Here is a 123,922-nt window from a genome sequence, read left to right as displayed (position 1 = left end):
ATTCAACAGTTTTTACAAGTTTTGTCACTGTAAAAATGAAAACATCAAAGCAGACCTGCCTGTGGAAACCCTTCACCTCCTAACAGGGCTGACACGTGCCCTCTTCCTGTTTTTTTGGCCTTTTCAGGGCGTTGCTACCTATTAGGACTAATTTAATTCCCACGACTACACCTCTAGTGAAACAACTGCAAGAGCAAGAGAAGCAGCACACCTATATTTTCCATTAGCTCTAGATGCATAGCAAACAAATGCCTGTCGTTTAGATCACAGGATCACAAGATGTTAGGGGCTGGAAGGGACCTCTGGAGATCTTCAAGTCCAACCCCTCTGCCAGAGCAGGACCATAGAATCTATTGCAGGTCACATGGGAACACATCCAGACAGGGCTTGGAAGTCTCCAGAGAAGGAGATACATGACTTAGGAGATAACAGTTGCACATAGCCATTTCTGAAATAAGGTAACAACTGGGTTTTACAAAAAGCTATCAAATATACAGAAATACCAAACCCCTGATTGTGGCCAGAAACAGATGAATAAATCTACAATGAGGTACTCTATAATCTTAAGGTATGCAAGTGGATACCCAATTTGTCTCCCAACTTCAGCAAGGCAAGGTCTGCTTAAGCACAAGCAGGCTTTGCTGATGAACAGCAAGAACCAAAACCAGGTACAGGGTCATAGACTGGCTTTTCACCAATTTACACCAGCATAGACAAGACCTGTTGAATTTCACCCTTCAAAAGAAACAAGATGTAAATCATTCTTTGGTGCTTAAATAGGAAGAAATTAAACAGAGTTTAAACACCAAATACAGTGTCTGAATCCTTGGAAGGTAGCACAACATGTATCCCAGACAGCTAAAGCCTTGGCACAAGATCCCACTAGTCACAGAGTGAATCCCCAGATGCTATGGTGGGTGCAGAACATGCCTTTCTGCTTTGGAGGGCTACTTACTGTAAGGCTGCATAAACAAATCTCATGTGCGTGTACTTTTGGAGGCAAATATAGACAGTTATTCACTGGCAGAAAGAGTAATTAATTTCCCTGCCAATTTTGACTCTTCTTTCACCTTACAACATACCAGTGTGAGGTCTAGGCAATGGACCACACAATGAATTGCTTGTGGACAGCAAATCAGCCTTCTTTAGGGCATGATTTTACAGTCAGTTTAAGCTCCTGCTGAAAGGAATAATTTGTCTATATGGCTCCCTCCTGCTCTGCCTCATAGCTATTGTCAGCCTTTTTGTAACTGTGACACAAGATTTAAAAACATTTGGCCAGGAAGGACCAGGACTACACTTACAGTTGTACATTGCACTGCTGCCATGTGAACAGCTCATCATCAAGGTGCCGGGTGGCAACAGCCTCAAGTTATCTTGTCATAGATGGTGGGCACAGGAGAGAATGACAGTTACCTTTCAAGAACAGCAGTGTAATTTTGCTCTGTAATTCACAGCATAAATAAGCCCAAAAGCAGCCCCCCAAAAAATCATCCATTCAGTATAACTGCCTATAACTATTCAGGGAAACCAAAATCACCCTCTGCCAGGAAGAGAGTAACTATCCTGTATGGAGATTTAGTATTCTGCTTTCCCATCAAATCAATGTCCTGCACACTAAACAAGCTCTGATGTATATTACAAAGGGATACCAGAGAGAGCTAAGGAATAAAGAATGTGAAGTTCCATGACATTTGCTTCAGAATTTCATTTCCTTTCTGTTCCCATTCTGACCTGTGCTTCACCTTCTTTGAAGCTTGTGTCTGAGCTATGCTGAGACAATTCTTAGTGGCACCATAACAAAGCAAAATAAGACACAAGGTTTAAAAGCCTTCAAACAAGGGGAGGGAATAATTTCACTTTTGGGCTCCTCACTACAACAGAGCCACTGGGGTGGTGGAGTTTGTCCAAAGAAAGGCAATGAGGCTGGTGAAGGGTCTAGAGCACAAGTCTTCTGAGGAGCAGCTGAGGGAACTCTGGTTTTTAGCCTGCAGAAAAGGAGGCTGATCTTAATGGTCTTTTAGAATACAACTGACTCTGTCTTAAGTCAATGAACTTCACTGATACTTTGCAAGAAAGAAGCAACACCTCTTAAAGAGCTGAAGGTTCCACTGCTTTCTGTCTGACTCCAGCTGCACCATTTGACTCCTGCAACTGCCCAAATAATCTAATCCTTACTGTGTGTAATTGTTGGCTTGCCTCTTTATTTTTTTGTTGAATCACCTTGTTCAGGTTAGCCATTTTATTTTAGCAGCTTAAATTCATGTGGAAGAGTTCATGAAGCTCCAGAACCTGCACAGGTAAGGCATGGAAGGGGAATATGAATGTCCCATTGGCTTTGACGAGCAAGTCTGTTGGCATACTCCATGTTATGTAGTTATGCCTGAAATTTCTAGAGTGACTCAAACCAACTGGACCACGGTAACAAAGAAAAGCATGAGTCACAGCACCATGACAGGAACAAGACATCTACGATACAGAGGGAAGGCCAGAGCAATCACTTAGAGCAGCTCTGCTGTCAGTCAGTGGTACAAGTGGTACAACTGCTCCAAGAACCTTTCATCCAAACTGCCTCAGGGATGTCCCTCCTGTTGGCTGTACTTAACACTGCTATTCCTGTGACTGATTTTTAAGTCAGTCAGAAAAGCTCACAGATTTTGCATTCCAAACAGCCTGCACTGGCTGAGACACCTGAGCTTATTTAAATCCTTCCACAGTTAACTGACCAGAGGCAGTCAATGGTGACAAAAAGCAGCAATTTTATACTTGTTTAGAATGCCCTGAAGGATATGACTAGAAATAGGAAACATTGTAGGGTTGTTCTGTTTTGGGTTTTGTTTTTAGTTCTGTCATATTTTTGTTGTAAGGGGGGTGGGGTGGGGTGTTTGTTTGGAAGGATTTTTGTTGTTGTTGTTTAAAAAAAAGGCTGCTACTTTCACTTTTTCAGTTCCTACAATATTCTGAAGAAAATCAAAAAGAATTCTTAAAAAAAGTAAAGTTAAGCAATAACACTAAACAACATTTGCAAAATTTGGATCATTCTATTGTGATACCAAGCATTCTATCTAAATACAAGTGAATCCCAACATAAGGCATTTTGACAGATTCTTAAGTAAATAAATACACAAACCATGATACGTTTGACAGTGGCTAATTTGGGGGGGGAGGGGGCAAGGAGGAATCACTGTGTATTTCATTCAGCTATTCACAAGAGATGGAAGTACATTAAAAAGGGAACGCTTTAACACCCAGCACTGTGCATCTCCCAACAACATCCTGAAACTCAGCACGCACTACTGAACACGATGAAATAAATAGAAAGAACTTCTATCAACTTCAGCACCGCATTAAATGGTCTGCTACCGACAGATTTAGGCCTTTAATGCTAGCACATTTGGGTTTTATGCTTCATTCCACAAATACTTAGTCAACATGTACCCAGCTCTACTGAGGCAGCAGTGAGACTACTCAGTTACTTAGATGCTAGGATGTTGCAGGATCAACAATTGACAGTCAATCCCTTATCTGGTAGTTCTTATTATCATGTGCTTAGCTTTCTCAAGTTCAATTCTGATTAAAAACACACGGAATCATACAGTTGGTATAACTAAGACTAGCTGTATGTGTTTGTTTCCTTGTCAGTAAAAAAAAAAAAAATCTTTAGGGAAAAAATTAAAAAAAAATAAAAATTTAAAAGTCAACCACTTCTCATTCCTAATTTTCCTTCTTGAGGTATAAATGACTGTACCTTAACTTCAGAATGTATCTTCAGGTGATCCAGCTGGAGGAGGTATAATGGTTTTATCTTACAAGTCACAGCTTTGACAACATAATGAATCTATAAATTGCAACAAACTACTATACAACAAAATTCCTGCAGCCCTGAAACAACAGATGGTGCTTAATAGACTCACGATTAACTGTCTGGAGGAACACACTCAAGATTTCCCATCTTTCTGCCCAACAGTTTCTCCTCTAGTCTTGTCTTGGAACATTTGAACAGGTACTCACAGTTTACTATTTATCGTTCTGCCTATCTACAACCCAGTCTCCAAAATACATATTGACAGGAAGGTTTAGTCATACCATTAAATTGGAACCCTTTTTTTCTGGTAGAGGCCTCCACTGATTTGATGTTCCTTTTTCTATCTGCATTTTGAAATCACATTAATTAGAGAACACAGTTTCACTCTGTTTCTTCACTAACCACTCTACTGAGTGAGGATTAGTGTAGAATGCAAAGGAGGAATGTTTCAAAAGCAAGGAAGTAAAGAAAAGAAAACTTATGTTTATATTAGACTCTGTATCTCAGATCCCTCTCCACTCTAAGCCAAGGCAGGGAAAAAACACAAACCACATTTTGTTCAAATTCAGATCAGAAGAGTGGATGAAATATCTCATCATAACTTATGTATAACATGGTCTTTTGCCATTATTTCTACATGCTGTTCTTTTGCTCACTCGAAGCATCAAGGTCTGAATGGGACTTAGCCATACAGACATCAACCCACAGCAGCTTAGAAATAAGGTACTCAAAAAAAAATATTAAAAAATTCTTGTTCCCCAACATTTTCAACCCGCTTGAAGAAAATACAGTAGAACCTCACTGGTTTGCACTTAGTCTGGAAGATGAAATGTATATCCCTCTCACTGTGACCATTCTGCAGCATTCAAGTGCTGAGAGTTAAACCAGGATGATGCACCTCAACCTGTGCTCTTTCACATCAATGGAGTGTGGTCATTCAGCTTTATTTCCTATCCTATGATATAAGTGTACTTAATGGAGGATAAGTCAAAACGAGGTAGCACCGCAACTGTCTTTGCTGGAATGTGGACAGATCCTGGCCTAATCCTAAATGGTGGCTTAGCAAGGTTCTCCTGGAATCTGTGAAATGTATACAACACAAACCATTCCCAGAGTAAGGCCACTAATTTTGCTATTGGCAATAGGCAGTAAGAAACAGCATAGAAAACCCCTCACTGAATCACAGAGGTATTTTTGAGGCAATAAACTGTGGGGAGAAGTATAAAGCCATTGTCCTCTCATTCCTCCTCTGTTTTCCAGTATAAGTATCTGCTTCCCGTAAGTGCTACTCCGTGGGGAGACATTTCAGTCTATTTTCTTAGCTGGGAGTCTAAGGAAGTCCACGCTACATTTAAAGACGGGGACAGCACTGTAAAAGAGTAGGATTACAAGCTTCCCATGGGTCATGGTCATGATAGTCTGATGTCCAGATGCCCAGATTCGATACCAGGGCCCATAAAAAGGATCTGAGATGGCTGGGCACAACATGTTGTTCAAATTCACTTCTGTAACCTGAGAAAGTGACAACAAATTTATAAATTAACAACATTTTTGTGTTGCACCAATTCAGACACTTAAAATGGTAATTATGAAATTCCCATACTAACTAGCAACGTTTAGGTGATACTCCTTTGTTCAAGACAAGTAGGGCAGCATTCAGAAGGAAAGCAGATCAAATTCAGGTGTGCATTTAATAGATGGATTTATGCAGGTACATAACCAATTCAGGAAATTTTTTACCTACTTAAGAGATACAAATGCTCATTGGAACATGCAATTAAGAATCTGCATGCAAGCAATCTTATCAATAAAATTCTGGACACTTTCAAAAACTATGTTTTTACTTTGAATGTACTTGCAAACTATCCATTTATTAACCTGTATTTACTTACCAATCCCAGAATCTGCAAGATGCTAAAATGATATACAAACATAAACCCCGTGGATAAAAGAGCCCACCAGAAATTGCAGAGTGGTTCTGGAGTGTAGATACCTTGAAGAGAAAGGAATACATTAGTATTCAGCTGAGTTGCTGTGTCCATCAAAGACTCATGAATAATCCTCTCCTTTCTGCTCTGTGGATGGTAGGGCGTCTGGCTTTAGCTGATAACCTACTCAATACCATTACACTAATGAATATTTGAGAGCCTTATTTCTTACCTGGCACGTCCTCCCTCCTGGTCCACCAGTAAAATATACAGTATGTTACCTCATTAAGCTTGCCTATTTTTTACCAGCACCAGTGATTTTTTTACCTCATTCTTCCTTCTACCACAGAATTGAATGATTTTTCAATACTGTAATGGTATAAAATGAATCTTCCAAACCCTGCTTCTTATGTGGGTTCTGACTTCCACACAGACAGAAATAACTTAGGCAGTGGCAGTTCCTGCACTGCATTCTATTAGAGTATGGCCTCACTGTCATTCCTAATTTTATGGTTGTTTAATAAATATTAGGTAGTAACTTGCACCAATAATGCCTAGGAACAGAAAGGGTGTATAAAGTAGTCAGTCCAGTAATGACAGACTGTACTTTTAAATGAAAACTGCTGTGGAGATATGTACAGATATACTTACAAAAAAACTTTATAATCAGCAGATATCACAAATACTCTAAAATGTATTTTTTTCCTTTCAAATGAAGTAGAAAATTCCACATTATTGCTGAGTTCACCTTTCTCCCTCCTCCTGAAACTAGGTTTTGTCAATTTAGTGACAGAACACATCATCACATGACCTAGAAAGTACCAAGGACATCAGATCTAATACAACTAACCTTAGATACAAGAGTATTTTTGGAATTAAATATTCAAACATTACATGGTGAGAAAAAAAAAATACAGGGTTCTCAAGACTCTTACCAGCAGCCTTGAATATTTCAGTTTCAGACATGGGGAACAAAATATTATTTTCCTTATGACTTTTCCTAGGTTAATAACTTAACCTAGGGATGCAAAAGAAGGAAGCTACTCAGCTACTCATGTCATGCTACTCAGCTGCTGCAAGTAGTTGTAGGAGTATCAGATGAACAAAAAATGCCAGTGCATTTTAATACCTGCTTTTGTCTGCTCTCTGATCCATTACACAGTAAATACTGGGATGTGTATCTAGTACTTGGAAGACCGCTAACAGCAATAGTGCACTATCCATATTAGCCCTTGCTGGCTGTCACATTCAGTAATTACCAGGGAGTAATTACAGACTGCAGCATATACTGTATGAGGCTATTCGGAACTCCAATAACTACACTAGGACAGAACTCGCCAGACTAAAGCCGGTATATGGCCTGTGGATGGCATCCTATGTAAATAAATGCAAATGACTTCTGTTACTTGCTTTACCACACCACCATACAATGGGGCATCCCGTTTCAGATTTGAATCCCTAGACTGTTGCCCTTTTGCAATTCCTTTCTGCATAGTTTTGTTCCATAGTTTGTACCCATTGTGCCAGCTCAGATTACTTCAGGTAGCTGTCGCTAATTCAATCTAATGTAAATACCATTTTGTAAATGTTACAAACTAAAATTTGCCTACACTTGACTGTCCAAAACTGCACATCTCTATGTAACACAGCCTCTCTGTGCTAGTCAACAGCAAGTAAGGAGCTGGTTGCATGTCTGAATGACAGCAGCACATACACACCCCAAATTTACTCACTGGCTTTAAGGAACAACAATATTAATTACCCAAGATACAACTGTACATAGTGTTTTAGTAAGGAAGCTGTGGCTTCGTGCAGCCATGAGAAATTAGTTGAGAGGCTACTTTGAAAGCACAAGGCACCATATAAGAGTTTTTTATCCAGTACTTATGTGAAAGTCAGAAGTGTCTGAACTATAAGCAAAATCCAAATGTAAGCGTGAACTCTAAATGAGGAACTCCCAGGGAAGTGCTCTACAGGTAAAGGAAAAACATTCACAACAGTCTAATTCTTCAAATGTACTTAAGCAAGCATAACCTAACAGCTGGTTATAATGGGTTGGGGCAGACCCCCTCCCTCTGCTGGCAGAAATAATGACTCAGACAAACGGATTGCAAAAGTGATGAAAGTTTAAATAGAAAGCGGTGAATGTTACAGAAAACCCAAAGCGCAGTGACAAAGAAAGATCCCATCCCCACCTGAGGGTGCATCCAAAACCCCCAGGGCTCCTTCTTCCCCCTCCCTCTGCTGGGCTAGTCTCAGCTGGCCAGGCCTGAGACTGCCCATCCCCCTGTGGCCTTGGGCCCAGTCAGGCCCATGGCCGGGAGATCTCTCCCCCAGTTACCAAGTCTCGGAGAGGGAAGGAAAGAGGAAGTGCCAGACTCCGCACTGGATCTTATAGTGGTGCAAAGAATTATGGTAGGAAATACACAATTTCCTGTGTCCATCCCTCTGGGCTGGACTTCTGGACACAGGAAGTGAATGCACCAGGGGGGCACCCAGCTCAAACTACAACACTGGTATCCTACTTAGAAAAGTGTACAGAACACTTCACTTAAATAGCAATGATATTGATTAAACTCCACAAATATCAAGATACATGATGTCACCTTGAATACAATTTTTCATTAGAGAGCAAGAGGAGAAGCAACCAGCCTTGGTGTCAGAGTTCAGGAGACTGTGGCTCTATTTTTGGCTGTACCAACTTCAAGTGACCTGGTCAAGCTATACAGAAACTTTGTCTCCTTCCTCAGATGCAGAGTAAGGAAAACATTTGACTTGCAAAAGCTTTTTCTGTTGTCTTTGCAGTTCTAGTTGGATGTTTACCTTAGATGCAGTATACAGAATAAAATTGAAATATGGTATCTAAAGCTGTTCCTGGGAACAGGCAGAGTACAGATGTATCAAATTTGGTTTCACATGAACTCGAGTGGTTGGCAGCTGCCTGTCTTATTTTGAAAGATTCAACAAAGCCTGAGAACCAGTGCCAGTAGTCACTTAAAGAGCTGTTTGGGTTCCTCCAGCAAGGAATTTCATACCGCTACATTCCCTCTCTGTTGCAAGACTTCAAAATGTACATTAGCAACTCTCACAGTCTCTCTTTACAGACTTTTGATGTGGCTTCTTAAGGGGGGGGATCTTTCTTGCTAGACTTTGCAATCCTGAAAATAATAATGTGATTTTCAGCAGTATCATTATTTGGGCATCAAGGGGAAAAAATGAAACAAATAGCTCCAGACAAAAGCATTTCAGAGAGCCCTGGATTCCCAAGTGTGTTATGGGAAACTTAAAATAAGTTTATACCTGGGATATTTTCTGTACATTTCTCATGGAAATACTCACTATAGATTTTATTACTTTCTGGTTCTGCTATTGAACAGATGATTGTTGCAGGGAGTAGTGTGGTCTGTTTTCTGCAGTATACAGTCTGTTAACAGAAACACACAAACAGGGACATTGAAACCCAGCTGAGTGGTTGTTTGAATGGCTTGTGTTAGCTTTGGCAAAGCTACTTGTTGCTTACATAGGAAATTTCTGTTCACTAAGGATCACAAGTAATTCTTGTATGTTAAGCACATTCAAAAATTCAATCCAACTGATAGTCTGGCACTAATCTCATTCCCAAAATGTTCATGTCTCAGACAGTTGAGACCCTTCCAAATAAAGGGTCATCTAAGCAGGTTGTATATTTGCTCCTGTTGAAAAAGCATTACAGTGTTGGGTTTTGTAAACTTTTTTTTTCAGTTTAAATTGTCATTCTTTCAGTAGCATTGATGGGAAGGATTTCATATAGATTGATGAGTTTGGGATTCATCATCCACTTCAGCAACAAGAATTTGTTGACTATAACATGCCAAGTGGTTAATTAAGCCATCTAGGCAATGGAAGGGAAGCATGGCTTTAAAAATCTAAAGGTCAAATAGACTCAGTTTCTCTTATATTGCTTCCTCTCCCAGTTTCTTGTGCTAGTTCTGGTGCTCTTATGAACTATTATTTTTACTTTAAGTTCTCCAGACATGGGCTTCTAAAAGTTTGAACACAACTTCACAGGAAGCAATATTCATTTTGATTTTCTGTGAAAACACAATGTAGGAAAGACACTACTCCTCTGTTTGAAATAGAATCTAAATATAGTAACATTTAATTTTGTAGGGTGTTGAAATGTTTTTTTCCTAATTAATGTCTTGCTTTAATTCCCATGATTTTATAGAGCTTTACCAGTTTGTACAGCACACCACATGCTTCTCTAGTAGTTTCACATGTATAAGTTCTGCTTAATCCAAAACTCAGAGCAACTATTACAATTCCCTCATTTTCAAGCTTGTAAAAATGTGAGAGCAAATTTATTTTCATTTTATTTCCTTTGATCAAAGTGTTAATTCTAGTAGTGTAGCCTACTGAGCTAGGCTAGAGACTAGCTCAGAGACTTCCTTTCCAGGGGAAAACAGGAAAAATGTTCTCAGGAGGATGATCCTGAAAGCCACTGTATCCCTCCACAGCTGTTCTGACTGTAGATTTCAAAATACTGCCTTATGCCAGACTTCTATTTCCTTCAATGCCAGCTACTCTCATCAGAAACAGCTCAGGCAGTGGTCTTGTATTACGTGCTCCTCCCAGGAACCACATTTCTATATTCCTGAAAGCAGCAGCAGTAGTTCTTCCTCATCCTTCGCATAGTAGTAGTTTTTCCATACACTGGTACATACACTTCTGAACTTCACCCTCCTCTAGAGGGCTGTCTTTAACAGATTTTGGGCTCACTTAGAGATTTCCACATTACCTTCTTTATTTGTTTTTAAATGCTTCATAATAGCCACCATAGTTTCCAAAGAACTGTAACTGCCCAGTGCATAAAGATTGGAGGGTCACATATCCCACCCAGTTCTCTCAAAGCATCAAACAAGATTATCCTGAAATAATCAAGCTGCAAGAGAGACTACAACACGAATCCACAGCCACAGCAACAGCACAAGCCTCCAGCTGCTGAATGTGCCCCAAATCACCCCACTGCTCAAGGTGTCAGACACAAGCACCACTAGCATTTACTTCTAATATGTGGGATTCAGAAGGTGGAGAAAAGCAGGAATAGGAACAAGGAATCTGCCAGCAGGAGAGCAGAATAACAACACACAAGAAACAAGAGTTTCAGCAAAACAGCCATAACATGTGTTATTTCAATGAATATTTCCATGTGGATGGAGATAAAGCAGATTTATGACCACCTAACTACATTCAAATACATAGTGATTTTGTTCCCCCCAGATTACTGCTAAAGTATATAATCAAGCCTGCTTTATAACTCCATTTAAAAGGAGTTAGGGACCTACAGACAGATAGAGCTAAATATAGCTAAGTGTCACAGAGTGAGAAAGTGGATGAGAAAGGTAGAAATGTCTAAGTATGGCAATCCCTTGCTCTTGCCAGCAAGTTTGGATCCCAAATTGCTTTAATTGCACTTTCCTAATTTACAGCAATAGGAAAAATGATCCTTTGGTCTGTACTCAGTATCTGTGTTCTACATCTTACAACTCAGCCCAGCTTCTCATTAAGTAAGAAACACTGCACTGCTCATAAGACAGCTGTCTAACAGAGCTGCTCCTACCTGTAGTATGACAGAGGCATGCTCCACAAGAAGGGAGGGGGGGGGAAATAATCAACTTCTACTGACTTTCTGACAATGCCATAGAACTTCAACTCATCTGATACCACTTCTGAGATGCTTAAATTAAAAAAGGCTCTATGACTTGAGTCAACAAGACTGTTTCTTTCCTGATCATAAATTTCAGGGCTTGTCTTTATAAGATGAAAATTCTGACTATTCCCAGCAAACAACTCAGCTGCTTAACTATTTAGGGTGTATATGTCCACTTGTCCACAGCTGTACAACAGTGAGTCAGCTCTTTTAACACATATGGCCAGACCATTGGATTCTCCAGCATTTTTAAGTCCATTACTGTCAATTTGGGCTCCACAGGAAGATCCTCCCCCTCCAAAAAAATAATATTTTTTTTTAAATCTTCAAAACAAAGCAAAAAAACTACAACACATACACACACAAAACAAACAGACCAAGCAACAACAATAAAACCCCAACCAACCAACCCCCCAAAAAAACACATAACCCGCAACAGCAAAACAATCAACCAAATCAATTTACTCTCTCCACAGTGTTGACAACCTGCCTTTGAATTGAGAATTTTGAGAACTGGCACAGCCATTTTGACAGGGCAGATGCTGGAGACTATCCCCCCCTGCAGGCTATAGTGTCAGAACAACACAACTATGCAGTGCCACCAGTACCAAGGCCTCTGAGGAAGCATAGGTGATATCCTGAACTCCAGGTACAGCTGTTCATACATGAGACTGTTCTTAAAGTGACAAAATCCTAAAAAAACCCCTCAACATCAACATCCTTTTCTACTTTAATTATAAAGGCAACTAAATAATGCTGGGAATCTCAAAACACAAGAAAGACTGTCTCCTGAACCACTCTGCTAGAGAGATGCTATAAATTAACCCTTGTTTCAAATTGCTGTGGAAATAGATCATTTGATTACAGCACTCAGGAAATAATAATTCCACTTTGATTAAACTTCAATATGATTTTAAACTCTAGAGATAAGGTGCACATCTCATCTCATCAAATCTATCCAAAAATCTGACCAAGCCAGCTTAAGAACCAAGACATGCAAGAACTGCAAGTCCTTAAGGCTAGTAAAGTGCAAACCAGAATCTTTTTTCCTTAAGAGTTGAAAAACTAAGTTGTCCTGAACACCACTGAAGGCCTCCAATACATTTATCATAGGCAGTGAGGTTAATGCCCTGTTGCAATAGTTGTGGCAATTTTAAACATTACACTTTCTCAGCTGCTATCTCCCTAAGCTTTCTACCAGCAATCTGTATCCCAGCAGCATAAAGTATAATTATCTGAGAATACTCATATGCTTCAGAAGACCATCTCTGTAGATGAAAGTGGTTTGAGGAGATTTTCAATGAAGGGGTTGGTTCCATGGTCTAAATCTGCACTGCTGTTTGCTGTGTTCTTCCTTTCACCTTGACAATTCATTCACTGCACCTCCCTTTTGCCAGTCCTAGCACTCAGATGATGCAACAGTATCCAGAAGTTACAAAACTATTTATACTATTTTTTTGACAGGAGTCTCAACTCCTGAGGACAAGAGAACATAATGACCTACAGCTTTGGTTCAGCACATACAGCTATTTCAGGAACACTGTGTTCCACCCAGATGCATATTATAATTTTTGGCAGGGTTCAGAGGTGATACAAGGTGAGATTCATTTAGCAAAAAAGCTTCCAACTGCCAATACACTTCATGGATGAACTGCCTTCAGTTAAAAAATCTTCCATGCTGGCCTGTTGTATCTGCACTACATCCATTTTGCATGAGAGCCCCTTACTGCAGCCAAGGAAGAGATGAGCCAGAGTGCATAAGCATTTATTTTGTCTAGCCTGGCACACACACATATATGTATACATGCACATCCACACTTGGAAAGAAAGTATGTTAGAAATTGATATTCACTCAGTACAGAGAGGAGGGAGAGGAAAGAGAACAAGGTCTTAATATATTCTCAAGCCTCACTGAGTTCCCACTGCAACACTGAAGCTTGAGTTCAGAACCTCTCTCTACATCAATTCAATCCTAAGCATGACAAAACCCCACGCTTATGAAGGGGAGGGGACACAAAGGTGATACTACCAGTGCAACATGGCCTGAATTCACCACTGTAATGAATGACAGGGAGAAAAAATAAATGAACTATTACAGCCCTCACTGTCACACAGTTTCCTTCCAACAGGAAACACTTCAACACATAATTGAAATTCATTATGACTGAGATGCCAGTAAGGCCATCAGTAATACTGTCAGATTCCAAATAAAACTCAAGTAGTATATTTTTCCACATTCCACAATCCATTCCTTTTCGTTTTCCCAATTTTACTACTCTTCACTTACTTTGTCCAATCATAGATTCACTAGTGAAAATTTCTATTTCAAACAGAAATCACTGTTAGAGACAAAACCCCAATTTTTACAAGTTAGGATAAAAGGTATCATTTACTCTGAAATTACCTTAAACAATGGTACAAGTGAAATGACAAAATATTAACCAATACTTTTATATTTAGTCAACAAAGTTCTTTTGGAAATGTCACTGCTATCACATCAACATTAGATGGCAGCAAACACCTGTAAATTAATAAAGGGCAAAAATGCATGAAGGGACATCCAAGGCCAAGCTTTAAAGCAAAATAAATACATCTTAAAAAGCTGTTATATAGGAACTTCAAGGTCATCAGAAATCTTCATTTTGTGGCAAGAGCTTGGTCTCTCATTGCCTGTGTGTACTACGCAGCTGTTTACACTTTCTCCCCCCATCTCCCCACCTCCCTTCTGCAATGATTAGTAGTTTGTAGAACTTCTACAAGTATACTGCACGTCAGCATTTTAGAACCAGAACTTTAAGATACTGAAGATGGATTACAATTAAATGTGGGTGGCATATTTCTCTGCTAAGAGAAAGAGGCAGAATGATCTTTTGAAGTTTTGTTTGTTTGTTTTTTCCTTTGGATCATTTTTATTTAGTTTCACTCAGCATTGCAAAACCAAAAGCTTACAAACATAATCCTTCACACTTACTCTAAGCAACTGCTGATGTAAAATGTAAATGATTAAAAGTGGAAGAGACTTGTTGTAGCATTTTCTAAATTCTATCCCACTCACATCATTAATACCATAAATTATCATCTTTTATTTCCTAGATGAAACAATTTAGTTATGCTAGAAAATGCAGTTGGAATCAGGTCAGCACTAGAGGGGAGCAGAGCACCACATCAGATGAATACATATAGTATGCCTCTCTAAGGGGCATAGTTGGGAAAAAAAATCACTGGCCAACAGAACAATATGGGATTCCCAGACTTAGTGAACTCTTCTGGGCTAAGTGTCTGAAAGACTGTAATCTTGATAACAAAGCAAGCTAGTTCATTCCACTAATATGTGTCACTACATTTCATTAGAAGTTCAGAATTTGACAGGGATTTATCTAACTAGCCAACTAATATTTACAAGGGGACACAATAATGTTTGGGTTTTTTCAACTCATTTTAAGTTGCAGTACTTTGAGAGAGACCTCCAAGGGGGAAAGCACCTTAAAAGTATGTCTCACAAACAAGTCAAAACGTTGCAAATGGCGGAGATGCTACTCAAGAATATGGTAATGATTATGCCAATAGATTCTTGATATCCCTTTGGGCAAAAGGCCATTTTCTTTGTTCCCAATGGAATGTCTGTCACTCAAGTTACAACCCTAGCATAACACCAGAAACTATTAAGTAATAACATGGAGAAAATTGGTAGAAAAGAGCAAAGCCTATTGTAGCTATTAAGCACAGGTGTTTCATTTCATGAGACCAATTCAATAGGTATAGGATGAATAGCCAACCTACCTCCTTTCTGCAGCAGGTAGATGGGCACAACATAAAGCATCACATGCTGGATGTAATAGATTTCCATTTCAAATGGAAGCTGTGGAATAAGGAAAATATTTGTAAATGTTTTTCATCACTAACAACTGAGTTACAAGTGACCCACGACAGTCCCTTCAGTCATTTTATCACCTATGAATATTAACAAAAAGATGGCATTAATGGGCACTGCTTTGAAAGTACAGCTAACTGCACCCATTCTACTCCTGTTGCCACAGAAGACAATGCAGCACTGCAGGTAGACAATTCTCAAAATTAGACAGAAGTACATCAAAGAACGAATAACATAAGAGCACTGCTTTCCCCTTCTTAGTATGAATTACAAATAACAATGCAATATGCTAAAGAAGTCCAACCAGAAACCAGTTAGTAGTAACTCAGGTATTTCTCACCTGCTGACAACTTTTGGAAACTACCATTAGCTATCTGTGTATTTAGGAGTTGAACTCATGTTACTTCATAAAGGTCAGCTAGACTGTGCTAAAAATAACTTGAACCACAACTGAGTTTAATTCGAGCCTCTTAATCTAGACTCAACTAATTGTAGCTCTTTATCAGTTAAAGGTGATGCACTGTATTTGAAAGTTATTCCCATCTGCAAATGCCTTTGTTTGTTAAACTAAAAAGCACATTTAGAATTAAACACTACCATGAAAGATTCAAAGTCAAAATTTAGACTTCAACCTCTTGTTGCAGCTCACTTAAGAAAAAAGAAAAACAAAAGGTGCCCTCCTTTTCTGTTAGTATTCTGAGACACTGAAGTCACAGCATTGAAACAGAAACTTCTGCATCAACAGAAGTGAAGAGAGGTTGAAACAGTTTGGCTTTCTTCCACAGTAGCATTCAATAAACAGTTGGTAATTAAGATTGTCATCTTTTCAGTTCAACAACACTTATATCCTATTTTCATTGTAAAATATGCTAAAAACTAACAGCTGGTTTCTGCTAGTCCTGGCATTCCCCAGTTGAATGCTATCAGTGTCCTGACTACAACCTCTAAGATGTTCAGCCAGCTCTTGGGAGACTAAGACACACAATCTGTTAGGTCATTTTATTCCAAGAGTTCTGAACATAACACCAAGATAATGGTCTGCAAAAGCAAGAACTTCACGGAAGTTGTGAGATTTCCTGAATCTGAACCTTTTCCTGCTCCTTGTTGAAAGACAGAGAGGGTATAGTGAGGGAATCATGATTATTTCGAAAGAGGCTAAAGAGCTTTTCCTAACTGGAGAAAATCTGTACCTCTCCCAGCTGGAACAGGCATACTTCAGAAATAATAGCTCCTGATATAAACAACACAACATGAGGACTCACTCCTGCCAAGGAGCATTCTCTGTTTAGTATCTGGTTTCATAAGGGCTTCTACACTTGCAGAGTTGTGAGGGTCAGCTACACAAACACCACGCTCAGGACACTTCTGAGAACAGAGTAACACTTGTTTTGCTGCAGTTGTCTTGACAATATTTTTTGTGTCTAAAACAAAACAGCCTTTTTTCACTAGAAAAGCTTGCTTGTTCTGAAGCCCAGCTAATTATGCAAGTGCATTTCCTAGTATAGAGCAGCAAAAGCAGAAATTCTGTACAACCAAATACCCAAGTTGTACAGCCAGGCTACAGAAAACAAGAACAAAAACAAAAGAGGAACTACGAAGTTGTACAGAGCAACTGATTCACCTAGCTCTAAAGGTCTTGTCTAGAAATGGTGTATCAGCAACAGTCACAAATGGCAGATATGTAGGTACCCTTTATATGAAAGGGTCACCCATCAGTCTAGAATTTAAAGAACTTCTCTGTGCAAAGAGTAAGCACTTCATCAAGAGACTGGTTTATAGCACCCGACTTGGTAGAGTTAGATAATGGCTGGACTCAACGACCTTAGAGGTCTTTTCCAACCAAAATGATTCTGTGATTCTTAGACTTGTCCTTTCCCATCACATGCCACTGTGGAAACCAAGCAGCCACCCTCAACAGCAGCATTCAGTATTTCCCCAGTAACAAACTGCTCACGGTACATTTCTTCAACCACACTCATTGCAAGTGATTCAGTCACTGGATATTGATAACCAACCATCTGAATTCTGGATATTCATAGTTAATTCACCTGCTGGGTTTTGTTGTTTTTTTTTGTTTGTTTGGTTGGTTGGTTGTTGGTTTTTTTAACTAGTCTCTTTCATCCCTTACCAACTGCCAGCAGCATTTTTCCTGCATTTCACCTTGTTTCCCTTACCTGGAAACAAATGCTTAAATGACACTGTCTCAGCTGTGTGAGAAGAGACAGCAAGTCCAACACCTCTGGGACATGTCCTGTATTTTACTTTATATATATCAACATTTTCAGGACATCAGCTTGCATAAAAGCACCACTTCTAAACCAGTGGAAAGTGTTGCCTTTAAAATTTGATTAATGCAATATGAAAGTTCAAACAAAACCAGTTAGTCTTCAAGCACTTGGGAGTCTTTTTGGCAGCTAAATGAATTTACTTGCACAGCCAGGTTATCAGGATCCAGACTGCACTCCATGTAGCATAAACAGAATTAAAAGAAATCTGTACATCCTCTTACACCTTTCTAGGCTCCTGCTTGGGAATCTCACAACCAGATTCCCTTAGCATCTTCTTCTCTGTTTACTTAAGGGGCATAAAAGTTTATCTTGTTTTCAATATGAATTGTTAATGCTGACCAGGAATGATTTGCATCGTAAGAAAGAAAATAAATAAGAGAAAATGAGAAACAGCCTTTATTTCAGAAAGGTTAGTAAGAAATCACAAAAACACTAACTGAGTAAGCAGCAAAATGTTTTGTCTTTATCCAATGACCATTCCAACGCACAAAATTTAATTCCATCAGCACATCGTAAATAATGTAGCAAGAATCTTTAGTTGCCAAATAAATACAAGTGGGTGCATCTGTTGCTCAAGACTTAATTGCTGGCACCTCCACATCATGCCAAGGCAGGAAAATATTTTCTTGGAAAGAACAAGATAGACTGACCTCATCTTTCAGGCTACGCTTTTGTGAACAGTATCCCAGGTGCCCACAAGAGTCCAACAAGGTTTTTAATGAGTAGTGTCACCAAAAGGTTAAAACAACAGATGGTAGAAACTGCCTGCTTGTAGTTTCAATTAATATCTCAACTCTCCATTTCTACTGGCAACAGACCAATATTTAGGAATGTTTTTTAAATTATTTAGGCTCTAAAAAAAATAAAAAAATCTAGCAGGTACATCAGAGAAAATGGAAAATGTCAAGTTACACTAGAAGCTTCCAAAAATTTATTTTACACGATAATTTAGCTTTATATCTTATATACAAAAAAGAATACTTACAAAGCATTAAGTAACATAATGGGTAGCAAAAGTATGTGAACCTAACAGACTGGGCCACAAAGCATTCTAAGAGATGCTCTAGACATTACTTTGAACAGGTTAAGACTTAGAACCAAAATCTTGACACTCAGTAATCAAACACCCCTCAGCTGGCAAATTAGTCATTATCTTTCAGTCTACATTTTCTGCCTCTTAGAGCAGAATAGACCAGGTTGGAAGAGACCTTCAAGATCATTGGCATCCAACACCATCTAATCAACTAAACCATACAACCAAACACCCTATCACATCTCCTCCTAAACACCTCCAATGATGGTGACTCCACCACCTCCCTGGGACGCCCATTCCAATGGGCAAAGCCATTCACAACAACACTGCTGAAGCCCGGGATTGAACCAGGGACCTTTAGATCTTCAGTCTAACACTCTCCCATCTGAGCTACTTCAGCCCTGCCCTTTCCAATTATTGTTACATACAAATAAAACTGTACATCTACATCTTCTCCTGCATTTCACCTCTGTAACGAATTACTAGTTGGCTATGTATTCACTAGTTGGATTCTCCAGAGCCTCAACAGCAATCACCTGCTGCCTGTAGGATAACTAACAGACACTTCACCAGGAAGAGGGATTTAGGAGAAAACTACCGACAAGACAACAACATCCAGCTGTATATCAAGTAACCATTAAAGAGGAAGTACATTTGGCACTGTGAAGGTGACCACAAATCCTTTCAGTGCTTACAGCAATATGTCCATTTGATACAATCTCTTGCAGTGATGAGACAATAGTCACCTGCTGCCTCATTCCCATTGACCTCAGAACTCTCTCTGCCTGAGACATCATCTCCCTCCTCACTTCTAAATTAATGTTGGGTTAGATACTAAATTTTGCATGCTCTTTGACACACTATAGTTACATCTGTAAACAGCTGTAATATAACTAGACAACATTTGTGTATGAAATGTACATATTAAAATACATGGCTTAAAATATAAATTAGAAATAAAACACTTGAGGCACAGAGACACAACAATTCCTGACTCAATCAGAAGTTTTTCACTTAGATATTACAAAGCACAGCAGTGTTTTACAGAAACTACAAGCACAGTGCCAAAAGAGATACCAAGGCATACCCAGAAGCCTCCCAACACTCCCCTCTCCCCACCTGAGGGTGCACCCAAACCCCCCAGGGCTCTTTCTTCCCCCCCTTTCCACCATTAGGATAATCTCAGCTGGCCAGATCTGAGATCACCCTTCCCCCTTCTCCTCTTGGCATTATCCAGGCCTAAGAGGCCTTGAGACAACTCCCCTTCCATTACTACATAGGGAGCATCTCCCACAGTAGCAGCGAGGGAAGAAAGAGGAAGTGTGAGACTTTGCAGCTGGATTTATAGGGAGCAGGACATTATGGGAATGAAATACACTATTTCCTGTGTCCACCCACTGGGCTGGACGCCCGGGGCACCAGAGGTGCATCTTGTGTGGTAGCAGCAGAAAGCACCCAGCCTAAACTGCCACACATGGACAAAATTAGTACAACTTTTTAAAGTTCCTAGTAAGTTTTAAGAGACACTTCATGCTTTTGGGCCAATGTCAGTGAAAAGCACTACGATGGCAGTTGCAGAGCAGAACGTGTCTACCACAAGAGAATCTGGGTCAAAGCAGTAGTGCTATAAAACATTACCCACATTATGACATGCCAGAAGAAACACTGGGGAAAGAAAAAAAAAAAAAAAAAGAGTATAGCAAGCAGCTATTAGGCCAAAACTATCCTAAATGGTATTTATTCCAAAATATTTGCTCTTAGACATTATCTTCTATCTCTAATTAAGGAGAAAATTTTCTAAGTAGCCGGTATTTTTCCTGTTAACCACCACGCCCCTAATACGAATGAGAGCTATAATAATGGCAGACAAAATACAAGCTGATGATTTATTAAATCTTTCTACATTTTTAAATGGTCACCCAGAAAATTAATTTTGTTACAGTGAATTTTACATTTCTTAAAAACTGAATAGTCTGAAATATAAAAATAATTTAAAAAATATCTCCTTATTTGTAAAAAAAAAAGAAGTTTTATTCATTTGATGCCATTTCAAGCAATATCAAGTTCTATTAAAACTTAATTGCAAACTGTACATAAAACTGCTATGGTATAGGAAAGAACACAGGTAGTTATCAGATTGGGAAAGGCAACATAAATCTTACACTAAATTATTACACTAAACCCACTGAAATCTGAAAAATATGATCCAACTGCCTGTGTATGTGGGTGTCACTCTTTATGGAAGATCATTCTCACCATGTGAAAGCCTACAAGTGTATCATCCTTCCTCCAGCAACTAAACTGTGTCTTGCTGCAAAATTTTATAGCTTAAGGAGGGAAAAAAAAGAAACTATTTACAAACTGACAATAAAACTGGCAGTTTTCAGATGTCCTAGCTACCAGTGTAGCAAATCAACATAGCACATCGTCCAGAAAGTTCAGCACAGGAGCAGATTTTTATATTTCTTCTTAAAACAGTCAACCTTTGCAAAGAGAGATCATTTAGCATCTTCCATGCCTACATATAATCTGAAAATCCTGAAACTGAATTTTGACTACAGTCCACAATACTAACCTATGAAAGCCTTTTTCAAAGCCATTACGTTTCCCCACAGTTTGAGGGCTAGTTTGTAGCTAATGCTTAGAACACAGCAGTGTTAGCTTGTTATACCGACTGATAAGCAAGACAAAAAAAGCCAAGATTGGTATTTTGGTTCTACTGAAGTGACCTGTACCAGGAATCTACAGCCTGGCAAAATGAACTGTAAAAAGGCCAAGCAAAGCAAAGGTCTAACATCTTTTCATAGAAAGTCTTTGAGAAATGGCTAAAAAAAGAGGAGGAAGCAAAGTGCAGTACACTCACCAGGCGTGTATTAACTACAGGAAACAGCAATGCCAAGAGGGCCCCATTCAGCATATGCATCTGCAACCTTGGAAAAAGAGATGTGATATTATTTTCACATGCTGACATGAAATGTGATATTTTCACATATTTTATGCAGTATCTCTACAATAAAAGGTAGCTAGAGGTTTAAGAAAATTATTTTGGCTTGAATCTGAATAAAAGCCCTGTTAAATGCATTAACCAGGACAAAAACTTCTCTTTAAATACACACTTAAATAATTTACTAAAGTAAGACTGTTTGCTGTATGAGCTTTGGATTCCTAGAAAGCCTGGACTGCCCGTTTGTGTTAATCATGTTTATGATGCAAGCTACTAAATAGTTGAAATTTTGCTGTTTGAGTGTCTTTCAGAGATTGAAATAGCATGTTTGATAAAGGTTCTCCCTCCTGTCTATAGACGCAGAGCTTCAGAAATCTGAGAGGTCTTTTAAATAAGTGGTATTATAATACTGCATTTTGTACACCTTGCATTAAAAGAACACAAAAAAAGTATCTGTCATGTTTCAGTTTACACAAGACACCAAGTAAAGAACAAACCATCTACAACCAATACCTGTCTTAAATTCTTAGGAATAAGAAGTAACTTGAGTGGGACAAAGATATTACAATTTTGAAACAGTTTTTCAGACACAATTTATATGCTGTCAGGGTGTTAGAAAACCAGCTAATTTTGAAAAACAGCAAATACTGTAGGCTACACTATTCAGAATAAGGCAAAAAAAATTATCAGACGGATGGAACATCTCTCCTACAAAGAAAAGATGAGAGAGTTGGAGTTTTTCAACTGGTGAAGGGAAGGCTCTGAGGAGACCTTTTTGTGGTCTTTCAGTACTAAAAGAGGCTGATCAGAAAGAAGGGGACAACCTTTTCAGCAGGGCCTGTTGTGACAGGACAAAGGGGTGATGGCCTTAAACTAAAAAAAGGGAGATTTACATTAGATACAAGGAGGACATTTTTCACACCACAGGTTGCCCTGGAGAGGTGGTAGATGCCCCATCCCTGGAAACATTCCAGGTCATGTAGGACAGAACTAACTTGATCCAGTTGAAGATATCCCTGCTCCCTGCAGGAAGAAGTTAGACTCAATGGCCTTTAAAGGTCCTTTCCAACCCAAACTATTCCATGGTTCTATGATTTTTCAATCCAACCAATGTGCCTTTCTAATTAGGTATGTATTATAATATTTTATTACTTAGCCTGTGATTAACATCTAAAATACATTAGGCAAGTAGGCAGAAACATAGTAGGGAAGAGGCATTACCTGAAGAGAATCATTGCAGTCCGACAGGGAGGACAGGCAAGAAGAAAAATCTGAAATGTTAGAAACATTTACATTAATGATACCATCTCTTTTAGACTCCACCTTCTGTATCATTCTTTTCCAATTCTGTATGTCACAAATCATTTCTAACCAGAAGAACTTACTTTTCAGCAGAGCTAGGAAGGATGGAAAATCTTGAACAAATTAAAAGGTTTCACATTACCCACATACAAAAGGATTCAAGCAGCATGAGTAGCATTTTGGTTTCAGCTTCTGCCAGTGCCTAGGAAACAAGTAAAATTCTACCCTGTGTGATATTCTTATTATAAAAGGTCCATTATAAAACAGATTATTATTATGATTACCTAACATTTTACTACAGCAGCTCCCTTCACCATCATTCGTGGCAAGGTCCTTGCTGTTATAAAGGCCAAGTAGTCACAATGACAATACAAGAATCAGCTCTTGAAGATCTCATGCAAGACAGCTGCCTATAAAAGCCTATTAATATTTCCCAAAGTAATGCTACCCCAGTATCTCCTGCTACCCCAGTATCTCCTCTATGCATAAGCTCAATAGTCATCTCTAACTACACCTTGTACCACACTCAATAAAGTATTTTTAAAGTACTGTGAAAATTTCACCAGTTATTAGGGAGCTGTTTCACAAGACTGAAAGCAACTGAGTACCATTGAAGCAGCATGTTTGGTTTTCTTTACAGGCCATAAACAGGATTTGATTTATATTTTTGCAATACAGTATTGGTGATTTGCAACACTGTCCCATCTAAATTTCAAGGATAGCCATAATCTTTTGATATGACTGTCCAAAACCTCTCACAGCAACTTAAATTTCCTATTAGCAAGCACTGCTGTAGATATGAAGAGATTATTACACAAGTGTTCAGTGATAAAAACCCTGGGGTTTATATTGCCCAGTACTACAAAGGAGAGACTTTGGCCTACTGTCCAGTAAGGATTATGGGGGGGGAAAAATGGATCATGTTTTTTACTGCTGTTGCTAAAACAAATTCACAATAGATTATTTCACTGCCAACCTCGAAAACAAACTGCCATTAAATCACTCTGAATGAGAACATTTGAAAAATATGTCTGCTTTGTGGACAAGTCAGATTAGACAATTCACCATACATGTTCCTTTGAGGTCTTGCATGGCTGGAAAAAAGCCTCTGATGTGTATTTCGATTAATTCCTCATACTTGCTGCAGCAGCAGCATGAATATTGAAGCCTGGATCATACTGCTGAGCCCTTGTGTAAGAGTGGTTTGTTGTCAGTCCACACAAATAAATGCACAAATTCCAAATATTTTAGTTCAAGTGTAAGTTCTTATTATACGTCCATTTATACCTCTGATCCACACTCTTGTATGTTTAATTTCAGTCAGTCTAAACAACAGTTTATCATGTGTACAGACACCCACAAACTGTTTGTCCTAAGTGATACAGAACTCAAATAAAAGCACAGTGAGGAAGAGACAGCAATTAAATTTAACTGAATGTACCTCAAGACATTTTCTTAGTGGATACTCTTTAAATCAAATCAAATATGCTCTGAAGTATTGCATTTAAAAAGCAAGTAATTTCAGCTCACCAGAGTAAGTTAAAGAGGAAAAGAACATAGTGGATTGTCATCATGTATCTGCTAATAGATACTTTTTTTTTTTTTTTAATGTGCTAAGAAAACAAAACAAAACAAACAAACAAACAAGTATATGCCAAAAAATTCTTATGAAAGATCGATGCATCACCCTGCATCTCAGACCTGCATGTCTTCTGGGAAGTTTCTAGTCCTTTCTGTGCTTTATTCCCTCGTTGCATACTTTTGCAATAAACTTTATTTACTAACTATAGTTCTTTAAATTGTGCACTATATTTTCCCTTCTTTAGAGGTGATCAATATACCCTATGTTATTATATATATAAAATACATATACATACAACAACTACTACAATACAATATACTACAATAACTACTTTTTCCCATGTTACTTGCATGCATTTAGCAAAGGTTTTAAATATTCCATGCACTATGTTTGCAAAAGGAGGTATGTATTTAGAGTCTCATTAGTTCAGCCTGAGTTTTACATTCAGATTATTTAATTATTTCCTTAAACTCAGAAATCTGACAGATTAGAGCTTTAAACAGTATCTACAAGTGTGGGACATACTGGAAGGCAGAAGGAAAAGGATGGTATTTTTCTCCCTATAGTAATATGCTTTTAAAAATTCCCTGAAAGCAGTATGTGTGACCCTGTCATGCAATATTTGATGGATGCCCTTAAATCTGACTGTATTACTCATTTGTGTCAGTATCACAGGTACAAGAGCGAGCCTGTTTGCAAAGGACTGTTCTGATGACAATTAGAAAGTAACGCTGCATTAGTTTAAGTATTGAGGGTGATGAGGCATTGGAACAGGTTACCCAGAGAGGCTGTGGATGCCCCATCCCTGAAATTGTTGAAGGCCAGGCTGGATGCAGCTTTTTATTCCAAAACTTTCCAAACCTCTACAAAGTACTACACCTAAGAACTCCCTTCAGTGATATTTTAATGATACAATTTTTCAGTTAGTACACCGAGCACAATCGAAACTTGTCATGAAAGGCTTTTCTTCTACCAGCCTTAGTCTTTCTGAGAGAGAATCTTGCATAACAAAGATCACGTTTGATCAGAAACAAACTGAAGACAAAAGAAGACAACTCCAAAGGCAGAGTGGGAAAGAACAAGTCACACAACTCTAACCTTTCCTTCACACGAAGTGGCACTTAAAATGTCAATGGGAACACTTAGGCATGTGGAGTGGAGTTGTTTGTAGCAGGAGACAGCTAAGCACACTACAAGTAACACCACCTCATATCACATATGCTGCACAGATTTCATTTACCTTGCAAAACAGCAGCTTGTCTGCCCCTGAGCTGCCTGTTTGACTTAGCATCTCATCGCCACAGACTTGGAACATCTTTGTTTTCAAACATTCCAGTCATGATCACTTAACTGGATCATAGATCAATTATTTTTGCACAGAATTTCCAAATGAAAACTTCAGGAGGTTACACTTTAATTTCTACTTGCAACATTCAGAGCAATCCTAAAAACTGGGAAGAAAGCAGGCAGGCAATTTAAAAGATGTACAAGATTGACAATTAACTCTGAAATAGTTTTTTGAAGTAAATTCAAACCAATCAACCTATCATTTATTAGAAAACTTATCAGCTCCACCATACACCTTTGATCCAGCATCTAGGAATGTTAAATGCCACCTGTCTTTCTATAAACTACAAATTCAGCACAGAACAGCCATACCACTTAAATGCCATCTGTTTGCCTTATAAAAGGTAACTCTTTTAAAAAACAATAAAAATATCCTAACTGTGGTTTGGTAAGTTCAGACTGCCAAATCTGAAAAGAGAATAGAGCTCAAGAGGTGTTGCATTCCCATTGCTAAACAGCAGCAAGCTGAATGTATTTAATATTTTAGCATAAAAATCACAGTTGCCTTATTGCAGCTGTCAGGTTCAGAGATTAACTTTTATGACCTGTGCAACTGCTAATCTACTGTTAAGAATACTCAGGATTCAAAGGCCCATTGCTGGCAGAGCATTAAGTAATACTACAATAAAAGTAGTTTCTATGTTATATAAACCAGACTCTGGGAAAATAAGAAGCTGCCTGTTGCCTCCTTCCAACCTCCCAGGGAACCTCTGCCTAGAGAAGAAAGTGTAACAAGTTGAACAATTTCCATCCTCTACAGTCTAATGTCTTATAAATTATATATATGTTCATTGGAACATTCTAGATTAGTCTCCTCTTCCATAGGCTGTTTGCTTGACTAACCTGTACTCACCTTCTTCCCATTTCTGGTCTTAGGTGAAAGATTTCTAGACTTCTCATATATTAGGATTAATTATTAACATAAGACTCAGGTTTTTCTATGTGTGCAGTAGCATTACTTATCATATCTTAGGAATTGCTATTTCAGAGAGAAAGCGCCACTGAGGTTATTTTTCTTCCTTTTTCTCTAATCACTATCTGCACCAGCCCTTCACTAGTGGTGGGTCACTTCATTCCCCATGCCTAGCTTAATGTTTAAGAAAAACATACCCTAGGGTTAAAGGAACAATAAAGGCTGCATTTAAGAATAAATCAATCAATTTAAAAGTCCAATTTCTTATGAAAAGTCAGTTTGCACTGAATTTGGGTTGACTTGCATTTACATCTATCAGTGACACTGGAAGCTTGCCTGAGTTCACAGTACAATCCTCAGGGGCATATTCATATACATTCACTTGTGTTACGAAAAATCACGCTTGGGGGAAAAAGTATCAGTTTCCTACAGAAGTAACAAAATTCTAGAAAAGTCCCACTCTGCCTCAAGCCACCAACACCTTTTTCCTATCACACCTCACAATTCCTCAGTTTGTTATCATTAAAAACACAATAATAAATATCTAAGAGCTTTGTTATTACTGATCATTTTTGCCAAAGAAACAGGAACACAATCCATAAAAAGTGACCACATATAACAACATCACATTCCTGCTAATTTAAGTTGGCATTTCAGTAATTATCAAAGTATTAAAATATAAACAATTAAATTCACTTGACACTATTTACTTGGCAATCTGAATAAATGTAAACTCTTTCCACATCTATCTTAAGCCTTGAGGAAGTATCAGAAGAAACATGAGCCCCATTACACACTTGGCAGGTTTCAAATTCACAGTACAGAACTTGTTCGCAGTTAACATCAACGCAGCTCAAATTGCCACAGTTGATGTACAACCACTGCAGCAAAACTCAGCATCTGTGACCAGAGTGCAAGCAGAGCAAGGGAGAGAAAGGAGGGGGTTTAGAATGGAAATCCTCAGATGAAAGTCATCCCAGTCCCTGGAAGTTAAGGTGTCCAGCACAGTTACTGCAGCAATTTGATTTAGTCCACAACTCCACTAAAATTCCTCAGGTCTTCAAGCAGATAGTCCCAAAACATCAGTTTAAGCTACTAGTAAATAACCTTTCTGGAATGGTACATGGGACTGCCACATAGTAAAATTAATCTAATCTACCACCCAATGAAAAAAGGAAACAAACAAAACCAAACCCCAAACAAATAAACAAACAAAAAAGCGCAGAAATTATAAGAGGAAAAATGAATGGCAAAACCTGCTTGTCTCTGTCACGTATTGCTCAACTACATGTTACACTTTCATATTTGTTTTAATCTGCAATGATCTCATCAAAACAAATCAATATCTGATTACTGAATTATTCAGTCGCGGTTTTTCATCTACAATTTCCAGTTATGCACTTCCTACTCCCTTTTAGAAAGATTACTTGTCAGTTCCCCATTTTTTGTACTTTTTATTCCAAACAAAACACAGAACAAAAAGAGATTGACCTTGGCATGCATTCCGTCTTCAAGCACTGCAGGCAGATCTTAGCATCTTCAAGACAAAGGCTTAACCTACAGCTTTAACCTCCAGTTCCTCAATTAAAGCGTTTCTTGGTAACATGGCATATTACAGTGCTTCCCACCACCTTGAGTAAAGCACGCACACTTTCAGCTCAAGATAAAGACAAATCTTGTCTAAACTAAAGTGGCTGAACTGTAATCTCTTCACACAAAGCAAGCTGTGCTTCACAGCGTTAAGACACATTCATTATTCTTTGTATACGAAATTAAAAATTACTCTTATTTCTGAGTAAAAGCTCTTGCCTTGCTTCATCCTAGTATTTCTCAGTTTCCCTGCTACATGCTGGGATTTACTAAAAATCAGCACAACAGTGAAACAAACTATACACGTTGTTAAATTTATCACAGAAAGCTTTTCCTTAGCTCAACAAAGAATTATTACATTAATTATGGTGTCAGTTAAAACCTCTAAGTGTCAGCTGATGATGTTTTCTAAACACTGGAAGATCATTGCTTAAAAATTAACTGCAACTATTAAGAAAAAAAAAAGACACTTATTGGAGCTAAGGGCAAATTAAACTGCACAAGTGAGCAAGAGATGTTTTTGAAAGGCACAGTAATAGTTCTGGAGCATCCCAGATCCAATATAAAAGAACTGATGACGTGTCTCATGACCCATCACTTCACATCTATGCCACTTGAGCTGCTATCATTTATCAAGTAGTAAAGTGCATTCCTTGGCAAGAAATAAGGCTTGCTACCAAGAAATACTGGCACTTTCAACTTTAATTGTTCTTTGTCTGCCCTTCTTCAGCACACATTATGATGAAGCAATCAGCTTGAAGAGGAAGTATCACAAGTTAAATTTGTAGTTGTAAAGACTGGTGTATTATGCAATCTAGCAATCAAGCTTCCATATTTAATAATCCGCTATGTTTGTGAGCAGTGATCACACGCATCTTCCACTTAGGCTTAAGAGATGAATTCTCTGCCTGCCAGGCAATATTTCAGAGCACTAAAAGAACTGTTGACCTTCCTACAACAGCCTCAGGCACCTCCAAAATGTACTGATTTGGAAATAAATCATGCTATACTCCAAATACACACCTTTGCTTTTCTCACCTATTTTTTTTTTTTACAATCCTTAGCATAGCAAATTCTACTAAATCCCAGTTTTATCATATCTCCTGAAACTAAGTCTTGTCTTCTGAGGGGCTTTAAAACTAACAAGTGCTACAGGCAGCAGTACCAGGATTTGGAATGTGGGAGGTATACACAACAGTTATGTAGATAAGCAAAAAACACACACATACAAAAAGGGAGATTTAGAGGCTCACATTGAAAGACTTATATTTTGAGCTATGTATATGCAGGCCCTTGCTGCTCTGCATCTTCCCCAACAATCTTAATACATTAAGCAGTGAATGAAACTATAGATAAATATCTTCAATATAAAATACTGCTATCCCCTAAAAACTGAGTAACTCTTTAAACTTCTACTTGCAGCCCATTTCTCACACAACAATAGCATTATTCAGTGTCATTTGTATTAAAATTTACTGAATTTCTGTAGCAAGGTTCTGCATACTCACACCCAAAATAGCAGCATATGAATGCCTCTAATTTTAATTCAAGGTTCTGAAAAGACAGAATACAGAAAACTATACCTTAATTCTTCCAAATATTACAGAGCATTGAGGAGCAGTTTCTGATAAATAAATTCAGAACCAGACTTAAAGAAAATCACATCTTACCACATAATCATATTTTTTTTTCAAGATTTTGTGTTGTTGGCTGGTTGTTGAGTTTTTTGGGTTTGGGTTTTTTTGTTTGTTTTGTTTTAAGGAGGAGGGAGGAGGGAGGAGGGGAGAGAGGAGATAATTGCTTATTTGTTGGGACATATTCCCAAATGATGCAGAATTCAGTCAAGCTGTTTATTATGTAAGTTCCAAAACCAGCCCATTGTTTCCAAAAACACAGTAGCCTTTTTTGCAGAGGACAGAAATGATCCAGGTCTCCAAAGACACCAAAACTGGAAATAATGAACACAAGGTTTAGTATTTACTGAACTGCAGATAGACTTAGAATTAGTTTTTGTTATGTGTATCAAATTACAAAGAAGAGCATTGGAACAGGTTGCACATGGAGGTGGTAGAAGCCCATCCCTGGAGGTTTTTAAGGCCAGGCTGGATGTGGCTCTGAGCAACCTGGTCTAGCATCAGATGTCCCTGCCCATGGCAGGGGGGGTGGAAAGGGATGATCCTTGAGGTCCCTTCCAACCCTAACAGTTCTATGATTCTATGAAGATACAGAGTTTTTGATGGAAATTCTAACTGGTTCTCCACTGAAACTAAATGAAGAACTGCTACATGAACACAAACATGTATAAAGAATATAGAACAGATAAATAAATTGGTTTTGATATACTGGCTTTGACATTGCAAGAAATTAAACTTTTCCTTCACCTCCCTGAAGTAATGCTGTAAGTATTTGGAACCTCACACACAGGAAGACAACACACATGTAAGTACTGCTCACTGACCATGCTCTGGATGCTGCTAATAGTCTCTTTTACAAAACTTTAAGTCAATAGTTCTGTAAAGGTGAATGCTCTTTCTGATTCAGCAGTGTAAGAAGCTTAGATTTCCTTCACATATTTCATTTCAATACCATAATTAAGGCTCCTAAAATACCCACAAGGTTTAATGTCTTGAAAATGTAACACTTGGTCCCCTAAATACATGCTGATTTTTTTCTTGCAGTGCAAAGGAGAACACTCTACTGGGCTTCATGTTTCTCTGTCAGAAGAGCCCTTCATGCCACGCTTACAGCAAAATTATTGGTCCAATCATACACCCACTCCTAAAAAGAGAATTTTATTTTTTTAATATAAGTTTTCAACTAATTTTCAATAAGACCACTCTTTATGTAAAGAAAGAGTGTATGAACCCCTTCATAGACTTTCCCCCTCCACTGCACCAGACACTTATAAAATATGGTATTGCACAAACGCACCCCCAAACCCGTTGGACAGCTGTTTAGGAAACCACAGATGTTTCCACTCACCTTTGGTTTAAAAAATACATACAATTTTCAAAACTGAAGTTTTGATCCCTCAGTGGTGCTGCACTTATGTCACTGGTGAAGAAACAATACCACCCTTCTTCCTCCGAAAGCTATAATAAGCCAAACCCAAGACTAGGCTGGAAACAAGTGGCACTGTTTCCACAAAATTCAGCTAGGCCTAGGATGGCAAATAAATATCTGAATTTGATTAACCCTGAGAACTGGTTATACAGCTAAATATGTTAATTTGATTGACACATCACCCTCACAATAACACATCTAAGCCACTTCTTCCCACTTAGGAAGATTTGATTTGAACACAGGTTGGTGTGATAGGCAGAAATAAAGCACCAGATCAAGCACTCAGTATCCACTATATTAGACATTTTTGTCTGCCCAAATGCACTACAAATGTAATTCCCACTTTATTTTGTGATTTTGTTTAAGTCTTATGTCTTTTTAAAACATGATTTCTGCTCTTAGGTAGAGAAAACCTGAAGGATAATTTCCAGTTCCAAATATTTTTGGCTCAGAGCCCAGAGCCTTTGTTGCTCTGAGGTGAAACAGTCTCAGCTAAAGAAAAAGAAAACAGCAATTGAGTGAAAGAAAAGATCTCAACCAACAGCTACTGTTGGCTTCCCTTTGAAGCAATCTTGACTGCTTTAGCACATATCATCTCTTCACCTCCTACCTTCTTCATCCTACTGTTTAGGCACAGCAGCAGGACTACATACAACTACTGTAAGAGCAGAAATGAAAGATAAATTGTATTTTCATCTTGCCAACCTGCTGCCCTCTGCAAATTCAGGCCGGAAAAACAATGCTTGCAAGATTCCAACTACTATGTATCACTTCTTTGCTGACAGAGGTCACCATCTTTGTGTCTAACCTTTTTTCTCTGCTGAAAGCTGTTGGGTTTGTAGCTGTTTTAATTCTCAACGTTAGGTAACACATTTGTTTGAGGATGAAGAGTTATGGCTTCTGAATTTTGCTGGCATATCTATCTTTTCAGTTTCACAAATTCAGCAACACTATTTCTAACAAGTAATTAGTACAGAATTACTCACAACTGGTCAAAAAGAGATTAAGAACTCCCCATGCCTTACTACAGAGGTAAACATTAGCCTCCCCATTTATGTGTAAGCACTAGCTTTTGCTGAACACTTAACACCATATTATAATACCCTATCAAGACAACTAGACTTTCAAATCAATGGTAACACAGTCCCACTTTCTTCCCAGAGAACTGAAAGGAAAACTTAACAGTGAATGTTGAGTATTGCTGAGAAATAGCATGTGGCTATATTATTTTATTTTAATATTTCTACAGCTCTTGCTCTTCTCTTTCATTACCTTCTGCTTTCTTCTTCATTACCAGTGCTGACTAACTAATTGCACAGCAATTGCTATCTACTTCACAGGAAGGAAGTGTCCTACGGTGTAAAATACTAAGCTAACATTGCATCACTGCTTAGGAATTTACATAACTTGCTAATTAAGTTCTGGAACTGTAAGTTAATTGTTATAAAGGCCTTGAATATTGCTGCAAGAGCTCATCTTTCCCCCTCTTGATTTAATACCCATTGCCCTAAAACCTCTGGTACAACCAGAAGTGAGGTTTCCATTCCTGTGAGGCAATGCTCCCCACAAACAAAGCTAACAACTGGCTTGACCTGACACAGCCCAGATCACTTGGCATTCTGCAGATGGAGACCAAGAACAGCACTGGCTTGATTTTCACCCCTAACTGACCTCAGACAGATGCTGCTACCATGGCAGCCTTTCTGAAAGCCTTTCTGACAGTCTTCTATTAATTCTTGAGCTCAGATTTTTAAGTTGTCCAGTGTTGAGTGTACAGTATTATAAAAATTAAACAAAGTAACAACAATTTTGATGTATTCCTTACCAAACTTAGTGAAGCTGACAGTTAAGTAGCTGCACAGGACTAATGACAAACAGTGTTTGTAAGCTTTAGGTATCACAGCTCAGCAACTGCCTATGCATGTTTCCATTATTTTGGAAACTACACAAACTGCACATCATCATGCATCCACAATCAAGCCACAAGTCCTTAAATCACATCCTTTATCCGCAAGTATTAAGTCAGATTGGTTTGCATACCCCATGCAGATGACATGGGTAACACTTGTTACTCCTCAGCTTCTAAAATTAGAAAGGCAACCCAACATTGTCTGCATAAAATAAAGAATAACTTGTTTCTTCAACACCTTCACACAATACATTCACACCTCTAAAAGTCACTTGCAAATGCAGGCGTGCAAATTGCCAGTTCAGAAATAATCCTGTTCTTGTTAAATTTGCTGCAAATTTTGCCACTGCTGTCAGTCAAAACAGATTTTCTGCTCCTGAAACAAGGATCAGATGAAAGCAAGTAGTGACACAGTCTAGATTTTCTGCAATTTTGAACAGAGATTTGGACACTTTTACCTTTGCATTTGAATTGTCTGCTTCATATGTTTCAATTCACCTGATTAGAAACTAAGTCAGTTTCAAAACGTAGATACTGGTTATTGGCATTTGTACTTCTGCTTCACAAAACAACTATGGGTAAAATACTGCTTTGCAAGTCTAACACTAAAGCAAACTTCCTGGTGCCTGTACACAAGCCTTACCTGAATCATAGTGACCACATGACAAGGATTTAGGAGGTAAATGACAGTCCTGGTGGCAAACTTGAACCCCACTTCCAGTCCGAAGATGAGACAGACCACCACCAGCAGCACATTCTTGCCCAAGCTCTCTTGCTTAGTCTGAGGTTGCTGAAGCAGATGACCCTCCGGTTCCCTGAAATGTGGCTGCCTGAGCTTCCACAAGGACAGAAGGATCTCCACGACACCCACACTGAGGAAGACCATACTCTCCAGAAAGCGCTGCTGCCCAGAGAGAAAGGCTGCACATTCTGGTCCCCCATTGCCAGCAAAGCTAGGGTCCACACCCCCATACATCCAGTCCAGGAGATTATGGAGGCTGTAACGAGACATGGTGAAATGGTGCCTCTCCTCCACCCCGTCACTGTCCAGGAACAGGTAGGAGCAAGACGGAATCAAAGCCAAAATTCTGTCAAGCTGACGAAACATGAAATACAATGACAACCTCTTTGTAGTCGCCTCCCTTCCCACGCTTCAGGAGATGCAAACAGCTCAGTTCGGGGTAAGGGTAATTTAAAGCTTTTCCTCTGGATGCCAGGGCAAGACCTACAAGCAGGAAGGGAGGAGACACAGATGAATGGAGCCTGTGAGCAGCTGTGAAAGCCCCTCGCCTCAGGACACCTCCCCTTCCCCGCCCGCCGCTACCCGCCCACCCGTGCCAACACTCCCCGCTGTCCCCTCCCCACCCGTCCCACAGCTGCCCTTCTCCTCAGGACGGTGCTCGGACCTGAAGAGCCCTGCAGCCGCCCCTCGCCAGTTCCCGCCAGCCCCTACCCGCTCCCTCAGCGCCCCTCGGCTCGCGCCCCCGCCCCAAAGGCCGCCGACCGTGCGTCAACGGCCGCTGCCCGAGTGCCAGGCTTTCCCGCCGTGCGGCGCAGGGCCCGGTACCTCAGTGGGCGGGAGCGCGCGTGGGCTCCGTCAGCGAGCACGGCGCAGCGGACAGGAGGCAGGCCCGGCGCCCCCAGCCATGGCGCCGGCCCTGGCGAGGGAGGTGAAGGAGGAAGCGGCGTTTCCCTCAGCGTCGGCGTTGGCACGGATAAAAGTGTAAGCCCGACCAGGCGGGCGGCTCCCCGGCTCTCCCTGCCCAGTGCCGTAGCATCACCCCACCGACGTGCCTGACTCACACCGAAAAATGGACGAGCCCCCCCTGAATTGGCTGCGCCCGACCGCCCGCTCCTCCCTCCGCCCCAGCTGCTCCCGCCTCCCGCCGCTGCCTTCGCTTCCCACCGCCTCCACGACTGCTGCCTCTTCGCGGGCTGCCCTCACCTCTCCCTTACGCTCCGTGTCCTCGGCTTCCTCCTGCCTGTTGCCTCTACTCCCGCCTGGCTGCTCCCCTTCCTCCTCGCAGCTGCCCGCGGTTCACTCTGGCGTCGCCACCCACTCGGTTCCCCTCTATGCCACCGGCAGGGAGGAAGTCAAGGGCCAGCGGTAGTCTTCTCCCCATGCCGCTGGGGCTGCGGCCCTCGGGGCTGCCGGGCTCGCAGTGCACGCCCATAGTCGCGGTACTGTTTGCAGACCCGATGCAACAAGCGGCGTTAACTTGATAAACTAGTTTCTCAAGTCCTGTTGCTGCAGTGACCAAGAAATAGCAGTAGCCTGTGCCTTTACAGCGCCATGAAAGAGAGGGGCTTCAGATGAGCCCCAGGCTGAAGGCGGGTAAGTGTCAGCAGCGAGCTGTGTTTCTTTGCCGTACAGAGCACAGAGCAATTTGTGTGCCTGGGTAAGCCTTTCGCTGGCCGGTGTACAGTCTTGGGCAACGGAAGCACATTTGGTTCCTGAAGGCCGCTGGTTTGTGGCTTTGTGAAGGAGTTGTACTGTATATACAGGACAGACAGAGAGCTGGGACTGTTCAGCCTGGAGAGGAGCAGACGGAGAGGGGATCTTCTCAATGCCCAGCAAGAGCTAAAGGGTGGGGGGCAAGAGGATTGGACCAGTCTTCTTTCACAAGATCAAATCCAGCCATTTCACCGACTCCACCAAGTCTGTTGCTACAGGCTTTAGTGGTGCCCAGCGACAGGACAAGGGGCAACAGGCACAAACTAGAACACAACAAATTCTATCCGAACGGGAGGGAAAACTTAACTTTGAGGGTGCTGGAGCCTTGGACCAGGCTGCGCAGAGAGATTGTGGAGTCTCTGGGGAGGTTCCAAACCTGCTTGCTCATTGTGATCCTGGGCAAGCTGCTGTGGGTGATTCTGCTTTAGCAGGGTGGCTGGACTAGATCTACAGAGGTCTCTTCCAGTCCCCACCATTCTGTGATAGGTACCTCTGTTTCTATTTGAAATGTAAAGATAGGTAGCATTCTAGGCAGCGTAGTGGGTTATAGGAATGTTGTTAAGGTAGTTAAAACCATTAAGGAACATAACCTGAGAGCTGTGTCCTACAGATCGTACTTTGCATACTCTGCCCGTAAAACGTCATTTTCACCTTTCTGAACATTACAGGGCTGTCCTTCTCCACAAGACAGTATGATGTTTGTATCTTGGATGAAGTGATTTTGGTAGAATAGGGACTACCCCCAAGAAGATGAGGGTTTGGTTGGCTTGTTTGGTTTGGTTGGGTTTGGGGTTTGCTTTTTGTTGTTTTTTTTTAAGAGAATATCAGTGAAGACTGTTTGAGAACATGAAAGTAGGCAGTAATTTGTCCACAAAAAAGAACATTTGCAAAATGACGGTTTGTTGTCCCTAAAAGAGGAAGGAAAGACAATAGCTAAATAAAAACAGATGTCATGAAAACTTAAGCAATTAATGGTTAAGACCTCATAGGAAGGAAGTCTAAAGAAAGGCGGTAAGAAAAGGGATGATGCTTTAGAAGAACATATAAAGGGTTCATTTATCCCAGGTGTAAGTAGAATAGAAATAAATGTAAGGTTAGCTTGGCCACATCATGAGGTCCCTGTTAACCTTAAGCACATGAAGACAATGTAAATGAAAGCAGGTCAGATTACTAAGAGAAGGACTAAAGAAGGTATCCTGCAAAACAGTTAAACTGTTGAGAGCTATCAGATAAATAGTGCTCTGAAAATATATTAATATTGTAAGGAAGACAAATACTAATGCACTACTCAGAGAAGAAAATCTGTCCCCAAGTTACAAGTGGTTGGTGCCCCCATTATAACAACCTTCCAAAAAAGATGACCTGCAAGCAGCTAGTGAGACCTGGTGATGCCAAGAACAAAATTATCTCAGGACAGAGCAGGTAAAGAATAGATTAGGAGCACTCAGACTAACCAGTGTTTCCAAATTGTTTTGAATCCAGAGAACACGGTCAACAGACAGTTAAAGAACTGACCAAATTCAGGTCAATGAGATACTGGGGGGGGGGGGGGAAAAAGGCAGCTGCAGCAACTGTAAGTTTCTGTTATCAAAGGAAGGACACAACCAGAGAAATACAGCTTGATCTGCACAGTTAATTTAAATCCTCAGAAAAATCCTAGGATAAATAATTTCCAAAAATACTGTTAACACCTAGATGATAACCAGGGAATGATAGGAGTCACCATGGATCTGTCAAACATAAATCACACCAGATAACCTGCTTTCCTCCTCCAGTAAGGGACAAGCCTTGTGGACAGCATAGGGCCTGTTGTCAGTTTGATTGGGCATTTTGACACATACATGGTATATTCATTAACAAGTCTGAGAAATGTGGTCTGGATAAATGTGTTAGAAGGTCTGTGCGAAATGGATAGCAGGCAGTAGTTAAAGTTGAAAGGAAAGAATAGATTTCTGGGTTCCTCAAGCCTATCTTCAGTCTGTCTTCTGACTTTTTTGTTATTAATATCTTAAATAATAGAACAGAGAGCATACTAATTTTTCAGGCAGTGCAAAGCTGAGGAGGACAGAATTCTAGAAGAGACCATTCAGAACGTTGGATTTGGTTTTCTTAAGAATATATTCAGTAAGATCAAGTTGTATTGTAGTTCTGCACATTATACTGGTATAACCAACCTGGTATAAATCATTTGCCTTTCCTTTTCTCCTTGCCACTGATTTTGTCTCACACACTATAAGCTTTTCTGAGGTTGTGTGTTGGGCTGTATAAGGAGGCTGATTAACATCACAATTACAGTTCCAGAGGCAGCTGTAACTTCAAGCATTTTGCAGATCTGTTTGATCCTACCTTGGGTCACAATGCTGGATGAGGAGACCTGCTGATTTCTTGGGTTTGTGTGATTTTTCCACTCATGAGAAAGAATCATAGGAATCACAGAATCACCAAGGTTGGAAGAGACCCCAAGGATCGAGTCCAACCTGTTGCCACAGACCTCATGACTAGACCATGGGACCAAGTGCCACGTCCAATCCCCTCTTGAACACCTCCAGGGACAGTGACTCCACCACCTCCCTGGGCAGCACATTCCAATGGCTAACAACTCTGGGAAGAACTTTCTCCTCACCTCGAGCCTAAGTCTCCCCTGGTGCAGCTTGAGATTGTGTCCTCTTGTTCTGGTGCTGGTTGCCAGGGAGAAGAGACCAACCCCCTCCTGGCTACAACCACCCTTCAGGTAGTTGTAGAGAGCAATAAAGTCTCCCCTGAGCCTCCTTTTCTCCAGGCTAAACAATCCCAGCTCCTTCAGCCTCTCCTCATAGGGCTTATGCTCCAGGCCTCTCACCAGCCTCATTGCCCTTCTCTGGACACGTTCAAAAGTCTCACAGAGTCTCAGTAACATAACTGGTGTAAAACTGGACATCTTGGTACAATTCATATTTCTTTGCAAGAGCACAATATCATCAACCTATGTTCAGATTGTGATCCATTATAAATCCAAAAGATTTGGTTCTCTGATCTTGATCTACTGGGTGGCTTAGGCACAATTCCTTCATTCTCTGTTTCTTCAACTTCTTTGAAAATCGGTCTGAAATCTTCAGTGTTACTGACTAAGCCCTTGCTCTCTTCTGTTTGTTAACCCTTTGTACTTATCCTTTCACTAAGTAATTTAGGTTCTTACCAAGATCCATTGTAAACAAATTTATCTCCTATGTCAGTAGAAATGGCTCACCAAAAGCAATAAATTCCTGTACCTAAAATATTTGCTCAAGAGCCTAGGGCTACTTGTATCTGAGAATTATTTTTCTGTCTGTAGGTTCTTGAAATATAAAAATTCTGACATCTGATGTTAATTAGATGGTTAATTAGACTGACCTATGCAAAGACTTCCTTAAATAATTCAGCTTAATTTTGTGCACAGTATGGGTCAGATATTATGCAAGTTGCAACTATGTGGTTTGCTGGCGTGAGCACAACCCTGTAACTAATGTAGAACTCAAACTTGCCCAGCTTTAAGGTGAACCTAACCCACAGTCAACATCCCAGTACAGAGAAAATCTCAGCACTGACCTCGTGAACAAATCAGCATGTTACATGATTCAGCATCTCGGTGTAACTCCAGCTGGACCATGTACCTACAGGTTAATGATGCTGCACCACCAGTACATCTGAACAATGGTGACTTAATCTGCAACACAACAAAGGGTTTTTATTACTCTGCTTATACCTATTTTCCAAAAATGTGGGGGTTTTGATGTGAGCTCTAGGCCTGTAGTTATACACCCAAAACTGGTCTGTATACACTTGGAAGACTCGTTATGTCCCTATTAAAAAGAAATAACCAAATATAACATAAAAGGAAGCAGGAGCCTAGCTCAGGCCCTACTGTCCAACTGTGACTCAAAGACAAATCTGCTGAGCAAAGAGGAAGCAGTGCATCACTAGTGGAAGTCCCTGCACTGGCACTAGGTACCAACCTTCAACTGACAAAGGTGCCTTGTGTGTGAGGAAAAAATACAAATGCCGCTTCTGCTTTGATTATGTTGCGACAGGAGGAATGATATTTGAACAGGGAAGCAATCTTAGAAAACAGAGCAGCTATAGATTATTTGTTGCTTAAGGCCAGCCACGGGTGTGAGGATTTTGAAGGATGCTGCTGTCTCAGTCTCACAGATAACAATAAATCAATAGAAGCCCAGCTGCAAAGCTTAAAAACCTCAGTACAAAATTTAAGACAGGATCTGAAAGGTCCTGAAAAGGTCCACCAATGGAATGGTGGCACTGGTTGTCACATCTATTTCCTTCCATTACCCCCAAAACTTAAACAATTTAGAAGCTTGGTATTGGGATCCCATTCTGCTGTTTCGCTCAAGTATGCTCAACTTGTCTTGCTCAGATTTGTGGGTACAAAGACTATTCTGCTCAAATCCAAAGTGTGCAAGTGCACACAAAGCAAAAGGAAGGAATGCTTCATAAGACAAAGTGACCATATAAAGATGGTTTTGGAGACATGAGAAGAACTGAACCAGCAGTGACCTTGCTTGTACAAGGGGCTCTGCTGTTAGAAGAAACCAGGCCAGACTGAAGTGGCTGAAAGTGGTGAAGTTGCCACAAAACTATGTATGTTTAGCTAAAGCATATGTACAAAGCATGCTTGCACAGGATGTTTGTGTGAACAAATAGAAGGGAATGGTAATAAGTGATGTCATAGCCAAAGCCAATAGATTACATAAACTGTAAAAATAAGTGTGTGAATAGTCTTAAAATTATATATAAAGAATCAAACTGTGAGGTCCTTCTTGGGCACCTTATGGCTGGCAGTGAAAGGAATTTTACCTGGTGTGTACTTCTGCTGCCTTCCTTCTCTACTCCCCCACACTAGAAGAATATTCAGGCAGGTTCTTTCTGCAAATGACTAATTATGCTAAGTGCTGATTACATGTTTTGTTTTACAGTAGACTGATCAGGTTTGATTTCCATTTTTAAACAGTTTTGTTGTACTTCAGTGTCAGGGCAAGAGAATATTAACTGTAGTCTTCAAAACTGTTTGATTTAGGAAAAATACCTAACCATGAATATTTCCTTCACAGTTAGTTTTGATCATTGTATCGTGCTCAAATTGAGGAGAAATACCAGTTCAGGAATATGTTTCTTTCCTCTTCCAGTTTTTTTGTATATAACAAGCCATGTTCAGCATAACTGTTGGTGCTTCATTCTCAAGATTTGCTTTGAAAGATCAGGACTCCCTAAATGGGCACAAGCAGATGATTCCCAGCAAATCAGTAATGCTGTCTCTTTCTTCTTGTATGCCAATACCAGTGAAATAATCAAGAGCTGGTAGTTATATTATCATTAATCCCTAGAGTAAATAGCTCACTCTTATAGCTAATATAAATATTACAGATATCTACATCTTATAGATATTATATTTATAGATATTATTCTTACAGATTTTACACTTTTTCTTACTGAATTATCTACAGTTCACATTTTGAAAGCTGCATTTGGTACCACAAGTGCCTTTAGGGCAACCAACTGGGAAAATTTGATCTAGCAAGCTACTCAGTACAGGGTGGATTTTTTGTTGTTGCTTTGCTGTTTGGTTTTTCCTTTGCTCCAAGCCTGGGTTCACAGAGATTCTTCCATCAGTTATTCTGACTTCCTGCTGTCTAGTGAGTTGCTTGCATGTATTTTTTATGAATATAAAGAAGGGCTTGTGGTAGTGTAATTGCTGATTTCCTCCCAACGAATTTTCTTGGGAGAAAGATGAAAGGCTGTTGCATTTATCATATCTCTCCTTGTCAGCTAATTTAGCTAGAGCGTATGCTAGACAATAGTGAAAAAATAAAGGTTAATGTCAACTTGAAACATTCAAAACAGGAGCTTATAAAGCATATCACATTTTCATGTGTTTTTTAATTTGATGGTCTGTAAATAATTATATAAAACACCAACTGAAACTTACTAGATGACAACTGTGTGAACCAGCAGCAAAACTAATTCCAATGCCAATGTGAAGTCTACAAAGTTATAATCAGCCCAGCAAATGTACAGCAGTCACAGTAAAAACGAAAAGGCAGTCCTTGGGAGCAGTGGTGAGTGATTCTCTCTAGGGATGGGGAGAAGCAGGAGGACAAGAAGGGTGAGCAGGAGCAGGATAGAGAGGAATCCCCATTCTCAGCAGGCTTACACTGCTCACAACTTGCAGACCATGGCTGGCCTATGATTCCATTGCAGTGAAACCAGGACACAAGGTCAGTGAAAAGGAGGGGGAGGAGGTGCTCCAGGAACTGGAGCAGGGATTCCCCTGAAGCCTGTGGTGAAGATGATGGTGCAACATGTCTTTAGAGTCTGTTTTATTAAATTGTTGTGGAAAACCAGATATACTTACATGTTTTCTGTGCAAGTATATGTATTTCATAAAGTTCAGGTGCCTCACACAAGACCGAGGTCACATGCAAGTGCTTTGGTATGGCAAGGATTATTTACCCATTTTGTTAAAAAGGCTGTATGGAATTCTGAGCCCTCTCGTGGTCATTCACCTTTTAAATGCTCATTATAATGTCCTATTAACTAATGCAATAAAATCTGCCAGCCTTTCTTTATCAGAATGATGCTTGACATTACTGTTCTAAATACTCTTATGTGCACTCTTGTAGAAATGTTTGTTTTCCTGCAGAAGAGGTCTAAAACGAGCCTAAAGAAGCCATCTGGATGCAGGAAACACTTGTGAGAAGATTCAAGATGACAGTGACCATTTAGCAAGACAGGGTACTTGAAAAGGCATCTAGGCAGAACTACACTTCTGGCCCTGAGGTATAAAACAAATACCAAATTCTGGACTAACAACTTTGTTCATGCAGGAACTATGGGGTTTGGAACTCTGGGAGAAAAGGCCTGAAGAAGAACTGGGATATGATCTTCAGCAGTTGTGTTGACCACAAAAAAAAAAAAGCTTCTTTTAGACATGTTTTTTGTGCTTTGAAATGTTACGAGTGGATGGGGCTACTCAAAGGATCTAATTAAACCTGTCTTGTGTTGGAGGGGTGAGTTCTGAAAAGGGCTTCAAATCTTGCAATAACATCAGGGACACAAACACCCAGTCACTGAGGTGTTGTCAGCAACTAAACACGTTCTGCAAACATCAACTACTATGAATATGGTGATTCAGTTTTCTGTTCCAAAGATCTTGCAAATGTTTTCTGAGTACCCACTTTGGGTTTTCCAGTTAGCATTTGTCAATATTTTAGTCAACTCACCATCTTTTCCCCCAAAAGTTTTAAAAGCAGTTCTAAAGAGCACAGGTGCACTAGTGATCAAACTGAGAATTGTTCTGTGTAATGAACACAGCACAGATCTACGCAGATTACATTTTACTAGTCTGTTTTATTGGCAGCATTTTCCATCTGCCTCCAGCCCAAGACAGTATTTAATATACTGCACCTATCTAGAATAATTCTCATGAGGAATTAAAAACACTTTTCAAAGTGATGTAATTCCTCTTATTCATTAGATGTCTTTGCACTCCAGTAGCAGATGGGTGAAAAAGTTCAGAGACAAGTTTTTTTTCCCTAGTGGGCTACTTATCTAGGAGCTGAAAGAAGTCTGATGGGAGGCCTTAGATGATGTGAAAATCTCTTAGCTGAAGCAACTTAGTTGTTCTGTGAATAAGGAAAACCCACAAATATGCTTTCCTTTCAAGAACAGAACTGGGAAAAGCCCTCAGTCAAGCAGTTGAGTGCAGTTTAGTATGACTGACACTTAGCCACCACTTAGTGTTACCTGTAGGGTTAAAGATAGCTCTTACTCGTTCACGTGTGTGCTTTGTAAACCAGTTTAAATGTCAGCAGTAGCTGATATTTTGAGACTATTTATTTTGTAGAGATTGAAGTATATTGGGTTGTAAATACGGGGATAGTACACATGTAAACTAATGCCGCAGAGCAGATGTGTGCACCCTTCTAGGCTGAGACACCCACCTGTTTGGCTTTGCATGAAAACACCACGAGTAAACACCACTAAATGCACGTATGCATCAAGGCACGTTTTTCTCCACTCCCACATTATCTCCTCTCTCGAGGAGAGGAATTAGGCTAGACATCTGCATTTCGCAGGATCACTTTTGTCAGAAAACCGCTTCATTTTAAATTGAGAGCAAGACCTAACATTTGGCAGCAGGTGGCAGCACAGGTCCTACTGGTTTGCATCTCTGCGCAACGAAGTCAGGCTCCAGCCTTGCAGTTGTTACTGCCATTAAACTGCTTCCTTTCTTCGAAGCGAGTGATTTTTAGCAAAGACATGGAAATTACCCGTGCCACTGGTCGCTGCCATACCACAAAGGCAGATAGGGTTTAGGGAAGGCCATTTGGCAAAAAAAGCAAACAACTAGTAAAGGATGCAAGCTGCCCAACTCATTGGCAATTTGGCATATAGCTTGCTGTGTAGTTAAAAGTAGTGTCAATAGAATGTCAAACAGCAAATCTAGCTTAGACATCCTTCCTCAAGCTCCTCACCTAGCCTGTGGGGAAAAACACAAGCAATATGTTTAGACAATATGTTGATCATTATATAAAATTTTGACAGCATTTATTTGGGGTTAATGGCAGGCATTTTAGTCATGCTCTGCTAAAACTATTTGCCTGAATGGCACATTTCAGTATTTGGCTCAAGTGTCACCTAACACCCAGGGGAATGTCTTAGAGCTACAGATTTAGGAGATTATTTGGCTTAATTGGTATTATTACTGTAGACCATCTGTGGTCTTGAATGAGATTTGCTTATTTGGAACTTTTTAATCCAGTATTAAAAGGAATTTCCATTAAGTTGCACCATAGAAAAATAATTACTCTAAACTTAAATCCTGAGTGGTTAGTATAAAACTGTTTAAGCCTCTCATTTATCACAAATTTTCTACTGTTTTTCCTGAACTCCCTTATGTTTGTGCCAACACTTGCTACAGCATGTGGGCCTGATTTGTGCCCAGTGTAGCACCAGAGAAGGCAGTGCAGTCATACTGGAGATTAATTCAATAATATTTTATACTATTTCAGTCATCTAAGTTGATGAACTTTTCATAAGAGTAGAACCCTACATTGCTGAAGTCAATGGAAGCTCATTGAATGTCTGATTCAGTTCTCACAGAGCCTTGTTTTCGTGAAAATACCTGTCCTTGTTCCTCTGCTTTGTGTGGTAATTTCCCCAGGTTTAATTATGTCTGTTTGCAAGATGAATTCTGAAAGGTCCTAAATTTTGTGCCTGGGGAGTAAAGTAACTGGAATTGCATTGAGGTGGCATTTGCTGGGTTTCCCACATAAAAAAATAAAAAGAGAAAATTGAATAGAAGTCTCAGAAATTAAGTGATGAGTTTACCATTAAATGAGTAGCAGAAGTAAAAGGATGTGTTTAAAAATCAGAGTGTCATTTCTGTTTGTAGCGCTTCCCCTATACTGCAAGTACTCTACTGCACTTCAACTGCTGCTGTAGCTTATTGGAGGGGATTATAAAAGTATTTAACATTTAAAATTAATAATATGGGGGAAAGGAAGAGAGCATAGCATTGATTATAAATCTAATTTTGTGAGTAAATTTGAACAGGGAGAGTGGTCCTTTTGTTTATTGTTGGGGTTTTTTCCTGAAATTTCTACCTGAGATCTTGGACGAAGCTTCTTTCACAAGATAACTGGGACTCACCCAAGACTTGACTAGAAAAGCTCTATGAGGAAAAGGAATCCCACCTTATACGCTTTTTGTTGTTTCTAACTCTGTGAGTTAATCAATTCACTTCTGTACAACAGTGTAAACAGCTACATGTGACTTAGCTAAAGGCCTGAGAGTGTTTTTAAACTTGACATCAATTTCCTGTTATGAAAAGAATTTGTTATTGGGTCAAAATTGCAGATACACAGGATTTGCATGTGCAGGGTCACATGGCAACCTGGTTTATCATGGAAATATTGAATAATGTTGAATGATCTTTTATATTAACAGGAGATCAGCCAAGGAATCCATGGGAAAAAAAAAAGAGCAAGAGATTCAGATCTGTTTGTGGGGGGGGGAAGGAAAAAACCAAACCAAAACCAAACCAGCAGGTAGGCTTCATTAGACCCGCAGTTCATAGGAGTAATTGTTTATTCTCCATAGCAATGCTTCATGCTTTCTCTTCTGTGGTCAGCCATTTCTGGGAAAGGAAATCAGTGTCCACTGAATAAGGAAATAGCTTTTAATTTTCTTCTCCTCAGCAGCACCGTGTCAAATGCTCAAGCTGAAGTTTCAGACTTTCTAATTGTGGTACAAAAGTCAGAGATGCTTCAGTTTTCTGCATTCTCTGTGAATGCAGAAAATGCTAAGAAGCATTTCAATAAAAGATAGTATCTGGCATCACAAGTTGTTGCAGGCACCATTGTGAAATAGTTAAAAGTTTGGCTGCCATCAGTACTGCTCTGAAGAGACTCAATGAGCAAACTCAGCTACACAGTTTATGCTAATACAGTTGGGATGGGTATTGGCATGGCACAGAATTACAATAAAATCAAATGAGATTAAAATGAATTGAAAACAGAGCAGATAGCTGCTTCAGCATTGTAGTGTTCAGCTGCGTCAGCAATGTCACTCCACTTTCAGTCATCAACACTCTTTCAAATTTACCCCTCAAAATATTAGCCATAAACTACAATGTGAGGATTTTGGCAATCCAGATTATCTCATTTTTCTTATCTTATTTCTATGTCATTCTGAACATGATGATGTTTGAATACTTGTCTTCCTGAGTGTCCAAGAAGAAAGGCCACCTGATTTGTCTACTGAATATAATGTACCTTTTGTTACCCTGCCTATTTTTGCACTATCTTCTAATTTTCTCAAGCTACTACAGGTCTTTTATTTGATGCTGCTGCTATTGTATATTAATGAGGAAGTTAAATTATCTAGACAACATGGGCTAAAGCTGAAACTCCCCCAGTATCATCTTTCTTAACTATCATTGTCCAGTAAGAAAATAGGTCTGTAAGTGATACTATTCATCTGAACAAAAAGAAACCTTTATCATGGTACTTGTCAGCTGTGTGTAATGCCAATACCTGGGCTGGCCTGTGGAGCCAGATTATCATTACAGATAATGTGATGGTGTCTACTTTCAGGCAGTTTTGAATTCTGAGTACAAGGCCAGCAGAAGCAGGGAAAACCTCAGAATGCAGACATTCCCCAACTCCAGTGTCTGAATATTCACAACCAGGTTTCATTCACAAGCATTTACTTCTTCTCTGACTACTACAAGTGTTTTTTTGTAAGCAATTTACATATATAGTTTCATGTGAATAAATTAAATAATTGACTCCAGGGATGAACTTGTATTAGAACTATGGACAGAAATGAAAGCATGTGTAAATGAAGCATACTCTGTGTTTCTTGCACATTATGCAATTACTTGTAAACCTGAGAAACAACTTGTACAAGTAGGTAGCAGCTACTCGTATGAGAGATGATTGTGTAAGTAGAGTTCTCTTCTGTTTTGATGGCAAAAGGAAAGTCAGTGTCACAAGTGCAATCATCTAAAGCAGTCACAATGTTGTCACCTTCACCCCAGTGTTCAAGATTGAAGTTCACCTGGGCTCTTCATTAAAAGTGCTTTTACTTTACAGATCTGAGTGCTAAGTCAATCTTTGATTGCATGGGAAATACTTTTTAAGGCAAGAATTTAAATATCTTTTTGAAAGACACCATGTGAAGGTGCACTTCTCGTCTTTGTATGTCAGTCCTGTGTTTGACATGAATGGATATTTTGTGTAGCACAAACGTTTATGAACGGAAATGGATCAATTTAGACTCAAAGATTTTGACAATGAGGCCACTGCCAAAGGAAATGTCGCAAAGGAAATGTTGGGTTGTTGACTGAAAAATGATACTAAGAATGCAGAAACTTGTTATGCTGGCATCTCTGCCCACTTAAGATGTGTAAAAAAGGAGATGTGTGAAAAAGTGTATGTGGGGCATCTTTTGTGGGTGACTTCTGAAGGATTTGAAAAAGATGACCAAGGGAAAAAAAATCATACACATTTAATATGCTGTTCAGTGTACTGTGGGAAATTGCTGAGGGGATCTGTACAACTTCTGCAAACTGTCCACAAATAACATTTTAAGAGGGTCTTCTCCAGGAATTTGTATGCACAATGAGGGTGATTCTCTTGGGACTGGTGGGGAAAAATGAAGTAATCAACCAGCCTCTAAAGAAAGAGGCTGTGCTAGAAAAAAAATATGACTAAAAGTTTTGCTGCAAAGACAGAATGAAAAGAATATAACTTGAATTTCAGCAAAACCCTGACATTTTGACAAGCTGGGTAAATGACATTCTTGCAGGTACTCCATCTTGTAAATCATGACAGAAAAGATGGAAGCTGCAAGACTGTCTTGTAAGGACTGCCTTACATGTTCAGGAACAAGCTGAAGCAGAACTGCTGGAGCATGTCAGGGCAGACTGGCAGCTTGCTGTAATTTAACCAGGATGTGTAGAAGATTTTAAAACTGGAAGGCTGCCTGCTTGCTTTAAAGCATATATAATACTTCTGTCCTTGGGCTGGGTTTTTATTGTGACTCTAATTTTTTAATCTTCTGGGCACAGCAATCCCAGAAACAAAAAGAAAGTACATCTGATGAAGGAGGGTAGAAAGAGGTGTTTCATGACATATTTACAGTTTGTGTAAAAAATCACACAATGGAGTTCACAATAACAAGACTACTTTATAAGACTTGCATACATAGATTGACAATCTATCACCAAATGATTTTGAGAAATGCTTCTTAGAGACGATTTTACATTAATTATTATAGAAAAAAGTTCACAGTCTGTCAGTGGTGAGGGCTATGAGCTGATTTATGGTCTTTTGCTGTAAGGAATGAAACATCAATAAGCAAAAAATCACACCGTTGAACCTTGTGTAACCGTTACACTGCTGCATAGGAAGCCAGTTCCTCCAAAATGAGTCAGAATTCCCTCATGTGCTAAAAGCATTATTTGGACACTAGATTCTGTCTGTCCCTCATGCAAATCTGCTGATGTATATTTGCACCCCAGTCTTCCAGGAATGACTATGAAGAGGTAATCAGTAAGTTAAGCTATTCTAAGTTTACCAACATTACTTCTCCCAAGACAAATCTGGGGGAATATGTGTACATGCAGCTGCTCCCTGTGAGAAGGATTCATATGGGAGTACAACAGAGGATATTGTTTACACTTGCCTGCTCCCTGGGCCACAGGCATAAAAAAACTCAAGTATCATTTTTATAAAAAAGGAGCTTGGATGACAAAATTAGAACAAAGTCAACATGAACAAGTAAAAATTTTTGCTAAGTAAATGTTGGAAAAAGTGTTGATTAGGAGGCTGGCCTTGCTGGTTCTGTCAAGACAAACTTCTGCCCTGGCATATGTGAATAGACAAACTATTGAGGTCAAGGTCCTCACTGTCTCCAAATAGTTTCATACTAAAGTAGGGCACTATAGTGTTATGATTCCCATAATGGAAATTGTAGGACTCAAGAGATCCTGATGAGAAGAGAATGGAACAGGCTGAAAGAAGACAATTATTTAACCATATTTTTGGACATAAAATCTATCCTAATCCTGTGGGCTCTTTAGAGCAAGCCTGGCCTGTGGGGCTATTTCTACCTGTGGTTGTGAACTTCAGACTGGATCTTGTGAAAAATCAGGAAATCATTTAATTTTTATAGCATTATGTTTTCTTTTGAATGTCTCTAGGCAGCAGTAGAACGTATTTTGGTAAGTGAGAAGTACTCAAGGTCCTCCTTGTAATGACTGTTCAAAGTTCCCTCTAAAGCTGAGAACATCATTTTCAGGTACTTTGTTTTGTACAGCAATCTAGCTACCATACAGTTACCTATGTTCTGCTAATAAGACATGTAGCTCTTTGCACCAACAAAATTAAATGTACAATGCCAAATCTTTCCATAGATCTCTCGTGGTATGGATCAGAACTCTGTCAATACTGCTTTCCTTTCTTAAAATGTATATTCATAAGCCAGGAATTCCATGAATGTGCAGCATCCTGTTAAGGAGCTGATAATCTGGCTCTACTCCTGACAGGGCTTTTCAGTTTTGTCATGGCTGACAGTAAGTAAGACAATGCTGGAACTGCATCTCCTTTGACTTTCCATAGCATGTGAAACTGCCCAGCTCAGCAATGATTTCTATTAGGTGCTGATTTGACCCAAGATCTTGAAATAACTAGGTGCCCACTTGGATGAAAATCAAAATCCAAGCACATAAATGGGTACCATCATGGCTATGGTATGTTGGAGCCTTCTAGGCTATACATTGTCCAGAGAAGGGCAACAAAACTGATGAAGGGCCTGGAGAATAGGTCTGGTGAGGAGTGGCTAAGGCAACTGGGATTGTTTATTCTGGAAAACAGGAGGCTGAGGGGAGATCTTGTTGGTCTCTACAACTCCCTAAAAGGAGGTTGGAGTGAGGTGAGTGTTGGTCTCTTCTAGTATCAAGTGATAGGACAAGAGGAAATGGCCTCAAGTTCTGCCAGGAGAGGTTTAGACTGGATACAAGAAAAAATACCTTTACTGAAAGAGTGGTCAGGCATTGAAACAGGCACCCAGGAAGGTGGTGGAGTCACTGTCCCTGGAGGTGCTCAAAATTGTGTAGACATGGCACTTCAGGATATGGCTTAATGGCTATGGGGGTGTTAGGTTGTGGCTGGAGGTCTTTTCCACCCAAAACAATCACAGTCTCTGAAATGCTGCGGATACTAAGGTGCTGTGGGGCACTGCAGGTATCTGGGTAATACTGCAAGTTGTCTCTCTTGTTGCCTAAGGAGGCAGAACTGTCATGTATTACCTCTGGAAAAGATCATAGCTCTGCATGGACCTGAGCAGGCAATGAATGTGATGGCTTTACAGAATACGAATGTTATGTCTGCAAGCAGATACACGTTTCTCTTTCATGCATGGAATATAGCTTAAACATAAAGATTTAATTACATGTGGCAAGTATATGTTCAGTGATTGCCAGTTGCTGTACATTCTTCTATATAATGACTCAGAATGAGAAGTCATATTTGTGTAGGTTGGGGTAACAAAATTGAGGAAAGGTTTTTAGGTCAGAAGATTTATCAAACTTTGCCTCTACCTTCCCCAAAAGGGAAAGCTGTAGGTACTAGATGTGATAGAGTTTTATTCTTTATGTATGGTTATTTTATGACAACTATTGTGAACAGATTTGCAGATAATTTCACAACCTGGTTTCATGTATAAGAGTAAGAAGGCAATGGAAATAGCATGAACAAAAAAAAAAAGCAGCAAAGAACAAAGCAATTCATGCATGTGGAAGCAGGCCCCTTCTTTGAAAACCCTGCTCTGTTTTCAATAGGCCATCCCTCAGTTCCCCCCTACTTAAAATTCCTTCTTGAAATGCATTTCTTTGGAGGGATCAATAATTCTTTATGGCACCAAATGTGTCTGACTGCTGTGTTGGCTTTATTGTTTTGTTGGGTTTTTTTTAAACCTAGGAGCCAGTTTAAAAAGACCTGGAGTGAACAAAAGTAAGTTACTCCTGATGAACAGAGTTAATGTAAATGTCCAACAAGCTTCACTTTGGGGTTTGGTTAATCTTTCCTCCTCCCCCCCCCCCCCAATTATCTGAGTTTATTAAGAAATATAAAGTCCTGAGGCAAAATTGTTAGAGGGATTACAAAATGGCAAAACCTGTGTACCAAATTTCTTTCCTGTTGTTTTGATTGTAACTGTACACTCCCTGAAGAAACAGGATTGCAACAAAGAAATAGTTGATTTCACCAGTCATTGCCCCTAATATAAATAAACAACCCACAAGGCTCCAAATATTGATTTACTACTTAGATTAAAAGTGCTAACATTATGCAATGCCTTTGCTGATATCATGAATGAGGTGAGAAGCTGTTGATTCTTTCCAAGCTTATGCTGAGTAACGGGTGAAGAACAGAGACCTTCTAGGCTGCTTTGACCTCTTCTCCACATTATTTTCTCTTGCTCCTTTTTGACCTCGGTGATAAGGATGAAAATTGGCATTGGTTCAGAACAATTGCACTGTCTGGGAAGTTCTGCTATACTGATCACAAAGATCATTGCTAGGCTTTTCTTAATGGAAAGATACAAAGCAGTTGCAACAGGGGAAAAAACAAGAATGCTTTCATTCAGCGTTATATTTCAAGACAATGTGACATACTGTTATATAAAAGCAGTTTTAATTTATTCGTTTGTGGACTCCTGAAATATTTGCAAAGGCGTTTCTGAGCTCTTGTGATGAATATAAACTTCCTGACAATAGCCTTGCTTTTCTTAGCTACCTGTTTTGAAGCCTTTGGAGGTATTCCACTTGCCCTCAGGGTACTGCTAGTCCACCACAGCTTTATTTGTAGAGAGCAGTTCAAACGTAGCTATTCTTTAGGACAAAGAAAAGAGCACCTGTGGGGATTGGACGTGGCACTTGCTGCCACGGTTTAGTCATGGGGTCTGTGGTGACAGGTTGGACTTCATGATCTTTGAGGTCTCTTCCAACCTTGGTGATTCTGTGATTCTGTACTTGCAAACCTGTGGCTACAGGAAAGGTTTCATATAGTCCTGTTCCTAAAGCCTCCATAGAACAAGGTCTGTTTGACTCTTTATTTGGTACCCTCTCTGTACTATGTTAAATTTTAGGACTCGTTATTGTAAGCACACTCTGACAGGTTATGTTTTTTAATTAGATTGTAAGTAACCAAAATTTGTTTCCAACTTTGCTGAAATCATTAATGTGACTTAGATGTTCATCCTTATGAATGGCACAAAGCATTTTGTTGAGCAGCCCTGATACCACTGAATCTATGTGTCATTTAGTGGTGCCCAGTTTGGAGCCATTAGTGGACAAGCCCCACAGACAACATGATTCCCCACTGTACTCTCAATAGCATGCAAGGCCAGCTTGTCCAAGGCCAACAAGAGCTTGGTGAGGAAATCCCATGGCTTGGTGAGATCTCCAATAGGGAGAGCACAAAGGAAGAGGTGAGGGAAAAGCTGCACCCAGCAGAAGCACACAGCCTGAGCACCTGAAATCCATGTGGGAGCAAGAAGACACAAACTGAGGTAGAGAGATGGGAGCTGAAATTTAAATTTGTTGGAGGTACTATGAAACTGCACCTGGTGAACACTAGTCTTGTCAGCCTGGAAGAGAGATGAATGAGACTGTCGTGCAAGGAATCTGTGATACAGATCTATAAAACAAGGAGTGGCATGGAGACAGTTAAGAGAGAATAATTCATGGCTAGTTAACACAAGAGTCAAGGGACATAAATGGAAATACCAGATAGAAGGCTGAAAATACATGGAAGTGATTTTCACACAGCATGAAGTTAAACTGTGGAACTACATCAAGCTGTAGATGCCAGAATCTTGCATAGATTCAGAAAGCAGTTGGGTTTTTCTTCTGCTAATTTGTATTATCAAGAGCAGAAACAGACTACTTTTGGCTACGAGTCTGAGCTGCAGAATTTGTCATCTTCCCAGGAGATGACCATCCACAGCTGGGGAAAGGACACCATATGCTAACTCAGTCACTGTTCTGTCCCACTGCAGCCATTTCAGTGCTCCAGTTTACACATGAGGCAAGCTCCCCTACCCACTAGCAGGACACATCATGGTAAATCCAAGCTCGGTTAATTCAAATGGTAAGATTTCAACAAGTATAACACAACTGAACAAGTTACCAGTACATTCTCTGTTTATGAAAAAGACTTAGAAAATGGGCTCATGTGTCAGTGGGTTTTTTTTCCGACTAAAAATTGTAGCAAGTTTGTTTGCTCCACCTTTTCCAACTACAGGAAGGCTAGTCTGCATAAAAGAGATGGGCCTTTGGGCATCTTGCACAATCCAGCCCCTCTCGTTAGCGATGATTTGACATGGAGTAAAACAGTCAGGTTTGAAACAAATTAGAACAAAGTGAGAGCAATAAATGGACTGCCCTGAAACTCTCACAGGCCAAATCCAAACCACACAGTGACTTGTCTCAATCTCCATCCATGTGAAGTGACATGCTTTTTGCTTCTCTAAGAACAACAACTATTAAATATAACATCCACATGGCATGTGCAATTGTTGCCAGAGTATTTTAGCCTCTTGTAAGGTGTTGTCTTTTATAGCACCAAAATCATGTTCCCAAATGTGGCTTGTTTTGTATTTTTTCTTTTTCCCCACTCCATATGGAATGGGGGAGGATTGTGCTGGACTTCTGCTTGGTATGGGAGCATGAAATGTTTCCTCTTCCTTTGCACGTTAAGAAGCAGCTATGCCTCTTGTCAAAAGACTGTTATTTTGTGCTTAGTCTATTCTGATGAAGCCTGACTCCAAAACAAGCAAAACCATCTGGCAAACTTTTGCATGATTCATCAGGGTATTTGTGGCCTCTGGCTTTCTGAACCGTGCTGTGAGTAATCCTAGTTGCTCTCGTCAATGCTGCTGCTAAAACCCACTTGTTCTCTGAGTGGACAACACAGGGACCTCCAGCTCAGCTTGATGGCCTCCAAATTGTCAGGAGGCAAAAGTGGCTGATAGACCCTGTGCTGCCTAGTCCAGCCTAGAAGATCTAGAGCAGGCATTACTGTTCCCAGTCCAAGCCTATGTCAGGAAAGAGATTGTGTATAGGGAGATGCGGTTTTTGCCCATCGGCGTGACCAATCCTTACTGGAAAACTAACGAAATGAACAGTCCTGCAGCACAGGAGAGAGGGGAACAGAGCTCTGTCCATACCGCGTCAGCAGCCTGCTTTCCTCTGACACCCCGTTTGCTCGATCAGGACTGGCGACAGGGGAGACCCACGTCCCTGACACTGCCGACATAGCACCTCCCAGCCGCAGACCCCGGCGTGCAGCCGGCCTCGCGGCGGGCCCGCCCCCGCCCCTTCCGTCAGGGCGGGAGGATCGGGCGGCGGATCCGGCAGCGGGGCTCGCTCCGCCCCGTCCCCCCCCGTCCCCCCCTCGCGCCATTTTAGCATCGGGAGCGCGGCGGGTACCGGTCTCTGGACGGCGTAACGGCAGCAGCGCGCGCGGCCCGGGGCAGGCCTCCTCGTTGCCCGTTGGCAGCATCTGGGACAGGTGAGGGGTGGGAGGGTCTTCTCGCACGCAGGGGAGGTGGCGCAGGGATGCTGCTCTCCTGCCGACCGTCTTTCGTCCCTGTCGCGGGTAGGACGGTGGCTGCCGCTTTCCTGGGCGGAGGCAGTCGGGTCAGCTGAGGAAAGGAGCGGGGGTTTACATGGGGTCATGGCTCTCCCAACCTTCCTGGAACAGCGGCCGTAGGGGCGCCTGGGCTAGGGGGATGCGCCGGGGCTCAGTACCACGGTGGTGGATTGGAGGTAGGCCCAGGGAGGGGGCTCGGGCTGGTTAACGCAATAAACCCGTGCAGGAGCCTCCGTGCGGGCTGCCCAGCAACTCGGCATCCCCTTCCCGGACAGCTATCGTCGCAGCGCAGCTCCTCGGCCAGCGCCGCCTCCTCTCGGGCTCCCGGTTCTCCCGGCTCCCCGAAGGATGGGGAACAGCGGGAGGAGGCGGCACTGCCCTCAGCACTGTTGCTTTTGGCCGCCGCTCCTTGCTGTGCCTCAGAAGCATCCCTGACGGCTCGACTGAGCTTTCCTGGGAGCCCAGCGGGTTACGTGGGCCAGCCCAACGTATCAACAGTGCTCTCTCCTCCCTCGGAGCCCCTCCGCCCCCTCCTTCCCGATGCAGAAAAGGAGGCAGGGCTCAGGATATGGTCTGATGCTGATGTAGCAAACACAGAAACCTAGGAAAGCGTGATTCATTGCTCAATGCTACGCAGAGGCCGTGCTTTCCGATCTCGCGTCATAACAACACCTGTTAAACTGGAGCAAGAATATTTTTGTTCTCGTGTGCCTCCTAGATAAGCCTCACTTTGTGGTGTTCTAAAATACCTTTGTATCCTTTGTGTAAGCTCTTTTGAAGCTTATTTTCAAAGCAAGTGTGAGTGCCTTTTTTTTCTTTTAGCTAAATTCTGCTCTTTGAATCTTTGAAATTTGTCATCTTAGGCTAACTGCAATGATTAAAGACACGGATTACTTTTTCCCTCAGTTGCAAAAAATGCTACATTTTAAGCAAATCCACAAGTCAGTCTTTTCTCCCAAACAAGAGGTAGCATTTGTGATGTTCCAGTTCCAGAAACATTGGTTTCATTTTTGTTTTCTTCTGCTCTTCATGCGTGGACACAAAGGTGTGTTTTAATATATTTTCCCATAAAACTTCCGCCCCCCATAACTCATTTGTGGTAGGGTTTTCATGATGTAATTTGGTTTTCTGCATTTCATGCAGATTTGACTCATCTGCTACCTTTAAGGCGCTCTATAACATACACTGGGCAAGCAAATGAGAGTGTTGCTCATTGTCTGATTTACTAATCTGACATTTATCAGCAGCTATAAATTTTCAGAGTAATAAATTACAAGTGTTCAGTGGATGATGCTTCTTCCTAGCATGATGGTTATGCTAGCCCACTTGTAAGACTAGAGAAACCGTTAAAAGGGCAAAGCATGAGATACAAATATATTCCACGTGATGTTTTGTACATGTCTAGTAAAATAATGCAGCTCATGACAGTTTTGACTTCTGTTAATACCCAAATGAAGTACTAAACAGTAGCCTCAGCCAAGTAAGCATGCAAACCTATTGAAGTTAATGATTAATAAATACAGTTAGGTAGTTAACATGACAAATGAATGGGTGCTTGTTTGTAGGAAAACTGTTCTGAAAAAGGAAGTACTTCAACTAAAAAAAGAGTTGGAGTTAATAATTGAGAGAAGTCTTCATTGTATCTGCTGCTAAGCCTGTGGTCACTGTGCCTCAGGACAATTTTCTCAATAGATGGAAGTTTCATGGAAAGAGGGAAACAGTTTCCTGAGAAACACAATTTGTAATGTATTTCCATTTATTCATATATTGGATTGTTTTTTAGGTGGTTCAGTGTCTTCCACCCTTGCTGTGGAAGGCACATGTCAAAAATTGGCCAGGCTGTTTAATTGTCCTGCTTTCTACAGCAGCTAGATAGTGACTACTTTGATGTTCAACTTCATCTCAAAGTTCCCTTCTCTTCTCCCTGTAACTAGGGTTTACTCTCTGTCCCCTTTCCATTTGGAAGGTGTTTAGTGGGAAAGGTCAGTTATATGGAAGGCCTCAAAGGAAAGCCTAAAGTATTTCCTCTTTGCTAATACAGCATTGCCTTATAGTGGATAGGAATTATTAGTACTTCATTATTGCTTTTCTTTTGTTTCTGTACTTTTTGGTTGGAGGAAGGAAATTAGGATTGCCTATAATCCACTGACACTTGTAGTTTTCCCCTCAAATCTTGAACTCAAGATGGGCACATAACAAAAACAAAAGCTGAATGCAGCCCTCATTATCTCTTCTGTGGCCACTCACTCACAGGGAGACTTGTCTGGCACTGAAAGTAAAACACAGACTGGAAGCAGTGCAACGGGTTCTGTGATGATCTCTGGTGAATGTGACGCCTGCCAGTGCCAAGGCCCTTTCTCACAGGCTGCTGTTTGTGGTCTGAGTGGTGGATGGGGAGAGCTTTGCCTTAATCCTGGATATGCTGGAGCTGAGAGTTTTCCCTTGTTTTATGCAGACATGAACTAGATGTTGTATGGAATAAGACTTGTGCTTGCCAAGAGAAAGGCTTCTGGCCACCTGCCACAATTGCATGGGAGATGTGGTTTCAGTTTTCTGTAGTCAGTGTCTGGTGTTATCTGCATCGAGATCAACAAAAATAATCAGACAGAACTTAAACTGCAGCAGATCTTTCTCTGCCCCACTTCTTCTGAGACTATCAGCTCCTATCTCATACTTCATATAAAGTCAACTTGTAATCAAGATATGGCCTTTAATCATGTACCAGATGTGCATAACATTATTGACCTGTCCGTGTGAATGACACAGAGGTTAGGAATGAACAGTGGGGGTGGAAATTACTGATGCTGGTGGTGTTGCCCTAGATAGGAGCCTCTCTACTGTTCAGGCTATTGGGCCATTTCTGAGCTGTGCTGATGTAGCTTTTGAGTCGGGTCTAAACTGGGTGCTGGCTTGAACTTGATCTGCAGAGGTTAGAAATGAAGAGCTTGTGTGCACGAGGCATTTGGTACAATCGACTGGAGAGTTATTTTGCATTTTAAGATGATCCCAAATATATTAGAAAACTCAGAAGGATATTGAGCCATTTTTTAGTGAGGAAGTAAATAGCACAGGCAGTTTTGAGAAATGGAGGAGCAGAACAAGTGAGGGAAGGTGATGTTGGGCATGGGACTGGGAGGGGTGGGAAATGTTTTCTTTCAGCCAACATGTTGCCAGAATGTCACTTTGTATAATGGATGAGTTTGAAAGGTTGTGTGAATTGCTTACAATGGAAGTGAAGTTGGAGTAAATGCTACTGCATGAAGTTGGTGTGAATTTAATTTACTTTGCTTTTGGATTAATAGCTGTGTAATGTGAAGGATGTGAGGAATGGTTTCCCTCTTTCTTTGCTTCAGATAAAGCTGAGCACTTGGGCTTTTAATTGAAATCAGAGTACTTTTCAGTAAAGCGTCCTGTAAGGAATCCTAGATATTGAGAAAACAGCTTTAATTTTTTACCCCCTGTATTTATATTGTGCATGTTTTTTGTAGTACAGGTAATGCTAAATCAATGGGTATTGTGCAGCCTGGAGCTCACTGTGCTTCAAGGTGAGGTATCTTTATCTCCAAGGTAGAGATAAAGTGATCCACCAATTATCACAGATTTAAAAGTCTGGGATTTAAAGTGATCCAACTTGGATCCTTGGTTATCACTTTAAATCCCAGACTCTTAAATCTGTGATAATCAAATACCACTGTTGTTCAGTGAGGACAAAGCTGTTGAAGCAGGATTTCATTCAGTGTTCGTTGATGTGATAGCTGATTCTGTACAGTATGTTACTGCTTCCGCTCCTGAGCATCTGTTTCTAAAAGCATACTTGCAGCTTACCTATTAGGCCATAGATTTATATGTTGTATTTTTCATTATAAATTACTTGGTGCTGTCAAAGATCAAAAAGCAGAGCAGAAATACCTGTAGGCACATTTGTTTCACTTTAAACTGTGTGATGATGCTGCAGCTCGTGTAATGATTTTTGATTACCACTTTAGTTAATGTGCAGGGACAGTGCCTGTATTTCCATACACTGATAATCAGGAATGTGGCAGTGAGAATATTAATGTATATATCAATTAAAAAATATCTAGGTATACTTGCAAGCCTGAGAAATTAGAAACAGGTCAACATACCAAGGACAGTCTTAAAATAGCACACAACATTCCAGCACTTGTACTCCTACAATTTGTACTAATTAAAGAGACTCTTTGGATTTCTGTTTTAACTCTCCTTACTGTAGAAAATAAGATTGTAAGTGCACAGTACCAAGGCAGTTACAGAAATGCTTCTGTTCAGGTGATTTATTTGAACATTTATTTATATTTAAAATGCATGCTTTATTTTATATAAATACCTGTTAATGGCACATCTAGCCTACCCCATCCTGATTTTGTTACAGCATTAGTATAAGCATGGCCAACACATAAAAACATTATCTTAGCATCTAGCTAATGGTTTATACTTTGCAGAGTTACTTGTTAGCAAATCTGATTATTTTTTGTTTGTTTGGGGGGCTTCAGCTGTTTTATGGTAACTGTGCAACCTGTTCTAAAGTCAAAACAACATTAGTACAGTGTACTCTGATTCTTACTCTGCTTAAGTTGGTGTATTGCCTAACTGTGGCATTTTAGATTTAAATAATGCTTAAGACTTACACCCTAGGAGACACAACAGTAGATTCAAGAAACATAGAAAAGATGTTTACAGGTTTTTTCCTAAACTACTGTTCTACACAGTGTAAGACGCAGACAGGACATGCATTCTGAGCCGTGTCTTAACTGAGGTTTTCCTCTGTATCTGCAGTTACCCAGTTACTCAGTTCCAACTAGAGTTACTGCAGTAAAATTGTTTGCTGTGTACCTTTAGGAAAGTAACTTGAGCAGAAATAGTCCCTTTAGCTGAGATTCCTGCTGACTGATGTTCTCCTATGGCAGTCCACAAGCATCCTATATGTGCAAGGCTGGGCTTTGTGAGTGGTAATGCCTATCTGCACCAGTGTGTGGTTTGACTTTTCTGGGTTGTTATGGTTGGAGTTACTGGGGACTGAGCACTTCAAACCACCTTCATTTCCATGCTGACATTCTTGTCCTTTAAACAACACAGCTCAAATGCCAAGTGTGCAAGAGCTGCTGCTTATTTCTTACCATACTTCCTCCTGTTCCCAAACAGTTGTATTTTTAGCCATGCCTCTGCCCACCAGACCCTTCACACTTCTGTAACTGTTACATCCCTTATACGCCATCTACTCAGCTCCAGTCAGAAATTGATAGTCCATAAAAAAGATTAACTGTCTTCCTTGGGGAGTGACCCATGGGCCTTCTTTGCACAAATCCTGCTTACAAAGATAGACAAATATTAGCCTGGAAAGGAACTGAATAAATGATAACATTAAATCTGTGATACTGCAAGGAAGGATGCTGTTCAGTGCCATTAGTTGTTATAAGCGTGAGGTTTTGTATTTCCCACTTCAGTTTCTTGAAAAAGAAACATAAAACAAATAAATGGTTTCTGCAGAGCACATCTGTGCCCCAAGGCTCTTTCATGGCTGCCAGAAAATCTTTGTCAGGTGTCACAGTAAGAACAGAGTTAACACCAATGTTTTGTTTTCTTTAACAGTCTGCTGGTGCAAGTGAATTTTTTTTACTATCCCTCAGTTGCATGAATGTTTTTGCAGACAAACATTGCTGTAGTGATAGACCCCATGTGACTGTTTTCCAGTTTGCCCATTTCTTGCTGTGGAACCCAAAGGGTCCCAGCTATAGATAACTGCATGGCTGGAGGGAGTGACTATGTGCCTGGTGCAAACAGCTCCTGAGAAGAGGCTGCTGTAGTCACTGGAGAGCCCCCACTGTTCGTTTGATCGTATCTTTACCTGCCACAGCATTGCCACTCAGTTATAAGATGTGAACTGTGCTCCTCTGTTCAGGACAACATGAACTGATGAGCCCAAAATCAACCTCTTCCTGGTCTTTTAAAGAGAAAGCTAAAACTATGCTGTGTTGCTGGAAACTGAGCAACAGAGTTGCTTATTCTACATCCATCTTACTTGGGTCAACAGCGAGGTTCTGATACAACAGGATTTGCTGCAGGAAGAACTTTCCCAAAATAAAAACAAAATATGTTTGTGTTCATGTAATGATTGCTCATCTGGCTGCAAGAGTTGATGTTTTAAGTTACTATTTCATACATTTTACCATGTGCTTAGAGCAACATTAGACTGAAATAACTAGGATTCATCTCCTGCTCTCTGCTCCTGGTTTCTCACACTCAGTGACGCATGAAGAGCACTTGCTCTCGGTCAGGTCAGGCTGCAGATGAGCAGGTACCACAGAAGGTTTGATCTAACTTCACACAATGTTTGGGTTCACAGTTCTGTGCATACTTATGGCAGGTGGCACATCGAGCCGAGTGAGTCTTCCCACATTTAAAGGACGGCTGCCATCAGTGTCCTGTTGAGTTTGTAGGCTTAAGTGAAGCTAGTGGTAGAATTACAAGGAGCGTGTATTGTGATACTTGCTCCTAAGAGGATGCAAGTATGTTGCTGAAAAAAACCAAACCCAGCACATCGATGGAACTGGTCAGATTCGCTCAAACGCTTCACACTGCCTAGGCAATGTGTCAGGTGGTCAGGCACTTTGTTGTTTCCTCTGGTAGTTATACATGCAGTAATTTTGACAAGGTCTTATTACCTTCAGTTTACCTAACGTATGTGATAAGTAGAATAAATAGTGAGTCATTGCCAATAAGTGTTCTCTCTTGCAAGCTAGCTAGATTTGTTGAGCAGCCTGTGGAATGTCACTACTTCAAGCATGCTAGTAAAGTTTGAGGAGCTGGGAACTGCTTTATCACTGCAGGCTGAATGTTGCCTTAGAGCAAAAACCCCAAATTTATGAATGAAGACATTAATTTCATAGCTTAAACTGTCGAGTCAGTTGTCAGCTGCTGCTTCCTGTCCTACACAGCTGCTTTGGATTGGGACAGTTAACTCCTAAGCTTCAAAAAAGAACAAATTATGGATATTAAAGCATTTTGGAATATACAAGGTTAATCTGTAATAAAATTTTAGTAAGACATTTCAGTTTGTGAGTGGGTTTGCCTTTCAAAAAAGATAAAAGTAGATAGTTACCACACTGCAGTTTCTGGTTGCTTTTTTCTATGCTGCACTTCTGTGACTGCACTGAACTTGCAAAAGCTGCAGCCAGCACTCAGTTGCTCTGTCTCCTGGCAAAAGGGAGGGGACAGACTGGGACAGCAGAAAATGGGTGGAAGGCACTTCTTTCAGCAGGAGCTTCCCTTTAGGCCTGTAGCTCCATTTCAATGCTTGTTTAAAGTTCTTACAAAGGGACATTGTAAAGATGCAAGTAATTCCATGTCAGCTGAACTAAACCCAGATTCACTGCTTCCTCCCTTGCACTGGCACTTGATGACTGAACAGGGAGCTGTCAGACAACTGGCTTGACTTCAACGTAATAACTGCCTGCCTTCAAAATTTGCAGCCCAAGGGAATAGTCTGAATTTGGATTGAACTGGCTGCCATGAACCTGAACTTGAAGACTGATAGAAAACCTGCAGGCTTGTTGCACTCCTTTTACTTCTCTGTTGGAGCCTCCATCATATTGAGGTCATGTTCCTGTCAATTCAATAAAGTGATTTGCTCTAGCTGTGGTATATCTTAAAACCAGCTTTAAACACGAACCTCCCATACCTTTTTCCTGTTCTTAGTATGGCATGTTTGCTGGAATAGTTTGTGTGTCCACAGTAGCCCAGTATTCATTTGTGCATTGCTTTCCATGAGGACAGATGTACATACAGCCAAGTTACACAGAGTGACCGAACTCAAGATAGCCTTGGTTCTGCGCCTTTGTTAGATATATGTGTTTAATTTTCATTATGAAAATGGAGTCTGTGTTTATTCCATAACCATGCAAATAGTTTTGCATTTTTATGAGCTCCTCTGTTCAAACAACTTGGTCCAAAGTGCTTTCATTATGAGAAGTATCACCACAGGGAAGAGAAATGACTGGAAAGTGAAACTAACCCTGCTGTTCTTCAGTAAAACATGGGAGGAAGGGGGAGTTGGGACAGGGATTGGAGCAAGGTAGTGCCTTGAAAAACCACGGAGAGCATCCTGTTGGCATGAGTTTGCTGCTTCTTGCCATTCTGGGGTTGTCAGTCCTCAGAGAAGCTGGATAGGTATTTCAGTATTTGGCTGAATCTTAGTCCGCCAGGCATATTTTTCTTGTATACCTTTAAACTTGCACAGTGTACACTATGGTTCCATAAAACTTAACTGAAAAAGAGAGCATGCTAAACAGTCTGGCAACTGAAGCCTAACAGAACTGAAGTGAAAAACTTGCCCTGGCCTTGAGCTGAGTTCAGGTTTTTTGAATGCTCAAAGATGGTTTGACGAGTGATAATCACATACACAGATGGGTCAGAAATAAGTGACAGACTCTTTCCAGACCTAATGAAAAGCATCAGATGGTGACCAGCCTTGTCTTTTTCCCTATATTTGCCCACTCATACCTGTTATTTGGGTATGAGCTACACCCACTCAAAAAGTTGTTGTTGTTTGATTTCATCCAGGTTAAATGAGGATTATTTTCCAGTCTGAACTGTAGTGAGCAGAAAGAGATGAGCAAACTGGGGCAGAAGAGTTAATGGAAGGAGAAGCAGGGCTTTAGGAAAACCTTCAGGTGTTACCTGAATATGCAGGTTGCTTTCAGTGCAGTTGGATCACTATTTCTGGAATATATGCATGGAAATAAGAAGCAAACACAGCTAATGCTGTTTTACACCCAAAGTATGAGGCTTTAGGACCACACCAACTGTCTTAACACTTGTTTTCCTGCCTTTTGGTGTTGTAGTCTGTACCCAGATACGAGATGCAAATGTGAAGGGGGAGGGATCTTATCCTCTGAAAGGCCACAGTGGATAAGTTTCTTTTGGCTGTTTATCTAAGGTAATACAGCTGTGTTCCTCAGAAAAAGCAAACCGTTTAATACACTTGTTACATATTACCTCTTAGTTTATGAGCTTGCCATGCCTTAAAATGCTGAAAATGAAAAATATTTCCGTAACTTGGATAGCTTAATAGAGATTTATCTTTGAGAATGTAGAATTTAGGTGGGAATTGAGCACATTATTGTAATGAGCTCCTAATGGTATCCTCTGACTTAAGTGAAGTACATGATCAGCCTGTTCTGTGTTTTCAAGTAGCAGGTAGCATTTTGCAACTGGTACTGACCACAAGCAGCTGACAAAGCTCCTGTTACCAATCCAGGAAAAAGCTGGACTGGATAGTCTGTTCAGATGTGTTTATAACCAAAGAGGTGCCTTGAATTTTCACTGTTCAATATTTTATTTTTTAAGACTTTTTGTGACTTTATCAACCTACTTAGCTAGAAGCATTTGAACTGCGTTAAAGAGTGACTTACATTTTTGCACGCTAGTGAGCAGTAAGACTGACAATAACTAGGGAGTGGGCACTTAGCCCTTACTAAAACCTTCCAACAGGGAACTTTGGCATGCCATCACTGTAATGATCAGTCCGAGTACTGGCAGTCTTCTGGGGAGTGGGGACCGTGTGTTCATAGGTTGAAAACTGAAACATTTTCTGACAATGTTAGCATTTTGGCTTCCACTGTATTTGTTACCAATTGATTTATTTTTTTCCTAACCATAACATGCTGTTGTGGTACAGTGTGTCATGCTAAGGATTTTGCTATCCCTTTCTCAGAGCAAAAGAATTCTAAAATAAGTTGGAAGAATGGTCCAGAGGACTAGTTTTATCTTTGTGCTTCCTTCCACTTTCTGTTTAGTCTAGTGCTGTACAGGCAGCTTCTTTATTCTGCAGTTGCTACTGTGACTTCAGCTTTCCTCATATTAAAGGTGATCTAGTTAGTAGTGAATAGTTACTAGCAGGCCATGACATCAAGTCACTGTGTGGTTTGCTGCAAATAGCCACACCCACCTTTTAATGTCTTCTGACACAGCAGGACTTGAACAAATTCCTGTCTGGAAGTTCTGTGGCTGTGCTAGTGCGCTGCTGTCCTGTGCCTGTGTGTTGTTCTGAGGGTTAGGACACATCAGCACAGGCACAGCCAGTTACCCACCTCCTCTGCAAGAGCCAGCTTGCTCTGTGCTCTCTTTGCTTCCAGTTCCAGCTCTGAGCACGTGGTACTGTGATCCAGTCCTGTAAGTACGTCTGCAGCTGTTTTGCAAAAGCTGCTCAGATATTTTGGACTAAGGACATCAAAAGATGCCTGCCTGTGAATTGTATGCCTTCAGCACAATCATGGCAGCGTAAGTGTGGTAAATGTGCATGCACATGTATTTGGGGCTGGTAAAGTTCAAAACATTGTTGTTCAAAGCTGCTTAGAGGTTGAGTTTTTATTTCTTACTCTCTTTTTTTTTTGTTCCTAAGAACTGTGCTACTTTCTGACTTGTTCATCTGTTGTGGTAGGAATATTTATGCTCAGGCTATTTTTGCATTGTTTTCCTGTTGTGGTGGTGTTCTGCTGCTCAGAAAATTGAACAAAATAGTGTTTAGAGCTGTTAAATCTAAAAACTTGAATGTACACTTTGCCTTGTAGAAGAAACAGTACTGATACTTGTGTGGTCATCTTTGTCATGCAAATAAAAATCAAAGAACTATTGTGACAGTTAGGTCAAGAAAATTGCCTTCCCTAGTAGAAAATGCCATCACCAGTACTGCCTCCCTTGCTGATAGGTAAACTTCCAACTTCTCTAACTAAACTGGTGTACACTGTATGAAGTTTTATTATCCATGTACTCATTCCTAGTCTGTATCTCCAGATGTTCCTTATATAAAGTAGTATTTGAGTTGCCAAATAATGTTATTAAAAGAAGTGTACCCTAATGATACCTCAGTCTATCATAAAGTTCATGAAGTTAGCAGAAAGCAACTTTAAAGTGAGCAAGAAGCTTCAGTAGGAAGTCCTGTCCTAGGTAAAGTTTTATCTGGGATTTCCAGGTGTGGCTCTAGAGGTGATGGATATCTAGAGGTGATGGATATCTAAAGTGAATGTGGGTGTGGTTGTCTAGAAAGTGATAAGGCAGATTCACCATGAACCAAGCAATAGGCTGTGCTAACATTTTGCATTAAGACCACAATAATATTAGTTCCTTAAACATACAAAAGGCACCATAACTTTTTAACTGAAAAATACTGTCACTTTGCAAAAGATTAAAATGTGCTTTCCCCCAATGTTCCTAATTTTTATTGGCTCTCAAACCATTTTCCTCTGCAGCTTAACTAGTTACACAATGAACAATGCAGATGACTTGCTTGAAATCTCAGTGGCCACCATCTCAAATTACTGTGGATGGGAACAGTTTAAGAAAACTTGTATTATTTAAGTATTCACCCAGAGTCATCTGTATATCAAAACATCTGCAAGAAGAGGACTTCTCCAAATTACAAATCAGGAAACCTAATTCTTTTTGCTTAGTCACAAAAAAAGGGAAGAGTTTGCCTTTGGATGTAAGCTCCGAACAGAAAAGGGAAAGTGTATTTCACACCTCTGGTGCTCCACTTGTTGACTGTGCCCACATAATTTTGCAAAACCTGTAAAAACGTGTAGAAAATTCCCTCCCCAGCCCCAGTACACTTTTTGGTAGGCAAAAGACTGGTAATGCAGTACACAAAGAGGAACATTTACTTCTTTCCTCCACCCCCCTTTTTGTTTTTAAATATGTAACTAATTTCACTACCTAAATTATGACCCGTGTCTGAGGAGAAAGCAGCCTAATGCCACTGATACGAAACAATGGAGGTTTTGAAAGGCAGTAAAGGTAAATATAAAACTGGTGGCAGAATTTCTTGCCCAAATGAAAGCTGAAGAGAGAGGCCCATTTTCAGAAGCAATGCAGAATTACACTTAGAATGTCAGTCTGTTAAATTACACAACAGTCCCTGTTGGCAAGACATTTAAAAAGTAGTATATGTCAGGGTAGCTGCAGTAAAAGGGAGGTGGTGTTGTAGTGCATTATTGTGTCTGGGTTTCAAGAGATCACAGGAGGTTAATATTACTGGACTTTCTCAATTGAGCATTAAGACGGATTATGATGATCTCTGCTGTTGCACTGCACGTTTGTCTGCCAGGCTGCACTTGTGCTCCTGAAGTTAGGCGTTCTACTGTTTGAGTTGCTCCTTTCACAAGAAGGTTACTACAGAGCAACGCTGCTAGATTTCAGGAAATCTATAAATAAAGGAAGCAGGGTTTAATGACTGGCTCTGTTGTGCTCGTTACTCAGCTTTGGTAAGATGAACCTATTTGCTGGAATCTATTTAAAAAAGAATGATTTTGTCTTTACTTTCTCCTAACTTCTGTTCTTATGTAGTAATAGAGTCATGTTACTATTTCATATTGGGAAATGCCATTTAACTATTACCAGTGCGTCATAACAGGAGTATGCACAACTCCTCTTAGGTCATGCTGTACAGATATTTGGGAACATATGAGATTTGAGGCCAGGAAAGAAGTGTTACTATCTAATCTCTGCAGCTAAGGTAATGCCTTTCCCCCACCTCCCTCTTTTTTTTTTTTTCCTCATTGTAGAGTAAAACATCATTAACATTTGTCCATCCCTCATACCACAATCAGTCTGAACTGGTATGCATGTGCTCCAGGACTTGGTGAAGCAACTGTATCCTACAGGCATAAATACATCATCTCTGGGTACATATTGAAAGAATTCTACCCAGGGAAATTTATTTCCCTTAGTCCTTCATCATTACTTGCAAAACAAAAAGCACCTGTTGTCCTAATTGTTGAAAGGATTATCACAGGCTAACCAAAGAGGGGAGATGAGCCACCCTAGTTCTCAAATAACAAGTTGACCATGCATCTGTTCCTGATGCTGACAGTAAATTGGAAACAGATTAAAATGAATATTCAATAGCAAGCACCCAGGAATTAGAAGCAAACTATTAGTTACACAAGTTACATTTCACTTTCTATCTGCAGTGCCCCCATCCATATTCATTAGTGTTACAGAAACAGGAATACTGCACCTGACTTGGAAGACTCTAAAAGACTGTACTTCAGTTCTTTACTTTTATTGTGCTAGGAAAATGCAGAGAAACTGAGTTCTTAACTTAAGAAACCCATTTGTCAGCTGTGTTCCTGTTAGGAGGCAGAGTAAAAACCCAGACTATCCACTCACTGCCAAGAGAAATGAAAGGGTGGCAAAGTTGTTACCCAAAGTAATAACCTGTGTGAGTATTACTAGTCCCTTTCAATGCAATGTAAATTGCTCAGCTGAGAACACCACAGAGCAGTATGGCAGTTTTCAGATGACTGTATTCCTCATAAAAAATTAAGTGTGAAATCTCTCATGTGCTTTTGCATTGGTTTACTTTCCCCTTTTCTAGCTGAACTTTCATTTGACTTGTAATTGGTATCTGGAATTACATTTTCAACTAAGAATTCCATTTAAAAATGAAAATTTTAAACATAATCTAGTTATAAAAAACAGATTTAAATCCTTTGTAGTTGTTATGCTAGAGACTGCACAAACAGTTCATGATACAGACCAATACAGAGTAGTCTGGATGTTTAGTACTCTTTTTAAATTTATTTAACCTGATTCATTTGTAAAGCTTAAAGATAAAGAGAGGAATCATCTCTGGTCTCTAGTTGCAAGCTGATATAGTACAGGTGAATGCAAAGGTCTTCTGCAGTGAAACACAGATACAGTAACAGGCTTTGTAATTTATCTGAAGTTGCCTAAAGTAAGAGAATGTTTTCCAAAAGCTAGAACTTATCAAGTGAGTACTCAAAAGGAGGCATGATTTTCATGTGATGAACCATTTGACAGACCTTGTTTTGTAATGTGTGAAACTGGTTTTAGTATAAATTGTATGTGGTGGGGGATTATGTGACTTGGGGTATTGAATTTCTCAAAGACTGCTTGCAGGCAAGAAAAGCCTCATGGAAGCTGTGGCAAATAGGGCTTTGTAGGTCTTAAACTGATTTTCTAGAGTGTATAATTTAACAGTTTTAGGAGAGGCCACTAGCAAAGCATTTTTGCAAAGCAGTTTACTACTGAGAAAGCAGCAGCTAGTTAAAAGCTGATGATAACTGAAGTCGCACTGGATGGATCATCAGAGCAGAGTAAGTCACAACCTTTCCATTGCAAAATGCTTGTGTGGCTAAACACAGACCTGATCAGTCTGTCCATTTTGTATTGCAGAGGGGAAGGAGGGGATTAACAGTTCTAACTTGACTGTTTATGTAGCATTTGCCGGAGAATTTCCGTGGCCACAGAGCCTCTAAAATGAAAATTTGTCCTTTACCACGCTGCTTGCCTTCGATGTGCTTGTTTTGAAAAGCTGGGTAGAAACAGTACCATTGTAAAACATCAGACAAAGAGTAACGTTTGCCATAGTGGCTGGTGAGATTGGGGTATATGGTGAGGGGATCAGGCTGAAGAATAGTACTGTAGAGTCTAAAAAGGAAAATGCTTGTTTTAATGTTTATGCTTTTTAGTCCAAGTATACTTTGTAGATGTTGGAGAAGTTTTGAGGTAACATCAGTTGCAGATTTTCTCCTTTTCCATCTTTTTCTGAGATACTGTCTGTCCAAGCCTCCAATCCTTACTGTGTTCATTAACTAGAATGGCCATGAAACAAAAGGATGTCTCCCACTTTCCAACATGAAAGTGTGAAAACAGCTGTGTTTGCTTCTGGCTGTAGTGACTGCTGGCATTCCCAGTACTGTAGCATAAATGGGATTGACTCGAAACCTTGTGTGCCCTTTTGATGAGAACAGAGCATAACCAGTGCAGTACAGGCTTGTGAGAGAGGAAGTGTTGGAGAGAATGTGCCTCAGGTATTCATTGTGGATTCTGGGTAGAATTTCATGAGGCAAAAGTAACAGAGGTGGGTCTAGAGGAAATGCTTTCCAGTTCAGTGTATTTTCAATAGACAGTTTTCAGTTGTGGAATCTTGCCTCAGCCTTTATGTTTCCTGCCTTTGGGGCACACAAACAGGTCTTGCCTTTTCACCAAATACTTGCTTGCCCTTCTGATACAAAATTAGGAGAGAGAGTTTCACACCGGTTTGTTAGATAATCGAGAAGTACCAGGTCAGCAGGTGGTCTGGCTTCCACTACACCACTTGTTGCAGCAATCTGTGGTATTTATTATGATTGGGTTTTTTTTTGTGATTGACTTTAAGGTCTGAGGCAGTAAAACAGAACTAGTGAATACAAAGGACAACAGTATTGTTCTTGAAACCAAAAATAAATCTCATCTTTGTTTAGTAGCTAAGTAAAACATTGTATTAAGTACTTTTTAAGCAGCTGCAGGAGAACTAGGAGAACCCTGCAACTAGTTGTGGTTTTGCTTTTTCAAACAGGAAAAATATATTTAAACAGGGACCCTGGGCTTACATCAGGATCCAGTGCATCTATATCTGACTGAGGATCCCCTCTCCCTGTTTGCTGGGACATAGGTAGCAGTATTTACACTGTGCAGACCTAGCCTGAGCGTCCGAGAGCTCTTGCTTTGAGCTGCTACCGCACTGATGGAGCACAGAAGTCCTTCTGAAACCTCCTGGTGTTTGATTAGCTTACCTTCCATTGCCCTTTGAGGTACAAAATTGTGTAAGAGGGAAATATGTAGAAATCTGCCTGTGAGAAAGGAACAAAAATGGAACCTTGTGTACTTTTCCTACAATGAGTAACTTGCATTAATATTGGGAGTTGGTTTTCAAAAGAATATGATGTAAAAACTGACTCATTTCCCTTAGTTTTTCTTCTTTTAATCTTTCTAATCTGAAGAGTTGCAAGTAGCCACGAGACTCTTCTAACTTACAGCTCTTTAATCACAGTCTTCTCATCTGTAGAAATGTTCTCTCATTCTTGCATGGGACAGGTATAAATATGGGACATTAAAATCTGGAGAGCCTGGCTGTGTGCACTCATTTTTTTTATTGTGTTCAAGCTTGCTGCATCTTCCTGGCAATGTCTCATTTCTCAGTGTTTCTGTAATATTTATTTTGTTTAAATCCTAGGCTCTTTCAGTTCTGGTACTGGAACAAATTCAGTACTAGTAGATAGTGATTAAATTCCATTCCAGAAACTAACTGTTAACAGATAACCAATGCACTTATTCAGGCCAACTCAATTTTTTTTCCACTTACTTAGCTACAAATGCTTACTGTGGTTTCCAAAATGTTTAGATCAGCCTGAATGCTGGAGAAGTTCTGGAAACAGCTGTTACTTACTCATACTGGATTGTTTGGGAAGAGTTCAGAACTTCCTGAAAGGAGTCAGTCGTGAGTACTTAGGATAAACCCAGAATTGTGTCCACATTTGAAGTTGGCAAGAGCTCTGTTGAAGGGGAACCAGGACTTCCTCTGGTGTTGTTTTTAAGCTAAAGAACTTCTTGCTTTGCAGATTCCAAATTTTCTTATCTGCTAAGAATGGTAGAATTATTAGGGTTGGAAGGAACCTCAAGGATCATCTAGTTCCAACCCCCCTGCCATGGGCAGGGACCCCTTACACTAGATCAGGTTGCTCAGAGGTTCTTCACAAATTAAACCACTACCCTTTTCCTGCCTAATGCCACCTGGAAGACTTTCCTAATACAAGGGAAAAGAAGGAAAAAAAATAAAAGTTTTAAAAGTTGCAATTAATATTTGAAGTATGTTTTCTTCTAATCATGCTGTTACACATTTAATTGGATCCCTGGCAAGCTTTTTAACAGGAGGTAGGACAATAAATGCTGTTACCCATATGATTTCAATATTAAACCTTCACAGTATTTTGGGCTTGGGCTAATTAAAGCCTTTCCTAGAGACGATAATAATTTTCTGCCTTATTAAAATTGAAGTGCAAGGGATAAAATTTCTAGCTACAGCTATTTCTTTGGGTTTTGGGTTACACTTAGAAATCCTAGGAGCATAGGCAAGTGCTGGGTAAGTTGATTCTGTTCCTTATGAATAGTTAAATGCAGAGAAGATTGGGGCATTTCTTCCCCCCTCAACAGCCTCCTCCAGAGGTGTAAACCCTCTTCCTGCTCCCCACCACACACTTTGCTTTTACTTAAGCTTTTTAACTACTTAAAAGCTATTTTTCTATATTTAACAAAAAAAAAAGACCTGCCAGTTGTCCCTTAAATTTTCAGTTAAATTCATGAAAAATTATTGAGAGGTGTCTCTTCAATTCCAGGACAAGAATGACGTTTGCTTATTATCTGTCATTGAAGCTTTTAATTGAGGATATCAACATCAGATTGCACACAAATAACATCTCTTCCATCTGTGGCAGTCCACAAGATACCATGTCAGTGCTTGTATGAGCATTCACATTGGTTGTTTTGTATAGTGAGCTTGGACTACTGAATTTTTTAACATCCAGTATATGATAGTAATAAGGAAGGTAGTACCTCATGAGTGAGGTGTAACATCATTGCAAATGACAAAGGAACTCGAGTCTAGAGATGTACCATTTAAAAACTGCTAGAAACTTATTCACCTGAGGGAAATCCTTTGGAGATGCTGAAAACAGAGCTGTCTAGAGGAGAAACTACATCTGGGTTGGGCTGGGTTTTCCTTAGACTGTAGTCGTGCCTGACACATTGCTGCTGTTACGGGCATGTGAATTTCCTACATCAAGAACTGGATGCTCTGCTGCTTTCAAAATACATAAGCATCTAAATTGGCTAGTTACTTTGCACATTAAGAGAAACAATGAACTTTAAGTCAATATAAAATATTATGTATTCTAAATATTGTATTGCATAAGTTTTTATTTCTTCACTGAAATTTTTCATGTGAGAGCTACACTTCCTTTGATTTGTGAGGAAGGAGGAAGTGCACCGAGAACAGAACTGTCATGCTGTAGTAATATGTACTCAGCTTGCCTTGAGGGTATCCTTGATGGTTCATTGACGTGAACATTGCATCTCATCCTTTTTCTTAAAGTCTAATTAAACTTAAATAAGAGATGAAGGCATAAGGTGTAATTTGAAGAGCTAAGTTTGGCTTCTACCCAAGTGGCATTGGTGTGGAATGGAATTGTGTATGGTTGGTCTGTCAGTCTGCAATGCCTTGTATTTGAAATATGATCAGTATTTATTTGGCAAAAAATAGGGATGATTCTGTTGTGGATCAAAATCCTATACAACCACATGCAGGTGCCAGTAACATCAGAAATATTGTTGTGTCTTTTATTTTGTATTTCAAGGGAAAACATTTGTAGGAGAATTTTGGAAGGGATGTTTAATGAAGTTTCTGTCCATAAAAACTGGTACTTTGGTTGGAATCTTAGACTTCAAATAGGTGAAGCCTATTCTCTATATACAAACTCAAGAAGTTCAAGAGGATGATTATGCAGCAGGCATTTTGAAGCCATATCTGTATAGCTACATCTAGGCATCTTTTTTTTTGACGCTAGTCATGGCACCAGTGAAGCCTTGCTGCCTCCAAACCCATGCTTTTTGTCCTGTAAACTTCCCTCTTACTTCATGTTCTTTATGACTCTTTTGGGCAGTGTATGCTATGGATAGTACTGAATTGATGTTTTTAACTGATACTGATCCATTAAGAATAATAAAGGTCTTGTTGCTCTGCCCTGAGGCAGAAGAATGGACTGTATGGAACCTGAAGGTCTTTTTCCTGGCTGGTTTTGTTAATTAAAATTAAGCTTCTCTTTATAGCTTTATTCAGAACATGTTTTATGGGGAGGATTCCCATAAAAATTCCACTTCCTTGGGTCAGCTTCATCTTTATCTGTACACTATAGTGTGCAAGCTTCATCTTTTCCAATAGTAGAATAATTCTTCTGTATGGGTAACCTGTGCTACCTCTGCCTAAACTCATAGGCAGTTCTTCAGGAGCATCAGTGATTCTGAAGGCTCCTCCATTCTGCAAGGCAAAACCCATTGCCAACCTCTAATTTATTTATTTTTTTTCTGTTTTCATATAGATATAATTGACACTGAAAAAAACCTGTCATCACTGTCAGATACCTTGTAAGTAAACCTCTCTGTGTATGTGTGTGTCTGTGTCAGTTGTTATGTGACTGATCAAAGGAAAAAGCCTTAGTAAGGTTTTTTTCAACTGATGCCACAAATGTGTACAAATTAGCTGGGTTTTAATATTTAATTAGTAATTAAATGTGAACTGGACATTGAAATACCTGTTTTATAAATTACTATATTACTATAAATTAGAATAATTAATTTGCATCTCATTGGTGATTAGCTGACAATAGGAGCAAATCCACATCACTTCAGATATGGGGGGGAAAAAAGGGACAGCTCTTACCCAGAGACTTCAGTTCACTGTTGCCCAGATGCAGTAAGAAAGAGTGGAGAACAGTAGAAAGATGAGATGATTTCAATAAATAGGTATTATATATCGAGATCATTAGTCAGTAGAGATTTAATTAGAAAGTAGTAAACAAATCAGTGTGTGAACATACAATCTTTAGTTCTTTGTGTCTGTGGTAGTAACACCAACAGAAAACACTCTGAAAATGTTGTGATTGTTTAGTGTTATACAAACTGCTAAACAGCTTAAATCTAATGTATAAAATGAATGTACAGGCAATTAAAATGAATGGAAAAGATAAATTAAACACCTTTCTTATAGTACTGGTCATTGGCTAAAGAATTAAAGTAAATGAGAGCCCAAACTTCTCCTGCTATTCTACATTGGCCAGTTCTTGATCATCAGTGATCAGCTCTGCACCAGCAGAACTACTGAAAAAGCTGCTGTTCAGCTGCAGCAGGGCTGTGATGCTGTCTCGTGGTGTTACACTGCTTGCATTAGTTCAAGTCTGCTTTTCATCCAAGTCATTGTCTCTGATCATATGCTTTTTGTTGGAAGGAGCAGAGCAGTGGGAGTTCTCCATGGGGTTTATTTGAACACGCAGCATTGTGTCTCCTCCTGGGTGTGCACTGAAGTTTCCTAACTAGTCTTAGCTCTGTGGCTGGCTTTTTTTTTTTATGACTGCTGCTTTTGGAGCAATGAATTAACTGGAGTGAAAATATCATACAAGATTTGTAATAAAAACCAATAAACCATCATTTTGGAGAACTGGAGCTTAGGGAAATAAAATGGTATCTCTCCTGCTGAGGTGCAACTGTTGAGCAATTGAGAATGATGAGGTAAAATAGAGCAGACTAAGCATGTACATTTTGAAAAGAATGCAGCATTCCCTTTTTCCATAAAAATGTGGAATAATCTTTGTTCTGAGCATAGTTTACCATTCAATAATTTTATTCTGTAGATGTAATTTACAAAATTAATGTGATCATGTTCTCAGTATCTGCAGATCTCTTCATCTTATGTTACATTAAATGCTGTTGATAGTGGCTACCACAGAGCTGCAAATGATGGAATTCCTACTAAAACCCCAACGACCTATTAATAGACTTCTGTTATGGTGCTAGTAGTAGTCTTGTTTAGCCTGAAATGTTAATTGTAGCCTGCCTCATCACCTGTATGTTAATAAAGGTACAGTTTGAGGTGTGCCCACATTCTTTTCATTCTTGATGGAGCCCTGCAAACTCCCCTGTTCTCATGGGTTCTGTTTATTACATTCTGTCCAGGACAGACTGGGCTCTGCAGTAAGCAGTCAGTGTTACTCCCTACCTTAGGTGCCTTTTGCTTTTCATGCTGTGTGCATCACTGATAATGTTTGCAGGCCATCCAGATGAAGATAAGAACCTGTATCTTCTACCCATCAGGGCAGGCTGGTTAGACACCAGCTGGCCAGCTGCAGCTGTGGTTTGCTGTAGTGCTTTTGTTTTTCTCCTCCTCACATCTGGTCTTTATTCAGGCCCAGTTCTCCCTAATGAGGAAAGATTTCTGACACACAGATCAAATCTTGCTAAACAGCACTTTATTTTAAATTGGATTAAACCACTCAAGTGGATTCCATTTTCTATACCTGGACTTCTGAAATTCATGTATCAAAGTAGCTTTTGGAGAGGGGAAAGCTAATCCATGTAATCCTTTTCCAAGAGTCTGACATTCCTAGTTGAAACTTAATGGATCAAAATTTCAGTGCTGGGGCCAAGTTAATAAAGCAGTTTGGGAATATTATATAGTTTTTTAGACCACAACACAGAGACTTTGGAAGACTCTGTCAAGGTACATTTCAATCTGAGTATAAATTGATATAATATTCTGAAAAGCAGCAGTCTAGTGCATGTTTTCTGTGTAGTACAAATATTTAGGGGGAAGACAACTGCTGCCCTTTCCCATAATTACACAATTGTAGCATTACTCAAGTGGCTTACACGCAATGTTATGATGCGAAGGACAGACTTTGTCTCAACAGCCCTGAACTATACAAACACAGATAGTGGGGAGAAGTCTTTGAAAACTAAATATTTGTGGATGCAACAAACAAGTACAAAAAAATTCCTCTTCTTTGGTCTCTGGGCAGTACATTGCTGTATCGTGCCTCAGTTCAGTTACTTGAATCTGCTTTGTCTTGATGGGTTTGAAGTGAACTCTTAGGAGGACTAAACCTAGTAGACTGTAGTATTACTAATTCTATTCTCTTTTTTTTTTTTTCTCTTTTTTCCCCTGCTCTCTGCTTGGCTCTGGTCTTCACCCACAGGTGTCCACTGTTGGCTCTCAAAGGTTACTAAAATTTTTGCAGCTGCTCTGCAAGAGAACTACCTAAGCTTCACTTACTATTGCTTCTTACACCACACGGCACTGCTGCTTTACTCTTCTTCTACTGCTTCAGAACACAATAAGAGATTTTCTTTTTTAAAACCCTGCAATGAAACTTAGGCTAGAAGTATGTGCCATTCTCTTGCTGCCTGTGTACTTGGTGATATATATGTACAGTATGCTTGTATTTATTCCCTGGTATTTTCTTACCAATGCAAAGAAGAGAAAGGCTATGGCAAAACGTTTGAAAGCCAAACCCATCTCGGACAAACCTGGAAGCCCCTACCGTTCTGTCACGCATCTTGACTCACTAGCAAACATAAACATTCCTGGAGCAGACACGCTGGACAAGCTGTTTGACCATGCCTTAGCAAAGTTTGGGAAGAAAGACTGTCTTGGGACCAGAGAAGTACTGAGTGAAGAAAATGAAATGCAGCCAAATGGAAAAGTGTTCAAAAAGGTAAAACTTACAATTTTGTGCTTAATTTGCTTTTGCTTTTGAGCTGCTTTGCATCTTGCCTCAGCAATGGAGGGTCTCCTTTGAGGTCTTCCTTCATCAACATCTTATGATATAAAGCATCCTCTTTACAGTAGTTAAATAACAGAATACAGGATGTGCTATGTGTTCTACTTCATGAAAAAATGAAAGCCACTTTTTTTCCTTCAGTGAATGGCAGTCCTTATGGTGGTGTATACCAGCTCACGTGAGCTCGTAGAGCTGTACCAGCAGCTTTGTTACCACAATTTATTTTGTTTTTTCTCACCAGTTAATTTTAGGAACTTACAGATGGTTATCCTATGAAGAAGTAAATGAGAAAGTGAATCGCCTGGGGAGTGGACTAACTGCCCTGGGACTAACCCCAAAGAGTACAGTTGTCGTATTCTGTGAGACACGAGCAGAATGGATGATTTTAGCTCTGACCTGCTTCAAGTACAACTTTCCTCGTGAGTCATGGACTCTTTTTTTTCTTTCACTTCTAATGTATTTTAGAACCATCTCTCAGCACTGGTTTGGCTGCTAAGTATTTTGAAGCTGCCAGTCCTGAAGGTATAAGAATTTCACAAACTTACTCTCCCTGCAGTCTGATTCTTAGAAGCTTCCAGTCTCGTCTGTGCATGGAGGAGATGCCTAAAATTCACTTGCTCATACTTCAGAGATTAGTTTTATTGTAGCAATGTTCTAGATTTTATAATGGCAGAACAGTACAATTACTGTTTGGTTGGGTTGTTTTAAATACTCTGAAGATGTCAGTTAATGACAGTTCTGGCCCCAGAATCTGAAATTATTTTATAGTCTTTCCTGTCTGTATCTTGACTTATGCATCCAAAACATGAACCTGTTACTAGAAGAGAGAAGAAAGAGTAATCAAAATTGTATGCTAGTGGGACAGATTTTTGGTGATGTTTTTAAGCTGCTCAAGTTTATTACAGTTGTGTAGGTGGGATTTTTATTAAAAAAAAAAAAAAATACAAAATGAAGTGCTCAAAAATCTCTGATCTGACATGATGCCTACAAACTTCCTCGTGAGGTGGCAAAGGTCAGCGTGCACTTAACATGCCCAGTCTGCACACAACACACTATGACCTATAGTTTCCATTGTCACTGTTTTCACTTGCACTAAGTTGCCTCCTCTTCTCCCAGTACTAACAGCAGCTACCTGTGTAAGAAGGTCCCACAGTAGAGTAGGCAGGGGGGCTGTTAAAGGACAATAAGGGAAGAGCTGGCATTGCTGTGAAGTAGGAGAGTATGGTTAATTAGGTCTTGAACCTTGTGTTTCAAGAGGCAGGAGGAATCAACTATATAACATTACTCTCTTATTGTCCTTTCCACATGAACCTTATTTCACAGGAATATTGAATTCCTTTAATAGAACAGAATTAACCAGGTTGGAAAAGACCTTCAAGATCATCAAGTCCAACCCATCACCCAACACCATCTAATCAACTAAACCATGGCACTAAGTGCCTCATCAGTCTCTTCCAGTGATGGTGACTCCACCACCTCCCTGGGCAGCCCATTCCAATGGCCAATCACTCTCTGTGAAGAACTTCTTCCTAACATCCAGGCTAAACCTCTGCTGGCACAGCTTGAGACTGTGTCCTCTTGTTCTGTTGGTGGTTGCCTGGGAGAAGAGACCAACCCCCACCTGGCTACAACCTCCCTTCAGGTAGTTGCAGACAGCAACAAGGTCTCCCCTGAGCCTCCTCTTCTCCAGGCTAAGCAACACCAGCTCCCTCAGTCTCTCCTTGTAAGGGTTGTGCTCCAAACCCCTCACCAGCTTTGTTGCCCTTCTCTCGACACTTTGGAGGTTCAAATTTAAGGTAGAAGGCAATACTATGGGCAGGGTTTTTTCAGTAGAGTGATGATGGGAAGAAGTGAACTCCTTCATGCCTGGAAGGCGCTTAAATGGCAGCACTGTAACCAGTCAGGGTTAAAAATAATCTAGCAATATGAAAACCAGTCTGATTCTTTGCCTGCCCGCATCATTAATTTCATGGGAGCAAGCACAGCAGCTGACACTGCCGAAAGAGCTGCTTGCAGAAGTGCATAGCCTTAAGACGTGACTGCTGCCCTGCAATTTTAGTCACCTCTCTCCATGAGCTCTGGGACAGAACACATAGCTCTCTTATTCTATAGAATAAAGAGAAATGAAAGCAGACTATTTTAGTTGGAAGGGACCTGCAGTGATCTAGTCCAACTGCCTGACCAATTCAGGGCTGACCAAACATTAAAACATGGTAATAAGGACATTGTCCAAACGCCTCTTAAATATCAACAGGTTTAGAAGCCACCTCTCCAGGAAGCCTGGTCCAGCGTTTGACCACCCTCTCTGTAAAGAAATGCTTCCTATACAACTGTCCTCCTTGTTCCAGAGGTCTCTTGTATCATAAGATTCTGATGTAGAAAAATTAAAAGCCAGTTTATTTCCAAATTAGAAAATTTCTAACTGAGCTAATTTTATGCCCCAAATTCTTCCATAATGCTTTCCAGTAAGCTAAAGCAAGAGCTTTTGCATTTAGTAGTATTTTACATTTCTTTCATGTTCCCCCTCCCTTTCCTGTACCAGTTGTTACATTGTATGCCACCCTGGGTGAAGAGGCAGTGACCTATGGTCTCAATGAGTGCGGAGCATCCTACCTGGTCACTAGTGTAGAACTTCTGGAGAGCAAACTGAAGGTAATTTGGTACCAGCTTCACCCTGCTTCAAGCAGCCCTATAGTAAATTTACAGTGCAGTCTGTGCTACGTTTGATTTCTTCCTCATAGGCTGCATTGCCACAAATCTCCTGCCTTAAACATATCGTTTACGTGGACAAGAAGACCATCAATAAATCAGAATACCCTGAAAATGTGGAGATTCACAGTATGCAGACAGTAGAAGAGCTGGGAGCCAAACCAGAAAACTGTGAGTGAATCACTTCACACAACACTGATCAAGCAACGCTAACAGTGAAATGAGGCCTAGGTGAAGGGTGGTGTGCAGCAGAGACTAACCCTCCCATGCAGGTCTCTGACACAAATGTAGTGGCAGTTTGCCAGTTCAGCCTCTGGCCAAGGGATTAAAACAAAAGTCAAAAGTTAGGTATTGTCAGCTTACTGCTTTCCCAGTAACTAGCAGCTTCAATAGTCTTGGCTCTACAGTCTTGGATTTGAAAGGCTAATTGAGAGGAAAGTTGACTTGCAGTGGTTTGGGGTGTTAAGTGTTTATTTCCTCAACTTGTTGTTTCTTTCCAGTGCTGTATTTCTCTCCTCCTCTGCCCCTGACAGGTTTACTTGGTCTTCAGGCTGCTTTTTCTATAGCTGTTAGTCATCTTCTAAGACAGGATGGCAAAAGTAGCACCCAGCTTGTAGATGCCCAAATATTTGACACTCCTTTCAAAATCTGCCTTCCCTTGCTTAAAAATAGATCACTACTCTCCATCTGCACCCACCACTGATCACTTAGCACCACTTCAGCAGCTTGCCTTTCCCAGAGCACCTGTTTCACACCCATTACAGACGGTTTCACACTGATTAATTACAGAAGTAGCCATTAGAAAGTAAATAAGAATCAATAACAAATTTTTCTCCTGCATTTTGTAGCAAGCATCCTACCAAGCAGACCCGTTCCTACAGACTTGGCTTTAGTAATGTACACCAGTGGCTCTACTGGGAGACCTAAAGGAGTGATGATGATGCATAAAAACTTAATAGCTGGAATGACAGGACAGTGTGAGAGAATACCTGGACTGGGGTAAGAAACACTTCTTGTGTACAGAGAGAAAAACCAGAACCTCCAAAAGTACTCAAGTATTTAGAAAATTTGTTGCTGGCATCAGGTGTTAGTAAATTTCTTTTATTGTAAGCCTACTAATCTTTAGTTGATAATATATCTGTCTTGGTTTTGTCAGCTTGCCCTCTGGTTTGAGAAAAATGCTGTTCTAGCTCCTCTAACATGCTGGTTTGACTTTTTCTTAGCTTTGGGTCTGTGATGGCTTTTTGCACTCTTTTGCATCAGAAGATGCCACCAGATAAGGAGATTCCTTTTCTAATCAAACAAGGGAAATTTTGTGTAGATCTCTTCAGACAGCTAGAAGTATCAGAGCCTACCATGTCCATTCATCTAGAGACACAACCACTGGATGGATAATGTACATGTTGAAGAATCTGCTCAAGTATACATCACTCCATGATGAAAAGTAGTAACTTGTGCACTGACAACTGCAATTCCCTCACAGATATTTTCAAGCAATTTCTCATGAACGTGGGTGTGTTTGGCACTGCATTCAGAAAGGGTTTAATAGCTGAAATAATCTACCTTGCTAAACTCCTGTTGTGATGGGCTATAAAACCAGTTCTGACTTGATGCTGAAAGCTTCTGTTAAGTGGCAGCTCTTAAGTTTCTTGTTGAGAAGTCTCTGTGAAATTATTTCCCAAAATAAACCTCAGAACTTCAGTGATCAGCTCTAATACATTTTAGAAAGAGATGCTGTGATGGCTGTCAAGGACTGGTAAATCATTGATGATTATTTTAAAATAGAGTGATCTCACCCTTAATGTGGTACCTGGGATGAAATCTCCCACAAGGAGAGCAAATAGCAGTGGGGCACAAAGGAATCTTTCATTCTAGAAAACAAAGCCAATCCTATAATTCTTACTGACTGCAGTAAGGTAGGATTTTCACCATTTTGTTTAAAAAGTGTGGTTTGAAATTGCACCGTTCTATTAAGCCTCACTTGGGATCCAAGTCTTTCAAATAGTAATTAAGCACACAATAAAACTACTGAACAGTATTTTCGGTCCAGTTGTGCATCAATAATAGCTAATCCTTTCCTTTCCTAGACCAAAGGACACATACATTGGCTATTTGCCTCTGGCCCACGTGTTAGAGCTGACAGCAGAAATCTCCTGCATCACATATGGCTGCAGGATTGGCTATTCCTCTCCACTCACCCTGTCGGATCAGGTGAGGGGCAGGGGAAAGAAAAAGCAAACTTTTTTTGCACTGTGTTCTCTCCTTGCTCAGCTCTCTTCTTTGAAAAAATGCTGGTGTATATGGAATATTTTTTTCAGAAAGTTGTGCAAATGACTGCTCCTGGTGAACTATAGCAGTGGTTCATAGTGTACAAATGCTATTAAAATCTTTACTTTTATGATAAAACCACTAGGTAGCAGGGTAAGAACAGCTATTGAAAGATGAGCTGAACATAAGACTGAAGTGATGTTAAGTTTTTGGTCTCACTTTATCTCAGTAACTCTGTCCAGTTACTGCAGATGTTCTATTTAGCTCTCTACTTTTTTCCACTTAACAAGTACGGTAAATAAGAGCATATAAGGCTGGAAAGAAACACTACTGCATTTTTTGCTGGTACAGAGATTGCATCAGGTAAAAAAACCACTCCTAGGGGAAGATGGAGGAGAAGGCATGTGCTGGAGGGAGGAAGAAAAAGAAAGACATACAAAGTGGATTTGGGAAAGAGATACACAGTGGAGTTAACCAGGCTGGGCTTGTAAACCCTCTAGTATTTTGGTTGAAATTGCTGTTAATCATTACTTTTTCCATCACAATGGGGAAAAACATTGTACAGGAAATGCTTGAGGGACAAAGGAAGAAATGTAAACAAATTACATGCTAATGTATGCCTCTCTTTTGTTAGTCCTTTTCTAAAGATCTGCTGGGGTTTCAGCTTCATAAACTGATGTATTTTTCCTTATTACAGTCCAGTAAAATCAAGAAGGGAAGCAAAGGAGACTGTACTGTACTTAAGCCTACACTGATGGCAGCTGTGCCTGTAAGTGTGCCAAAGCAGATGTGTTCATCCAAAAAATGATGCGTTCTTACTTTTCTTTTTAACTCTTCATGTGTAACTATCACCAGTAGGGGCAAAAAAGCAGAATACAGAAAGTCCAGTTGTCATTGCCTGAACTAAGTATTGATGCCATAGCTGTGCACAAGAATATGTGTGTATTTCAGTGATCAAAAGCTTAGCATTTCAATGGAAATGGATTTCTCATCTGAGACAAAGTTGTGGAGTTTTTGTTGGGCAACTAGAATTACTGCAACCATATTGCTTTGAAAGCTGAAAAACTTCTCCTTGAAAAGGAAATGGTGAAATCAAATCCCTCGTGCTTGCCAGTTGCTGTCGACAAAGTACAGCCTCAGGACTCCTAAGCATGATAAATCGTGCATGGCATATACCAACCAAAGAGATGTTTAAGTACAGGTGATGGTGTTAGAGTGTAAGCCACATAACAGCACGTTTTAGCACACTGGGTGTGTTACCCAGGATGTACAGCTGTGGCTGATAGAACAGACATCTTCAGAATGAGGGGTAGGAAGCATTTTAAAGCCAAATTTGAGGTTTAGAGCTGTTTGTAGAAGGGCACAGGATATGAGGAATTACTGCAGTGCGCCTGAAGAGAGACAGTGGTTACTCAGGCAGACAAGTAAGGCAAGAGCAAGTCACTGAGTCACAGTCTCTAATACAGGGTATATAATCTGGCATAAGGGTTTTTCCTTTCTAGGAATACTGGTGGAAGGAGAAAAAGCTAATGGAGAGAAGTTCAGCAAAGTCACTTGTTTCCTAGTGCATTTTCAATACTTAATCCCAACCATTTCAAATAGCTCCAAGGTGCAGTGGTCTATAATTTGACTAACTGATCACACATTAAAAGCATTACAGTTACACGTTGCCTAAGTAATGATGCAGACCTTTACACTCCATTTTCATGGAGGAATAACAGGCGTTCCTTCATTTTTAACACAATTTAATTTACACATGCTAGTCTGTCCCAGATGGTCATTTTCCTTGCTTTTTTAACACTTTGTAGGAAATAATGGACAGAATTTATAAAAATGTCATGAGTAAAGTTCAAGAGATGAACTATATTCAGAGAACTCTGTTCAAGATAGGCTATGACTACAAATTGGAACAAATCAAAAGGGGATATGACGCACCTCTGTGTAATGTGTAAGTATAATTCAAATGTGATTTCTTTGCGATTTCTTAGAACAGTAATCTAAGATATCTGACATCAAACTATTCTCATCCCACATGCAAGTATCATCTAATGACTAACTAAAAAAAAAAAAGCAGAGGTCTTACTGGAAATAGGATATTTAGTGGTAGGGATGACTAATCCTCAGAGCAGATGGCTAGTTAGTTTTCATTGGATTGCTTTGTTGTAGTAATAAAACGGGAATGTTTGTGTAGATAAGTTACAGGAATTCTACCATCTAGAAGAGGTAACATTTTTGGTTAACCCTGCTGCCCACTGAAGTCTGTGAACGACCATGTTACTTTTTAAGGTGTTCAGATAGGAGGAAGAGTTTGTGTCTCTTTGTAAGAATGAGCTGTGTGAATGATTTTTCATTCTTTTTTCCCTCCTTCTTTCAAGACTGTTGTTTAAAAAAGTAAAGGCACTGCTGGGAGGGAATGTTCGTATGATGCTTTCTGGAGGAGCACCACTCTCCCCTCAGACACAAAGATTTATGAACATCTGTTTTTGCTGTCCTGTTGGTCAAGGCTACGGACTGACAGAAACATGCGGAGCTGGAACAATTACAGAAGGTAGTTAAAATGCTCTTGGAAATACATTGTTTAAGATCTAGATATACATGAGGCTTCGGTAGGTTTTTCTGAAGTCAGCATAGCTGTAGTTCTCAATTTCAGTAGTCACTTAACTGTTACGGCTTGAGTTTGTATTTCAAATGACAAAACCTTTCTGCTCTTCCTTGTTCTCTCCTGAAGTTGCCGATTACAGCACTGGCAGAGTTGGAGCTCCACTTATTTGTTGTGAAATAAAACTGAGAGACTGGCAAGAAGGTGAGAGTATTATGTTCTGATTTCAGAGTAACTAATTTAACCGCTGCTCAGCTGGTTTGTTTTGCCTGTCTGCTTAGCCAGCTATAGTGTATGAAGTAATTGTTCTTCATCCTTTGTAAAAGCCATCCATTTCTGTGCTCAAGCTTCAAAATATTTCTGTGGCAGCAGAATATACAAGTTAAAACTGTATGGGCATTTTCTTGTTTTCAGGGGGCTACACTAATAAAGACAAGCCTAATCCTAGAGGAGAGATTGTAATTGGTGGACCTAATGTCTCAATGGGATATTTCAAAAATGAAGAGAAGACAACAGAAGAGTTTTCCATTGATGAGAATGGTCAGAGATGGTTCTGTACAGGAGATATAGGGGAATTTCATCCTGATGGGTGTCTGCAGATCATAGGTGGGCCTAAATTTTTTGTGTCTTAGTATGTTACAAGATCTTAACTAAGCATAATTAAAACCATGTTATTAATCCCATTGGCTTTGCCAGGACTAACCTATTTAAGGTTACCTGCTTGCAGAATCCCAATGTAAAACACAAAGTCCTCACAGCTATAGGGACATGCTGAAGTGAGATGCTGTTTCCTGTGACATTACCACAATCTGAATGTAGCATGTGGATTTTAAAGAATAAATGTAAGATTATTTTAAAGCTTTATAATTAATATAAAAACTTAAAAGAGTCCCCAGCAAATTCATCTATGACAAGAAGTGTAGTGCTAGATGAAGTTATTTACAGCAGCCTTTATGAAGCTGGCAGAATACGTACGTGCTATAAGCTCTTTAACCTTTTAATAAGCTACTTGAATTCACATTTCAGAATCGTGCATAGTGTTGCACAAATGCAAAGGAGACTGTGAAACTGCAGAAGTTTAAAAGGAGTAAGATGTTTTTTTCTCCCCCTTCCTCCTTGACTTCTAGATCGTAAAAAAGACTTGGTAAAACTACAAGCAGGAGAATATGTATCTCTGGGCAAAGTAGAGGCAGCACTGAAGAACTGTCCATTGATTGACAACATCTGTGCTTATGCCAAGAGGTAAGAGTGCTATTAATTTAGAAACTATTTAGAGTAAACATGAAATACAGGCTCTGACCCAGTTCTCCAATGATACAGTATAATGTTTCTGTGGTTTTCAGTGAACAAGCCCTCTTTCCAGAGTGCAGGTCATAAACAGCATCTCTGAGGTAGCACAGGTGCCCAGTGTCCCTGAAACTAAAAGAAATTACCTGTGTCTCTCGCTGGCATTTCTCCTCTCTTAATACATGACAATTTCATCCCATCCCTTTCCCAAAGAGGCAGAATACCAGAGAAAAATTAATCTGGACACTTTGTACCTAAATCCAAAGCTCTCCACTGAGTTGGAAACAGTCCTTATCTCTCCTCTCCCTCCCCTTAAACACACCCCATGAAGAGAAACTCAAAGAGAACTGGCCAATAACTGCAGGTAGCTGGGAAGCTAAACTGAGATGTGCAGTGATGCAGTTGCAGCAAAGCATGATACCAATCAAACCTAATGTTGGAGAACAACTTAGCATATTTGTGATAAGTCGTCAGATGTGAAGACTTAATATGTAAGAAGGATTCTGTATGGGGGAATAACTAGAATTCAAAAAGCACTGTGGATCTGTGGATCTATCTAACATCAAGTAAGCATTTTACACCTTGAAATGGAAGTCTCAACTGTTTGGATCTTTTTTCCTTCTCTTGCCATCCTGTGGCAGTGACCAGTCTTACGTGATCAGCTTTGTGGTTCCTAATCAGAAGAAGCTGATGGCATTAGCTGAGCAGAAAGGCATCAGTGGAACCTGGGTAGATATTTGTAACAACCCAACAATGGAAGCTGAAATCCTGCAAGAGATAAAAGAAGTGGCAAACAAGAGTAAGTAAAGAAAGGATGTTGTGCTAGCCAACCTCATAATGCTCAGCCAGCAAAAATGCTCAGTTACCCTCACCAGCTATTTGTCTTCCTGCTGCTTCTGTATTTGCCAGAATTTAATAGTTTAATCAGATGCAAGAACTACATCAGATTGTTGCCTGTAATTCCAGGAATTTATCTACTTTTTGGAGATATTATCTATTTGATTTTAAAAAACCCACCACATAAAAAATCTGAGATTTACTTACAACTAAGTTCTAGAGACAAGTTGCTTGTCCAGCAGTTAAAATAAGGTCCAAAAGAGCTGTCAGTTTGGAAGGAAAGTTACAAGACATTTGCTGGTATGAAAACTTAAGTAGGGTATTTCAAAGCTGCTTTTCACATTTAACACTGTTCCCTACAGCTTTGAACAACCACAATCCTTCGGGTTGTAAGGGGTTAGATGCCTGCTATTAGTTACTGTGGTATAGAATGATCAAACCCCTCATCAATTCCTTTATGGGGCCAAAAATTTAAGAAACTGAGAGGGAAAAGGTCTCTAAAGCACTTGGCAGCAAAACTGGACTTAAGCAAACACTAAGCCCTGACCTGAACTTCAGAGAGGAAAATCTGCCCTTTGAAACCAGGAAAGCAAGGATGAAAGGCACTATGAAAGCTTGCCTTTAAATCAATTCATAGGTCTCAAACTTGGATGCAAACATTACAAGCAGTTTGGATGAAGGTATCATGAAGTAGGCAAATTACTATCCATATAGTTTTGTTTATTCAACCCCTTTTGCTCCTATATTCTTTCTGCCTTGGCAATGGTAACCTTGCAATGAGGTACAGCTCACTCATTCAACACTTTTTTTCCAAAACTGTTTAGCAGAACACGTTGCACCTTCAGCGGGAGCAGGCATATATATAAGTAGAATGAAACAGTCCATGACAACAGTAATTTGAAATTAGGGAGACAGCAGTTCCTGGGGACAGACCTAGAGCCAGATCCCTCACGTCTGACATCTGCTGCCACCTAGAGGCGTGCTAGCTTGGGCTGTCCTGCACATCAGCTACCAGTCTATGTGGGATCCTAGGGTAGGGGCTGATGGTGAAGTCCAAGTATTGCACACATGCAGCAGCTCCTGCCTTGTTCCAAATGTTCCTGCCCTTCTCCTGAAGCAGATACTTACTTCCTCCCTTCTTTATGGCTCTTTGGCAAGAGTGGCATTGGTTGCAGTGAGGCTGTGCGTATGTGCTAAGCCACTGCTTCTAGCTGAGAGAAAATAAATGACTCATTGAACTCTAAACAGACTCTTAGGAAGGAAGAATATGTAGAAGTACTTCATTATAGTTGAGATATGAAGCACATTGGACTAGTCTGCATTAATCTAGTCCTTATACATTCCTGTAGTAAAGACAGAGCTCTAGATTTCACTGTATTCTCTTGTGCTGGTAGTCTCAGATCTTCAGGCAACACACTTGTTATGAGCTTTAGATTTTACCCTGTCACTTCCAATACAAGCTTTACATCCAGTGTGTTAGGAGGATATTTGCACTCTGCACTGGTACAAGATTAAATTTGCTTGTGGTCCTTGTGTAAGGTTACTTCATTATGTAAGACACCACATCACACAAACTAAGTAGGGCACTCACCTTAGAGTTTTAGGTAGCATGAATTAGTATTTCATTTGACTGTGTAATTATAATCATGCTTTTGTTTCTTGTCCCTGCAGTGAAATTAGAAAGGTTTGAAATACCCATCAAAGTACGGTTAAGCCCTGAACCATGGACCCCAGAGACGGGGTTAGTAACAGATGCTTTCAAGCTCAAAAGGAAAGAACTGAAAAACCACTACATCAACGACATTGAAAGAATGTATGGAGGCAAATAAATTCTGGTGACCAGCAGTTGTGCAGATGGTTCTCTCTCATGCCTTGGATTTGGATGTCTCTGTATACTGTAGATAGCACACATTCAGAAAATACACCAAATGGATTAGTGTTTCTGTAATCTCTATCGAGTGCACCAGAGAGTATTTTAGACTCCAAATTCTTAATTAGTAGCAGTTTAGATACTGATGGTCCTCATAGAGTTTCATGTGATCATCTCCAGTTTTGAGACAGACATCATTATGTGAAGCAGTATGACCAGGCAATCTTATTGTTTCTCTAGCATATTCTGACTGCTTGCAACTTCTTTTTTCTGAAGTCTGGCCTATATTTCAAAGAGAAAAATTAATGTAACTGTGATGATTCTTCTGTCATAGTAAGGGAGTGAGGGAGGAAAACAAATACGTATTCAAAGTCTACCCTTCTCCATTTACAAACAAACCCAGGATGACCAGGTTGATCAAGAACTTGCTAGAGATCACTAATAACGCACTGCTTGAGGATGGATGGACTCTTCTGCACAGCAGTTAGTGTCTTGAATATTTACAGTGCCTAAACAAGAATATAAAAGTACACTTACTGAAATAAAGGTGAACTGAAAAGCTTTCTCCAACCAACTTATTTGAAATTTCATTCAAGAGCATTGAATTAACTATTTCAACTTCTTGCTCACCCAGTAAGTTTTTACTTGCCACTGTATTAATTCAAGCAGAGCTTTCCACTAGGACACACAGCACAAAAAACAACAAAGACTTGCACTGCTACAGGAGGTGCTGATGAGAAATAGTCACCTGAATGCAGAATGCAAAACTTGCTTTTTTGTTGTGAGTTGTCCCTAAGCAGATCTGAAAGTCAAAGGCATTTCGGGTTTTTGGTGTGCGTGTCTGCCCCCCTTTTTTTCCCCTTTTTTTAGGGGTGGTTGATGGTTTTGTTTTTAAGGCACTGCTCCTCTAGACATTCACAAACATGTGAGTAACAGTACAGGTTACCTGCATGTAGCATAAAGGATCAGGACCTAAATGTCTCTATTAGCTGTATGGAAAGGTATTTATGTTCACCTTTTATATCTGGCAAGCATAACAAGGCAGCCAGAAACCAACAGGAGTTTCCCCATGGAGCCCTGTTTCCAGTCTGGAAAGTCAGTCAGTAACCAGGGAGGGAATCTGTTTTATGGACCTTGTGAAAAGGGACAAGTGACTCTTTAAAGAAATTCATTACAAAAACCATTCTCTTATTAACTGGAAGTCATAGATGTGAAGGAGTGGGAAGACATGATTTAATAATAGTTCATCATTCTGTGTGCAGAATCCTGTACTGTGTCGTTTGAATTGTAACTGAGCTCCTGCAGCCCTGCTGGCTCTTCACACTTGAACCATAAATGCTGTAAGAAGTGGAGGCTCTCGATACTGTTCTCCTTTGCACTTTCTTAATCGTTTTATATATGTTGCTTACATTTTGTACAGCTGTGGCTCTCAACTGCTACATATGACAAATTCATTTTAAAGTATTTATAGATTTCTATTGATAATATTTGTGTTGTGTATATGATGGTTAAAAAGAAACATTATTTGGTATTGTCACTGTACAGAAAATAAAGATTTTGTACAATGCTGCTCTCAAACACACTAGCTTGCAGTTTCAGGGCAAGTTCTTCCTTCATTGCATGTATGTGCATTTTTCTTTTTTCCAGTTCAAATTTTGGCAAAAATAAATAATGGCTCTTTAGTTAATGAGTAAAGTGGCTCTTCTCCTTGGGACCAACTTCAAACCTCCCCAGGCCTAACTTCCTCTGGACAGTCCAGAAGACTGCCAGCTCATCTTCCAAGAACGCTGGGAGGAAAGAGATTTAAAAGCTTTGGTCTATAAAGCTGTTGGACATGGAACTACAGCAGTCACTGAAAGGAACAAGGAAATAGCTTTTCTAAAAAAAAAAATATATTGGGTTTTTTTTAAGACCCATAAAGTGGGTTCATGAGAACAGGAAGTATTTCCTGTATCAGAGGTAACTTCTTCAGTATCTTGTGAGCCACATTACCAATTTTTTCCATGTTTAAAATGGGTCACTTGAGTAGCTTTTAGTCAGCATCACAAAAGCTGACATGTAAAAAAGTTACTTGCACTTGAGTCTGGTGGCAGGTTGTATTTTTGAACTATGAAATGTAGTTATATCAACTGTATTTTATCTGGACTGCAGATCTCATCTGTCTTTTGGTTGATTGAGGATTGCTATTTAAAAAGATCTATATGCACACACACAATGTTAACATTTCAAAAGTGGAATACAAGTTCACTGGTTCAATAAGTTTGTGTTTTGAGAGATTTTTATATATGGCACCGGTTGTCTCTAACTTACCGTTCAACACCTCAGTCTCTCTGAAACTCAGCATACCTGGGAACTTTGAGAGCAGCAGGGCTGAATTCATGCTCCAGCTGTTGAAAACAAAGCCTAGAGTGGGCCTAGTTTTCCTTTTACTACATATTACTTCTTGCAGCACATCCATGTCAGCTTTTCAAGTGTTGTTGGAAAAGGGGAAGGATTAGATCAGGATGCCTTCAAAGATGGGGGCTATTTGCAAATATACTCACAGTTTGGTAAGGAGCTTATCCATTTTTTAACAAAATCTACATCTTTTTGCACCAGAGCTTGTTGAGAAATGCAAAGGGGAGGACAGCAATGTCAACGTTGCCCTCAGAAATAAGGAACCAGGATGCAGGTGATGTATGTGGCTTCAAAACTGTTTTTGTCATAGCTACAGATGATATCCTACACTTGACCAAAGAGACATTGAGGAAGCCATCATGTACTAAATGTGAAGATTCCAGAGAGCAAAAAGTAGCTGCAAGTTATTCAGAAAGCAGATTCAGAATTTAAAATTATCCTTGTAAGTCTGAGGAACAGGTTCAAAGACAACCACAATCCAGTTCAGGTATGTTTGACGCAAGGTTGTATTTAGACCCTCTACTTCAAAAAACCATGGGAGAGCTAGAGAAAGCCAGAGTGTAACTCCAGTAGCAGTGGGCCTAGAAAGCTTGATCTATGAAAGGATATTATAGTCAAGTGTAGCTGGCCTGAAGAGAAAAATCACAGGACAGGAGGTGATGCAGGGTCCTTCACCTGGGCCAGAACAATCCTCATCAATACAGGCTGGGGGATGAGGTGACAAAAAGCAGCCCTGTGGAAAAGGACTTGGGAGTTCTGGTGGATGAGAAGCTGGACATGAGCCAACAGTGTGTGCTTACAGCCCAGAAGGTCAGTGACATCCTGGAGTGCATCAAAAGAAGCGTAGCCAGCAGATAGCGGTGATTCTGCCACTTTGCTCTGCTCTGGTGAGACCTCACCTGGAGTACTACTTCCAGGTCTGGAGCCCTCAATATAGGAAGGACATGGACCTGATGAAGAAGGTCCAGAGGAGGGCCATGAAAATGATCATGGGGCTGGAACACCTCTGCTACAAGGACAGGCTCAGGGAGCTGAGGGTGTTCAGTCTGGAGAAGGGAAGTGGCCTTCCACTACCTGAAGGGGACCTGCAAGAAGGCTGGAATGTTCACAAAGGCCTGAAAGGACAAGGAGCAATGGTTTGCAATTAGACACTAGATGTAGGTTGGGTGTTAGGAGGAAGATCTTTACCATGAGGGTAGTGAAATGTTGGAACAGGTTACCCAGGGAGGTAGTTAGGCCCCATTCTTGGAGATATTCAAGGTCAGGCTCAACAGGGTTCTGGGAAACCTGATCTAATGAAGGATGTCCTTGCTGACTGCAGGGGCCTTGAATTAGATCCTTGGAGGTCTGTTGCAATCCAAACCCTTCTATGATTAACCCTTACCTACACACAATGTTAGCCTAACAAAGGCACTGAAGAGCTGTCACCAGAGGGTGAGGAGGAACAGAGAATATGTTTACACAAAGTAGCATTTATGGTTAGCCATTTAAAAACTGAATTCTAAAAAAATTTCTTACTAAATACTGAACTAGTTGCTCAAGATCTCTGACACTGAAAGACTTTAAAGCCTTGAAGTCAATGAAGGTTAAATAAATGCCCTTCAGGAACAGCTCTGGCCCAGAACCTGGGAGGTGGTGGTGGCTGGAATAACAGACCTGGGTCCTGCCCACAGCACAACAGTAATGATGTACCTAACAGCAAGATGTCATTAATGGCTTGCTAGCATAAGAGAGAGGAAAACAACCCAACAAAAACCAGTGTGAACACAAAGTAATGAGTTACTCCCTTAAGAGGAGATCAGGTAGTGCCCATTACACCATCAGAGACCTTTGGGTACAGGATGCAGAGTGCTGCCTGCCCAGTAAAGCAGTGTGGTGAACTGCAGTTCCCATCAAACAGCTCCTGGCTATAAGGAGGAGCAGGACAGGAAAACGTGGCTCATGAGTTGTCGGTCAAAGGAAAAATATCCCAGAATTACAGTTTCAAATAACTACCCTGTAGTCTAAATTAGTGATACTCTAAACTACATGCAACACAAGAAATAAATTCTCATTGTGTATTTGACTTTGGTGTGGGGTTTGTTACTATGTTTGGGATTTTTTTAAATAAGCTTGCCTGTTGGCTAAGCTCCATTTGCAGGAGGGTAAATCAATCTGCCTTTTGGAGGCTGAAATTTAACCATTAGAAGCACAAAAAGTAACAAATCGTGAGCTCTTTTGCATAAGATGCCACAAAGGAGATTTACAAAACACAATCAGTAAAACTTGCAGTCACTGCTGACACAGAATTCTGAGTGACACACACCAAGTAACACCCAGGTATTCTACAATAGTGTGAGCTTAACCAGAAATGTGATCAACAGGTCAACATTTGTTGCTGGCATGTCATTTTTTGCATAATTTAATTTGAATGAGTTGTGACAGAAATAGGGTGGTCCTTGCACTATTGCTTTGCCACTGGGAACTATAATATCGGGAATCTTGCCACACCTTTAGTGAGGAGCTATGTTCTGAAGAAAATCTGATCCATTCTATACTGACAAAGTATTTTAACAAGCTGATTACCACAGGTAGTTGTCTAAACCTGTCTTTAGCAGGAAGTATGGCTAATTAAATGAGACAAACAGAGCTCAGTACTCTCATTCTAAAATAAACAAAACCAAAACACAAAAAAAACCCAAACCAAAACCCAACCAAACATAAAACACAACAAAACAACTAAAAAACAAACCAAGTCCAATCAGCTGCGTTTTTCACTTGTTCTCCCTTTTTGAAACACCAGTAAGTTTTTAATGAACACCACCAGATATGCCAGAAGTCACTATGTGTTGCTACACATGGTTACTTACGCAGTTACCCTCACCTGCCTTCTCTTAGATATGTTACCACCACATCAACACAATCCCCATTAGTTCTGAAAATCCAGCCCCTGAACATGAATACCTAGCACTCCAAGACACAATCTCACATCATTAAAATGCTAAGGCAAAAAGATATCATAGAAGTTACACGATAGGGGGTTGGATTGGATGAGGTTTAGAGGTCACTGCCAATCCAAAACATTCTATGATAAGTTCTGCTCTTCTAAAATGCAGGTAAGGAAGTGACAGGACAAGTAACTGACCACTTCTTGACTTGAAACAATGTTGGACTACTTCAAACAGACCTACTAGACACTAGGAAGAAATTCAGACATCAAGAAGAAATTCTTCCCCAGAAGGGTGGTGAGGCACTGGAACAGGTTGGCCAGAGAAGTTGTGAAGGCTCCAAGCCTGGAAGCATTCAAGGCCAGGTTGGATGGGGCCTTGAGAAACTTGATCTAGTAGGTGTTCCTGCCTATGGCAGGAGAGTTGGAACTAGATGATCTTTGAACTTCCTTCCAACTCAAACCATTGTATGATTGTACTGTTGAGCCTATTTAAAACTAGCCCAACTACAACTCCAGGGAGTGAGTCTGTATATTGTTCCAACATATAATAAAAGCCCCAGCCCTGGGAGGTGTTGCTGGGGCTTTCATTTGTTTTAAACAACATGGTATCTAACCTAAACCTTTCCCGCTGGATATAGATCAGCTTAGTACTTACTGGTGCTCCCCCACAGAGTAAACATGAAGAATGGCTGACTGTTCTCTGTAGCTGCCTGCCCTGCTTCACTTTGCCCTTCAGCTGGAAGCAAACACAACCTCTGCTGAGGAGCCTGTTTTTATGACATTTAATCAGTGCCACTTAACCAGGGCCACTCTGTCCTTATGTTCAAAATAAAGTCCCTGCCCCATCTGCCCTATACAGTTAAGGGTAGTTGCCTCCCAAACCCTCTAACTTCATTCCAGAACATATTTGCCTCATGTAATAGGGTAGCTCTCACATTATGATTATTTTTGTAACCTGCATCTCTGCTCTGAACACTTCCAAAGCACAATAATCATATTGCTGTGAGGAGTGGCAATGCACAGGTGGTGACAGCAAGTTCTGAAGGACCTCTGCAAACAAGTGCTACGTGCACATGAGGAGTTGCCAGATAAAGAACTTATGGGTTCACCTAATGTGAATCCATCCTCTGGTTTGCAATTGTTACCCTTTGCACTGTTACTACACTCCCTGATAAACAAGTCCCTTCCCATCTTTCCTGTAGGCCCCCTTTAAGTACTGGGAGGCCTCTATAATGTCTTCCTGGAGCCTTCTCTTCTCCAGGCTGAACACCACCAACTCTCAGCCTGTTACAGAATCATAAAATCACTAAGGTTGGAAAAGAACTCTAAAATCATGAAGTCTAGCCATCAACCCAACACTATTAAACCATGTCCCAAACCATTTCTACACATTTTTTTAGCACATCCAGGGACAGTGACTCCACTACCTCCCTGGGCAGCCTGTTTCAATTCCTGACCACTCTTCTAGTACAGACATTTTTCCTAGTGTCCAAATTAAACCTCCCCTAGCACAATTTCAGGCCATTTCTCTCTCATTCTATGACCTGATACTAGGGAGATGAGACCAACCCCAACCTGGCTCCAGCCTCCTTTCAGGGAGTTGTAGAGAGCAATGAAGTCTCCCCTCAGCCTCCTCTTCTATAGGCTTAACAATCCCAGTTCCCTCAGCTGCTCCTCATACTACTTGTTCTCTAGGCCCTTCACCAGATTTGTTGCCCTTCTTGGCCCTCCTCCAGCACCTCAATGTCTTGTAGAGAAGAATCCAAACCTGAACCAAGTATCCAAGGTGCAGCCTCACCAGTCCTGAGCATCAGGGCATGGTCACTTCCTGCTCCTGCTGGCCATCCTGATCCAGTACAGGATGCTGTTGGCCTTCTTGGCTACCTGGGCACATTGCTGGCTCATGTTCAGCCGACTGTCAACCAGCACCCCCAGATCCTTTCGATTCTCACAGCAGAGGTGCTCCAGCCCCCTGATCATCTTCCTGACCCTCCTCTGGCCTGGTTCCAGCTCCACTGACACAATTTCACGCCTCTCCACGCCCAGTACCGGTGCAGGTTGCCTAACCCACTCCCAGCTACCGGCTCCAGCGCCAGCCGCGGCCCGCAGCACGAAGCCGGTTTCCCGGCAGCTCCCCGGGCTGCTCCCACCATGAACTGCAGCGAGCCGCGGCTGCCGGCGCTGCTCAGCGCACTGCTGCGGGAGCTGCGCCGCGCCGGCAACGCCAGCACCGGGGCTGGGGCCGGTCCGGGGGGCGACGCCTCGCTCTACATCCTGCTTATCATGATCTTCTACGGCTGCCTGGCCGGGGGGCTCATCCTGGCCTACACTCGCTCTCGGAAGCTGGAATCCAAGCACGACCCGTACCACCTTTACATCGAGCGGGACTGGGGCCGTGGTGCCGGCCCGGGACAGCCGGCCGAGGAGAGCGGCCCCGAGGGACAGCGCCTGGTGTGAATGCGGCCCCAGGCGCAGCACGAACGGAGGTCGGAAGGAGTCCGGGAGACGTTCGAGGCTGTTCCACTGCTGCCGCCCCCCGCCGGCTGCTGGGCTTCCGGGAGCACCGTGCACAGGGAGCAGCTTCGGCTGCCGGGACTGCGCCTGCTGAGACCAGCGCGGGTGAGAAACGGACTGCTCCTGTACAGCGCTCGGGGCTTGTCTGGCGCGGCGGGATGCACTTCAACTCCCTGGATCGGTCTGCATGGCTTTTCTACAATAAACCCTTGCATTACGTACGTACAGAGACCTCTCTCATCACTCATCTTTAGAGCTTAGTTTAATTCATTGGTTATCTTTAGAGCTTAGTTTAACATCTTCCTCTTTAAAATGGGTCTGGCATTCCACCTTGTTCTCTCACCACAATGCTACTACTGCGGGCATCATTAAAAGCACCCCCCGCATCGTTGTGTTCTGCACCCTTCTGTCACTCCAGAGCACTGATGGCTCCGAGAGGCACAATCGGTGGGAAGGGCCGGGTCTCATTCTGTTAATACTGGATTGTCTTATCTGAGATGGACGTATTTAACAAATCAAGATTATAGAAACTGAAGTTGTTCCCACGAGGAAAGCATCAGTGCCTCACCTTGGCACCGTGGCTTTGCCAATGTACAGTAACTTTAAAATCCATCAATAACATCTTTTCACACACAGAGAAGTCCAGTTCCAGGAGTATCTCTGTACAGGTGAAAACTACTGATTAAAACAACACACAACATAAGCTAGGCAGGCAAAGGCTAGTTCAGCTGCTGTAGCCACACTAATAGTCTTGTTATTTCCTGGTTTGGGTTTGCAGTGGGTTTTTCCAGACAAAAATTAACAGACAATTCCAAGGAAGAAGTGCTGCCATTAGGAATGTCATGCCACACAATTCAAACTACAGTTTGGATTTTATCCAAGCCATGCTGCAGAAAAAAAGCAGCTTTGACAGTAACTTGAAACAAGGAGATTTTTGTGTTACAGACTCAGATTTCCTAATGCTCCTGCATATTCTTTCCAGCAGCAAAACAGTTTGGTATTTGGCAGCTACCACATCTTGCTCTCACCACAGAAACTTTGTGGGGACTCATTGTAAACTGGGTACAGTGATGAGTTAAAAAAAATAAAATCCTTGAGAGGACACAACAGTTATCAACTTTGTCACTGTTCAAACCTACTGGAACATCCACTGATCAAGCAGTACTTTGTGAATCCCTGGACATTTTAATCTCTGAAAAGTATGGGGTGGGGAAAACCCTCAACCTTCAGAAACAGTTTCAGAGGGAGTGTGTGCACTTATACTACCTATCAGTAGATGTATATGATATCTTTAGCTCAGCAAAGAAAATGTAGTAGTTAGTCAGCACTGTGTGGGAAAAAGGATGTCAGAGTAACCAGCAAACTGGCAATATCCTTAAAATCCCGTCTTCTAGTGAGACAACAGTAACAGTCCTAGTCAGTTACTCCATCTGTGAGGACTCAGATACTGTCTCTCGAAAATGCAAGTGCTAATTTCAGCCTGGACTTGCTGAAAAGCTGTAAGCAATATACATATATATACACAGAAATTTTTCAAGCTGCAGAAGCTGTCTCATGAACTTTCACAATGGGGTAATTACAATGCTGTATCAGCCCCATTAGGCTTTTCTGTGAGGATTTCCTTCAGTACAATCAGAATTAAGCTGACCCAAAGTTTCCCCCATAAATAAGTTTTGCATAACTAAATCCTTTCATTTATCCTGTCTCAGTGATTAACATGACTTCTTCTGCCTCACCACTGCCCATCAAGAGGACTCTGGCCCCTAAGCAGCATTACAAACCAAGAGCTTGGAAAGTAGCTGGGCACTGCAGTGCTTGTGGCACCACTGCACCCAGCCAGGTTAGACAAGAACAGGACAAGAGCTGGTACAGATTTCTGAGTCTGACAGGTCTGCATACATCACAGCTCCAGTGAACAAGCCACTACAATGTGTGCTTAGCATGATGTATTTAGTATCAGCTGGTTACTAACTGCTTCATCCTATACACACATCTGAAAGAAGACTGTGACAGTCCCCCTGAGTCAGTGTCCCACAAACACCGATTGCGTATTGTCATTATCCATCTGTTTCTCTCCCCTGCCACAACCCTGAAATGTAAAGTACAAGATACTGGAGTCCTACTTCAAAAAAAGGACTGCTCTGGTGAAAATGTTCACCCTTCATGACACAGTTCACAAATAAGGAAAGCACAAGACTTGCTGCCAAGTAACTAACAAAACATCAAATTATCTGCTGTTCTATCTGTACCTTTCAATACTTGCAAGGATCACAAGGTCTCCATGAACTGTAGTAATTTGTGATTTACATCAGTCCATCTACTCTCAGAGTTACAGTACAACCAGATGTTTAAATAAGAGAACACCATCATGCATTAAGTGTAGCTCACACTGGAACAAGATACAGTCCATACATACAGATATAAATACAATATGCATCTGGAAGTAGTTACATACACAAGCGCTTATTTGCTTCACACACTTCTAATATTTGTGGTGTCTCTAGTAGATGATTTTTCAGAATCCTGTATGGGGACAGTGTCTAGTTGTGTAGGCATGGGGTCAGAAAGGCCAAAGTACAGCTGCAGCTGAACTTGCTAAGGGACACAAAGAATACCAACGGCTTCTTTAGGTATGTCAGCCAGAAAAGGAAGGTCAAAGAAAGCATACACCCCTGATGAACAGGATGTGCAAACTGTTAACAATGGATGAAGAGAAGGCTGAGGCACCCAACAACTTTTTAACCTCAGTCCTCACTGATAGCCTCTCTTCCCACATGTCTTTAGAGTATGAATTAGAGGCCAAAGTCCCTGTTTCTCATTGTATAGTTCTGTTAATCTTTTTCCCATAAATACACAGTACCACTTTGTTGTTACAGTCTACATACTGTTTTAAAATCCATTAAACCACCAGTTAGAGGGAAGTGTACCATGGGATAGCTTTAGAGAAGAGTGAGAATCCTATTGGACACCAACTGGCAACAGAAATCTCCACTTGAATGAAGCCCTGTTTCTTGAAGACTCTCCAATAAAAGCAGCACCTTCAAGTTCAGTGGGAAACAGGAACTGTATGAAACCAGGTCAGACAGCTCAACCAAGCAGACCTGGACTGGGAGAAATGTAACAAAATCCAGCCTTTCAGAGTAGCAAAACTCTAATCCATTAGGAATTTGAGCCTCCTAATTCAATTCAGTTACACATTAAAACTCACAATACCGCTAAGTATCATTCCCTCCAGATAAGGCTAAGGACTCAGCATGGATGTGTTGAGTTCTGAAGAAGAAAGGGCTTCAAACACTCAGAACCTAGGAACATGATGTAGCGAACAGAAGGTGACACAGCAGAACTGGTAAAGCAAGTTTACACTGAATCCATTCTTACTCTGATGTGCATATTCATACCAACAAAGCATTTGAACACCTAAGAGGAATTCATATGGTGCCATACAGAGACCTTGGTAAATCAGTGTTAAGGCTGGCTACAACATTCATCTATTTTGTGGCTGGTTTTTGTTTGGATTGGGTTTTTGTTTTGTTTTTTTATTAAGTCCAACACATTGAGTACTGGTTAGAAACCTTAAAAACCATGAAGCTACAAACCCACTGGGACTGAACTGAACCAGACTGTAAGAAGACAATTAGCCACTGAAATTCAACACATTTTTTTCCTTCAATAGTATATCCTAAGGCAGCTGCATTACTGATGCAGGGCAAAATGACCACTTGGCCTGTTCAATCACTGGGCAAAAAAATAACAAGATAATTTATTTATATTTTTAAATCCAAAGGAATAAGCTCAGCTACCACTGAGCTCTCAGGCTCAGAAAAGAAAACCCTGTTCAGAAACATTTAACTGTTCTTCAGCCCAGGGGGAATATGGAAAAGACATTTTCTGGATTCACTTTCAACATACATGAAAAAAAAAATCTTGTGTTTTGGCCCTGTGATTGATTCTTCCTAGTGTTCCTAAACTTTTACACTGCATCAGTTGTCAGAGCCTTGCTCAGAATAATTACAAAAAGTGAGTGCTTTCAAAGCCTCACTGAAATCTGCACCTTTAAACAGCAAGAACTTTACAATGCATTTGGTATTGTTTCTAGAATGTTTCTAAACCAGTTATCCCATGAACCTTTCCTTATCCGAGTGTTTCATTTCTTAGCAGAGCGGCAGCAGAGGCAAAACACCATGTTCTCAGTGAAAATATCTGAGAACCTGGCACAAGTTTCGTTTGACTTCATCCTGGTATTTGTTGGACAGCAGTTGGATGAACTTCAGCAAATTTTAGAGAGAAACATCAGTTTGTTACACTAGCCAGTATGACACTGTTTACTGCCTGACAGTGCTCTTGGTGAGGCACTTGCTATAAGGTTATTGTTCCAGACACATTATTTTTACTGCAGCCCTGATGAAGAGCTCAGTCAGCCTCTTCTGCAGTGCCCCAGCACCATGCTGCAACAATCATAATACATAACTCATATCTAGAGCACAAGGAGTCAAGATAAGGAAACCACAAATTATTTCTTGTACTGTGTTGGTTTAAGCTGACTGGCCCCACGAAGAGGGATGAGGGACAGGAGATGGGAGGACTGGGCTACCCCCTCCACACAGTGGCACAGAGCAAGAGCAATCTAGATCATATGTTCTACACCATGCTCACTGTACAACAGGAAAGGGTTGCCCAGGGTTTATAGGACTTGTAATACATTCTACAGGTTGCAAAGTTTCCTGTTGCAGGGCTTTTTGTTTCTTCCCCAGCCTCCTTTTTTTCCTGTTTTCCCTTTGTGTAATCTGATATTTGCTGCAATACAGTAGTAAATTGTCCTTATCTCAACTGACATTTTGGCTTTCTGGGCTCCTTTCCTCCTTGTCCACCCAGACAGGAGGATGAGGAAGGAGAAAACCTCTCTGTTGTAACTGGACTGCTAGGATTTAGCTGCCAGCTGAGTTGAAAGCAGGACAAGAAGCTATGAAAACTTGTAAGAAAAAAGCAGAACATCAGGTAGGATTTTGCCTTTTTTTTTTTTTTTTAATTGATCTTACAAGAAGTCTTAAACAATTTCAAAAACTTACAAAATATATTCAAGTGTGGAAAGTTACTTTACTGATAAAACAGCATTTCTTTATAATGTACTTTTCTCCCATCAGGATAAGGAAGTGTAGGCATATAAGAAAACCACCAAACAAATCATTCACACCATCAGAACAAATAGTTTTTCTCCATTTCAAGGAACAGCACAAGTGTTTTGAGTCCATTTAACTTTAGTATGCCAAAAGACCAAAGCAACATAAAAACAGTGACTTGTAATGCAAGAGAGTACACACAAGAGACCTATCAAGTCTTCAGTAGCCACAGTTTAGTATGTGGAAGTGCTCAGCTCTTCAGCTGGCTTTGTTTCACTGATTGGTTTTACACAAGTAACTTGGTATCAAACAGCAAAAAATGGCATTAACAACTCCTGGTTATAGTTTAGAGCATAAACATGTTCACTTTATAGATGCCCATTGCAAATTTGGCTATCAGAACAGAGTCAGCAACAGGGAGCCCTAAAGCTGTCAGATGGTTTTGTACTGAATCACATACAAAGCATTTGTATGTTCTCTCCTGCTCATTTCAGCACAGAAGTTCTAACACGCAGCACAGTGCTGCAGCACCTTTAACTTCTCCTGATACCATTGAAGAGATTTTTCATTTATGCCACTAATGACTCAGTTGCAAAACAACTGATTTAATCCAATAACTGTATGATCATTTGATATGCTCCATATTTTTATGGAGTAAACCAGCATTTTCAGTTATAAAGAGCAACAGCTAATCATGGTAGTACTGAATTGCCCTAAGTGACTGGAAGTAGGCAGTTTAAAACTGGCACTTCTCCCAAGGCTGAAGTAATTCTCATAAATCTCTCTCCACAAACCCCTGTATGCTTACCAAGTTCAATTTCAGCTACACATCTTACTAAGTAAGTGTTTAAACTGGGTTTGTCCAGCTAGGCCTGTTAGTAAGTTTCCTAAATGGTCCTAGGTAGTGGTTCTTCGTGTGCTTTGTTTTGGTTTTAATATTAATTGCAGAAACCAGATTTAAAAGCAGTCTGAACAATAAGCACGTACTTCAGATCTCCCACCCAGTCTCCCTAGAAAGAGCTTAAAAACTACTATACAAATTAAAACTTAAATAAAAATATCCAGTAAGTTCTTATTCCCAGGACAAGCTTATCAGGCACAGATACAAGTGTGTGTTCTGGTGACTGCCTTCAAAGTTCAACATGCAAACGCTACAGTTAACACCCATCACTACATTTCAAAGGACAATACCTCTTATGTACACAAAGCAGATCTGTAACACTACTCATACAATCACCAGCAAATTAAACCCCAGAAAAGCACACCACGCTGGCTCACAGTTCAGCAATGCTGTATCAGTAACAGGCAAATTGAGGGTTAAGCTTTCTTTCCAAACTTGCAGAAGAAATACAAATATATGAACCCCGCATATTCTGTCAGGAACAAACAGTAATTAAATAGAGCGCTCCTTTCTCCACTACATACAGAAATAAAGATGTATTTACACTATTTACAGTTTTCAGAAACTCTGGACTTCTCACACTGTTTTGCAGGAATTCAAATTCTTCTGGCTGAAAAGTAGTTACACAATAGTTCAGAACAGCTTCTGAAGAGGGACGGGTTTATTGGTTTAAATAAAGCCTAGAGTGCCTTAAATGGAAATAAAGCTACCCCTTTCACCTAAGCATCCCGTTGTTTGTGGGATTGTACAGATGTTTGAAGGGGTTTTACACAAGTCAGATATTGCTCATTTTCACAGTTTTTCCCAATTTAAGTCAAAGAACGAGCAAACTGCAGCCATAACTGCTTTTGTATCCAGGTTGCTGCTGTCATTGCAACAGGTAGTAAGATCAGAGTTACAAGATCCCCTCATGTGTTTACAGCTACAAGCAAATGTAGTCACATATTTAACTAAATTAACTAAAATTTTGTTACATTTCTTAAATTCAGGTATTTTTTTAAAGTCAGCTTAAAATGGAAATGTACCAGTTTGAAGCAAATCTGCTGCTGATACTTAGATTTAAGTTCCCAAGTTAAGATGAAGTATCTTAACCTGCAGTCTTGAAAACTATTTTAAAGCAGATGAAAGCCTTAAACTACAAGCAAGACACCCTGCTCCCCCCAAAGCAATAATTAAAGGTAATATTTAAAAATAACATGAAAACTACAGCAAAAATCTGCATGAGAGGAAGATGGTATTCAGGTTTTGAGTTGAAAATCATCAAAGCACCTGTTCTGAATAACAGTACTAACGAGAAAAATTGAAGGCTTCACAGTAATACACACTTTCAGTGCCACTTTTTTTACAACGTTTCCTGGAAAGACAGTAGGGATTCAGAACTTGCAGACTGAATATGAGAAAAATTGTCCAGACTTCATAGCAACAGAATCAACAGTTAAAGCAAACAGAAATGGTGTAACTGACCTATTTCTTGCATGGTAAGACTTCAAAAGAAAAATAATCAATTTGAAGTCCTTCACATGCAAGTGACAATAGTTGTTGGCATGGGAGCTCTGAATCATTCAGCATGCCCTACATATAAATCAATGTAAATTAACTATAACCAAAGCCTGAGAAGCTTAAGCCAAAAGGAAGCCTGATGAGATTATTTAGTCCTTTCACATCAGAGAACGGACTAACTCTGTATTTGAGAGATGACACACTCAGGAGCTGTATTTGCTACTTTTGCAAACAGTAGAAATTGTTATCAATCTTTCCTAGCCTCTTACAATGAAGAGTAGGCAGCTTTGAGAATTCTCTCTGCATGCCACAAGCATCTTCCTGAAAGAAGGAAGACACTACTGTAAAACCAGATCTTTTCAAGTTGAAAAGGAATCACTTTTTTGGTCAGAATTTTAGATTAAGAGGATTTTGTGTTCAAATAGGAGAGTTTCAGCATTCCATACAAGAAGTCTGGAAGTGGCAGCATAGCTGCATGTAAGGCATTTTAGGAATGATTCCAACACAGCTCACTGCCCTCAGCATTTCATTACTTTCAACTAAGACAAGCAACCTCTCACATTTGAAGATTGTTTACTACTAAACCCTTGGTCACTGGGATCAACCCTGAAACCTCTATAGACCTTCCATGACAGAAGTGGCAGGAAGAGTGAGCACGTCCCATCCGTGGAGAACAGCTGTCCATAGGGCTAACTTCAATCTGTGGAGGGAGAGAGGTCACTTCCCACAGCCAATCCTCACTAACTGGCCCAGTCCTGAAAGCGGAAACAGTCACTGGCAATCTTCCACACTGTGTTGGTGGGTGTGGCCTGTGCTGTCAGCAAGAAGTTCTGGTTGAAGCTGCGCAGCTTGTCACCATCAAATTTTACTGTCCCACTTGTCACCACGAGCACTGTCGTCTGGCCTTGCGTAGCTTGCTCTTCACAAGGAGAAGTAGTATAAAGAAAACAACTCAAACAAAGACCAGCAGGTAAAGAAGCAGGAACTGTACATACCAGTTTCATTCCATTCTGGTTATACTAGTCATAGGCTAACAGTTGGTTACACATTCAGGACAAATACAGTTTTATTGCATCATTTCTGTACAGACAATGGTGTTATTTGCTCACCAACACTGTTTTTTAATAGCCTTTCTCTTTTCATCTCATCTTGTTCATTTTAGAGCAAAATGACAAATACCTGAGTTTTTGCTTAGAAGAAGCTCTCATTATTTGACACGTACATAGATGTATTTGTATTTAGCATGTTGCATATGCTTTTTCCCCCCCTATTAGAGATGGTATCTTTCACAGCAGAGCAAAGCAAGCACGCTTAACCACAGGCTTTTTCCTTAGTTAATTCCCCAAATATCCAATAGAAGTAACTGCTTAAGCTCTCCATTATGCAAGCTTTCCTCTAGTAGCTGTTCATCAGAAATCTAAAGAACATCTATTCCAGATGTAAAGAGATCAAGGCAGATACAGGTTAATGGTTTATTGCACATTATACTGCAGGTCAGTATCAGAGGCTACACTTGAAGTTTCCTGACTCTTAGACCTTGTCAACGACAACACAACCTGGTAAGCCAAGACTTTCCCGTACATGAAAACACATTACATCTGGATAGGATCTTAACAAAAACGTCCTTAAAATACTTCTCAGACACGAGAGAAAGTGTGGAGCTGCTGCATTACAGTTTGTGCTTTGCTTATGCACAACCTGCCGTTTCAACCTTAGGTGTTTTCTCTAAGCTTGTTTGAGAGGAAGCATTAAGCACTACCATAATTGCAGTTCACTTTCAATAGCTATAGTAAGACTGAAAAATAAGTAAACTGTAACACAACCTTACCGTGAACGGGCTGGCAGTCCAACACATTCACCTGGAACTCACTAGACGGCAACATTTCAAAAAATTTGTTCAGCTCCTCTTGCCCAGACACTGCATTCCCGTTCCAAACTAGTGTTGCTTTGTCCAGATAAAGTCTTGTTAAAGCCTGAGTGATTAGGAAATCACATAGCTGAGGAAACCGTGTAAACGCTTACAATGGACAGCAGACAAAACAACGTGCTTTGAATTCTTATGTTGTGAATTACCGATTTCTTCTGTTACTTTGACAGATCAAATGCCCTCCTGACACAACAGCTCCTTCTAACAGTGAGCACTCCTTTTTGAGTTGCACAGGGACTCGTGTGCCTCCAAATGGAAATACTCATGAGATTCCTTTGACAAAGTTAGTGATCATAGAATCAATAAGGTTGGAAAAGACCGCAGAGATCATCAAGTCCAACCTATTACCTCATGACTAACTAAACCATGGCTTCAAGCGCCACGTCCCGTTCTTTTTTTGAACACCTCCAGGGACAGCAACTCCACCATCCTCCTGGGCAGCACATTCCAATGCCCAATTACTCTTTCTAGGAAGAACTTTCTGCTCACCTGGAGCCTAAACTTCCCCTGTGTCCCCTTGTTCTGGTGCTGGTTGCCTGGGAGAAGAGACCACCCCCCACCTGTCTACAACCTCCTTTCAGGAAGCTGTAGAGAGCAATAAGGTCTCCCCTGAGCCTCCTCTTCTCCAGGCTAAACATCCCCAGCTCCCTCAGCCTCTCCTCATAGAGGTTGTGCTCAAGACCTCTCCCCAGCTCTTTGCCCTTCTCTGGACACGCTCAAGTGTCCTTCAGTGTCCTTAAATTGAGGGGCCCAGGACTCAAGGTGTGGCCTAACCAGTGCTGAGTACAGGGGCACAATGACTTCCCTGCTCCTGCTGGCCACACTATTCCTAATGCAGGCCAGGATGCCATTGGCCTTCTTGGCCACCTGGGCACACTGCTGGCTCATGTTCAGCCAGCTGTCAATCAGTACCCCCCAATCCCTTTCTGCCTGGCTACTCTCCAGCCACTCCAACCCCGGCCTGTAGCACTGCATGGGGCTGTTGTGGCCAAAGATAGAACTGAACTAGTTGCTAACAAAAGAATAGCACTACCATTCCAGAATAATTTATCACTGATATTTTCTGAGGGGGTATGCGTGTGTGTGCAACACAAAGTATGTCAGGAAAGTATAATTTCAGGTGAAAACAAAATAGCAGCTAAGACCATGAACAGTGGAAATCTAAAGAAGACAGTCATCTGCCCAGAACATGAAGGTGACACTTCATAAAAGTGCCCCTTTTACAACACTGCTGCACAGTAATGTAAAATCCTCTACAGGGCAGTCTAAGAAGAACAGAGGTCTCAGTCCAGACAGTGCATGGTAACAAACTGTTAGCTTCTTTCAAGTGCAATGCCAGCTAGAGAAGCAAGCAAAACCCAGACAAGACAGTTCTAACTATTGTCAAAATATCTGCATACCCTTCTTCTTTTATCCATTGTCTCATAATAAATGTTCACAAATTCATCTGCTGCTCTACAAGCTTGATCCACATAGGTTTTGAAATCCTGGGAAGAAAAAATAAAAACATACCGAATTACTTAAGTTAGGCAATTTTATGCAACCTAGTTGTCTACACAGTTTCTCCAGCAAGCCACTTTGGTTGGTGTTCCACATGCTGGATGTATTCCAGCATCAATTACTCCAGCGCTATATTCACAGGGAAAAAAAAGCCAAACCCAACCAACAACCAACAGAAAAACAACAAACATTCCTCACATCATTACTTCTCTTACAAGTCACTACTTTTATATATATAAAGGTAGCACTTCACTCTTGTCACATCACTGCACTGTCACCTCACTCGGTTATTTGGTCAGTTTGTTTAGCCACCTGGCTCTTGAGCTCTCACAGACCTTGAACTGTGACATCCTGGAAAGCAGTGACTCTGAATTTCCTGTCCATGCAGGTATAAAACTTCATTTGGTTCTGTTACAGCATTTTATTTAAAAATGTATCAATGACAATTTTTCTGTTTCAGCATTATACTAGCAATATTTGCTCCTCAATCAGTACTTCACAATTTAACTACTGATATTTTCTTGGCAGTCTTTACTGAATATACACCAGAACTACCATGAATTCCTCCAGTACTGCCACAATAAACACTTCTGTTCAGAGAAGCCTCCATACTGCAGAATACTTACCAGCCTATCAAATAATCCCTCTTTACTCCATAAACCCAAATACTCTCATCTCATTGCATCCTATCCTGTACTTTTGATCTCCCTTCCTATCTTCTGAACCTACATGTCAATTAAAAAAAAAATACAACAGCAGTAGTCTTCTATTAAGATGCTGTATTCAGAACTTATACTAAGGGAACACTGATCATAATTCAGCCCATTATGCTGTTTGGAGTAGAGGGCTGTTAACCCTCATTCCACACACACCTGCATACACACTTCCTAACCAGCCAAACGTACTGCCATTTAACTGTCAGACAGCCAGACTGTGTGTGAGGCAGAACATTAGAGAAACACCATGAGACTGGAACAAGCTGTCAAGGTTCCCACAACAGAAGTCAAATGGAAAATAGGCTTTGTTGGATTTGATACTCCAGAGAAGTTCATTATCGCAGCCCAAAATGCTTTTAGTTTCTGAGAACAATTTAAATTGGAAGAGACTTCTGGAGGTTATCTGGTACAAAGATCTGCTTGAAGGAGAGACAACTTCAAAGCTTAATCTAAGTTCAAAGTTAGATTTGACTGCTCAGGGTCTCATCTCCAGTCATGTTTTTCACATCTCTGAGGATAGCCATTTCCCAGTTTCTTCAGGCTCCTGTTCCAATGTCTAATCACCTCCCCTAGGCATATTTCTTCCTAATATTTAACAGGAAAGCCAAACTTAAAAAACACAGCAACCAACCCTAAAAAATACCCAAAGCCCTTGGAAGCTGTGATGACAATTCCAGGAACCTAACCAAACTGCATAGCGTCTCTGCAAAACACGGTGGTTCACCACACAAACCACGGTCTGGCCTTAGGCCTCTGCACGAGGATGCTGCGGACGCTGTAAGTGGAGGTAGAACAGCCAGGGGTCGAACTCGCCAAAGGCGAAGGGACACCAGCCCTGCCCAGGGAGCGGTCAAGGGCTGAGGGACCCGTCGGGAAGAGCCGTGCACACATCCCTGTACTGAGGCGCTTCCCTCCGTCCGTTTCTACCCGTCACTGGAGCCGGGGCATGTTCTGGCACCCCGGCGGCTCTCCCCGCCTCCCTCTGAAAAGCAGCACCTCCCGTCCGCGGCCCGAAGGCGGAGAAGCAGCGCTTCCCTCCAGGAGGCCGCAGTTCCTCGCAGCCTTCGAACCGCGACCCCGGACCAACCTCTCGTTGGCCCGGCCCGTCCCGGCGGCGGACTCACCACAGAGGCAGCCATGGGGAGCCGAGGAGAAACGCGCGAGCGACGGGGCGGGAAGCGGGCTCGCGCCGGAAATGCGCCACACTCGGGTCCGCCACTTCCGCCAGCGTGCGGTGCGGCGCCTCGCCAAAAGGCTTCCGCCGCGGGGCGCAGCCCGCGGCAGAGAGGCCCGGACGGGAAGAGCCGGTCTCTGGTCAAGTCGGTGTGGGCTTGGGAGCAAAGGCATTTCTGTCGCTGGCGCTCACTGAGAACGATCAGGGCTTGGGCAAGTAGAGCTCGAAGGTGTGGGTTTGTGCTGTTTGTAAGGCGGAGGTGAGCAGTGGGCCGGTGAGTGTCTGTTCTCCGTGGCGCTGTCTGCAGAAAGTGACAGTGGAACGGCGTTTCTTCCTCCCGCTTCTGAAACAATAGTTGTCTGCTCATTGAGGAGGCCCTCGGGCACAGAGAGCCTGGAGCAGCAGGTTTGAAATGGTTCTGCTGTTTCACTCAGTTGTAATTGATGCAAGGATCTTCTTCCCAATTCTGTAGCAGCAATACTAGTGTCATGAAGCAGCACTGATACTGGGGAGAAGTGTAAGGCCATCAGACAGACTATTTGCAGTGCCTTCCAGCTCTATGAAATAGTTTTTTTACGAATAAACCCTGTGACTTTGGGTTCAACATCTTCCGGATTTGTGAAAATGCCAAAAAAGTCTTCTGTGCTTTTTTCACAAGTGGTTAATGGTATTTAAGTGACCTAGACTCTGATTTGTGAGTGCAGACAAGGATAAAGATGCCTTACAGACCCTGGACAATAACAGGAATAGAAAATCACACATTAGTTACTCGATGGCACAAGTGCAACTGGCTGTCACAGAGAACATTGTCACAGGTACTGAACACTGTGTCTGGAAGACCACAAATGTAAAGATAAGTGAATACATAAGCACTGTGTCCCAGATTTTACACACACTTGAGATCTCTCTGTGCTTTTCCTATTTGCATCCTTTCTCTTCATGGTTGCTGTAACTCACGATGGAGACTTCCCAAGGTTCCTGGCTGCTGAGCCACAAGGCAGGATGCACCCAGGTCCATGCTCCCTCTGTGGGGAGGAAGTTGGGCAAAGACATGAAAGCATCTGTACTGTTTTCCTGAAACAAGCTGGGTCTTAAAGCTGCCTGTTTAAATCATGCTTCATCATGCAGTGAATAACAGGAAAAGACTGAATGAGACTCAAGAGATCTGACATTAATTACTAAAGCTGATGTGGAGCTGACTGGGAAGAAATCATATGCAGAAGATGATAAACATCATTCTGGGAATGGAAAGGTGCATCTGTGCCAGGGCTGCTGAGAGAGGATTGAGTTTGGGTCAGGGCATCTGAGGCTCTGCCCTTTAGTATATACTGGATGATACCCAGCAGTGTCAGCTGTATACTCATTTGTCACTGCTGTGTAGGAGTTGTGCTGCTGTGAAACAGGGTATCCTGGCTGAATTCACAATTGCACAATGATGATTGCTTAATTCAAAAGTCCAATCATGATTCCCTTTGAAATCTCAAGTGTCACCAAATCACTGTATTATATATTTGCCTCAAACTAATACAAGTACTTCATAAAACTCATCTCATATAAAGATGAGCAATCATAAGTTTCCAAATCAGAACGCAAGGCACTGAAATGACATATGAATTGTTCAGAGTCACAAAGGGAGACAACTGCAAGACTGAAAACTGCAGTTTTAATCTTTTACCTTCATCATATAAACATCTTTACTCCACTTTGAGATATATCAGTGTAACATTAAGAGGTTATCACTTCCATTTGGTATGCTCATTACCTATTTCATGTTTATTCTCATCATATTGATGACGGTGTGTCTGTTACGTTCTATAAATCAAATACTGTAAATCCCAGGAATTGTATTTGTTAGCACAGAGACTGAAAAATCTGGACAAAACAACAGAAATCCGTATCTGTAACAGCATCACCTCTTCACCTACTGGCACGTGTCTGTGAAACCTGGAAGAGTAAAATGCTTAGCACAAGCCTTCTTGCTGGCAGATTGTACAGTTATTTACATCTTTCATTAAAACAGGGATCTGAGGATAAAAGGTTAGAATTCTCACTGTTGGCTGCTGCACCAGAAGTAATGCCTAAAGAATAAATTCAGAAATAGTAGAAACTGAAGTAGGTAATTAGTCAAGTCAGGATTTTTCTCTACAGATTATGCTTTTTTCATTCAATAATATGTGACAGAGTGGGACCATCACCGTTTCTTTGGCCACAGTTAATCAGAAGAACACTTCTCCAGCAGGAGTCAGTGCGGACTCTCCACTGGAAGTTAGGAAGGTAGATATTTGAATATTGCCTATGCCCATTGCCCACCTACCTTAGCATCAGTCATTATTCAGTGAAGTAATGTGTCAGATGAAAGAGGCATTGTAAAGGGAACACAAAATTTAGGGTATCATTTCAGAGTAATAACTTCTTGTTGGGATCTGCTAAGTGGGGAAAACAACAAGAAAAATTCTTCCTTAGCACCAAGCAGTATGCAAAACCTGGTTCAAAATGTTACTGTGGAGGAGATGTTCAGTGTCTCACACTAGTGGGTAAAATGTACTCAGCTGTAAACTCAGAAAAATAGAGGGGGAAAAAAAGACAGAGAGACAGAGAAAGAAAGAAAGGAAGAAAAAGGAAAGAAAGAATGAAAGAGAAAGAAAGAAAAGAAAGAGAGAAAGAAAACCACTATGCCTGTGCTTAATTTAAAAAGTAAAAGCAGCAAAAAATGCAAAATGTTTGTGAGTGGTGTGAGAACTGCTTAAAGACATTAGAAATATTGGACATTCTGAACAAATTAATTCCACTTGGCAGGCCTGCTTTACAAATGACCAACAAAGTCCAGAATACTTAATAACAGGCCAGTGTGGAGAATTAAAAATACAGGGACATCCTCTAAAACAATGAAGTGGTTTCCAAATGGAAGGGGAAAAGAGGGGGAAAAAAACCCCACAAAAACATAGAGGTTGGTGTAAGGCAAATCACTATGAATGAAATCCCTTTCCAAACACATCAAAACCAAGGAATATTGCCAGAAAATCTGCAAGGCCAGCAAGTGATCAAGAGTGCACCACGAGAAGACAAGGCTGTAGTGGAAAGCTGAGCAAACTCTCTGTGTCTTTGATCACCATGAAATAATTTATCTTGTATTAGTGCCTTTCTTAAAAGGGAATGCAATGGAGGATCTGTCAGGAAGTGGAATGTCAGTACACTCTGATCTGCAGAGGTCATTTCCAACCCCTACCATTCTAAAAGGTATTAGAACAAATCCATAAAACAAACAGTGACAAGTTGTATGCCAGGTTATGTGCTCCCAAAGAACATACTAGCCATGGTATGCAGTCTGTAATTTACAATAGGCTCTGTCCTCCAGGAATGGAAGATGGCAAATTTGAGACCAACTTTCTAAAAAGCTCCAAGACAGATTGTAAACCTGGTGTTTGTTCTGTGTAAGTCGGTAGAAATTATATCGCAGAACTGAATGCACAGGTTCTTGGATAAACATAATCTAGGAGAATAGACTCAGCATAGTTCTTCACAAACATATTCGTTCTTCAAAAGAGACAAGAATTAGGGACATGAAGAGCCTTGCGAGTGAAAAATTCTTCTTCCACCAAGTGATTTCCTTAAGCCATGATTCTACAATTGTCACACTTGGAAGCAGTCAAGTAGTTTTTATATGAAACAGTTTATTTCAATGTACAACTCCAAGTACCACTCCGAGTGACATTAGCAGAATAATGAGACTTGCTGCTTACCTAATCTCTCTTCTCCACCCAACCCAGCTACTAGAAATCTTTGTCATTTTGTGCTGGCTGAGCAAAATTTGACTTTCAGACCACTAACATAAATCTGACTTCCTGAAAATACATTTTCTTTACTTAGAAAGTATCATTTGCAGAGGAGATAAAGGAGTCCATCTGGAACATATCAAAGATTTTCTGCAAGACTCCTCCTTCAGTTGCTTTCCCTTCAGGAATTTGGGTGTTTAAGTCTTAAGGGAAATGTAATCAGACAAAATATCCACTTTGTGTTGAGGAAACTTTAGCTATCCTGTATATTGTCTAAATAAACCCTAAATATGCACTTGGATTTAGTTCAAGTAACAATCGAGTGCAACTCAAGATTTCTCTTAAAAAGCCCAGTCAGTGATTAAAATTAAACTGGTAGATTAAACAGAGTTATATTCAAGAGATGATCTATTGTGAATCAATATGCATGCTCTAAAAATAGTTACAGCATAGAGTATTAACCAGGTTGGAAAAGACCTTCAAGACCATCAAGTCCAACCTATCACCCAACACCATCTAATTAACTGAACCATGGCACCAAGTGCCTCATCCAGTCTCTTCCTAAACACTTCCTGTGATGGTGACCCCACCACCTTCCTGGGCAGCCCATTCCAATGGCTGTGAAGTTCTTTCTGTGAAGAACTTCTTCCTAACATCCAGCCACTGGTGCAGCTTGAGACTGTGTCCTCTTGTTCTGTCACAGGTTGCCTGGGAGAAGAGACTGACCCCCACCTGACTACAACCTCCCATCAAGTAGTTGTAGATGGCAATAAGCCTCCTCTTCTCCAGACGAAGCAACCCCAGCTCCCTCAGCCTCTCCTCACAGGGCTTATGCTCCAAACCCCTCACCAGGTTTGTTGTCCTTCTCTGGACACATTCAAGCAACTCAACATCTTAGAAATCTAAGGAGCTGACTCCTGAAACAAGTGAGGAAAATGCCACTGGCCAGGTCCAGACAGGTTCTGATTAATGCCATGTGTGTGAAGCTGGATCGTGACTCGGTATTTGAGGGTTTTGCCTAAGCAAGGGTTGAGTAGAAACTCAAAGATTTATCTGTTGATTTTAATAGGAACTGGGAGTAGGTCTCAGGTGCTCAGCACAGTCACACTTTGATCTATATGCTAGATACAAAAGTACTACTAAAGCTAGAGTTTGGATTTATTAAACTGCAGTAGACTTAAGAAGGCCTGGTTTGGCCAGCTTAGTCCCCAACAGAAAAGGCATATTGATCAGGACAGATCCAGGCAGAACCTGTGTTTGTTACATTCCCATGGGAACTCTGGACTATGCACCACTCCACCTCAAATTCCTCTCATACCAAAACTGGAGGAATGTAATGAATCCTATCTTGATAAATACCCTTCTTGTTTTTTAAAGAAAGACAGAAGTTGCTGTGTATTGAAGTGGTAACTGTTCCACTGACCCACTGGGATATGATGAGATCAAGTACCAATAGCTGTTCTATTTTAATCCATGCTAAAGCACTCCAGTTTTCAGATACATTTTCAGATCAGGTCAGTTCAAAGCACAGTTGCTAGTTAATTTTTTTAATCCTTTCTATTAGGTACTGAAACAGTATTTGAGCTCTTAGGAAAATCTGGCCATACATAAGCAAATCCTAGGTAAACATACCTGTATTACAGTGGGCTCCAGCACAGTGACATGTGGCAAGCTGACAGCCAAAGTGTGTGTATGGGCACACAGACATTTATTTATTAGGATAGAGCTTACAGTCTCACCTTGACAACTTGTAAGGTAGTTCTGTTTGCACTTGGCCTTTCATCCTAGAATTTCAGACTGAAATGTGGATGATGGCTCCAGCAGTATCCTGTATCTCTTTGCAGTGTGGCATCTGCTCCCACTTGTGTCCTGTATAACGAAACCAAAAATGTTGCAAGTAGCAGTTATCAGGATATCTAAAGTATGAAATACTTTTACAATGCCTTGCTTCATACACATCATCTGAGAAGGATTTTACAAGCATCACTTGCAGCACATGACCATGTTTTTCTTGAACAAACACACTCCAGCACACTTCAGCATCATTTCTCATTGGGGCTGCAAGCATCGCAGCCTGCAATAGCTCAGCTGGTCCTTCATCCTGTCTCCATCTAGTACTGCTCCATTTTATCTAAAGCCTGCAAAGAAGAAATCCTTTCTTGTGTCCAGTTTTCCCTTCACATAGCCTGCTATGACATAGACAGATTGCATTCTGAATTAAAATTCTGTCTATAAAACCGTGGGAGGCAACCCTAATTTTGGAGCTCCAGTAAAATGAGCCAAATTCTAGACCTCACTCTAGGAGATGTGTATCAGGCTGAGACACAAGAAGATTTTAATTTCAAATAGCAGTAGCACCTATTACAGTAACAGAAGGGGAAAGTCTGAGCTACAACATAGCTTCTAAACCTGTTCTAAATTGTACTTGGGGTCCATCAGATCTAAAGAAAAAGGTACAGTGAGTCTTGATAGCCACGACCATCCCCTCCTTCTGTCCAAGTCAGACTATCAGATATTTATGGGTAACAGAAGCTGGGAAATTAGTTCCTTTTCCATTAATACCTTCAATAAACCCATCATTTGTTAAAGTCAGAAACACAAACATGAAATAAGGAAGTTTGTTTTGTGAACAAATTTTAATGGGATTTTGGTTAAAAGAGGGTTTTTTCCCCAATTTTTAAGTCTTTTTCCTTTCTTCCCTCCCCCACTATCTTTTCCCTTTTTAAAAAGAAAGACATATTTAGAAAAGTCTAACTTAGTTTAAAATTAATTTTCCTTAAAAATAGTTTTATGATGCTATTTGTATCAGCTACTGACCACTCTACCTTATAGATGTAATAGAACTTACTGAGCAAAGCTCACTCAGATGAGAAAGGACTTTCTCTGTTCCCTGTGTTATTTGTTCCCTCTGTTCTGACTATGAAGTTCACCTTTCACAGAGCTAGTTTAATGAATTAAAACTGTGGAAGATGTCATCTTTTCTTTCCCTCTATATACTTGGCAACCTAAAATGGATCAAAGAGTGGTCTTGCAAATTATAGTTGGCAAATAAAGTAGCTGGGATGAGAAAGGGAGGGAGGAAAGGTAGGTGAGGAAAGCACGAACATGATGTTATGCCAACTCATGCCAAGTTGTGAAATGATACTTTGTGGCTGCCACTTGAACTTAACATACATGCCACCCACTGCCAAAAAACTGTAGTCCCATTTTTTTCTCCTGTGCCATCCTCAGTTGTGCATTCCCATCACTTCCTTTCTGTCTGCATTTGTGAAGAAATTTGCTGAGACTGATCACAGAACAAATCTGGCTGAAAACCATGCTGTTGTTGGGTTGATCTTTGGTTCACTTCCGTCATCTCTGCTGGCACTAGGAAGGTAGTAGAAGCATATGCCCTTCTGGCAGCAGCAAGCACTTAGGTCAGCTCACAGCAGCGGTGGAAGCACGCCCAACCCAGAAAGTTAAAAAGCAGATAAACTTCACTGCAAAGGTTTAGAGCCATGCTGGGACAACTTTGAACACCAAGCAGGCAGTGAAATTGGTAGCAGTGCTGTAGTGTTATTTTAAACACTCTTCCAGTTTCTTTAATGGGACCTCTTCTACTTAGGCAGGTGGGGGTTATTTTCAGTAGTTACATATGCATGAAATCTATTTTGACATTGCACCCGACTGCTTGGAAGCCTAATTTGATCTAAGTTTATACCTGAGAAGCCATATATTTTTAGTGGCATAACATCGATATAGCAGAAGTACTCTCATTAATTCACTGCAGACCGTGATGGAACACTGGTGGAACACTGCAACAGCTACCCAGGGAGGTGGTGGAGGCCCCATCCCTGGAGACATTCAGGGTCAGGCTTAATGGGGCTCTGAGCAACCTGATCTTGGGAATGTCCCAGCTCACTTCAGGGGCATTGGACTAAATGACCTCTAGAGGTCCTTTCCAACCACTGCATTCTATGACTGTGATTCTATGGTGCTTCCTGGCACATCTGCTAAACAATCCCATTCCATCATTAGACAGCAACCCACACTGAGAGCACATAAAACCCCTCTGAAGTCTAGGGTGCTCTCTCTGAAATGTTGAACACACTGACCTGATAATTTTCATCTCCCATCAGACTAATTAGGAATTATTTCTTAACAGCAATGAAGTTGGAATGTGGTAAATTTTCTTAATGTGAGGAAAGAATCAAGATCACTGTTTGCTCTTTGGGAACATGGACAGCAGAGTACTGATGAAAGGTAACTCTAAAGTAGATTAAATAATTTCTTACCACAAGTATAAACAACTAAATTAGTTCAGGGATATAAAATGGAGTCAGATTTATCCTTCTTCATTACCCAGAGTATGATACACTAATTGAAAACAGTCACATTTCATTGGCAAAGTCAGTACATTTATTTCTGGTTTTTGAGTTCCTTTTTAAATTACACAGGAAAAATTGTTGCATTGAACTTTGCAACCTGCTTCTCTTAATTCTAATAGCTTGCAAACATACATTCCACACACTTCACTATATATCTTTCATGTATAGCTTACACAAAACTAAATCAGTGGAACACATTAATTCTATACATAGGTCTTTAGTGCCTAGAGAAAGAATATAAATCTTCAGAGAAACGGATTCATTCTCATCCAATAGTCTATTTCTGCGGTCCTTTGCATGGGTAAAGCAAAGCCAAAGCCCAGAGAGGCTGTATGAATGCCTGAAACCACCTAATTAACTGCAACAGAATAATGGCAACTGATAGAAAGAATCTACTAAGAGATGCACAGCATCAAACAAGCATCACCACCCCAGAACACTGATTCACATACCTTATGCTTCATAAATATTTGGAGAAAAATAATAGTTGGAAGGCAACCTGGTATCAGTGGAACACTTAGACAAGAGATGTAAAAACACAGACCAGAGAAAGAAGAAATAGAATCACTCATCACCTCTTTTTTCTCATTATATTTTCAATGCTTCAATAATATTGATTGTTCCTGACAGACATCCAGATCAGCAGATAGTGGGACACTGTTATTATTGTGGAGTCTCCTTCACTGAAGACATTCAAAAGCTGCCTGAATGTGTACCTATGTGACCTGCTCTAGGTGGTCCTGCTCTAGCAGAGGAGTTGGACTAGATGATCTTTCAAAGTCCCTTACAACACCTAACATTCTGTGATTCTGTGATTTACAGCAATGATCTATTATTTTACAGTGTACTTTTTAGAAAAGGAATTATTTAAAGACAAAAAAAAGCTTTATCCCGTTATTGTCTCTTCCAGAATATTTTACAAACACATGTAAAACTGTTAGGGACACTCACTGGGACTATCATAAAATGTTCCTCCTTTTCCCCTTCTACATTTGTGAAGGTGAAGTGCTAGAAACATGTTGTCTCACGCAACCCACCACATTAGGCAACACTTACTCAGTAAATAAGTATCCTGTCTGCTAAGCGTTGACTGAAAACCACACTGGGCTGTGAGTTGATACTAAAATGCGGAACCAAAAGAAACTCTTTTGACCTGAGTACCCTATGCATGTACAATACACAGCACCACTCAGTACTGGTGGGTTTGTATGACAGTTCAGCACTCTGCTAACTTAAACTGCAAGGACAGTGGTACTGAGTGTACCCTAAAATATCAGCAGTCCAACAGTCACCTGTTGGCAAAAAATGGCAAAACTCCCACTAACTCTAATGGAATTCAGACCTGGCCTTTGGTTTGTTTATTCTATCTAAATAGGGAATAAAAGCAGTTTCTTCAAAATGTAACTTTAATCAGTACCTCACTTACACAGCCTTATTGCTGAGGCTCCCATTTCAGCAGGTATCTTGGCTAAATGTCAAACAATTCCATCAGCTCTTTGAAGACAAATATTAGACAGAGACTGCATCTGAAAGAGTTTCCCCAAGCACCATTCAATTAACCTACTTGGCTAAAAGGTGATGCAAAAATCAATAGTTTGTAAGAGACGCTTGTGTTTCAGATTAAACTAATCAATAGGCACCAGAGCGATTTCAAATTACAGACAGATACTTCAGAGTTAAAATATCAAGCAGTTTAGGTACAAAATGTATTGCAAATCAAAATAAACTATGTGCCAGGCCAACTCCATGCTGAGCCAAATCTTTGCCAGCCAGCTCTGCACAAGTGTAGCTCTGCTAGGATGAGATCCATCCAGAGGGACCTGGAAATGGAGAAGTTGCCCTGTGTGAAGTGCATGTACGCCAATGCATGCGCACCTGAAGGATGGCCAAGGGCTCAGGTCCAGCCAACGTGGATTTAGGAAGGGCAGGTCCTGCCTCTCCACCTGATCTCCTTCTATGATCAGGTGACCCATCTGGTGGATGTGGGGAGGCCTGTGGATGTGGTCTACCTGGGCTTCAGCAAGGCCTTTGACACCGTCCCCCACAGCAAACCGCTGTCTAAGCTGTCAGCTCGTGGCTTGAACTGCAACACTCTGTGCTGGGTTAGGAACCGGCTGGAGGGCCGAGCCCAGAGAGTGGTGGTGAATGGTGCCACATCCAGCTGGCGGCCAGTCACCAGTGGCATCCACCAGGGATCAGTACTGGGCCCCATCCTCTTTAACATCTTCATTGATGATCTGGATGAGGGGGTTGAGTCAGTCATCAGCAAATTTGAAGATGACACCAAGTTAGGAGCAGATGTTGATCAGTTAGAGGGCAGAAGGGCTCTGCAGAGGGACCTTGACCGACTGGACAGATGGGCAGAGTCCAATGGGATGGCATTTAACAAGTCTAAGTGCCATGTGCTGCACTTTGGCCACGGCAACCCCATGCAGAGCTACAGGCTGGGGTCAGAGTGGCTGGAGAACTCCCAAACAGAGAGGGACCTGGGGGTGCTGATTGACAGCTGCCTAAACACAAGCCACCAGTGTGCCAGGTGGCCAAGAGGGCCAATGGCATCCTGGCCTGCATTAGGAATAGTGTGACCAGCAGGAGCAGGGAAGTCATTGTGCCCCTGTACTCTGCATTGGTTAGGCCACACCTTGAGTCCTGTGCCCAGTTCTGGGCCCCTTCAGTTTAAGAAGGACATCGAGACACTTGAACGTGTCCAGAGAAGGGCAACAAGGCTGGTGAGAGGCCTTGAGCACAAGCCCTATGAGGAGAGGCTGAGGGAGCTAGGATTGTTTAGCCTGGAGAAGAAGAGGCTCAAGGGTGACCTCATTGCCCTCTACAACTACCTGAAAGGTGGTTGTAGCCAGGAAGGGGTTGGTCTCTTCTCCCAGGCAACCAGCACCAGAACAAGGGGACACAGTCTCAAGCTGTGCCAGGGGAGGTTTAGACTCGAGGTGAGGAGAAAGCTCTTCACCGAGAGAGTCGTTTGTCATTGGAATGGGCTGCCCAGGGAGGTGGTGGAGTCACCATCCCTGGAGGTGTTCAAGAGGAGATTGGATGTGGCACTTGGTGCCATGGTCTAGTCATGAGGTCTGTGGTGACAGGTTGGACTCGATGATCCTTGAGGTCTCTTCCAACCTTAGTGATACTGTGATACTGTGAACCTCATGAGAAGGAGTTTTACAGTTGACTCTATGTTGTAAAGGAACATGTTTACAAATAAACAGAAGATACCTGCGTCCCCATCATTCAGTTAGGGAAGGAGAATGTAGGCTGACTGATGCTGATCTTTAACTTCACTGAATATAGAAAAGACTAAGAGAGAGATGAAAAGACAAAGAAAATCCTGTTCCATTTTCCTGGACATCACTTTTCCTCTTCTCACCGAGAGGTGGCACTTGCGCAACGCCCTGCCACAGTCCTCTCCACACTACACACTGGAGATGACAGCATGACCTATTTCCACACTCCAGTAATGATTTCTGAGGTCAGACACAGGCTAAACATTCTTAGACTACAAAGCAGTATAATGGTTTGTGATTGAGGTCAAACATCAGGGTAACATTTAGTCATCACATGGCAGAGTAAAGTCTAAAGGACAAAATTTGGTGCAATGTATTTACTTTCTGCCAATGGAGGAACTTTGGTTTCAAAGAGTAAGGAATGAAAAACATCCACTACCATAGTCTCACGTCCCTATTTAGTTGTGGATAAAAGTGTGGCTTTCAGCTGACTGGGCACTAATTTTTAAGGTACTGATCATGTCAAAACATTGATGAAGTAAGATCCTGGATATCAGGTTTCAGAACTACCAAAACTTAGAGAGGCTGAGTGAGCTGGGGTTGCTTAGCCTGGAGAAGAGGAGACTCAGGGGAGACCTTATTGCTGAAGGAAGGTTGTAGCCAGGTGGGGGTTGGTCTCTTCTCCCAGGCAACCACCAATAGAACAAGAGGACACAGTCTCAAGCTGTGCCAGGGGAGGTTTAGGCTGGATGTTAGGAAGAAGTTCTTCACAGAAAGAGTGATTGGCCATTGGAAGGGGCTGCCCAGGGAGGTGGTGGAGTCACCATCACTGGAGATTTAAGAAGAGACTGGATGAGGTACTTGGTGCCATGGTTTAGTTGATTAGATGGTGTTGGGTGATGGGTTGGACTTGATGACCTCAAAGGTCTTTTCCATCCTGGTTAATTCTATTCTATTCTATTCTATTCTATTCTATTCTATTCTATTCTATTCTATTCTATTCTATTCTATTCCATTCCATTCCATTCCATTCCATTCCATTCCATTCCATTCTAACATTTTGGTAATCTTAGATGGAGACCTAAAAGATTTTTTTTTTACAAAGCTTTAAAACCTTTCAGACTGGGCTGGGGCACTGATAAGAGTTAAAAAAACACTTAAGAGTACTGAGATAAAACTTTATCTAAAGCTGTTCTTACAAACTACATTTACCACTGGCAACTGCCAGCTTAGCCAAGTACTCAAGCTTCCCAACACCAGCTCTACACCTCTGCAAAATTAGTAATTAACAGAAATATAAATAAATTTCATTTCAAGCACAGTACTCTGTAACAAAAGAGCTAGCAATTTCAGGGAGTCCAGCTGGGGTGTCTGTTGCAATTTGCTGGATCTTTCATGAAATGATGGTGAGAAGCTGTAAAAAAACAAACTGAGGGACTCTCCAGAAGGAAAAAGAGATGGTGAAGATTCCTGCTCATTATTAAAACATCCATTTTTTGACATACAAGGAGCAAAATGGGAAGGAAGAAGAGTATTTATGTGAAAGTCTGACAACATTGTAGAATATTTTTTCCTTTTGGAATTCAGCAGATTGTACAAAATGTTTGATATTTTCAAGAACATTATCAAGGAATGTTCTTGATATCAAAATGTTCTCTTCAACTACCCAAAAGAGGCTACACACATCCCACACAGAGCTACAGGTTTTTGGTATATTAGAGCTCTAAAATCCTAGTCATGAAAATAAAACAGAATAGTATTACTGAAATTTAGAAATCACATTGTAACAAAGGATCTTCAAACACATATACTATCTTTGCCTCACATATTAAAGCAAAAGTATAGGAAAATATTCAAAAGCAAATTGTTTTTATATTCACAGACATTTTGAGTAATATTACATGAGACTTACATACAGAATCAGAACAAATGCTTCCACATTCTTTCTGCTTCGGGCAGAAAGACAAGAAGGTAAAATGACAGTTGATGGCTTGCATCTTAGCTCATGCAACTATTGAGGAAGAACAAAATACCCTAAAATTAACAATACCGACAATAACTTAAAGGGCTCTGGAGTATGCAATAGCCTGACAGATTAATACAAAAAGGGGATTTCAGCGGTATTTACACTAGATGCCTTAGACACTGAAGACTGCTGAGAACCAAGGGAATCTTGTCATTGATCTGTGAAGACTTCCATACATGTTGAGTACATTCTTCCATTCTCCTCTCACAGAGAGGTCTACAAACAGAACATCTCTTCCTAGCAGCCTCCCTCAGGTTGCTGTGCTCATCTTTTGCCACTGTGCGCTGAGAGCAGCACTCACTGGTGCCCTGGTGTATTCAGCAACATTCTATATTCAACCAAGACTGTATTAGTGTCACTTGCTCTCTGGCTGGTCTCATTTGAGAAAGGAGACAGAAATGTGCACAAGGGACACGTTCTAATTTTTATTTTTAGACAGATCTTTACAACCTTGAGCAACTCTAAAAAAAAAGAAGCCAGTGATGTAAACAAACTTGGAACTAGAAATTCTAAGGCAATTCTAATCCAGACAGCAGGGTCAAGAGACTTCAAAGAGTCAAGTAAAATGCGTGGGGCTTCCTCAATTCTATTTCTGTATTGTCAGAGGAAGTCTTCTGTAGCCATCCACCTGCAGGCAGGTACTATATGAAAAGTCTCAGTGTCAGCTGCTTTATAAGCCTTTCTGCCTTTTGAGACCATATACACACTGATCAGAAATGTTACAACATCCTAAAGTAGGCACTGAGAAATTATGTCACTTATATCCCACTGAAGACCTGAACTATAGTAACAGGCTGCTTTAAGGTTTACAGGGTAAGATCCTAGAAAGAGCAATGTTGTGTTGATTCTCTCAGGTTACTTGAAATTGTTTTCTAAAGTCATGGACATAAGGATGGCCTATTTGGGAAACTTCCAGGTTTAAAAAAAAAAAAAAAAGAAAGAAAAAAGAAAAAAAGTTGTGAAATAATAAAACCCTTGAATAATAATAATAAATTTGCCATATTTTGATCTTCAGCCTGCATCTACATCCTCAAGCCAGCATCACCTCTCTGCAATGTGTGACATCTGTTATTTCTGGGGCTCTGAAATGGCACAGGTTAACCTGCCACTGCACTGGCAGCAATTGCTTGCACTGGTGGACAATCCAGCCCCTGGAAATGCAGGCAATATGTCTGCTTCCTA

The 123,922-nt window shown here is 40.7% G+C and overlaps 4 protein-coding genes and 1 non-coding gene across 8 annotated transcripts; 2 read left to right on the top strand and 3 right to left on the bottom strand.

Moving 5' to 3' along the window:
- Positions 1-4,567: 4,567 nt before the first annotated feature.
- On the bottom strand, positions 4,568-35,349 carry TMEM164 (transmembrane protein 164). The gene is made up of 7 exons (XM_054169700.1): positions 34,832-35,349; positions 33,908-34,489; positions 22,780-22,829; positions 21,478-21,544; positions 15,203-15,281; positions 5,698-5,798; positions 4,568-5,317 (listed from the first exon to the last, which is right to left on the bottom strand). The coding sequence occupies exons 2-7, from the start codon at positions 34,370-34,372 to the stop codon at positions 5,111-5,113; spliced, it is 969 nt and encodes a 322-aa protein (XP_054025675.1). The 5' UTR covers positions 34,373-34,489; positions 34,832-35,349; the 3' UTR covers positions 4,568-5,110.
- On the bottom strand, positions 18,942-19,014 carry TRNAF-GAA (transfer RNA phenylalanine (anticodon GAA)). Its single transcript has one exon. It is a non-coding gene; the product is annotated as a tRNA-Phe (tRNA).
- A 19,367-nt stretch (positions 35,350-54,716) lies between the features above and the next one.
- ACSL4 (acyl-CoA synthetase long chain family member 4) lies at positions 54,717-90,342 on the top strand. 2 transcript variants are annotated; one of them, XM_054169357.1, is made up of 16 exons: positions 54,717-54,831; positions 73,863-73,908; positions 76,791-77,030; positions 77,338-77,515; positions 79,639-79,748; positions 79,838-79,976; positions 80,654-80,804; positions 81,893-82,016; positions 82,771-82,842; positions 83,882-84,021; positions 84,449-84,621; positions 84,802-84,876; positions 85,087-85,278; positions 85,800-85,914; positions 86,601-86,758; positions 88,468-90,342. In XM_054169357.1, exons 3-16 carry the CDS (start codon positions 76,803-76,805, stop codon positions 88,623-88,625), a joined length of 2,013 nt encoding a protein of 670 aa, XP_054025332.1. In that variant the 5' UTR covers positions 54,717-54,831; positions 73,863-73,908; positions 76,791-76,802; the 3' UTR covers positions 88,626-90,342. The 2 variants fall into 2 exon arrangements, with proteins under 2 accessions (XP_054025332.1, XP_054025331.1); XM_054169356.1 differs by having other exon boundaries at positions 76,512-77,030.
- Positions 90,343-96,143: 5,801 nt separating this feature from the next.
- KCNE5 (potassium voltage-gated channel subfamily E regulatory subunit 5) lies at positions 96,144-96,449 on the top strand. Its single transcript, XM_009899755.2, has one exon. The coding sequence runs from the start codon at positions 96,144-96,146 to the stop codon at positions 96,447-96,449; it is 306 nt and encodes a 101-aa protein (XP_009898057.2).
- A 2,982-nt stretch (positions 96,450-99,431) lies between these two features.
- NXT2 (nuclear transport factor 2 like export factor 2) lies at positions 99,432-114,942 on the bottom strand. Of its 3 annotated transcripts, none has more exons than XM_054169602.1 (4): positions 109,292-109,361; positions 107,352-107,438; positions 105,853-105,997; positions 99,432-99,612 (listed from the first exon to the last, which is right to left on the bottom strand). In XM_054169602.1, exons 1-4 carry the CDS (start codon positions 109,304-109,306, stop codon positions 99,446-99,448), a joined length of 414 nt encoding a protein of 137 aa, XP_054025577.1. In that variant the 5' UTR covers positions 109,307-109,361; the 3' UTR covers positions 99,432-99,445. The 3 variants fall into 3 exon arrangements, with proteins under 3 accessions (XP_054025577.1, XP_054025578.1, XP_054025576.1); XM_054169603.1 differs by lacking the exons at positions 99,432-99,612; positions 109,292-109,361 and adding exons at positions 102,607-104,943; positions 114,854-114,942; XM_054169601.1 differs by lacking the exon at positions 99,432-99,612 and adding an exon at positions 102,607-104,943.
- Between the last annotated feature and the right edge of the window lie 8,980 nt (positions 114,943-123,922).

The sequence above is a fragment of the Dryobates pubescens genome, chromosome 18 (assembly GCF_014839835.1).
Source record: "Dryobates pubescens isolate bDryPub1 chromosome 18, bDryPub1.pri, whole genome shotgun sequence".
Classification (NCBI taxonomy): Eukaryota; Metazoa; Chordata; class Aves; order Piciformes; family Picidae; genus Dryobates; species Dryobates pubescens.
Note: the sequence above shows the minus strand (reverse complement) of the source record. Positions and strands in the feature narration are given on the sequence as shown.

Coding starts and splice junctions, on each gene's coding strand:
- NXT2 (XM_054169601.1), bottom strand. Junction 105,998..107,351: donor CAATGGATAAAAGAAGAAGG/GTATGCAGATAT, acceptor CTAATCACTCAG/GCTTTAACAAGACTTTATCT. Junction 104,944..105,852: donor GGACTGCCAGCCCGTTCACG/GTAAGGTTGTGT, acceptor CTCCTTGTGAAG/AGCAAGCTACGCAAGGCCAG.
- TMEM164 (XM_054169700.1), bottom strand. CDS start 34,372: ATGTTTCGTCAGCTTGACAGAATTTTGGCTTTGATTCCGTCTTGCTCC. Junction 22,830..33,907: donor ATGTGGTCACTATGATTCAG/GTAAGGCTTGTG, acceptor CTAACATTTCAG/ATTTTTCTTCTTGCCTGTCC. Junction 15,282..21,477: donor CTGTAGTTAATACACGCCTG/GTGAGTGTACTG, acceptor CTTATTCCACAG/CTTCCATTTGAAATGGAAAT.
- ACSL4 (XM_054169356.1), top strand. CDS start 76,680: ATGAAACTTAGGCTAGAAGTATGTGCCATTCTCTTGCTGCCTGTGTAC. Junction 80,805..81,892: donor GAGAGAATACCTGGACTGGG/GTAAGAAACACT, acceptor TTCCTTTCCTAG/ACCAAAGGACACATACATTG. Junction 84,622..84,801: donor AGCTGGAACAATTACAGAAG/GTAGTTAAAATG, acceptor TCTCTCCTGAAG/TTGCCGATTACAGCACTGGC.
- KCNE5 (XM_009899755.2), top strand. CDS start 96,144: ATGAACTGCAGCGAGCCGCGGCTGCCGGCGCTGCTCAGCGCACTGCTG.